The sequence below is a fragment of the Lithobates pipiens genome, unplaced genomic scaffold, assembly GCF_037356315.1.
Source record: "Lithobates pipiens isolate NorthernLeopardFrog02 unplaced genomic scaffold, aLitPip1_a1.2 Scaffold_19, whole genome shotgun sequence".
NCBI lineage: Eukaryota > Metazoa > Chordata > Amphibia > Anura > Ranidae > Lithobates > Lithobates pipiens.
This window is the reverse complement of record NW_027507764.1, coordinates 497,181,693-497,325,871: the sequence shown is the minus strand read 5'-3', so window position 1 is coordinate 497,325,871 and position 144,179 is coordinate 497,181,693. Positions and strand designations below refer to the sequence as shown.

The window sequence follows — 144,179 nt, the reverse complement described above, 5'->3', positions numbered from 1 at the left end:
CCGTCAAAGACCATCACAAAAAATTTAAATCACAAAAGTCTTATTAATTGTAGGCACCTTTACATTGGGACAAAACACGCATTTATTCTGAGCACCCGACTGTATTTACTAAACTATCCTATTGTTATACAGTATATTGAACAGCATACTATGAAATTTGCATGTGTAGCTCAATTCTAAAACCTGATGGCTTTAGATGATGAAATACAGTGTTAATAACAACATAATATGTATCTAAAGTGACTAGGAATTTAAAAAATGGGAGTGTGTTTTAGCCTGGCAGAAAACACCTGAATAACATAAAAAAAAAAAACTATTCCAATATTTTAGCAATAAACTAATTTTGCTTACTTCTATCACTTCCCTGCTGCATTTTTGCTTCTCCCATATCAATAACAAATATATGTAATAGATTTTAGGATACATCATTTGTTGAACTTGGGTGCCCCCTAGTGGAAAAAAATAAAAATATTTGCTTGACACCGTTATGATCGGTCAGTTATATAGTAATATAAAGCTGATGCGGGCTGCACTGGGACACAAATTTGGCCCTGGACTTCATCCAGACTGGCCCACTTTAATTTTGCAAACATGCACAGAAACAGTCTATAAACTGTACGTAATTGCGCAAAAAAAAAAAAAAGTAAAAACATTCCACTATAAGTATAAACAGCTTTTTATTTCAGGGTCCCCAAAGAGGCCCCCCCTTACATCAAGGTCCCCAGAGAGCCCCCCTTACCATCAGGGGCCCCAGAGAGCACCCTTTACACCAGGGTCCCCAGAGAGCCTCCCTTTACACCAGGGTCCCCAGAGAGCCCCGCTTTACACCAGGGTCCCCAGAGAGCTCCCATTTACAACAGGGTCCCCAGAGAGCCCCCCTTTACAACAGGGTCCCCAGAGAGCCCCCCTTTACAACAGGGTCCCCAGAGAGCCCCCTATTCATCTCAGAGTCCCAAGAAAGCAGCTCCTTACATCAGGGTCACCAGAGAGAGGGCGGGCAGTGAGAGATGATGTATTCTCTCTGCTGCCCACTGCTGCACAGTGAGGGCGGAACAGCGGCGATGCAGGGCAGGTGACGAGAGATGATTTCATCTCTCTGCTCTCTCACCTGTCTGGCTCTTCCGTGCTGCCTGTCCGCTCTCCAGCTCTCCCGTGCTGCCTCCCGCATGGCTGCAGAGAGGCCATGGCCTGGTAGTGGGCTACGGCCCTGTGGTTGGGGACCCCTGGGAGTTGGGGCAATAGCCCCAAAAGCAACCCCCTAGTAACGCCACTGGCTCTCACTGAAACTGGCCCACTGTGCCATCGAACCGGTAGTCCCGATGGCCAGTACATGCCTGAGCTGATGTATGCAGGTGCTGCGACATATCTACTAATGTCTTGTGCATTGTGTTAAGGCAGCTCATATATTTGAATGGGCTGCCAATGCACCACAATGGAGCAAAAATCAGACATGCAACATTCATTCTGATTTAGCACACCACAATGCATGGTAGTGCATTACTGTGTGTTGCACTGAGCTTCGGGTAGCCCTTAAAAATGAATGGCACAGCAACACACTAAAGCATGCATAGTGCATTATAGTAACGTATTAGTGTGATTGGTCCCTTATACATGAAACCAGACTCTAGGCACATATGTAAGCAATTCACTACAAATGATCAAACTTTATCTAAACCCAACAAATATTTAATATAGTGCAAAGTACCAGTCCTTAGAGGTGGTGGCTGCATTTGTATTATTTTTTCAGGATTTTTTTTTATCCCCTCATTTTTGGTTGGTAATACTGCAAGTATTTTCTTCTCTAGGGAGACAACACTCAGTGTACTGTATCTACAGAGAAGCAGCATTGGCACTTTAGAACAGGACCACAGAACAAGTCCACTTTCTTCTTATGCCGCGTACACACGGGCGGACAGTCCGCTCGTGAGTAGGCTAGTTCGACGGACTAAGAATGGCGCATGCTCAGAAAGGATTTACACGGCGGAAGGGTGCATTGCTGTGTATTGGACTTCCTATTTCTAGTCCCGTCGTACGTGCTGTACACGTCATCGCGCAAGCTTTCGACGGACTGTTTGTGCATCCGTGTGTGGTCAAGTCCGTTCATTCGAAAGTATGACGGACTGTCCGTCGGATTGTATGACGGACTAAGTAGGCCATACAGTCCGCCCGTGTGTACGCGGCTTTACCCACAAAAGAGAGGAGAGGTGATTTAAATCCCAAAGACAGCAAAGAAAGTTATCTGCTCCCAAGATCTCCAACAGGCTCAATAGGTTTCTTTTATTCCATTTATGCCGCGTACACACGACCGTTTTTTCTGTCAGAATAAACTCTGATGGTTTTTCCGACGGAGTTCCGCTGAAACGGACTTGCCTACACACGATCACACAAAAGTCCGATCGTTTAGAACACGGTGACGTACAACACGTACAACGGGACTAGAAAAAGGAAGTTCAGTAGCCAATAGCTGCCCTTGCGTCATTTTTGGTCAGCATACAGACAAATGGTTTTTTGATTCCGTCGGGAAAGATTTAAAATATGTTCAAACATGTTCTATTTCTAGGTCCGTCTGAATTTTCGAAAAAAACTGTCCGCTGAAGCCCACACACGATCGGAATATCCGATGAAATGAATGATTCCATCTGACTTTTTCTGCCGGAAAGTCCAACCGTGTGTACACAGCATTACACCCCTTTCACACTGGGACGCTTTGCAGGTGCTACAGCGCTAAAAATAGCGCCTGCAAAAAAAAAGTCCTGCTAGTAGCATCTTTGGAGAGGTGAAGGAGCAGTGTATACCCTGGTATTTTTTTTTCTTTTCACCCGATTGCTAGCTTTCTAATGAAAGCGTTCCATGCGGCTGCTTTCAGAAGACACCCCCTCCTGCCGCTCACCGGTGTTTCTTGGGCTTACCAGCGAGCCCAAGGAACAATCCGACAGTGCAGACGGCTGGTCCCAGAGGCGATCAAAGGCTAGATCATCTTTGCTCGCCTTTATGGTCTCGGGGGGACTGAAGCTATGTCATGATGTCACTTCTGGTCCAGGCTGGAAGGAAACATTTTTTTAAGTAAAAGATAAAAAAAAATGTAAACGGGGGCGTGGCCAACTGCCGAGTTGAATGGAAGCCTGACTCCTCAGCTCCTGCACTGAACGGTGGAACTTAGCTGAATACCGCTAACCTAACCAACGACAATGAGCCAAACGGATCCCCACATGCTGGGGAACCAGCACGGACTCTCCCGCAAATGCAAAGAATACCGACACCCTAAGAAACTAACGGACTTCTTCTCCTCCGGAGGCCGCTCTCAAAATGGCGCCCGCGATCCCTCACCGCGAGGCGAACGGGCCTATACTGACCTGCCTGATGCGGATGCCCCGAATGCTCTGTCACAGGAGAATGATACGGATCCCATATCCTCACCGGGACCTCAGTCGGCCACCAGCAGCCCGGCCAAAACGCGGGTGCGACTCGATGCCGCCGCCCAAGACCCGGAGGTAAGGCCTGCAATGGACAGTCTCCTCATGCAAACACCGACATCCTCCCCTATTGCGGCCTTCCCCACTACCAACCAGCCAGTGATAGATACCATGTTAAAGGACATGCTGATATCTCTGCACAGCTCCTGTCATAGGATGCGCACGGGTAAAGCGCTCTGGCGCACAGCTGTGTGCAATAGGAATAAACTAAAGCACACAAGCACACACACACAGGGTCTGACCCCTCGCTGACCTATAAAGGAAGTGAGGTCATCCAAACACACTGCTGGTTTGTCTTCAGCTTCCTGTGTTTCCCACGTCTGTTCCTGTGATCTGTAGTACCTGTTGTGACCCGGATTGCCTCATCGACCTTGCTGATCTTCTCCTGACCCGACCTCTGGCTTGACCTTGGACTCCCGCTTTCTGAACGTGTTTGACCCTCAGCCTGCATCTGGACTTACCTGCTATCTCCTGTGTTCGACCCCTGGCTTGTCTTGGATTATCCTTCTGTCTCAGCATTCCTGGTACTTGTTGTCTTCTGATCTGGACTGTGTTTGACCCCTGGCCTGTCTCCTGGATTCTGCCTTTGCCTTACGGACTTGCTACTATTGCTTCTGGACCTTCCCACGGGACATCACCTTTCAGCTCTGCTCAGGCTACCTGCTGATCTACTAGCAAGTGACTGTCCTACTGGTAGCTTGTGCCTCTTGGTGCAACCAGCCCCTGTGCCACCTTCAGGGGTGGTCTGCGCTGAGTCGCAACAGCGACCGCTCTCTGATTTTTGGCCTCGGTGAGTACATTTATGATAGCTCCTTACACAATGACATTTCCTCACTATTCACAGCATTCAAATCTGAAATGATCACCATGAGCAATAAAGTGGGTTATATTGAACATCAGATGGGCACTATTACCGACACAGTCAATGACTTGGTAGACGCTCATGATCACACGAGGGAAGAACAGCAATGGGTCCGTGCCAAAATGGCGGACCTTGAAGACCGCTCGAGGCGCAACAACGTAAAAATAAGTGGGGGTACCTGAAACAATCTTACCCTCAGATTTACAATCTTATGCTAGAAAGATGATATCCTCAATCCTACCAGATTTACCTCCAGTAGAAACGATCATTGATCGTATCCACCGACTACCGAAGCCTTCTCACCTATCTGTGGAAGTTCCATGAGATACCCTCATGAGAATTCATTTCTTCCACATTAAAGATATGCTTCTAGCAAAAACAAGACGTATGGAACATCTTCCTCCACCATACCAGAAGCTACAATTTTTTGCAGCTATCTCCCAATACACACGCCAACAACGCCGCCAACTACACACCATTACCAAACCGCTAAATAATCATAAGATCCCATATCAATGGGGATACCCCACCAAGCTATTGCTTAATAGAAATTGGAAGAAATACAGCATCCATACAGTAGAAGAAGGCATACAACTTCTCCGTGAATGGGGCATCGTCCCGGAAAACGTAATGCCAACCCAGAAACCGCCTGCAAGAAACCAGTACCCTGGCTCCAAAGACCTTAGGGTTCATTCCAACTAATGATTGTAAGGTTAGTGGTATCACTGTTCTGAAATCCACTGTACCCTCCGTTCCAGTGCCTGCTCGTTGCACATTGTACACAAACTTTCACCCCCCGCATCTTGCTCAAACGTCTGCAAACTGTGAGTACTAAAACCCTCACTGCAAACACACACTTCCGCACAAGATGCCTAAATTTTTATCACTGAATGTGAACGGACTCAATCATGTCAACGGACTCAATCATCCAGCCAAGAAGTCATCTATGTGGAAAACTGCACTGACATCCCACTGCAATGTCCTTTGCGTTCAAGAGACGCACTTTAAAATCACAGCTGAACCCTCCTGCACCAACAGGAACTTCCCCAATATCTTTCGAGCCTCAGGGCCCGACAAAAAGAACAGAGTTTTGATAGCAATAAAAAATACTCTATCTTTCTCTCTTCACAATAGCCTAGTAGATATCAATGGTAGATACCTATCACTAGACTGTTCTCTAAATAACGCCAGATATACCATCCTGGCTTTATACACCCCCAACAAAAAGCAAATCAACTTCCTTTCCAAACTTATAAAGAAGATAAACAGATTCAAACATGGGCAGCTCATAATTTGTGGAGACTTCAACATAGTCTCTGACACCACCATTGATACCTCCTCCCACACTGCTAGGCCCACCTCTCCAATGGGATCCTTTATAATAACCAACGATCTCTACGACGTCTGGAGATGTCACCACACCACAGAAAGAGACTATTCCTACTTCTCCCCACGCCACAACTCCTACACCCGCGTAGACTACTTCCTAGTGGACAAATGGACTTTACCCAAAGTATCTGTCTCAGAGATTTCCACAATCACATGGTCCGACCATGCACCAACTATGATAACTGTAGAAGACTCCTTGATCACCTCCAAAACGTGGATCTGGAGAGCTAAAGCCTCGCTCATCCACTCCTCGACCTATTCTGAACACATCAAACAATCCCTAGAAGAATACTTCTCCCTCAATAAAGACTCTGTCAGTGATAACTTTACGCTATGGAACGCCCATAAAGCGTTCATAAGGGGAATATTTGTGCAACTGGGAGCTAGAGAGAGGAGGAGGAGATCACAGCGTCTAGACACACTTACATCTGAGATCAAAACCCTAGAAAACCAGAATCAATCCAACCCTGACCCCTCCATCAAACTTAAATTAGGTCTACTTAGGCAAGAATTAAGAACCCACCTACTGGAATCCTTACAAAAGGCTCATACCTACTTTCGAGCTAAACACTACTCCACTGGCAACAAAGCGGGGAAAGCCATGGCTGCCAGACTTAAAGGCCACTACACCAGAACCAAAATCCCTCACATATTTCACCCAGCTACGAATCAAAAACTGATAGACCCTTCTGCCATAGCTGACGCATTCAGTTACTATTATGAATCTCTTTACAACTTGAAAAATTACTCCGCTACAATACAACCTTCTCCACAAGATATAGCTTCCTTTCTCCAAGACATAAAACTTCCACAACTCTCAAAGGACCAACTTCAATCACTGAATGCTCCATTCAACCCCCAAGAAATTTTAAATACTATATCTGCCCTTCCATCCAACAAATCCCCAGGTCCAGATGGCCTCACGGGTGAATATTATAAAAAATTTGGCTCAATTCTTACTCCATATTTATCTGCTGTATGCAATGACGCTGCCTCATCCTCCTCTCTCCCTCCAGAAATGTTATCTGCCTTGATCATTACGTTACCGAAGCCGGGGAAGGACCACTCACACACACAAAATTTTAGGCCCATTTCTCTTCTAAATATAGATACTAAGATCTACGCCAAACTTATAGCGAATAGACTAATGCCGCGTACACACGATCAAACAATCCGGTGGAAAAGTCCGGCAAACTCAAGTCCGCCAAACAATCCCCCCGTGTGTAGCCTCCGGCATACTTTTTTGACCCGAAAGTATGGCGGACTTAGAATGCCATGTTGCACTCCAATCTTCCCGCCGGACTCGCATTTTGGCGGACAATTCGGCCGTGTGTATGCCAGTCCGCCGTACTTTTGAAATGAGCGGACTTTTCCCGCCCGGAGAAAAATCCGCTCATTTCGAGCGGGTCTCCAGGTAGGCGGGGCCCGCGAAGGAGACGTCGCTGGTCCCGCCGCCTGGTATGAACTTAAAGGGGAACCCCAACGCCGAAAAAAAACCGGCGTGGGGGTCCCCCCCAAGTCCACAACAGACCCTTGTCCGAGCACGCTACCCGGCTGGCCAGGAAAAGGGGGGCGAGCGAGCGCCCCCCCCCTCCTGAGCCGTACCAGGCCGTGTGCCCTCAACATGGGGGGTGCCTTGGGGAAGGGGGGGCCGCGCGGCCCCCCACCCCAAAGCACCTTGTCCCCATGTTGATGAGGACAAGGGCCTCTTCCCGGGTCTGCGGGCGGGGGGCTTATCGGAATCCGGGAGCCCCCTTTAATAAGGGGGCCCCCGGATACCGGCCCCCCCACCCTATGTGAATGAGTATGGGGTACAACGTACCCCTACCCATTCACCTGTAAAATAAAAGTACAAAAAAAACACAACACACGACATAAAATACTTTATTGCACAGCTCTGGGGGTCTTCCATCTTCGGGGGTCTTCTCACCCGGACAGTAGGCGGTATGGGGCATGTAGATATCAAAGACTACTATCTTGCCACAATACTTTCCCAAACAAAAGAATGGTTCAAAGCGAACACCACTACTTTATGGAGGGACATCGAGAATGTGATGACACCAGGATCTAATCTATCCAACTGGTTATTTAGCACAACCACCAAACCTCCACAAATGTCCCTCTATTCACCTACCATACAAGCCACAGTTAAAACATGGAGAATTGTACATCACACTAAATGGACGAATCTTCCATTAAGACCTATACCCATACCTGTAGAGACACTACAATTACTACTGAACAGAACTAGCGACTCACACATCTGATCTCCGCTCTTTGATTAAATCCAATTCACATTCGCACATCCAACATCAATTCAAAAACCCGTACCAGGGATTACCTTATATACTATAGACTACAACATTGCCTCACAGCACACCCGTCTTTAGAAGGCCCCATACCACTGACCATTTGAAAGTTCTTCTTCCATAATGAACACAACACTAAAGGGACCTCCATCATCTACTCCACTCTACAGGAGAAACACACATTTTACAAAACCAAACCCCTCGCAGACTAGGAAATCGATTTACAGGCACACTTCTCAGATCAACAGTGGCAACAAGCGATAAAATCTATATACAATTACACTGCTTGCTCCGCATTATGGGAACTCACACAGAAACTTCTGATGAGGTGGTATCTGACACCTCAAAGAATGGCCAAATTTAACAAGAATACAACACATACATGCTGGAGAGAGTGTAGCTTACCTGGCACTCTCATACACATTTTCTGGGCCTGCCCACGCTTAAACCAGATCTGGTCAGCAGTAGAGACTCTATTATATGAAATATTGCACCTCCACATTCCACTTACTCCACAATTGGCGATTTTGAATCTCCCCATTAATGACATACCACCCAATCTCCGTTTAATCACCACTCACATCCTCTTGGCCACTAAACTTCTGATAGCAAGAAAATGGAAGACAACTGGAGTTCCCAAACTAGAAGAAATTATTACGATAGTTCAAACTCACTTTACGTATGAGACTATCCTCTCTAGGGGGAAATGTAACCACCTTCACCTTAAGAACCTCTGGAATCCATGGAAATTATGGTATGATCGTAGTCACAATCTTTAGTTCATGATACTGTCAGCTCTCCTTCCTTTCCTCTTCTCCTTCCTTTCCTCTTCTCCTCCCCTCCCTCTTCCCTAACCCCCCCCCCTCCTTTCCTATTCCCCCATTCCATCCTTCCTCACCTCCCTCCCTCCCTACCATCATCCATGTTTGTATGCTGATGTTATTAAACCTGTATATACCTGGTTTACTGTTACATTGTACCTACTGTATACTTCATAAATGTACAATTGCAAAACTCAATAAAAAATATTTTTGAAAAAAAAATTAAAAAATGTAAATGGTAAAGTAGAGATTTGTGGTCTTTTTGACAGAAAGCAGACCTGTCAGCCTTATTTCTTTTACAAGGGATGTTTACATTATTTGTAATAGGAATAAAAGTGATAAAAGAAAAACATAAAGGGATAGTGTAAAAATAAAAAGTAAAATACATCCCTCCGTGCTCATGTGTAGAAGCGAACACATATGTGGGTCACGGCTGATCACGTGGTAAACAGCCATGCTCAATGGCTGTTCACCCCCCCCCCCCCCCCTCGGTGGCGAGCGGGGTCTCAGTGACACGGCGCCACCGAAGGTACACGATCGTGTGCATGTCCCATTTAAATGGACGGATGTCATATGATGCCCACCCAGAACAAGAGCCGCGCTGCCTTGCCGTCATACGACGGCCGGCGGGCGGCCATCAATTAATCTGTAAACAAAAAGTGCCAGAAAAAGCCCAGGTTTTTAAGTGGTTAATAAACCCGAAGCAAATAAGAAAAAATTGTTGTTACAGTTTGCATACACACACTGTGTGGTCAAGGTAGTAAATTTGTATCAATCCACCATTTCAAATAAAATATTTGCCCTCCAAAGCAAATAATGTCTGCTTCACCATATCACTGATAAAGTAGTTTTTCCATAATCTAACCCAGGGGTAGGCAACCTTTTGAGCACAGTGTGACGAATTGTTTTTAACCACTTAAGGACCGCCTCACGCTGATGTACATCCGCAGAATGGCACGGCTGGGCACAATCACGTACCTGTACGTGGCTCTTTAAGTGCCCAGCCGTGGTACTACCCAGTCCTGAGCTCCGGGACCGCGGCCGCGGGACCAGCGGACCCGATCGCCGCTGGTGTCCTGCGATCGGGTCACAGAGCTGAAGAACGAGGAGAGGTCTGTGTAAACAAACCTCTCCCTGTGCTTTCCAGTGTGACTGTCACCGATCATCTTCCTTCTGACAATCAGTGATGTCACATGCCAGGCCACACACCCTACAATAAAAAAAACACATAACGTCACACATAACCCCTACACTGCCCCCCCCCCCCCCCCCCGTGGTTAACTCCTTCACTGCCAGTGTCATTTACACAGGAATCAGTGCATTTAAATAGAACTGATTGCTGTATAAATGACAATGGTCCCAAAAATGTTTAAAAAATGTCCAATGTGTCCGCCATAATGTCGCAGTCACAATAAAAATCGCTGATCGCCGCCATTACTAGTAAAAAAATATATATTAATAAAAATGCTATAAAACTATCCCCTATTTTGTAAATGCTATAACTTTTGCGCAAACCAATCAATAATCGCTAATTGCGATTTATTTTACCAAAAATATGTAGAAGAATACGTATCGGCCTAAACTGAGGGAAAAAAATGTTTTTTTTATATATTTTTGGGGGATATTTATTATAGCAAAAAGTAAAACATTTTGCATTTTTTCCAAAATTGTCGCTCTATTTTTGTTTATAGAGCAAAAAATAAAAACCGCAGAGGTGATATAATACCACCAAAAGAAACCTCTATTTGTGGGGAAAGAAGGATGCCAATTTTGTTTGGGAGCCACGTTGCACGACCACGCAATTGTCAGTTAAAATGACACAGTGCCGAATCGCAAAAAGGGGCCTGGTCCTTTGGCTGCAAATTGGTCCGAGGCTTAAGAGGTTAAACAAAATTGAGAGTGCCGGTTATAAAAAAAAAAAGTAAACTTCACACTCTTGTTGACAAAAAAGAAAAAAATACTTGAGTAATAGTAGGAAATTACCATTGCGCTTCCAAAGATCAATGATAACTTACCCTTGTTTCAAAAGATGTGTGCTGCAAGACATGTACGGTACGGGTGAAATGAATATGCCAGCCAAGGACTTCTGCAGATCACCCAAATTCTTGCAATTTCACACTTGGGATTAACACAATTCCTGCACCTTCACACTTCAGATCACCCCAATTCCTGCATCTTTACATCTCAGATTAGCCCCAATTTCCTGCTCCTTCACACCTCAGATCAGTCCCAATTTCTTGAATCTTTACATGTCAGATCACCCCAATTCCTACACCTTCACACCTCTGATCACCCCAATTCCTATACCTTCACACCTCAGCTCACCCCTAATTCCTGTACCTTCACACCTCAGCTAACCCCTAATTCCTATACCTTCACACCTCAGATCACCCCAATTCCTGCATCTTCACACCTCAGATCACCCCAATTCCTGTACTTTCACACCTCTGATCACCCCTAATTCCTGTACCTTCACACCTCAGATCACCCCAATTCCTGCATCTTCACACCTCTGATCACCCCAATTCCTGTACCTTCACACCTCAGCTCACCCCTAATTCCTGTACCTTCACACCTCAGCTCACCCCTAATTCCTACACCTTCACACCTCAGCTCACCCCTAATTCCTATACCTTCACACCTCAGATCACCCCAATTCCTGCATCTTCACACCTCAGATCACCCCAATTCCTGTATCTTCACACCTCAGATCACCGCAATTCCTGTACTTTCACACCTCTGATCACCCCTAATTCCTGTACCTTCACACCTCAGATCACCCCAATTCCTGCATCTTCACACCTCTGATCACCCCAATTCCTGTACCTTCACACCTAAGCTCACCCCTAATTCCTGTACCTTCACACCTCAGATCACTCCAATTCCTACACCTTCACACCTCTGATCACCCCTAATTCCTGTACCTTCACACCTCAGATCACCCCAATTCCTGCACCTTCACACCTCTGATGACCCCAATTCCTGTACCTTCACACCTCTGATCACCCCCATTCCTGTACCTTCACACCTCTGATCACCCCCATTCCTGTACCTTCACACCTCTGATCACCCCAATTCCTGCACCTTCACACCTCTGATCACCCCAATTCCTGCACCTTCACACCTCTGATCACCCCAATTCCTGTACCTTCACACCTCAGATCACCCCAATTCCTGTACCTTCACACCTCAGATCACCCCAATTCCTGTACCTTCACATCTCAAATCACCCCCAATTCCTGTACCTTCACACCTCTGATCACCCCAATTCCTGCACCTTCACACCTCTGATCACCCCAATTCCTGCACCTTCACACCTCTGATCACCCCAATTCCTGCACCTTCACACCTCAGATCACCCCAATTCCTGCACCTTCACACCTCTGATCACCCCAATTCCTGTACCTTCACACCTCAGATCACCCCAATTCCTGTACCTTCACATCTCAAATCACCCCAATTCCTGCACTACACACCTTTGATCACCCCAATTCCTGTACCTTCACACCTCAGATCACCCCTAATTCTTGCACCTTCAAATCTCAGGTCACCCCAATTCCTGCACCTTCATGAATAAATTAATGAATTAATGAAATATTTGTATAGCGCACAACGCGAACTGAATCGCCCCAATTCCTATACCTTCACACCTCAGATCACCCCAGTTCCTGTACCTTCACACCTCAGATCAGCCCCAATTTCTGCACCTACACACTTCAGATCAGTGAGAAGTCCTGTGCCTTTACACCTCAAATCACCCCAATTCCTGAACCATTAGAACTTAGATCAGACCCAGTTCATGTACCTTCATACCTCAGATCACCCCGATTCCTGCACCTTCACACCTCATATGACCCCAATTGCTGCATCCTCACACCTCATATCATGCAAACTCCTGCACCTTCACACTTCAGATCAGCCACTTCTTGCACCTTCACACTTCAGATCACCCCAGTTTCTGCACCTTTACACTTCAGATCACCCCAGTTCCTGCACCTTTACACTTCAGATCATCCCAGTTTCTGCACCTTTACACTTCAGATCATCCCAGTTTCTGCACCTTTACACTTCAGATCATCCCAGTTTCTGCACCTTTACACTTCAGAACACCCCAATTCCTGCATCTTTACACCTTAGATTAGTCCCAATTTCTTGAATCTTTACACCTCAGATCACCCGAATTCCTGCACCTTCTCACCTCTGATCACCCCAATTCCTGTACCTTCACACCTTTTATCACCCCAATTCCTGCACCTTCACACCTCAGATCACCCGAATTCCTGCACCTTCATACTTCAGATCACCCCAATTCCTGTACCTTCACACCTTAGATCACTGCTAATTCCTGCACCTTCATACCTCAGATCACCCCTAATTCCTGCACCTGCACACTTCAGATCAGTGAGAAGTCCTGCACCTCCACACCTCAAATCATCCCAATTCCTGAAGCATTAGACCTCTGATCACTCCAGTTCTTATACCTTCACACCTCAGATCACTCCAATTCCTGCACCACTACAACTTAGATCAGCCCCATTTGCTGTACCTTCATACCTCAGATCACCCCAATTCCTGCACCTTCACACCCCATATCACCCCGATTCCTGCACCCTTACACCTCATTTAATGCCAAATCCTGCATCTTCACATTTCAGATTACCCCTATTCCTGCACCTTCACACCTCAAATACCCCAATTCCTGAAGCATTAGACCTCTGATCACTCCAGTTCTTACACCTTCACACCTCAGATCACTCCAATTCCTGCACCACTACAACTTAGATCAGCCCCAGTTCCTGTACTTTCACACCTAAGATCACCCCAATTTCACCCCGCAACTATGCATGTGCCGCCAACCCGGGACACAGCCAAAGAGCATGGCTGTGCCAGGCATTAAATGGGGAGACAGGGATTGGAAGCAACTGCGGGCACCCGGCAACTGTGCACGTGCTGCTATCCCGGGACTCAGGCACAGCCAATGAGCATGGCTGAACCAGAAATCAATAGTGGAGGCAGGGATTGCATGCCGCGGCAGACAACAATACTCGGCCCGCATACCATCATAAACACAGCTGCCTGCCATGTCTGGCACACGTGCTGTGAGTTGCCGACCCCTGATCTAACCTTTACAAACATGTTACATAGTCAGGTTGAAAAAAGACACAAGACCATCTAGTACAACCAACAGAGAAAAGAAAAAAATATTGAAAACCCTCATATAGTATACAATCCTTTATCCACCGGCTAATTTAATGGGGAAAAAAAATACAAAACGTGTTAAAAAATTTTTTAAAAATGGGCAGACTCAATGGACCACTCGGTCTTGTTTCTGCCATCACTTTTCTATGTTTCTAAGCATACCCTCCTGCCTGCATGTCTGAGCTAAGGGCAGGAGAAATTTCAGGAAGCAAATGCTACATGAATCATCTGCCCTTACTCAAGATGGCCATGACCAGAATTACTAGGGGTTGATTTCTCAGCAATATAAAGCATGGAGATATGATAAAATGGATGAGTTTGCTTTGAACAATAAAAATGAATGCAATGGCGATTTTGGTTTGTGGTACCAGATGCATTGTAGTTCAGTTTTAAGTGTTGCAGTAATGTAAGCAAGTTGCCGGTGTGGACAATCAGAACCAGTGCATTAAGGGCGCATGTGCACCACCCCCTCTCTCCTACGACCCCCTATTTGCACTATGGATAGATTTGCATTGCATGAATCTATCCATGACTGACGCTGCCACCCCCAATTCAGGCGTCCGGCCCCTTTTCCGTGAAGGTGTTTTCGAAGCACCTGATTAAAGCCATAGGCTCTCTAATAGGCGTCAAAAACGGTGCATACTTACCAGCTAGCCTGCACTTGAAACAAAATGGCACTGTCTAACAATTTGTATTAAAAACATAGGTTTTAGGCTCAGTTCACACTGATATGATACGTGGAAATGCACAGGAATCGCTGCATTTCCTGTATTGCTTCACATAGCAATCTCGCACTGTGTTCATGTGATCTGCTGCTGGTTTCAATTAAAAGTTAAGACACTCCAAAAGCAGGTGCAGAGTGCAGTGTGTTTTCTAGAATCTGAGTGCATGGATATAAACACCCATGCAATCTGATTACAGTGCAGCAGAAAAAAGGTGCCTGCACCTTTTTCATGTAGATGTGGTGTGATTTAAGCCATACAAAATGATGGGCGCAAATCGCACCGCACATGTCGTCATGTGATTTCCACTGGAATGCAATGTAATTCCTGTGCAAATCATATGCGATGTGATGCATCACATCAGTGTGAACCCAGCCTTAAGAGCCATACACACGGGCCAAATATCGGGTGGACTTGGGAACTAAGGACTTGGCGAGTTTGAAAACTAGGGTGGCTCGACCCCAGCAGGACATTACTGTTGGAATTGAATCACTCTGCAGTAGGAAAGATATACTGGTATGCCCTGCAGATAAGGGCCGAGCCATTGTCATTTTGGATAAAGAAACGTATTCTAATGAGATGTTGCGGATTTTTTCGGATTCTGAAACGTACTCTCTACTGTTGTCAGATCCCACATTCAGATTCAGAATCTGAAAACACTTATTGAAAAGGGTTCAGACATGGGTATTTTAGATAAGGAGAAAGAATACTTGGTACCATGGTTGCCCGTTATGTACATACTACCCAAGATACATAAGTCTTCAACCCTCCGGGGAGACCCACCATCAGTGGAATTGACTCCATTACATTGCGAGTTGGTAAATACATTGACAAGCATTTGCAACCACTGGTGATGGGAACTCCATCTTTCTTAAAAGATACCAAGCATGTTATTAACTTGCTTGGTGGGATTGAGTGGAAACCAACATACATGTTGGGAACCATGGATGTTGCATCGCTTTATACGGCAATTTCTCATCATTTAGGCCATGAAGCGGTGCAACATTTTCTTCATCGGGACTCCAATATTTCTGTCACGCAAAGTAAATTCGTGATAGAACTACTGGATTTTTCAATGAAGCATAACTACTTCTAGCACAATGGAGCCTACTATTTACAGACAAAGGGAGTGGCTGGGAGCAAAATTTTCTCCCAGTATGACCAACCTCTTCATGGCTAAGTGGGAGGAGGACTCGGTACTACATGACAGGCGTGCTGAGCTTGTCATGTTAAAAAAGGTTTATTGAGGATGTTCTCTTCATATGGGACAGTGATATTGAATCGGTAACCACCTTTCTGTCTTTTTTAAATGACAATGATAGAGGCATCGTACTTAGTTATGAAGTTAGCCCCATTCAGATTAATTTTCTAATCTAAATATCACCGTAGAGAATGAGAGGATTATTACATCCACATTCTTTAAAGCGACAGACAGGAATGGATATATCCCATTGGATTCTTGTCATCACCGTTCCTGGCTGTCAGCAGTCCTGAAGGGACAATTTTTACAGTTCAGGCGCAACTGCACCAATCTAGATGAATTTAAGAAAGAAGCTTTGATTCTCAAGTCTAGATTTTTGATCAAGGGCTATGATAGTCAGGCCCTTGACCCATTAATGATGGAAGTGGGCAGTAGAGATCGTCAGACTCTCTTAGTTGACAAATAAAGAGGATTTCGGTTTGGCCTTTCTCACTACCTACTCCAGTCAACACTGGGCTATAAAGAGAATAATCAAAAGACATTGGCATGTTCTTAAAAATGACAAGGTTCTGGGACCTCTGCTGACAGACCTTGTGTGTTATTTAGGGGTGCTTCCAATCTTAGACACTTTATAGCACCCAATGTCCCGGATCCACCACCATGTCCCACTTTCTTTGGAGGTTTAAAAGATTTTTTCCCCTGTTGGAAATGTCAGATTTGTAAGATAAATCCATTCCATGGTAGGAGACTAACAGAATTCACATCAGTTGGGGCAGGTACTACACATCCAATTAAATCTTCTATTACCTGCACTACTAAATGTGTAGTGTATCTTTTAAGGTGCCCCTGCGTGTTGGAATATGTAGGGCACACTATTCGGATGCTACATGTGCGGCTGGGAGAACACTTCGCTAACATCCGAAGGGGTTTTGATAAACATAATGTTTTGAAACACTACGATCTCAAACATAATAGAGACCCCACAGGTACTACGTTTTTTGCCTTGGAAAAATATATTCCACACTGGCGAGGCAGTAATGGTAGACATAGTTTATCTAGGAGGGAAACCAATTGGATATGCAGATTGGGTTCTCATGTGCCCACAGGCTTGAATGTGGAGTGGGACATCAATTGTTTTATTAATAATTGTTGCTGTCCCCTCCACTTAAGCGAATATTAACAATGCTGCTTAAATTCCAGCTTATATTGTTTTTTCACTACTATTTCTCCTTTGCCTCTTTTTCCTCCCCCTTTTTTCTATTCCCTCCTTTTTTCTTCATAAATTTTTCTTTTTTGTCAATATTGGGTGTAATATTTCCTTTTGATTAAGCTATACCCAATCACACTTGAATATGTGTCTGGGTGGGTTGTTCACATGGATATCTGTTCCATAACGGCTGAGGATCGCCTGTTGGAGGAAGTACCCAAGGATCTCAGTGTTGATGTCATTATCTCTTTTTAAAAGGGCTTTCTGGTAAGCCTTTAATCTTTTCCAGGCGACGGGTAATATATTGTGGTGGAAGTCACAGATATATATATATATATATATATATATATATATCTGCAGTGGAGTCACTATTTCACCACTTCATATTGTTTAATTTATGGACACTAATGTTTATGAAAATTATGTTAGGTATATTTTGATGTAAAGTCATGGTCACGCATATTATCCATCTATATATATATATATATATATATATATATATTTTTTTTTTTTTTTTGATTACACATTTCTGGATACCTGGAAAAAGGCCACATCCAGTCTAGAAGACTTGTTCCAGACTGTGTCCTTCTCCGGAAAAGGAAGCCTACATTTCAAAGCCCTAGAAAAGAAAGGCTTCCTTTTCAGGGTCTCCGGATTCTCTTTTAATGGCTTCCACCAGGGTGTCGTGGACTAAAAAAAACATCTTCTTATGCTCCAAGAATCTCGTACATCTGGTCATGGAGTGACGTCTTTTTCTCTTCCTGGATACCTAAGGTGGTGTGGATGGCTCAAAGGAGATCCTCCACTTCCTCCTGGGAGAGCTTGTACCGAGAGGCTCTAATGGACTTGCTATCCACCCCCTCTCCCGCTAACTCCCCTTGGGAGGCTAAGGACACGCCATCAGGTACTTCATCACTGGTGCCCCCTGGTACTCCTCCAGTGGACCACTGGCGGACGAGGTGCATTGCTCTGCTGACAGCGGATTAACCTGAGGGCTGCAGAAGCTGGAAACAGCATCTTAAAGGACTGAAAAGGTGCTAAAAAGCTCCATGGATGCGGCCAAATCTGTACCTTGTTCTGCTGTGTGCTCCTTCACTAAGCTCTCTACGCACTCTTTACAAAGCACTTTGGTCCAGGAATCCCCTGTGATGGACCTGCATGAGGGGCACTTCTTTTTGGAGCTGTGTGGGGACTTTGATTTCTCTGTGGCCTTGCCCTGAAATGAAAGGACCCTGACAAAAGAAAACAAATGCCTGCCCATCAGCACTACCACAGACCACCACCAGGAGTGCACCCCCCCCCCACCCCAGGACCGACCACCAATCTATATGAGGCAGGGTTTCCTGAGAAGGGAGGAGCCAAGATCTTTCAAAGTCAGCTGTCCTAAGAGACGAAGGGGGGGGGAATATATATATATATATATATATATATATATATATATATATATATATATAAAGTTGAATATTAAAGATAACAATCTGTATATACCCTCAGCTCCAGTATTTGACCCAAATGTTAGGTCAAATAATGCTTTTGGCCTTTAAAACAGGTAGGTGCAAGCTCAAATGTTTCTCCAAATCATCTCAAGAAATAAAGCCATCTCCGTTATATATTTCTTCCACCAATACTCAAATGAAGATGGGAGTATCCATTTTCCAATAGATTTTATTAAAAATGGAAATTGAAAACAAAAATGTAAAAGTACATATGTGATGCACTATAAACATGCCCTTTTCCCCCCTTCAGAGTCCTTGTTTTTAGACACTCACAAGATTCACCCAGGGCAGAGTTGGAACATGACATCACGTATCGGCTGATCATTGTTTACCATAATACATCATGAGGCTTCTCCCCATTTGTGCATCTCATTCATGACTGCAGGTGAGCAGCATTCAGCCCAGAGGTAGCGACAGGTTTGCTGTATACGAAACATCCCCTACAGAGAGGCTTTAGTCATCTGCGGGTCTGGTAGTGGTAATTTCCATGCTGGAGTAAACGAGCTTTTTTTTTTTTTTTAACAGAAAATTGGAGCGCTCTGGACCTTGTTGAAAAGGTTTTTATAACCACGTACAGGTTTGTCACTGGCCTACACCTGTTGGCAGTCAACTAAACCAATAAATCCCAAGAAAGGAAGGATGAGAAAAAGAATAGACTCAAAAGATGATTTCTTGAAATGTTTTTTTTAGGTTTAGGGAGCAGGGAAGAGTTAGAGGCCATCCTTGTCCCTATTTTTTAGAATAGGAAGAGGTGAGAACAAAAACTGTTTTATCAGATTAAGTGATGAAACTTGTGAAAGCAATTTTATTATTCTGTGCCCTCCTTTTCCTGGTGACTACCGCCTTATTTTTCGTATGCGTGTCAAAGACAATAAAAGCGCCACAAACTGAAAAGGCCATTTAACCCTTTCACGCCAAAGTAACACAAATATGCAGCTTTTGGCTTGAAGGGGCTGTAACTGGGTGATGCCTGCAGCAATCAACCCCAGTACAGTTTTGTTTTTTAGAGCCAATGGCCAGCTCTTAACAAAAACTGATGCAGCTAAGCAGCCGCTCAGCTATTACCAGCAGCAGGAGGGGACACATTTTAACTTGCAAGCAACAAGTGCCAGAAAAAGGCTTAAGCATGAAGGGGGTAATTTGTTTTTAATATTCAAAGCAAACTCACCAATCCATGTCTCCATGCTTTATTTTGTTGAGAAGCACTTTGAACCCCCCCCCCCCCCCCCCGCATTTCTAGCCACCATCTTAAGGGCAGAGAATTCATGGAGCATTTACTTCCTAAAAGACATCCACCCTTTGCTCAGGCTTGCAGGCAGGTGGGCGGGCTTAGCTGAGAAAGCCCCTTTCTGCAGACAAATTAAAAATGAATGCCCATGAAGACTCCTGGGTAGGGATGAGCTCGGTGATCAACTCGAATGCACGTTCGATGAATTCAGAACTTCTTGGACCATTCGCACCAAATTCGTGTGGCACGAACGGCCCACCATGCACTGCTGGCTCATGAGTGGCCAAGCAAGCACTGTAACCCTGCATGCTTGGCCAATCACATCGCCCCAATTATAGCTCGAGGGGGGTTTAGTACACGCCCCACACTATATAAGCCCACCAGCGCGGCAGCCTTGTGTAGTGTGTTAGCGTGTAGGGAAAGCGCAAGATAGGCAGGGACAGTGTCTTTGCTTGAGAACCTAGCACTGTTAGTGGGTGTTGTGTGCCTCATGCATAGTATACACCTAAAGATACCCCTTATTGCTGGTGTTGTTCTGTTGCATATCTTGCATATTAGCCTTTAAAATTAGCACTTTTGATTTCGAACGTTCGAGTCCCATAGACTTTAATAGGGTTCTAAAGTTCGTACGAAATTTCGGTCCGTCCAAGGTTCTGGTGTGAACCGAACCGGGGGGGGGGGTTGTCTGGCTCATCCCTATTCCTGGGATATAGGCGATTATTATGGCCTAGGCCAAGAAGCAGCTAATGCTAGCAACAAAGATGAGAAATAGGCAATGTTGACTGAGAGTTTAGTTCCGCTTTAGGCAAGGGAACGGTTTTTTTTTTTATTTTTGGGGGGGGGGGGGTGTTATGTAAATTCCTACACATACTGCATACTAAAGTACAGAAAAAAAAAAGTTACAGACTTGATTAATAATGGAATAGAAAATGCAATGATAACATGATTGGCCATTATTGATTATTGCATGTCGCACTATTAAATTTTTTTCAAATTCAGTGCAACAATAAGTAGAATAGAAGTCCCCCAATATGAAATTGTAACAAATAATCTTATGTGAATAACAGGACATCGACAAATTTTAAATTCTTAGTGTAAACTGTTTATTTTTTCAGCATTTTTGTACAAGACAGCATCAACAAAATAAGTCATAGGTATACAACACAAAAGTAAAGGACTTTTCTGGCTCACAATAAGACACTGAAGGAAAAAAATACATACATTTACACTGAGGTTATCATTTGTCAAGGATCAAAGAGGCCAATAGTATACACGTGACAGTTTGTACCTTTGTACCATAGTGTAGAACGTGCACACGCCATTATCATAAGAGAACAATTTAAGGAGCAATCCTGCTCAGCATTACTTTTTTTTTATAAAAATGAGAGAACACAATATTAAAAATTTCAATATGATATTTACACCCTTCTCTGTGAAAGAAAGCTTGCCTGGTTGGGCCTCAAGCCTTGAAATGCCAATTTATATTCAGAAAGAGGCATACCCCATGAGCATTAAAAAAAAAAAAAAAAAAAAAAAAAAAAAAAAGATAATGCGCTCCTTAAATGAGTAAGAAGACAGTCTTTGCCTATGAGAACTAATGAAATATGGAATGCATAAGAACGAATGAAACAAAAGATTTGATATCAAGTGCTTATTTTCTGTAGATTATCTTCTTATGGACTCCTCTATCAAACAATTTCCCTAAGAGAACCGATAGCATTTTTATCATAGTTAACCATTAACATTTATACATTTAGCCCTTCTCTGCTATCTTTCGATTTCAGTGCCAAAGAAAAAAAAAAAAAAAAAAAAAAAGTGTTATTCCATTTGTTTACATTTTCAGTGATGTATGATTTAGTACAAGCCACTAGTTTTTAATGGTTTTGTAGGTTTTCCCAGCTGTGGTCTGATAACGATCATGTTTTTTCCTCTAGTTCTTACCTTACCTGTTTCAGAAATTGGGTTTAACATGAGATTTTTTTCCCCCGATTAAGGTTTTGCACAGATTTTATTTGTACTGCAAGTTACTGCAGTATACAGAACAAAAACTATGTAGCTGAGGACAAGTCTTTGTTCTAATTTTATATTTATATTATATATATATATATATATATATATATATATATATATATATATATATATATATATATATATATATATATATATATATATATATATATATATATATATATATATATATATATATATATATATATATATATATATACACACACACATACATACATCTATATATACACATACACACACACACACACACACACACACACACACACCATGTCAGATAGTATAGCGAGTTTAGAAATAGAAAGGTAGTTTGTACCCCCAAAGAAATAGTGACTTTAAGTTGTCAAAAGACACAGGACATTGTATAATAAATTCAGATCTTTTAAATCAATTTCCAGTGTCTTTGCCAATTTAAAGTCACAAATTCTTTGGGGGGGGGGTACAAACTACCTTTCTTCAAAAATTCTATACATCTTCTAAAACTCTGCATCTAAAAGCCTAAAGGAAATTGGTGCTCAATTTCTATATTTCTAAATTATTTCTGTTTTGCCATGGGTTTTTCTGTAATGTCCATTTTAAATATTCCTAGCAAGGCAAAAGCAGTTTGGCCTGTGATACACATTCTGAGAAAAGGTAATATAGAAGCAGCCAAAATTTTTTAATTAAATTGATTTTGGGATTTGTAGGCAATACAGTATATAAAAGTACAGTTTTCCTTTAAATTAAGAGGCGCACGATCTAAGGTCGCTTGCCTATTTTCAGGTCCGTCAAACAATTGTCGCTATGACAGTGTATTGTTTTAATGTAGAACGTATTTTTTATTTACTTTTGACTTGCTTGTATCTCTTGATGGGTCTGTGGCCTATTTTGCATTATAACAAAACCTAAATAAATTTATAACATTTAAAAAAACAAAATGCACATTGACAACCAATCAAATGGGTAGTGCTTGAAGTCTCATACCACATCTTAATACTTGAAGGCCGGGTTCACACTGGAATCGGCTGTGGATCGCACAGGAGCGATGTGTGTCCCTGTTCCCCATTTCAGGGCCGATTCTATGCCTGAATTCAGCCCTAAAACAGAGCCAAAGACACACAGCATTTCTGTGCAGTGCCCTCTGCAGCCGCAACGAAGATGTGTGAAGCGGCTCCATAGGGAGCCAGTCATTCTCCTGCTATGAAAATCTCTGCATCCAAATCGCATAGGTGTGAATCCTGTCTGAAACTTGTACCCTCACAGGTTAGGCTTTGTAACTGATTTGCTCTTGGAAATGCTTTAAATTACCTTTATTTCAGTGAACATCTTACTTCCTGTTGACAATCCTGTGCTCTGTGCTGACATAGCTCAGTGCCAATCACATCCCACATCACAATGTCCTCACTGATAAGTATTGCAGAGAAAGAGGTAGCATGTCAGACCAACTCCATTTCCAAAAGCTGGTGATGTGTCAAATAGTGTCCCCCATCGGATAGTGTCCGCCCTGTACTGCGCTTGCGCAGTACGGAGGACAAGGAGATCCCGAAAGCCTCCGAAGATGAACGGCGCCTGCGCACTGAGTCCAGTTTCAAGCCCCACCATCCAAGTGGACCTAGAGTTAGAATAAAAAATAGCCGAACAAAGTGAGGCCATGCCCGAGGCATGAAGCGAACCCACTAGGGGCCCCATTACTATGTGCTACCATATCTCCACTTGGATGGTGGGGCTTGCGCCTGGACTCAGTGCGCAGGCGCCGTTCTTCTGAGACTTTTGGAGTCTCCTTCTCCTCCATGCTGCGCCTGCGCAGTACAGGACAGACACTAATCGATAGCCAGTTTGACAGAACACCGGCCATAAATCGATCAAAATTTGGCTGGTTCAGCAGGGATGTATGGATAAGCCAATTGTACCCATGTTGAGTATAACCAGCCTGTTGGATTTTTCAACATACGGCTACTGCCGGCAGCTATAGCTGGTAGCAGTAACTATTGAATTCTGCTGGCAGGAAATGCTCCCTGCCCGCCCACCCCCACTGGCAGAAAATAGCACAGTGGGATGCATTCCCCCATCACTGTGTTGATGGGGGAAAACAAGCAATTTTGTATCATCTATGGCCTGCTTAAGAGCCGATTGGTGAGAGCATTAGGTGCATTTCTGGTGACTGTTAGATTATACAGTAAGGCAAGACTATGAATATGGCAATTGTTAGAACTATGATTGCAATTGTATTTTTATCAAGGAAGCACAGTCCAGTGAAGACAACCACCAATAATAAACGGAAGAAAAACAAAATGACTTGGCTTGACACTTTATTCAAACATGGCAATAGATGGAAGGTCCATTTGGTGAACCCCCAACTCGTGCATTATAAAGACAATAAAAAAAATTATTTTTTTTAAGTGAATAATTAATAAAGCACTAGTTCATACTTAAAGCAGTTTTGTAATATATAATGTTCAAAAGCTAACCTCAAAAATATATACATATATTATATATAAAGATAATGTAACAAATAAACACGGTTTGACAAAAGCAAGTCAGGAGTGCATCATGCAAGTGCAATCGCACACACAGGCAATCAATTGGTTTCATGTTACCAGCACATAAGACTTTTTTTTATTTGTTTATATAATTTTTTTTTTTTTTTTCCGACAGTTTTTAATATCAAACTAAAAAGCTTACAAAGAACATCTGAAAAGTTTTAGACATTAAATGTGAAATAAAAAAAAAAAAAAGTTTGCAAATATATCAGAGCATGCCAACAGAACCGGTAGTCGGTTCTAAAATACGGCAAACCATTTACATGACGTGAACCCTTTAATGAGTCAACTAAAAATGTACATAAAATAAACAAACATCGCCAGCTGTATTAACACTTTTGGAGCAGAAGTAGATGCATGAAGTTCCAAAACGAAGGTTGTTCTATTCCTAAGGAAGCATAATACCTGCTGAATGAAAGATGTGTTCATATATAGTCGGAAAGTCATTGTTTTCTTAGTGTTTTTACAGTGGATCGCAGCTCTGGGTTCAGTAGCTTTGCACATCGGAAAATCATTTCATCTGCCCAGTTATTGAGGAGTTGTTGACCTTCCTGGTAAAAGTTCAAGTCTAATTGGGCTTCCATAATTTTATGAGCAAAAATTCATTCCTGGTCAAACTTCTACATCAAGATGAGACCAGAGGTGTTTGCTTGCTTAGCAAGATGAGCGCTTACAAAATAAACTAGTTGAGGAGAACCTGTGGTATAGAACAAAAATAAAACACATTAAAAGGAGGAAAAAGGAAAAAGGAAAAAGGAAAAAAGGAAAAAAGGAAAAAAGGAAAAAAGGAAAAAAGGAAAAAGAGAAGAAGGAGAAGGAAAAGGAAAAAGAAAAAAAGAAGGAGGAGGAGAAGGAGGAAAAAGGAAAACTGAAAAATATGCGAAGAAAAAAAAAAAAGTCTAAGGCTACAAAGAGAAAAAGCAGTAGGCATAATAAGCCTATTTTAACTGGTCTATCCTTGAAATCACCAGCCAAACTACTGTACAAACATAACATATATGGCTAAACTAGAAAGGTTTTCAGGAAGATTTTTTTGGAGAACAACCAGTCATGTAATGAAAATTCAGCTAAAAAATAAAACTACACAACAAATTTTTGAATATGCTAGAAAAATATAGCTACAATGTAGTAATGCAACAGGTCTAGAGACCGAGAAACATAACGTACATACCGCCTCCACAATCATCAGGAACTATATGCACACCCATTCCTTAGGGTGGGTGATCAGTGTCCGAGCTTGGTCACTTATTGGGAGAAGAGCCTCTTCTGGAGAGTACTAAAAGAGAAGGGAATACAAAACAGAAATGTTGTGAGATTGATGTTCTAGTAATCCAATCAAGCAAATATTGGCTGTGATGCCAACAGATCAATCATGTTCCTCTAACTACTCCATGCCTTTACCTTGTGGTCTTGGACATGAGCAGGGACTGCAGGGGAGGGGCAGGTGCCCCGGGCACAGTGTGGGAGGGGGCACAAAGTTCCAAGCATGCAGAAGAATCTGTCCAAACGAATCTGTCACACCACCCTATGGCCCAACCTCTTGTCACTATGGAGGGAAGGGATGCATCCTTCCTCATTTGTCTACCTCCTCTTTACAGCAGCAGCCACATCCCTTTCCCCAAAGGAGAAATTCACTCTCCTGGGCTCAGGTTCCTGTCAATATGCCTGGTTCGGGCAGTCACAGTCCGGAAGGCAGTATGGGGGGGGCCCCCCCCCCCCATGGAGAGAACTGAAGCTCCGATTACTACTTCCCAGCCAGCAGACACCAGAGCTCTTCCCAAGCCACAATGAAGATGTCAGAGGATGAATGTTGGACAATCTGCTCTCGCGAGCCTCTCTGCCTGCCAGACTGTGCCATGCTGTGCTGTAAACCTACCCTGCTCCTTTCAGTGCAGGTTTATTGAAATAGAAAGTACAATTCTTATTTAGGTTTCAGTGTGGGCAGGAAATTACCTCTCACTTATGTTTGCTTGCTCTATCCAGTTCCAGCACTCTCTGCCGCATCACATACCATACAGGGGTATGGACTCAGTATAGTACAATGGGGAGACTGAAGTGTGACCACAGCCATTCCCAACTTTCACAGAAGCTGTGAGGGACCAATCACAGCACTGGAGGCAGCCTGCTGAAGGAAGTCATAAGCTGTACACACACACACACACACTCTCTAAATGTGTGCAGTTCAGCAGGGACTGGAGGGATTTCAATCTGTGTGTAGCCCTCCCTGTTAGACAGAAGCTGATAGTTAAAATGGGATGACTGGAAAACCTTGTTTGATCGATGGCTTGCAGCCAATCAGCTGCAGCAGTGATCAATGTATGCCAATAGGGAAGAATCCCCAATATCACAAAACAATCCCAGCAGTGGGGATTCCTGCATCCACTTCACTTGTGTGGGTGCAGGAATCAGTTTAAAATGTTTTATTCAACCAATGGGCAAAAAAAATAAAAATAATTCCATTTTATAGTGTAATATGTAGTCAATACCCCTCTCATCTGTACCGCCCTCAGTGTGACAGTGGGCAGAGGTTCTTCTCCCTGCACCCAATGTCGCATGTTGAAAATGGCACAGGTTTATGATGTTCCACCCACACAGATGTGTCAGTCACAGGACTTGTAGTATCACTGAATGGAGAGCACTCAGCGCCCTTACTGGTCCATTCACACTGCTTAAAGCTCTGAAAGAAAATGACAGCCTGTACAGAGGAATGGGCAACAGGTGTGTGCATGCGTGAGTAGGAGCCTGTCATTACACTCAACTGCTGCTTACAGGTGCAATACTTGCAAGGCTCCTGTTTAAAAAAAAAAAAAAAAAAAAAAACACAAACACACAAAACACATTTTCACCAGTAACGTGCATGTTTTACTTTTTATTAAAAAGGTGAACATTGCCTTCAAGTATTTAGGCTGGGTTCACACCGGAGCTGGGTTCGCGGCGTTCCCGCATCGCATGCCTCCCGCCGGCAGTTAACACTGCCCTATGCAGACTGCTGGGAGTGTCAGTGAAATGTTAATGACACCCCCAGATCAGTCCGCATATCGCAGTGCGATCTGCAAACTCTGACAGGAATCGGATCGCATGGTGTGAACATCCATGCGATCCGATTCTGCTGTGGACCAAAAAAAGGGTCCCGTGCGAGTTTGCGGCGGGTGTGATGCGAATTCAGCCATACTATCTGTATGGCTGAACTCGCATCGCACAGAGATCGGATGTGATTTGCACTGCAGTGCGAATCACATCCGGTTCTCGCTGCCGCAGCGGTGTGAACCCAGCCTTATACAGTATCTCACAAAAGTGAGTATGCCCCTCACATTTTATTATATCTTTTCATGTGAACACTGAAGAAATGACACTTTGCTACCATGTAAAGTAGTGAGTGTGCAGCTTGTATAACAGTGTAAATTTACTGTCCTCTCAAAATAACACACAGCCAGTAATGTCTAAAACACTGGCAACAAAAGTGAGTACACCCCTAAGTGAAAACGTAGAACCATGAATGTTAACATGTACTGTGACATATTGAAGCAGAGCAGGATCCCCTCCCTTCGAAGACTGAGCCGCAGGGCAGAATGCCAACAGGATAACGGCCCCAAGACTACCACTGCCTTGCTATAGAAGCTGAGGTTAAAGGTGATGACTTGCCAAGCATGTCTCCAGATCTAAAACCCATTAAGCATCTGTGGGGCATCCTCAAACGGAAGGTGGAGAAGCGCAAATTCTCCAACATCCACCAGCTCTGTGATGTCATCATGGATGAGTAAAAGAGGACGCTCTGGTGAACTCCATGCCCAAGAGGGTTAAGGCAGTGCTGGAAAATAATGGAGGCCACTCATATTGACAATTTGGACATTTTCACTTAGGGGTGTACTCATTTTTGTTGCCAGCAGTATAGGCATTAATGACTTGTTACAATGTAAAGTAATGAGCTTACAGCTTGTATAAGTGTAAATTTTGCCGTCCCCTCAAATAATTCAACAAAGTGTAATTTCTTAAGTGTTGTCACATTAACCCTATGCCCCTAGACTAAAAAGGCAATCAAACCATGTAGTACAGGGACTACACTGCAAGGGTTTTTTCTTTTTGTTTTTTTTTCCTCTTGTTGGGATTTAAATACACTGCAAGGGTTTTTCTTATGGAAAAAACAAACAAAAAAAAAAAAACATCACACTCAGATGAATGCCGTTAGGCCGGTGTGAAGTGTCAACGTCACTTTTTTTAATCATATAGCCTTCTCCTATTGATAAAAATCTATATGACAAAACATGTCAACGAAGTGACATTTGCACGGACTGAGTGGAAGTGATGATTCCATCTTTAATTTTATCGAGAGCACAGTTTGCACGTTCTACTTTTTAGGCAAGCACAATTTTAAATTAAGTGGTTTGTTTGTAATACTACACTATAGGACTGCTTATACACTATAGGTGTCCCATGCATCCCTGTGCAGGCAGTCCCATTGATTTAAATTGGAAAGCAACATCCCCACAAACACAGCCACTGCTCACAATTTGACATCTGTATGGGTGCATGTCCCCAAACTTACACTGTCTGGCATCTGTTAAGATGTACAGCACCAAATGCACATTGAGAGCAGCATCCAATCAGCTGCTGCGACCCAACTGACCTAAATGGAACTGTCTGTATGAGGATGTACAGAACACCTCTGCCTCACCGCACAGGTAAAACGTGGCCCTCGCATTGGGCACACAGGTGTAGTATGCGCCATGCAAGTAAAATAAGGTCTTGTTCTTTTCTCGGTGTTGAACCACCACTGTAAAAAGTCATCTTCTAGAGACACAGAAAGCCACATGAAAATTGCCCACATCCTAGCATGCTTACCACCACAAAAAAATAAAATGGCCTTACCTGATAACCTTGGAAGAAGTTCAGGATCTCTTTCATGCCAGAGTTATACGCCAGACCCTGCATGCGCACTACTGTGGCTCCATTATGTGGAGGCAGACTGCCGGCACTTGCTGTGGCTGGGAAGAAGCCAAGATTGCTTGGAGAACCTGGGGGACTGTGTGGGAAGAGCAGATAGGGTGATGTAAAATTAGGACGTTCAGCACAACTCTGTTGACCACTATTTGATTTATTCAATTCATCCATAAACCGGTTTTATTTACATTTTTTTTATTAAGGCAGTGTAAAGATAGTTAATGTGTCAACTGCAGATGCCATCTTTAAAATCAATTTATAAAGCATCCAAAGGAACTAATGAATGCTCTGGAAAAAATGCACAATAGTGCGCTAGTAACAACATATGGACATCAAAAAGTATCCTACTTTGTAATCTTTCATTGCATTTTTCAGCAAAGCAGTTAAAATTAGCCCGGTGAACACATTTAAAAACGAGTATAGGGATACCTTTTACAACAATCTATGAAGGAAAAGGTCTAAACTTCAGCATTCAAAAAGGGGTACAAATGAGGAACTAAAAAGGAACAGAGGGATTTGGTTTCAAATAAGGAATGTTTGGGAGCTGTAACTTACATCTGATGGACTGGATATTTAGCAGGATTTCTGAAATATATAGTGTCACTAGTAGAGGAAGAAAAACATGTGATCAGCAAAACCTTAATTCCAGGCCGACTCCATAAAAGTCATATTTATGGATTCCAGAACAGACTCCATAGTAATGATGCAGCAGTAATAGTAAACAAAAAAATCATTAATTACAAGGAGGTCATCCAGATTGGCTTTAAACTGGGACTGGAGTTGGAGTTTGTTTTGGGAACAGTTTGGTCAAGTTAGGACTTGCACGGATAATGCAAATGTATTCACAGAGTTTGTAAACCTGTCAGCTGTAATGGAAAGAAATATGTCCAGGAGGTGGTATGCACCTCATTGACTTTACTCCTAGTATGCCAGCACATTTTACATTTGGCTGAATTTCTGGACTTTAGCTTTAAAGAAGAGCTCCAGTCTGTTAAAAATAAAAAATCAAACATTTTTAAAGTCAGCAGCTACAAATACTGCAGGGGGAGTTGAGAGGGTGTAGACAAGCGTAGCAACCCCTTCTGGGTGGAGCCCTGCTTTAAGTTTTTGGATGCATCAAAGTGAAATGTGGCAATAAATGCTGCACTGACACCAACAATGGTGTGAAATGCCCTCATAAGCAAAAATGAATTTTGTCTGGCTTTGCATTGGGAACTGTGCTGGCCAAGGCTTCTCAGTACAGTCCTATCACACCTGGTGTAAATGGGCCTTTAAAAGCGGTTGTAATTTAGGGGGTCCCCAAGAATGATGAACATTGCTTTAGATATTAAAAATGCATACACAGGGTATTCCCTCTAATTATTTTTGTACTTTTAGAGAAGAGTTCTGAAATTCTGACGGTACTTTACCTAGATTCTGAGGGGCCCGTAATTAAAACCTGCCCTGCTTAAACTACAAACACCTCTTCTGTGACATCTCCTACCATAACCCACGAACATAGTCCCCTGACAATTTCTGGATAACTTATTATAAAATGGCTGTCAACAGTTGCACTTAAAAATATTACATTATGATACAGGATTTATATAGAGCCAACAGTTTGAGCAGCGCTTTACAACATGAGGGCAGACAGTACACTTACAATACAAATCGATACAGGAGGGATCAGAGGGACCTGCCCTTTGGAGCTTAATTGACCATTAACTTCAAACGGCAAAGCTATCTGGCATGTCCATTCAGGATGGTCATTGAACATCATAGCAAGCTATTTACAGATCTCAGAATATAACCTTTTAAGCAGGTATGTTGGGCTACACCTCTTAGGAACGATCGAGTAATAGAAGTACAGCAAGGTTTTCTGCATAGGTTACATTCTTTAAACTTTACAGAAGCTGCACAATGCCAAGAAAGGAAGGCTGACCTTGCGCACAGCTATTTTAACTTCAGGGCAACTGTTTGGCAGCTTGAAAGATTTCTACTCATTACAGAAGCTTTTACTCCAAGGAGATTTACTGCTGCTCACTCACCCATAACCCACTTACTGCTTCCCCAATGCCCTTGAATGTAAATATACTGTTACAAAGTGTACTGCCTTCTTCATACATTCTCTGGGTGTGTTAGGCTATGTAATGTACTTTCCCAAGAATCACTGCAAGCTGCCCACTACCGAAAACAAAACACTTTGTGGCGTTAACGCGGTGGTATCGGTTTAAATATGTACAGAAAAAAACCTGCTGCCAAAAAACAAAAATGCAAAGACAACCTGTTGGGAACATTACCATTGTAAAGAGAAGACACCATGACCTCAGTTACTTTTGTTAGCACAATACATTTTCTGTGCATTCCTACAATCCTGTGGATTCACGCTAAAAGTGACACTGGGGATTATTTACTAAAACGAAAATCCACTTTGCACTGAAAGTGCACTTGGAAGTGCAGTCGCTTTAGATCCGAAAGGGACATGCAAGGAAAACAGCATTTTAGCTTGCACATGATTGGATGATAAAATCAGCAGAGCTTCCACTCCTTTCAGATCTCCCCTTCGACCTTTTTCACACTGGGGCGTTTATCAGGTGCTTTAGCGTTAAAAAAAAAAAAAAAGCGCTTGAAAGAAGCCTCATCTGCAATCCCACTGTGAAAGCCCAAGTGCTTTAAGAGCTCTTTCAAAATGTTGGTGCCCGAAAAACGCTCGTAAAGCACCGCTTTAACTAGCAGTGTATTCATCGCTCCAAAAGCGCTGCAAAGAAGCTGCTTGCAGGACTTTTGACGCCCTGCCAGCACAGCGCCTCAGTGTGAAAACACTCTGGCTTTTACATTGGGATTGCAGATGAGGCTTCTTTCAAGCGCTTTACAGGCGCTTTTTTTTTTACCGCTAGAGCTCCTGAAAAACGCTTGAAAAATGTCCCAGTGTGAAAGGAGTCTTAGATTTAGAGTGACTGCACTTCCAAGTGGACTTTCGGTGCAAAGTGGATTTTCCTTTCGTAAATAACCTCCACCGAGTCATTGCAAAACAAAAATAAAAGCTCTAAAGATCCTTGCAAAAGTGGTATTCTGCATGCCTGTCTCAGTGTAGCTCACTTTTTTAGAGCTACAGCTGGCAAAGAACTCTCTGCAACAGACACTTGCAGGTATGTATGTAGCGCCAGCTCCTGAAGAGCATGCGATATGCGTTTTTGAAATTTAATGTTACACCTAAACTGCAGTTTGGTTTGGGTCTAACTGCAAATTTGGAACTCAGCATCAGTCTGACTGGACTATAGGGTGTTCTGCCTGGCCAATGGGGGCGGTGTCACTTTTGGCAGGAATGGAAACAGTCTGGTTGGGTGCTTTAAGGTTACATTCTCTCTGAACCAGCCCAGTGGGAGTGTCACTCTTGCTGTGCCTTCAAGGAGAGGCTACTTAAGATGTGGACATCACGTGTTTTGGGGTTCTGGTCCAGAAGTATGTTCTTACTGCATGGTCCTGGTCCTCCTGACCATCCCCCAGGACTTCCATGGCCTGGGGTGCAGATCCACCCGACTTTACGTCTCGGGCGGGCTAGCCTGAGGCGAGGAAACTAAACAAAGGATTCAGAGGTGCCGTCTCAAATTGTAGAGAGGCCCAGCAACTTCAAAGTTATCCAGGGGAGGACTCTTTGGGAGAAGGACACGCAAGGGTTGGCTTCTGAACAAGAGCCTGGTAAAGCTGAATAACTTAAGTGAATCCAATCTCGTGCAGTATCGCCGGACCAGCTGCAAGATACTGGTACAACACAAGTGTTCTACAAGTGTGAAAGTTTCCTTGTTCGTGTTCTACAACAGTCTGCGGCAGAGACTTGTACCTGACTCAAGCACCCTGTTGGCTGCTAGGCCTGGTGAGAGAAGGACTATCCAACTAGGGTGAGGATGCAGCTGTGAATGGCTATTCTCTGCATTTATTCAAAGTGAGAGAGTTCTTTTCATACTGACTTTGATACTAAGAGTACCTGGACTTTTCACCTAAACCCTCTGATCATATATCGATAGGCTGTTTAACTACTTTTCGCTAATAAAAGACTAAGTTAGACTTACCGGTGACGGTATTTCTAAGAGCCTTTCAGGACAACCCCGGAGAGAGTGTAGCTCCACCTTGTAATCAGGAAACACATGCCCACTTTAAAAACACCTCCTCTTCCTCCATGGCTTCAGTTATTGTGGCCTTCCGACGCTGGAAAACAAAGCACAGAAAGCACAACACCATGGTAGAACTTAATACATTTACTAAGCATAACTTAGGGAGGGAAGTAACGGTTGTCCTGAAAGGCTCTTAGAAATACCGTCACCGGTAAGTCTAACTTAGTCTTTCTCAAATCGCCTTTCAGGACAACCCCGGAGAGGATAACCGAGAAACTTACCCTAGGGCGGGACTACTGCCTGCAGTACCTTCCTGCCGAAGGCCTGATCTGCTGCAGACAGTAGATCTAACCGGTAGTGCCGGAGAAATGTCGAATAACTGGACCAAGTGGCAGCCTTGCAGATTTGTTCAGGCGTTGCACCGGCCCTTTCAGCCCAGGAAACTGCCGTGGATCTAGTAGAGTGGGCAGCAATACCTGAGGGAGGTATTTCTCCTTTTGCTTTATAGGCTTCTGTTATAGCCAACTTAAGCCACCTACCCAGCGTACTTTTAGAAGCTTTCTCCCCCTTGCGTGATCCAGAAAATATCACGAAGAGGGCGTTTGATTTTCTAAAATCTTTAGTAACTTTCAGAAACTGTAATAGACACCTTCTCACATCCAATGTGTGAAAAACTTCCTCTCCTGCATTTGCTGGGGTTGCAGAGAATGTAGGTAACACTATTTCCTGTGATCGATGTAAAGTTGAGGATACTTTCGGTAGGAATGCTGGATCCGTCCTCAGTACCACCCTGTCCTGATAAATTCTAAGGAAGGGTTCTGTAATAGCTAGAGCTTGGAGCTCGCTGACTCTCCTGGCCGAGGTGATGGCCACCAAAAAGATTGTTTTTAAAACCACCTTCTGTAAAGAAGCTTCCTGTAAGGGTTCAAACGGTGCTCCCGAGAGACCCTGTAAAACTGTAGACAAATCCCAACTGGGAAAGTCTTTAAGGGCTACTGGTCTATTTCGAGCAAGAGCCCTAAAAAAATCTAGAAATTAAAGTTTCTTTAGATAAAGTCTTTTCAAAGAAAACTGATAAGGCAGCCACCTGAGTCTTCAGGGTACTGGCTGCAAGACCTTTCTCCATTCCTTCATGGAGAAACTCCAAGACTGACACCGTGCTCTTGACCTTGAGTTCTCTAGAACTGCACCAGGAGTTGAACTTTTTCCAGACCTTCATGTAAATTGCCTGTGTAACTGCCTTCCTACTAGACAGCAGGGTCTTTACTACTTTATCTGAGAGACCTTTGGCTTTTAATAGGTCTTCCTCAGAAACCAGGCGGTTAGCTGTAGGAGTTCCACCTCTGGATGACTTACTGTCCCCTGGGATAACAGATCTTTTCTGAGTGGTAACCTCCATGGGGGCTTCGAGGCTAGGTTTCGAAGACCCGCGAACCAGGGCCTTTTTGGCCAAAAAGGAGTGACTAGTATTAAGTCTGTCCTTTCTTCCCTGAATTTCCTCAGTACTAGTGGAATTAGAGGAAAGGGGGGAAAGGCATAGCACAGCTGGTAATGCCAGGGGTGAGCGAATGCATCCAACCCTATTGCTGCATCTCCTCGGTGAAGAGAAAAAAATCTGTCCACCTTTGAGTTCTGCTGGCTGGCAAAAAGGTCTACCTGTGGAACCCCCCAGGCCTCGGGGATCATCAGGAACACTTCCTGATTCAGACTCCATTCTGCCTCTAGCAATTTGCGCCTGCTTAGGAGGTCCGCAAACAAATTCTGAGAGCCCTTCAGATGCACTGCCGATAGTGAGGCTGTGTTCTGTTCTGCCCAGGCTAACAACAGATTGGCCAGCTCCATCAAGCTCCTGCTTCTGGTTCCCCCTTGCTTCATAATGTAGGTAACCGCTGTTGTGTTGTCTGACAACACCTGGACATGGTGGCCTCTCAAACTCTGCTGAAATGCCACTAAACCCAGAAAGATCGCCTTCAACTCCCTCCAGTTGGATGATCTTTGAGCTTCCTGTTTGGACCAGACCCCCTGAGATGTCTGACCATCCAGATGGGCTCCCCAGCCCCAGACACTTGCGTCTGTAGTAAGGCGCTTGTCCACAGGAAAGGTCCACACCAGGCCCCTTGAGAGGTTTGCCTGGTCTCTCCACCACCAAAGAGCTCTTTTCGTCTTTGACGAAATTTTTAGCTGTCTTTCCAAAGGATCCTGATGGGACCAGCCTGACAGAACCTCCCTCTGAAGGGGTCTGGAATGGAACCTGGCCCACTGAACAGCCGGGATTGCTGCCGTAAGCAGGCCCAGAACTGCCATAGCCATCCTGACTGAGACTGTCTGGTTGCTCTGTATCCGCTGTACAGCTAGCTGTAACTTTTCCAGTTTTTCCAACGGCAGGAAAACTTTCTGGAGAATCGAATTTAATGTATACCCCAGAAATTTCATTTCCTGTGAGGGGGTCAGGATTGACTTCTCTAGGTTTAGAAGCCATCCCAGGCCCTCGAGGAGAGACTGGGCCCTCTGGAGATTGACTAGGACCTGCTCCCTGGAGTCTGCAAAAAACAAAAAGGTCGTCCAGATAAGGAACGACTGGAATCCCCTTCAATTTCAGGGGCTCCAAGGCCTCTGCCATAATCTTCGTAAAGACCCTGGGAGAGGACGAGAGTCCGAACGGCAGAGCCCTGAATTGGAGGTGCCATACCGAACTCCCCACCTTCAATGCCAGGCGCAGGAACTGCTGCGATGCCTGATGAATTGGTATATGAAGGTAGGCATCCCTTAGGTCCAGGGATGCCATGAAGCATTCTGGGGTCAACAGCTTTGTGATGGAGAAAATTGTATCCATCCTGAAATGTTTGTACCGAATGAACCTGTTCAGGAATTTCAGATTCAGGATTAGACAGTACTTCCCTGAGGGTTTTTTCACCAGAAAAATATGTGAATAAAAACCCCCGCCCTGCTGGTTTACTGGGACTTGGATCAGAACCTCTTGCTGTATCAGCTCCTGTAACAACAGCTTCATTGCAGAGGCCTTCTCCTGATCCCTTGGCAATGTTGTCACATAAAACCTGCTCGGGGTGGTTCTGAAAACTCCAACCTGTACCCCTGATCGACAAGGCTCTTCACGAACAGATTTGGAGACAGCCTGTCCCATTGTTCGCGAAAAGCTGACAGTCTCCCCCCCACTGGGGAGATATTGTCACTTGTTCTTAGAGGACTGCTCTGGGGGAGATCTAAAGAGGACTCCACCCCTGCCTCTGCCCTTCTGTGAACCCCATCTGCTCTTGTGCTCCTGGTCTTTATGGGACTGCTGAAAAGCACGAAAATTCTTTTTGGCAATCTGCTTTTTCTTAACTGGAAAAGCCTTCTTTTTATCGGCTGTTCTATCCAGCACAGACTCTAAATCGGGACCAAAGAGCAAGTCACCCGAGAAGGGAAGACCACCCAGCTTGACCTTAGAAGCAGTGTCCCCAGACCATGTTTTCAGCCAAACTGCTCTCCTGGCTGAATTTACAAGAGCCGAAGACCTAGCGGCCAGTTTAACCGATTCTGCTGATGCATCCGCCATGTATTTGACTGCATTCAGGATCAGTGGAAAGGACTCTAAGAGATCCTTGCGGGGTGTCCCCGCCTCAATATGGCTCTTCAGCTTCTCTACCCAACATTCCAGATTCCTGGCCACCACCGTAGCCGCCATTGCTGGTTTTAGACTGACTGACGCAGCATCCCAAGCTTTTTTAAGGATGGAGTCAGCTTTTTTGTCCATTGGGTCTTTAAGGATCCCCATATCCTCAAAGGCTAGATCCGTTCGTCTGGATACCTGCGAGAAAGCTGCATCGACTCTGGGTTTCTTGTTCCAAACCTCTGAGTCCTTATCTTCGAAGGGAAACCTTCTCTTGAGAGCTTTAGAGAAGAAAGGGGCTTTTTCTGGGTCCTTCCATTCCTTTCTCACTGAATCTGAGAGGACCCTGTGGACAGGAAAAACTCGCCGTTTTGTTTCGTCCAACCCCTGGTACATTTTGTCATGAACTGACAGTTGTACTTTTTCTTCTTGAATTTCTAGAGTAGTGTAGATTGCTTTTAGAATATCATCTACTTCCTCTAGTGATAGCTTGAATTTGGAGCCCCTGCTATCTTCTTCCTCTTCCTCCTCCTCAGAATCCCTGAAGGAGATGAGAGTACTACCCCCTTCGTCTCCAGACTCTTCAGTTTCCACCTGTCTGGATGACGACGCCCTGGGGCTGGGCGGTAAGTTCTGAGGCTCGGTCTGTGCGGGAGGGTTTTGTATCAGGATGGACCTGACTGAACTCAAGGAGTTTGTCAGCTCTTTAACCGAAGAAAACAAATCCTTATATTGTTGAGATGTTTCCTCTTCCACCAATTCTCTGATACAATTTCTGCACATTGCCTTCTGCCATGAATCTCTGAGGGGGGTTTTGCAAGAAGGACATTTTCTCTGACCTGGTCTAGCTTTTCCTAGTGATTTTTCCTGAAACGACATACAGGTTTAACTCACTAAAAGCTCTCAACAACCAGTTGCTTAACACCAAGCCAGTGCAGAGACCCACCACCAAACAGACCACTAGTGAGACCCCAGAACTAGGCTGCAAAAGGTCAGAGCGAAGTCCACCTCTGACCTGCAGCGACAGGCCCCCAAGAGGGGGGAACAGACAAAGACATAGCCCACAGTAAAGCAGAGGGTGCCAGTGCACCTTACGTACCTGGGCTGGACCGGTGCTGGGGGCGCCTGTCTCCGCCATAGCTGGCTTGCACTCTTCCATCGTTTGAGTGAGGCAGCTATTTTACAAACAGCTCTCATTTTAAATTTTCCCGGCCGCCGCGTCATCAAGGCCGGCCGGAAGCACACGGTCACCTGACCCGCCCCATGACCCCTGCGTTCCAGGCGCTTGAACCACGGCGCCACGCCCCCTCAGAGCGCCCGCGCGTCACCGTGAACGACGCAGTCGCCGCCCGGGACCCGGCGCCGAAAACGGAGCCATGCCGCTGACCTGCAGCGGCCTCCGCCAGCAACAGAGCCCTCCCTGCGCTACCAAGCGGACACCGGGCACCCGACGCCGGCACTCCGAGGGTCCTTACTCCCGTGAGATGGCGGGACCAGGAGCTCCAGGAGTCCTCTCCCCGTGGAGATGCTGCTGGGGGTCAAAGAGAAACAACCTGCAACGAAAGGTAAGCCTTACTCCCCTACAGAGAGTGTAGCTCTCCCTGGTTCAGGCACATGCTTCCTCCAAGGAGGAAACACAATAACTGAAGCCATGGAGGAAGAGGAGGTGTTTTTAAAGTGGGCATGTGTTTCCTGATTACAAGGTGGAGCTACACTCTCTCCGGGGTTGTCCTGAAAGGCGATTTGAGAAAATCCCTTCAAGTGGATTTGTCATCAGTCTCTATAGTTCTTAGGCCATCTACCTCGGGAAACCCCTAGACGCAAATTGAGGTGAATGCAACGGTAAGCCCATTAATCTCAGCTACTTGGGGAGCCAGTGCTACATTTAGATAGCCTGATCCTGAACTGTGTGATGCAGAGAGCAAAGATACCAGGCAGAGGCAACAGGTAAGTATTATACCTTTTCATACCTTATCTGGGTTTTACCGTGCCACGACAATTACTGGAATTGGTCACATTTCCCAAATATGGGGACAAGGCCTATTCCTCATCAACCATTATCCTGTACGAGGTGCTCTTATTGGCCACAGAGAATCCCTCTGGGGGGCCATGGAGGAGGAAAAGTTAGCAAAGTATTGGGAGCTATTCAGCAGATGACATGTCAACTAGCCAGGCCAAAATGTCTCAAACTTTTTAAAACAATAACAAAAGATAAGCGACTTCAAAACAAGAAGATAAGAGATTTCCTACATGAGAATGTAGAAAGGTATTTTAGCTTTCTATATCTATATATCTATATCTATATCTATATCTATATCTATATCTATATCTATATCTATATCTATATCTATATCTATATCTATATCTATATCTATATCTATATCTATATCTATATCTATATCTATATCTATATCTATATCTATATATTTTTTTTTTTAGGAGGTACCAGGGAGTTTTACTTTGCAATCTTTAAAATGGATGATCCGTTTTGCTTAAAATCTCACTTGTAGGTAGGTGCCTGCTAGAGTTGGGCTTTTTGGATTTTACCCTCCACCTTGGTCAATATATGAATAGGAGGGAGGCCTGGCTCGGAGAGTGAGCGGGACAGTGTGTAAAACCAAAGGTCCAGATCACAGGGAAAGATGTAGCCCAGAGCCACGGCCGTCTTCTACACAAGGGGATTGTTCATAAATGGACTCCAGTCTAAGACTTACACCTGAACAGGTATGCTTGGGCAGCTACAGCTTAGTGAGGACCGAGTATGCATTGACCTGTAATGTTCAGAGGCATACAGTAAAGTTTCTTGAACTGTTCAAAAGCCTGGTCTGATGTTCTTCAAAGGGGTGCATGGTGGAACATTGTGTAGAAGAACAAGGCCTGTTAAGGAGGAAAGCCACTACAATTTTCACCTAAAACTTATTAAGAGACATCCACTCCTCCCAGGACCTCCTCTCTAGCGCCCTTGTTACCTCCTCTCATGCTCGCCTTCAAGACTTCTCCAGAGCCTCTCCCATCCTCTGGAACTCCCTGCTCCAGTATATCTGATCAGCCACTACCTTGTCCACATTTAGGAGATCCCTGAAAACTCATTTGTTCAGGGAAGCCTATCCCACACCCATCTGTCCGAGCCACCCCCATCAAATCATTCTCTGCAGCCATTACCTTTTGTACCACCCCCTCCCTTTAGAATGCAAGCTCTACGAGCAGGGCCCTCCAGTACCTTTTGTATTTTACTGTAATTGTGTTGGTTCCCCCCCCCTCCCCATACATTGTAAAGCACTGCGTAAACTGTTGGTGCTATATAAATTGTGTATAAGGGCCAGTGCTGTAACCCAATGTAATCTGACACCTTTCACTAATCTGACTATACAACTGCTTAGGATACCATCTGTTAAGGGACTTCTAAGAGGGTCTAAACCAGTTTGTGTTGGTTCAGTGAAGCAGAAATGTTTTGAGAATAAAAACAGGCAACATTATTTATTAGGATCGCCACCTGCTGATGACTAATGGAAAACATGAAATAATTATCAGTTCATATACACCAGGGGTGCCCAACCTTTTGAAAAGCAAGGGCAACCTAGGCGACTTGGTAACTGGTCACGGGCCACAATGAGTGGGCGGATGACAGGTCCATGTCCATTCTGCATATGTAGAGCAAACACCGACACATCCCACCCCACTATGAGCCCTCTGATCCAATCTGCCCAGATAAAAAGGGGACAGATCCCCCCTTCTGTTTTTTTATTTATCGGATTGGAGGTAGGTGGGTTTGCCCACACCGAGGGTGCAGCGCAGTGCACCTGTGGCTTTCCTGCAGGTTAACTGCAAATTGCTATAGACGTCTATTCAATCCTGCAGGTGTGGTGCCCTTTCTGAAAGTGCACCAAACCCGCAGGTAATAGAATAAAAGTCTATGGCTCAGTGCAGGTAACCCGCAGGTGTTTTACGCTGCACTTGCAAATCAGTTGCAAAGCAGCCCAGTAAACCACTGCAGAACAGATATACCCATATATTCACTGATTTTAGTAATAAACTTACCTTTAATAATAGCCCCCCTTTAGGGTATCGCTAGCTGTCCCAGGCAGAGTGCATTTGGTATTACACCACCCCGACAGGAGTTGGCACTATACAGGAAGCATAGGCCTATGCGGCTCTGCGGCCCTTTGCATCCTCTACCACTGGGGTTCATTCACAGCACTGATGCTCTGGAATGTAGAGTCTGCAACCCACGATCTGGGCTTGCCAACACTGCAATACCAGAGCAGGAGATCGTGGGTCACATGTGGCCCCCGGGCCACTGGTTGGGCACCCCTGATATACACAGTTATAATAATGCGATACGCAAGTTTTAATTAAAAAAAAATCCAGATCTTCTGAAAAAGCTTACCTAGGGTAGTAAGCAGTGTAGTTCATGAAGAGCTGAGCTCCAGCTGGGTAATATGCAGCTGTTGGTGCTAGGGCCCGAGGATTCAGGAGCAGCGAGGGCTGGTACAGGGTGGTGGCCTCAGCTGGAATTACAGCCGTCGGTGCAGGGAACGTGTATGATGGAGGAGACAGACCTATCAAAAAGACAAAACAGATGAAATGACAGGATAGGACTTTATAATATGACCTTCTGAAAAACCCTGGTTTTGGACCAATTTAGAAATGGTCAACAAAATAAAACCCGTTGCTTGTTCAGATGCATCAAAAAAGGGTTGTATTTGTTTGCATCTAACAGTTGCACACATTTCTTAGTTTGCTTTTACACACTGGATGTGGTTACAGCTCCCTATAACAGTCCCACTGCATACCTTAAAAAAAAAAAAAAAAAAAATATATAACTGTACTGAAGCCATTAGTCTGAGAATGAGACAGATCATTGTTGTCTGGATACTACAAATGTTTGCTTGATCTCACTTTCTGACTAAGGTTATGCATGTAGGCTACAATACAGATACCGGATGATGTCCAAAACTGTAGGATATTAAGCTCCTCTGAAATGTTCAATGGGCTGGGTGAGGTCAACAAAAGAAGAACAGATTCAATACGGTTCTTGAAACAGATTTAGTATGGCCCTAGAATGGACTGCAGAGACCCATGTAAAACAAACCTGGCTTATTGCAATGAGTAATGCATGCTGTGATATCTTTCTATATACGCCATTACATTTATGCGCTGGCAAGTACCAGGGGGCTCCTCCTGACTTTCAGGGCAAAGGTGTAAATACTAAACTTGCAAAAGATATGGCCTTTGTCTGCACCTCATTGCATTAAATTAAGGGATCAACTATAAGGTGTGGGTGGGCCAGGGCTGGATTCTGCAAGGCTTAATAACTAGTCATTGCTGACAATGAAAGCTCCTGGACTTAGTCAATCACTGACCTGGAACAAGCATGTAAATTTCAAATGTCAAAACTTCACTGCTGTAGGCTTGTTCCAGGTCAGGGACTCGGCAAGCTTTGAAGCAAGAATAAAGTATAACAGACCTTGAACTTGCATATAATAAGATAGGTCAGTAACATATTTGTATCTAGCCAGGCTACTTCTAAGTTTGAGTTTGACACTTTGTGGTGTTCTGAATGAAATTGCAAGGCTGGTGCCTACTTTAGAGCACACGTTGACAGGCATTTGGAGCACAAGTCAAAATGCAAGTCACCAAAATCTCACCGACTTTAAAATGGGCAGTACACATGGCAGTTCAGGGACTGCATCATGTTGCACGGCAAAAGTAAGTCAGTACAGCGAGCAAAACATGGCAAATGCAGACTTGAGTCAAGCATTGCCTTTTCCATTAAAATGCATGCATTCAACTTGAAAATGCAGCATTTGACAAATGCTCATCAGCACAAACTTAGTCTACGAACTAAATATTAGTATGGTACAGTGCATTTTTGTTACAGATACACCATGTGAAATTGCATAGGCAGCAAGCCAGGTGCAGCTAGTGTTATTCCTATGGGTTCCTGCACTAAGCATGGCGCATCACTCAAATGCACCTTTAGAGAAAGATGGGCATTCCACAGTTCTCCATATTTAATCAGAATGAACTAGAATGATCATCATTTTTCCCTGAGCTCATGAAACACTATAAAAGCATTAGACACACAGGGTACAAATACTGAAGGTTTAGTTACTCTACAACATGTATAAAGTTGACTCATAACAAATATCGTTGAAGGTATTCAAATTCCGAAAAGCTAGCTTCATATACAAGGTGGTTTTAATACAAAAGCTTTGAATTAATAATACTCAGAGGATAAAAACTATAAAAGGATGGCCCAGGTATTATCCAACAATGGGTTGACTTGGCCATATAGCAACACAGTGACAGTCAGAGCATTGCTCCCAACTGTACCTTATTTGTAACCAAAACTACTTTGTCCTCATTTCCTTTTTGGTCTGACATTGAGAGTATTGCCCCGGGCAGCATTTACGGAAGCACAGTGGGGGGCATCCACCTCTGGCACAGCTCTACATATAGACCCATGACAAATATATATATTTTTTTTTATCTATGAAAAAAGTTTTACTACACTAATCATTTTATCCAAACTCTAAATTATTGCATTTGCCATTTTGAATATTCAGTAGATAGGAAAAGTGAAACAGTACTTGTAGGTTTAAACTAGGCATTTTTGTTGTAATAACTCTCATTACAGCACCCTGCATCAGTACTCCTCAATCCCTAATGGGTGGATGTAGACAGAAGGGAATGGCCATTCCCAAGCCCTAAGCAACACACATGATGCTGAGCCTCCATAAATTGAAAACAATTGAAATTCACAAAATAAAAAGCAGTGGGGCCAGAAACAGTAGGGCTGTGAGGAAAAAAAAAAAAGCACCAGATACTGGGTGTCCTCCAGCCAGGAAAGGAGGGCACCACTGACTTGCTGCAGCTTCTTATGTACACTGTGGGAAGCACAGTGTGCAGTAAAATCAGAACACACAATTTCAGCACAGGAGAGGATCCCATACGCCCGTTTAAGACTTTAGATAGGATTTGAAGCTTAGGTTTAAAATTATGGTAGCAAATCACTTTCTGGGAAAGCCTACACACCCTGAGCCAAAATTATACTAGTAGTAAAAAAAATGCTACTGCTGATGTTCTGAAAACGCTAGTTACCTGGCCATCGGCCAATCCTCCAAGTTTGTATATTACATTAAAAGTGCAGAAATTCCAATTGTTTAGGAAACTGGAATATTCTATTAAAAAGGCCAAAGTAAACCTTAAAGTGTTTCCAATGCCTTAAGGTTTTTCACCTTGATGCACCCTTTGCATTATGGTGAAACACATTCTCTACTGCAGCACCCCCCCCCCCTTTTTCTTAGCAGAGTCTGATACGGTCGAGAGATGTGCACGAACACAGTAGCTCCAGCTGCTCTCTCATTGGATGGATTGATAGCAGCAGGAGCCATTGTCTCCCTCTGCTGTCAATTAAATCCTGTGACATGGGAGCGGCACAACTGGAAGTATTCCTAATCAAGAAATTCCATCTCCATTTTTAGAATTTGGAGGCACAGTTCTGTCTGAGAAAGTTGCAACAAAACGTTGTACATGCGATGCATAGTCCCCCATAATAGCTGTCCCTATATAGTGCAATTATGCTCAGAGGATTTAAAAAAACCTCAGACTAGCATTTAATCCGGTGCGTTTGCAACCAGGGAAGGAAAGATCAACCTGGGATGGATATATCCACATAGTACCAACTGTACTGTCCATAATGTATGTTGATAGTTGGTACCTTAGTGCATGCAAAAAGGTACTTGATATACATTATGTTTACTCAACTATAAGGCCTTTAATATGCATCTATTTAATGCATAATAGATGAGGACATTCTGAGATTGCCTGTCCTGTTAATTTTTTTGGCTTATGCCCAACGTTTAAACTTTTTTCGCAATGATATTTGACCTATATACACGGATGCTTATGATGCAACCTTTAGTTGAGATTGTCATGACCTGTTTTTTTAAAGAAAAACGACATGTCAACAATACTACACAGTATGGTGGAGCTGCCACGCTTAGTGATTTTGTGCTATAACCTACTTTACTGGATATGTTTGCCAATTAACAAGCAAAGTGCTAATTGAGTACAGCCTTGTGTACTCTGGGATTCACAATTATTCATGCTCGCTTATCTCTATTCTAGATTATGCCGTATAGATCTTTTCTTTGCCATGTATTACTGTCACTTTACTACAGTAACTAAAGAGGATATAATGTTTATGTTATTACATTGCGTTGAGAGTTTTAGATCCAATATCACTTGGTGCTGGAAGACATTCTGTGTTTAACAAATCAGAATTCTAGCAGCTGCTCAACAACCGGCCATTGTCACATTGTAAATTATCTATGACAATTTCACAGGTTGGTAATATAGTTGAAGAATTGATCCAGGTGGCCCAATCAATGATACTTGGTATCCTTTTAAGGACCTAAAGTGAGTAAGTTTTCAGTCTCCCCAGCATTCTTATCTAGCCAGTTACAAAAAAAAAAAAAAAAAAAAAAAAGGTTCAACTGTGACTTTGATATGATACAGTGTATGGATAGTTAAATTGTGGCCAGTTTTATAAGTGGCAATGTATAGGATTTCAGAGTCCAACCTCCTTTATTATACAGCGCCAAACAGTTTACACGGCACTTTACAATATAAAAAGGGAGACAGTAAAGTTAAAATACAATAAAATAAAATCCCTTTCCCTCAACTAAATTGCTGACAGATTGAAAAAAAAAAAAATATTCATATTACTTACCTGGAGCAACAGTCCCGAAAAAAAGTAAAAAAATACTTCTCTATTCCTGGGTCTTTCCGTCAGGCATCCAAATTAGTACTGATACATTTCATTGGCGGAGGCCATACTTGCAGCAACCAGGTCCTCTCTCCTAGGCAGGAGAACTCATGGAGCCGTGACGGGACCAGGACCCCAGAAGACAACGATCAGGGAAAAATGCCTGGTGCCCAGGGCAGAAAAGTGGCTCTGCTCATGGAGGGAACTGACTTTGATCCATTACAATGCAGGGTGACTTGATGGAGTTTGTAATCAAGACGGAGCAGTAAGGTAATTGATGCACAATGCAACAATTTTCCCAGGAGTTATGCGTTTTGTTTTTTTTCATTATTGGCTTTATGGAAATGGTGAGATAAATAAAAAGGTTTGACTTTTTACTACAGTATGTTGATATGCAATTTTTGTTTTTTGTTTCATTGCCGTGATCCATTGAGCTTTTATGTTTTTGTCCCTTTATGCATCTTTAGATTTTGGACATTATAAATATCAGACTTAAAGTGCAAGTCCAGCCTAACACTAAAATCCCTGCATCTACAGACATCCAGATCCAACACTAACCCTGTAAAGAAGAAAACCGTACACATACTTTTTTTTTCAAGCCGATCCGATCTTTAGCGGCAGAAGCTCTGCAGAGAACACAGCCACTAATGGCTGTCAAATGAATAGGGAGTGATGTCACCCATAGACTTACTATGGGGCTTCTGTTAAATGTGTCCTCTGCACACTCAAACAGCTCAGAGTGGAATCAGGTCAGATTAGCTTCAGAGACGTTATGTATACTGATTTAGTCTTTATAGGGTTAGATAGGTTAGTGTTAGATGCAGGGATTTTAGTGTTGTGGGGCTTAAAGTAGAAGTTCACCCTACATATACATTAACACACACACACACACACACACACACAAACTGTCTGACATTCAACTAATGTGTATGACAGCCAGTCCCACAGAAGCCGGCCATTTGGCTGGCTTCTGTTGGACTAACATGCTGGAAAACAAGCATCCAACTGGCTCCTGATCAGCGTGTTCAGCCAACGGTGGAGAGTGCTGATCGGAGTGTTCTGGCAGGGGTGGGGGGCATCCCCTGTCAGAACATAACAGCTCAGCAGGGAAAAAAAATAAAATAAATCACTGTACTAATGTTGGATCGTTCTTATAGTGCCTCTGACCAGAGCGGACAGGTCCTCAGTTTGTACCAGGCTTAAATCTAGATCTGCCACACTTGACCTGTTTCACCTCTGATTTCGGAGGCTTATTTGATGCTGTGGAAGTTTATAACCTACCTAAATTTACAAGGTTAGGTGCCCCTGGAGTAAACTGCTGCAAATATACCCCTCCTGGCAAGCACTAACAGCAAAAAGGGTCATTGGTTAGAATCCCAACCACGATACTACCTGGAGTTTGCATGTTCTCCCTGTGCCTGCATGGGTTTCCTCAGGGTACACCGGTTTTCTCCAACACTCCAAAGACATGCTGGTAGGTTAGGTGGATCCTGTCTAAATTTGCCCTAGTATGTGTATGTATGTGAGTTAGGGACCTTAAGCTTGTAAACTTCTTGAGTGTAGGGACTGATGTGAATGTGCAGTGTATATGTAAAGTGCTGAGTAAATTGACAGTGCTATACAAGTACCTGAAAAAAATATTGGTCCTAAACTGGCCATAGATGGATTGAATCTCAGCTGGTTCAGCAAGGACTGGCTGAGATTCAATCCATCTATAGGCAGGCCGATTGTACTGAGGTTGATACAGCGACAGATTTTAGGACAAACAGTTTGATTTTTTTGCACACGATCACTACAAGCGGCTATGGACGCCAGCAGTGGTCACTGGTGTTCTGCAGGCAGAGAAGGCTCCCCCACCAGCAGAACATTTTCATTGTTTCTATCGAAATCATACCAAATTTTAATTTGCATTAAGGTTTTTATATGGTTGTGGGTCTTGAAGCCTTTACATTCTTGTTCTTGCTAGCTTTTAGTTTTACTACAAACGAGGGAATGTATTCACACATTGCTATTCAAAAGCTAAATGTAATATTGCAAAAATAAAAAAAATCTCATCTAAAAATGTCATGTTTGTGGTTTTGTGCCTTTACAATGTTGGAGCTTATGCTGAGGTCATGTTCACAATATTAGAATTAATACGAAAAAGTTTAAATTATAGGAGGTAAAAGACTTTTGAAAATTCTACCCAATGCAGGTAGGCAAGCAAACACCATAATGAAGAATTAACGTATGATGCGCAATTTTAATAAAAGGTCATTAGAAGGTGGATTTGCATGGCATCTGGTTAAAGCATAGAAAATATTTAAAAGGTGCAATGCAAAACAAATGTATACATCTGTGCAGGGCTGTATATGCTTCTATCAAGATCCATTGAAAGTGCAAGAATCAAGAATGCAGTTTCACTTTGCTTTGGATAAAAAGCTTCTAGTCTACTAAAAAGTGACTTAAAGGGGAACTAAACCCAAAAACATTCAACTATTGGTACACGGTCAGTAGCTTTTGTTTGCCATTTCTTCATGTCGATGACCTTACACTACAACCATTTTAAAAAGGTAATAACCTTTAGATTCCTAGTTGTCAACTTGCTTGGAGAATTGCATAGAGGGTCTCCAGGACCTGTCAACCACACACCAGCCATTTCAAAGTAGACCAACAGAATGGTTTTTTAACAGTGGAGAAACCAAAAAAAAAAAAGAGTGGGGTTGTCGCATAGCTATCAGGTTTTCTGATATCTGACAGAATAGCACAGCTGAAATCTGATTTTGTTATATTTGCAGCACTACCACTTTCATTTGATCCAACTTTCAGAAAAGGATCCAAATAGTAGCAATAGTCAAGACAAAGACGTGCACTGCAGGGTCAAAAATCTTAGCCATAAGACTAAGTGACACTTAACATGCAGGTCCAACGATGCCCAACCCAGTTGTGTGACACCAGCGAATGATACTAGGGACTGAATATTGGCCAATGATGTCTCACCCAGTTTGCTGCCCCCCACCCAAGAATAAATAAATAAAATAAAAAACACCACTGGTTAGAACCCTGGGCCAAACTGTTTGTCCTTGTGACCACATGGCAAAATCACATTTTTTTTTACAGTTGTCTCCAGAACACAGGAAGGGAAATTCTCCAATGACTACATTTGTTTATTTCTGTAACAATTGTCCACAGGAATTCCCCTCGCTTCTTGTTTATTGTCTAAATTAGGAAATTAAGGGAAATGTCCCCAGCAAGAAACAAACCGCAAAAAAAGTATTTTAACTCTTCCATTCCTCCAAGACAAAAACAAAAAAAAATAATAATTTGGGGTTATACACTTTTATGTTACACCCAAGGCTGCTGTTGGAAACCACAGGCCCCATAAAGCCAACTTGACACCCGAAAAAAAAAAAAAAAAAAAAAAAAGTTTACTATGCTTCAGTTATGAACGAACACCGTGAATAATCAGTACCAATCACTTGTTCATTCAGGAAAGGAAGGGGCAGGTAAATATGACATTTACTGGACCCTTCCCTCATTCTCCATCCTGAAGGATCCCATTGTGTGCTTTCAGCAGAAAGGAGGCAAGCCTGCAGCACTTTGGGGGGGGGGGGGGGGTAGTTGGCCATACAGGGGTTTAGTCATCCCCCACCCCAATCCACATCCAATTCACCCTGCTGCCTGGGCCCCATGAAAGGAAGACCGATATGGTACCCCCTTAACCACAGCCCTGGTTACAATTATCACAAAATCGGTAAGTATGGCATTTTTCAGAAAATTATAGTTGTCAGTCTGAATTAATAATTCAACCCAATTCTCTCATGACAGATCTACTTTGATAAACTGTGCAGAGAGTGGCCCACAGCTAAAAATGTATGTATCTGCCGAGATTGTAGAGGTTTCAAAGGCTTACTGCACACCAATCTTTGCATTATTAAAGGAAGCCAAATAAGTATCACTATGAAATGGTGGCTGCGGTGGCTGACAAGTGAAGACCACACTGAATCAACTCATTCCAGACATTATGGAAGACACCAAGTAGGCGTTTGCATGCCAGGTCATGGTTTTGACTTGGCACTGAATCTCCACAGTGTAGGATGGCATTTGTTGACTTTTGCTTTAGTTCCCCTTTAAAAGGGCAGCATAGACATACTAGAGACATCCCATCGGCGCCCCCGAAATCTCATTCACCACCAGAGAATTGCAATCGTTGATTTCTTTGTTCAAAGTAAACACAATAAAACGGCCAATGATGACCCAAAATACCCACAGGAAGGAAAGCAGTTCCAACACCTACCAGCTCAAAGCGCAGAGAAGCGGCAAGACCCTCAAGCCCACACTTACATGGTAACTTACATGGCGGCGGGGACAAGCCATTGCGATTTAAAGTTCCCCCCATTAAGACAAAGTTCATCTCCTCTGCAGAACATTGAAACACCTCCACATATCTGTCCTTCATGGTCTTCTTGTGACACTTCTGTGATGCCAGAAACGCCCGCTCTGCTGACTTCATCTGAATAAAGGAGTCGCCTGATGGTCGGCCCTTTGGGGAGGAGGAGGGTAACAAAAACACAAACACAACTAGCCATTAATGAAATCCAAGATTTAATATGGGCACATAGCTGCAGGTAAAACCTTATATAAAACTTAGCAATTAAATAAAGTGCATGTCCCCCCCACCCCAAACATTTCATATTTCAGATGTGTGTTCAAGTTAACATGTACTTGTATCAAAAAGTACCCTCTTCTCTTTGCATTGCTTCATTTTAAGGACAGCAGGGAGAGACTGGTAGGGTTACCATGTATTTCACACCAGCTGACTACGCTAGGCATGTAAACACATCCATCTCAGTGTAGCTAGTTTGCTTCTTTGACCACTGCAGTATAGGCGGCTGTACTCAAAGTAAAAGGGAGACTCCTGCTCACACATCCCCCCAGCTCCTCACTGGAAAGATCAGTGTACTGGTGTTTCTCTGTCTCCTACAGTCTCCACCACCTCTAAGCTTCTTATGCAGCTGAGACCAGAGGTCATGTGATCACTTAAAAAATATAAATCAAGGCATTTTAGAATATACTTTACATGCCCTATTAAAACCATATGCATTACTACATTTTATGGGCTTTGTCCACACACTGACAGACCTCATTCAATTAGCTTGAAATAGAAAAACACAGATGGTAAAAACACTAAAGCCAACTGGAGAATGACTAGCACTTGTCAGAAAATATCTGCAGCAACACCACAGACAATCAAAACCTCAATTTCTCTCTAGGTGAAACGGTTGTGACTGACAAGGGAATAAACTCTGATACCTTCTCAGACTAGTTAAACTTTGTGCTACACTTGTACAGCAATAGCAACTAATCACTGTAGTCTGGTATATAAGGGGCATCAGTTAGAGAGGCAGTTTCTCTTAAAGTTTACCCAAACTTCAAAATACAGGGAGGTAGCTGATTACCTCAAGAATTGCCTGGCATAATATATATATATATATATATATATATATATATATATATATATATATATATATATATATATATATATATATATATATATATACACACACACACATATATATATATACACACACACATATACACACACACACTATATTGTCAAAAGTATTGGGACACCTGCCTTCACATGAACTTTAAATGGCGTCTTCGTCTGTAGGGTTCAATATTGAGTTGGCCCACCCTTTGCAGCTATAACAGCTTCAACTCTTCTGGGAAGGCTGTCCACAAGGTTTAGGAGTATCTCTGTGCGTGTAAAGGCAGACAACCCAGTACTTTTGACAATATAGTATTTCTGGCTCATATATAAAGCCATTTCCATTAACGAAAGAACAATACTCCCAAGTTTGTTCAGTAGTGGCTACCCATAATGTTCTATACCCAGTCTAGCCTTTTAACTATAATTAAACACTGTAGCTCCCTGGTGCCCAACTTGAGCCTTTTTCCCAGAAACTGGGAATCAGCCAGTTAGAGGGGATAAAAGTCTTTGGAGTAGATTTTGGACATTAGCACCATCACAGCACAGTTGGGCAGAACACTCATTGTAGACATCCTTTGACTAAAACAATGAACCAATAATTTAGCCCAGCTGGGTAAAGCGAGCAGCCCGATACTCGTGTTATTGCCCTAGGCTCGCTGCTGTTTTTAGAGCAGCCCTGCCTGAAAACTACAAGAGATTCCTCAACAAAGTGAGAGGTACTAGTGATAATCTTTGGATTATGTAATCAAGACATCAACCGTTAATGTAGCACATGCTTTCCAAGATGTAGTAACTCTATCCGCTATTGGCATTTTGCCAATCAGAAGTCTCTAATTCTAGGGATAGGCTACTCATGTGATCTAACAGGGGCAAGTATTACAAAAAAGGTGAGGTTTGGACCAAGAAGAGCTTTATTGTGGTTTATAAAGGAAGGGATTACAAAACAGGTTTATCCAGTAATGCAGGCAAGTGACCCATAGGAAACAAACTTCATGCTGCCAATTTTTTTTTGGAGGAGAAACATTTGAACCGACATTTTGGTTTCTATCAAAGTGGCTTGAGTTGGGAAGATTAAGCCTCATTCGTCCAGGTGACTACTGTCACTAGGATAAAGTCAATGAAAACCTACATTTTGCATCAGAAAAAGAGGTGAGCGTAGATCCAGGATATCTGGATCTTTCAGCCAGCTTGGCGATATCCACGAGACCAGATTCTCTTGGGTACTACAGCCCTTCCAGGCTCTAAGAAACCAACCCATACATGGTCTTCTGAAGAGTCCTCCCCTGGAACGCTTGAAGTTACTGGGTCTCTCCCAAACCGGAGACGGCACCCAACCACCTCAGAATTGTCCTTTAGTTTCCTTGCCTCGGGCTAGCCAGCCCCTAGACAAAGATTGGGTGGATCCGCACCCCAGGCCATAGCCTTCCTGGGGGCTAGTCAGGAGGACCAGGACCATGAAGTCGGTACAACATTCTGGACCAGAACCCCGAACGACTTGACGTCCGCATCTTAAATACCTTCTCCCAGAAAGCACAGCAATAGCTCCACTGCGCGGGCTCCGAGAGAGAGAGTAACTTAAGCACCCAACCAGACCATAGTTCCATACCTGCCAGAAGAAACAGCGTCCCCCTGTGGTCAGGCTGAACATCTCAGTCCAGTCAGACTGAAGCTGAAGTCCAAATTTAGACAATTTTACCCAAACCAAACTGCAGTCCAGGCATAACTAACTTTGAAAAATGCATAGAGCATGCTTTTCAGGAGCCGCTGCTACACTAAACGAGAAGGAGAAAAAAAAAAAAAAAAAAAGGAGAAGGATAGCTGTAGTTAAATATCCTTCGCTGCTAAAAGCAGTCCAACATTCCCCTTTTTGACTACTCAGTATGTAACATGGACCAAAGTGTTAACTATGGCAGGATATTAATATAATGATCAAAAGTTCTTGTTCTTAAGTAAATTGGAGTTGCCCAGTGAACATTTTTTTTTCTTTGTGACTCTGGATAAGGTAATCTCTTCATCTGTCTGCCATAGTTGTACAGTGGAGGCTGTGTGCCTGTGTTTAGAGCCACAGGGATGTGTACATTGACAGCTCCAGACAATAGCCCCGCATTGTTTTTTGTACTGAGAAAGGTGGCAGTGCAGCCTCCCAGCTTTATTGTCTGAGCTGAAGCATTCCAGCCTACGACAATCCGTTTATTGACCATAAAATCTGAAAGCACCTACAAAGCTGGTGAACTTCTAGTTCTATATTTGTCCCAGTAAACTTAATTTCGGTAAAGGCATACAACTATTACAGGGAAATTTCTTAAAAGCTCATTAGTTTTTATAAGTGAATGGTATGTTTATTCGGCCTGGCAGACCGTACCACACCATCCCCTTCTTGGAGCAGTTGTCGACCTTGATTAACTTGAGAGCTCAGAGGATGACTATTGCAGTACCCCATGTATTAAGACATTTTCACTTATATGTCAGGAGACACGAGAAGTTTTTTTTACAAAATGGAAGCACAGTTTAGAAAGGTGAGCGCTACCATGACTTGCTGGAGTGTAAGGGAACCACCACCAGAAGTGGTGCAACATTGGCGCATAATTTCAATCATGAAAATGTTTAAAGCATTGCCTTTGAATTCTGATGAAGCAAGCAGATACCCCTTTGGTCCAGCCAATTTTAATACTTTGTCTACTATACTATGTCTACTATTGAGCAGAAACTTCAAGTAAAAATCTCTCATATCATTAGTTATCAAATACCCCATAGGAGGCTTGTTAAATGCTTAAATGTTTTGGATAGAGATACACTTTGGGGAAGAGTTCGACTCTGTCTCCCGCATGACTGCTATCTGCAAAGCAAGGAATGTTCAAATAAGGAAAGACAGCAACAGAACACTACAAGGTGGTCCAGCCTTTCCCCCTACTTCGTGCCCCCCCCCCCCCAATTTAGGCTGTACACTGCCAAGAATCAACCAACCATTCTCTGCAGTGAGCATGCACAAGTGTGAAATCATCCAGTACAAATCAATGACAGGCTGATTCTTAGCGACATATGTCCCAAATCAACCCTGCAGACTGAACCCCAATAGTGCTCAGCACATGGATTGTAATAACAGTGTACATCTGAGTAAAGCTGGATAAACATTGCATGAAGGTATTTGTATTGTAGATTTATTAAAGATGAATTAGATAATCTACCTGGTGATTCAGCACCATATGAACTCCATGTGTCCTGATATCAGCAGAAAATTCACCCAAAAACTCCAAGATATCCTCTATTGTGGCAGCATAAGGAAGACCTCTCAGTCGTATACAGTCTCGGACATTGATTTGAGGGATAAATGGCTGAGGTAGTACTGGAATGATGGGCGGTGTTGGAAGAGGGATAAGAGGTGTAGCAGAGTATCTGTTGAGTACCTGCGAAGAAAATTGTATGTGCACATTTTACAAGATGCCTATAGATATACATGCACACACACACACACACACACACACACACACTACCCAAATTAAAATAGTTTCTAAAGTTAAAGTGATTTTGCTGTAACATTTTTTACTAATCAGTGTTCCCATCCTAGGACATACACTGATCACCCATAACAGTATGACTACTGACAGGTGAAGCCGACAGCATTTTCCCTCTGGAATGGCACCCAAAACTGGTTGGGATCCATTAGGCAACAGGTGAATTTGTTGTCCCTGATGTTGACATGTTAAAAGCATAACAAAAATGGGCATGTGTAAGGATCTGAACAACTTTGACAAGGGCCAAATTGTAATGGCCAGACTGGGCCAGAGTAGCTGAAAAACTGCAGCTTGAGGGCTGTTCCCAATCTGCAGTGGTCAGGACGTACCACAAGTGGTCCAAAAAATGTAGTGCAGCTACAGTCATGGGTTGCCAAGGCTCACTGATGCAGGTGAGGAGTGAAGATTGGCCTGTGTAGTCCGATCCAACAGAAGAGCTACTCAAATTGCTGAAAGTTAATGGTGGTTCCAACAGAAAGGTGTCAAAACACACAGTGCATCCCCATTTGTTGTGCACGAGGTGGTGGAGACACAGACTGGTCAGAGCCAAAAACGCCTATAATGGGTACGTGAGCATCAAAACTTGACCCCAAAGCAAAGAAAGAAGGTGGCCTGGTCTGATGAGTTCTAGAACGGTTTGAGGAACACAACCAAGAGTTGAGTTTTGAGTTGGCCTCCAAATTCTCCAGATCTTAATCCAATCGAGCAACTGTTTGATGTGCTTGAAAAGCAAATCTGATCCATTGGAGGCCCCCACCTCAAAACTTAAAGGACTTTTAAGAACAGATACTAACAGCTTGGTGCCAGATACCACAGAACCCCTTCAGAATTCTACTGGAATCAATGCTTCAAAAAGGTTATGGTAGTTCGTCATAACATTATGACTGATCTAAGTAGCGCACGAACAGACTGGGCTTACCTGAAAATAGCCACATCCCTGCATAAAATATTTAAACACTCAAAATATTATATTTATCTTTGTGTTCAGAATATTTCCGGATAAGACAGCAAGTAGATTTTATAAAAAGTGTGCATCCTCTAGTTGTGTTTACACAGTGTTGGAATTCACGTGGTCGAAGGTAAGAGAAAAAAACCCCCCATGCATTACATCAACATTGTTAAACATTAATAGAGTAATTATGCGAGCAGACATGGAAGGTGGAAAAACATTTTTTCCTTCTGCTCTTGTCAAGGTCTCGTTAGAATGGTCCACATTGTACCACATGCAGCCATGCTTTATGTTCATTTTAGACACAAGCTGACAGCAGTGTCTTCGTTTGTTTACTGGGCATAACTGTATAGCATTTTGAAACAAGTTATCCCATGTTCTGATAAGTGTGATATTTATACTGACTGGTTGCAGACCTCAGTGGTGCGCAATAACACATACAAGTTAGCAGTGGTGTATTTTGGTTTTGTGTTGCCCTAGGCAAAACTAAAGTTGGGCGCCTCTTAAATGGCTGTTCGGGGTCTCGGATGGCTATGCAGGGTCTCTGGTGGCTGTGTTGGAGAAGTAAACACATATGCGGGTGGAGGGGGGCGCACGCACACACACACACGTAGGCGACACTCTGCATGGGGCAGACACAGATGCTAGTTAACCCTTCGAGTGAGGTGTAGAGGAGAGCTTAGTGTCCACGGATCAATCACTCAAAGGAGACTCTAGGACACTGTAGTCTGCTGACACAAACAAGCCCCAATGAGCAACAGCAGGACCAGGAGAGTGGAGGGAGGTCAGACCGTGCACTCTTCTCTCCCCTGAAATAGCTCTAGCGGCATTTAAAAAGGTTTCCCCAGCTTGGTGCTGGCAGCAGTCAGGCTCCTCCTTGCATCCCCAATGTCTGCAATCCTGTCACATTTCCCACATCATCCCTTTGGATTGGCGCTCAGAGCAGCTGATGGAGGCTGCGGCGGGGCTGGAGAATCCATTTGAGACGAATTGCCGCACCTGTGCACCTCCAGCCCCCACCCAGCTCACTTTGCCAGTGGCTGCTGTGGAATGTCAGTGTGCTGGGGAGAAGATTCCCTTCCGCTGCTCGGCGCTCAGTGAGGGAGGAAATACCAGCTCTGCTATTTGAACAGAGTTGTGTCCCTTCTGCCTGGGACGATGCTGCCGCTCCCCTGAAAACTGCCGCCTAAGGCAAACGCCTTGTTTGCCTCACGTTAGATACGCCCCTGCATGTTAAAGTCTGTGCATTCCAAAATCTGTGGGCTGCCTTTATTAGAACACCTTAACAAACCTTTCTTTTTTTCAGCATATCAAAACAGACTATGTGCATTAAGATATAAAAAGAAAAATGCAGTGCATGAACGTGCATTGAAATAAAAATTAGAAAGTCCTTCATTTATGGGAAGCACCTAGAAAGTGAATGACAATTGTCTCGTAGGTGAGAAAAAAAATCCTCTCCACCACCACAATAAGGCAGGTCTTTTACCTTCAGGAATGGGACACTAAATTATAGGTGATCATAAACGCCCAAACCCCAATCTGCTCTGGATCACATCCACCGCGGACTGCACCAACATGGATTCAATGCTGTGGTCTCCACTCAAAGCATCTCTCCTCAGATTAGAAAGTGTAAGAACAGATACCGCTACATAGTGCAGTATGTCAAAAACAAGCATTTGATGCAAAAAATATTTAAGGATTTTTTTTGGACTACGGCCATCTTGTTGGTTTAAAACCATCCAAAACATTTTTTTCATGACGGGCTCGTTTTTATTATCCTCTGAGTATATCCATTTTGTTACAATAAACTCCAAGTGCTTTTGACATACTACACCATGTAGTGGTATTTGTTCTTACACTTTCTAAGCCAAGGAGAGATGTTTTGAGAGAGGACCACTGCATTGAATCTATATTGGTGCAGTCCGTGGCGGATGTGATACAGAGCCGATTGGCATTTGGGCGTTTATGACCTTTGACCACCTATAATTTGGAGGTCCCTTCCTGAGGGCAAGAGGCCTGGCTTTAGAAGTCCATAGATGTAATTCACCAGCTATAGCAGCGCTCTAAAAATATAACAATCGTCAACGTTGATAATATGCCCTCTGAAGAGCATGTCCAACATGCATCAGATGATCCTAAAGATATTCATATATGGTTTTTTTTTCCAAAAAATAAAGCACCCTTCACCGCACCCCTCAAAAAAACACTCACCAGAAAAATGATATAAAAGACACCTTATTACAATGATTTATCAGCCTGTAGCAAGCCCGTGTCTTCAGCCAGAATACAAGGGGGGTGTTAGTTTGTCTCGTTTATCACCAACTTTTAAAATCCTCTTTGCAGCCTTCAGATTAAATTGCATTATGCGCAATAAAGCCTTCTGAAAATCTCAAACTAGCGTTTCAAGATAGACTCCACTGAAGCTCCGGGTCACTTCGTACTTTGTCAACTTCAATCAAGCAGATCGGATCACACTCATTCCCTGGATGTCCAAAGCTGTCTCTGCAGAGATCGGTGGATTCCGGGATCAGCTCAGCACCATTTGTTATCTGCATGCAAGTGATGCAGCTGCAACAGGCACAGAGCCGAGCCAGGGAAGGAGCCTTCTTGCAGCCGCATCACTTGCATGTGGATAACAAACGGTGCTGATGATCCTAGAATCCACCGATCTCTGCAGAGACAGCTCGGGGCATCCAGGGGATGAGTGTGCTCCGATGATGATCTGCTTGATTGCAGTTGACAGATAAAGAGTGCCAAGTAACCTGGAGCCTCAGTGGAGTCCATCTTGGAACTAGTTTGGAGATTTTCAGAAGGCTTTATTGCACACACGCAATTTAATCTGAAGGCTGCAAAGGAGAATTAAAAGTTGGTGATAAACAAGACAAAAACACACACACACCCCTCTCCGAGTAATCCTTGTTGTATGCTGGCTGGAGATGCAGGCTTGCTACAGGCTATTGATACATTATAAGGTGTCTTTATAACATTGTTCTGGTGAGTGAAGTCTCATGTGGTGCGGTGAAGGGTGCTGCTTCTTTGCAAAAAACACCATATGAATATCTTTAGGATCACCTGATACACTTTGGACTCACTCTTCAGAGGGCACATTATCACCATTGAACATTGTTTTCTTTTTAGAGCACCGATATAGCTTGTGAATTACATCTATGGACTTCTATGGACATCTATGGACTTCTAGAGCTTTGTGTTTAATTCTCCATCTTATTATAGCAGCTGCTAAATTCTATTATAGATTGGGTCATTCACATTCTAGGTGCTTCTTGGCAATGATGTACTTTCTACTTTTATTCTAATGGACATTCATGCGCTGCATTTTTTTTTTTCACATTGCTGCCATTGTTTCCATTATTTTACCCAAGTGCAGTAATTTTCTATCTTTATATATGCACTAAGATGCCATTCTATATGAATGACATTGCAATGCACCACGGTTTGTGTTAGCGGGTGTTGTGTTTACCAGTGAATTACATTGCATTACTGCTATGCAAAAGTAAAAAAAAAAAAAAAAAAAAAAAAGAAGAAGTGCCTCAAACAATTTACCGCTAACAAAATACAACTAAAATGTACTATATTATCTTCGCCCATAAATGCAAAACAAAAACAGCAGTCAGTGACTAGGGCAGAAATTCTAAAATCCGCACATACCTGCTGCACCTCTGCTGCTGTGCTCCTAAACAGCTCAATGTATCGCTTGCCCAGCAAGTCCTTGTGCTTCTTCAGAGCGTTCTGTGCGTATTCCTCACAGGCGAACAGCACAAAAGCATCTCCTGTCGGCCGGCCGTCAGGGTAGGTAACGAACAATATTCCTTCCTTGCCTCCAGTCACAGGGCAGTGTTGCCCAAAGAATGTTAGCACTTCTTCGGGGGTGGCAATAAAGGGAAGACCCCGCATGCGCACAATCACTTGGTTCTCCTTGGACAAAAACTGAGCTACTTCATTAGATGTACCTACGAGATGGGGAACTAAAAATTAAAAACATAAAACTAGCTAAACTCTATATTTAGTGCATCAGACAAACTACATGCATAAGCTCAATGATACCCATCTTGGAGGACCAACATCTAGGTGTTGGCTCATCAGAGCTGGGCTCAGACATTGGCCCGGGATGGATATTCTTCCAAACAAATATCCAGTCTTTTCAGAATCTTCCGGATTTTTTTTTCATTAACCCAGCATGAAAGTGATTATAAATGTTTAAAAGGTACCCATAAGCCTGTGTGAAAGAGTGATGCTCGCCCTGTTAAATACTATAATTACAATAAAGTTTCTCCCAAGGGCTTTTATGCAGCAAAAGAAAAATATCAACTAGAAACACAATTTAATAAATTTTGTTGGTACAGACCTTAAAATTCGAATCCACATATGGTTTAAAATTTGAGCCCTGGTATACCCCAATTACAATAAATGATATCCTATAAACAAAAAGGCAGGTAAAAGATTTTTATAGGAATTTCCAGAACAGTACACCTGCCCAACACGTTTCGATGCAATAATCAGAATCTTCCTCAGGGGAATGAGGACATCTGGATTGAAAACATTAGGTGGTTTGCATAAATCACATTGTATCATGTTCATTATATCATTAAATGATCACTAGGTATCATACCTTAGAGATGAAGGGGCTTTGAACATAAACCACAGGAGCTCCTATGGTGTTGACAGCCAGGAAACAGTTTTGAATTTTTAATGTTCATTTTGCTCTGGTTGAGGTTCAAAACCCCTTCACCTCTAAAGGTATGGCTGATACCTGGTGATGATTTTTATTTTGCTGCATAAAAGCACTTGGGAGAAACTTTATTGTAATTATAACAAATAGGTTATACTTGCCTGCTCTGTGCAATGGGTTCTCAGGTTACTCAGCAGCGCTCCTGGCTCCTCCCCCCCCCCCCCCCCCCAGGTGGGGGCTTGGTACCAAGCCAGCTCTGCTTTTCCATTGGCAAACAAAAGCGCAGCTCGGCTCTGCCCCCCACGCCATCCTGACTGCCTGTGATGGACAATGGTTCATGCTGCTGTCTGAGTCAATGAGGCGGGAGATCCTCTGCTCTCGTGCACATCATTGGATCGAGATGCGGCTAAGTATTTGAGTGTTTGGGGGGCTGGGGAAGGTGCTGGAAGTTTCTTCATGAAAGACCAGTCATCACTGGCTGCTCTTCATATGCAGGGTGACTGGTCTTTTATCTGACTTCCTGTAGGTTTCTGCATGCAGCCTGTAGTGAATGGACTATACTGTGGGGAGAGACTGCTTATCTCTCCCACAGCTCTGCTCAGATTAGGTATAGTCCAAGTGAAGAGGGCATTGCTACTTTTACAAGTAATATCTGGGTTTGCAAGGGCATTTGCTGCAAAAAATAATAAGATAAAAAAAAGTGGATATATCTGTTGTGGCTATTGATGAATATATTTAAACATTTGTGTTAAGAGTATAGCATATTGGGGGGGGGGGGGGGGGGTATGGATAACACCCACCCCATAATGCGACATTCAGGAACCTACTAATAGTATTTAAAATCTGTAGTTTATTTTGTGAGGCCTGCTTTAAATCACCTGAAAGCAATTGATAACTCATTTGGATTAGATTTTTAAGAGTCCTAAATTAATTTTGAGCGTTGGAGTTTTTTTTGGGGGGGGGGGCTAGGTAAATAAAGGGAAAAAAAAAAAAAAAAAAAAGACCCTGCTCTTTTAAAGCATGTTATATGACACCATGCTTGTCCTGTGTCATTTGCACGTCCCCACAGTAATGCCTAAAAAAACTTGGCTGATCCTGCCAGTTTCTCCCCACCCCTCTGTAAACTGACCACGGTGTATCATGGCTGCTGAGACGAGACACCGTGGTCAGTTTACGTGTCTCATCAGCCGGCTATCTGCTCTCCTCTGCTCGTGTTCTCCTCCCCCTCTTCTTTGTGTGAGAGCTGCCCCTCCCCCTGCTCTCATAACACTAAACTGAACACACCATTAGTACTGCCTCCTATTGCAGTGCGCCCCCCCCCTCTGAATGATTTATAGTTATAAATGCTGTCAATACCTCATTTAAGAGCCGGAATTGCAATCACATGACCAGCCAGCTTTCTCCTCCAGACATCAGCAAAATAATCTGTCCCGCCCACTGCATCTCCCAGAGGAAGGGAGGAGAAAGCTGACCAGTCATGTGATCACAATCTCGGCAGTGAAATTAGTTATTTGCAGCATTTTTTTTTTTTTTAATAAATCACATACACAGGAGGGGGACACTATAATAGGAGGCAGTGCTGAAGAGTTTGAACGCTCCGCATGTGTGCATATACACACACCACAATTTGAAGTGTAGACTGTCCTTTCAAATTACCAAAATGTTATGAGAAGACCTGCCAAAACAATCCATTCAACTGTTATAGTAGAAGTAAACCCTTCTATCGTTTTCAGCCAAGGAAGCCACCATCTTGGCCTCTGAACTTCAATGCCATGATGCTGCACATGTGATCAGTTTTGACATCAGCCATTGGATGGTTTGAGAGTTTGGTTAACATCATATCCAATGCAACACTATTTAATTGAGGGGTTTACTTATGCTTTAAGCAGTTCCCCCTACTACACAGCTGCTGGTTGATGTAAGGGAATTTTACAGTCACACTTTAAACCTTAAAATATGAAAACGGTAAAATATGTAGGCTGCCAACACGGACTTGTTTTTGCCAATCCAAATTGCCTGGCTGTCCTGCTTAGTTACTCCAGTACTGAGCCACTGACTCAACACAAGAATGCCACAAAAACACATAGCAATCGAAAATAAAGTGCAAGACAGTTTACAAGAATTACTGTAGCAGCCAAGCAACTAGCATTTTCAGGAAGAGCTTAGCAAAAAGGCAGCCTCTGTTGTACAGGTTTCCTGGTAAGGTATCGCTCATCTAGATGGATCTAATCCATTAGCATAACCCTTAGGAAGCATGTAGCAATTTACTTAAATAATAGGTTTGATTATTTTTAAATTAATAGGCACAAGAAAGATGTTACAATGAAGTTATTGCATAGCCTGCCTTTACATAAAAAAAAAAAAAAAAAAAAAGTACAGAATTGTAGATAACTTATTTGCAATATTCTGTTGGCAGGAGAAAGCTGGTATTACAGCCCAGTTTCCAGAACCAAATTGTGTTGACGTGACCACGCTCCTAAGAATATCCCAGTCCCACCAGTGCTTTACATGCAAGGCAGCTAATTAAGTGGTATAGTGTATATCCTCTTGTAACAATTACCTCCAGCTATTTTTAGAAAGTCTTCTCCTGTGGCTTTATACACCTGGCAGAGAGAAAAATAAATAAATAAATAAAACAATGCTAGGTGTTATTCCATTTCCAAAAGCAGTGAACAGCCATGCAACAAACTGCAGCAGAACATACCTCAATGTATCGGTTTCCCATGTGATGCTTGTGTCTCTGGAGAGCCAGATCTCGGTGTTCTTCGCTCACAAATCTGACTAAAGCCTCTCCATTCCGCCTCCCTTGTGCATTGAGACAAAGGGCCGCTCCACCCCTACACGTATAACATACAGACAGCAGTCAGAAAGATTTTTGCACTTCTGTGAAATCATTTTTCTAGGAGTCCATTGGAGGAAACCAGGAAATCCGAAACAGTTTGGGTTATACTGCTAACTACAGAATTGGACACTGGCAACAAAAAATAAAATAAATTGTGGGCAAGCCAAGTAGCACCCCCCACTCACAGCATGCCTTAGTTTTGTGACAAAATCATACCAAGGAGCACAGAACAGGCCTGAACATCTACCTAGTAAAATTTACAGTCTTACAAATCTGGGAAACAGCTTGGTTTTCCGAAAAAAAGCCCAAGAAGCACTCCGGGTTTAAAGGGCACCTCAACAGGAAAGGTTAGAACCCGATTCTTAAGACAAAGTTAGACGATGATTGGTCTGAGCAACCAAGAAATTGTGTAACCAGAAGCAGGTTCCTCTTTATAGGGGCCATTAGGGATAACGGAGAGCCAGCCTTTTAAAATTAACACAGTGGTAGCAAAGTAAACTATCATAGTCCACACTATATCCGGACAATTGAGGGAGATCCAATTATGGACTGGAGATGGACAAAGGGATGAAAGTTGCTTTTCTCACACCAGGCAAAGTACACAACCTGTGTGCAATTATAAGGCTTTGGGGTAGTAGCTTGCCTAGCTTTTAGCATTATAGGACCATCAATAGATGACTGTCCCTCAACTACAGTTCAATAGTCATGACCAGGTTTTAAGGTGCACCCAGTGGTCCTAGTAAACCAATAGCTCTCGGCCTACTCACCGAGTGAGCCTTGGGAGATAAGGTCACACCTGGGGGCTGTGCAATTGTCTGGACCTGCAGAGTGCTGTGCAGCCAACAACCAGTACACTGAATTCTGGAAAGCGTCACAATGAAGAGCCCGGTTCCCAAAGGTCACATTCCAGACTAGCTATGCACATCTACAAAACACCAAAAACAGGTTGAGGAAAGTCTGATCCAGATAGTGGCATTTGGAGACCAGTTCAGCATCAATGTAGCGGGCATCTTGAAAAAATAAATAGACTACAAAGACTTCTCAGCAGAGAAGAAAGGCATCTATCCTCTTAGAACAAAAAAACTGGAGGCATGCTTTGAGCAAAAGGGGTTATACGGGGTTAGCCCACAATTTGTTTGACAGTGTCCAATCCCCTCGTAGGCAGTGACATAACCTAGCAGTTTCTGAATTCTTAAGTCCTCAATGAATGAGAAATAAATATCAATGTTGGGAAACCTGTGGCTCTCCTGCAGCTGATGGTACAGTAAGGCCTGAATCTAGGCATGTAAAATGTCAGGATTTCAGACGAAAACGCCCTGCTGTTTGCTTCATCATATTTTGTGTTTCAGCATGGTTTCCACATGCAGCCATAAAGGAGTGAAAAATATGTATATATGCATGTTACATACTTATACATATACATGTGTTTGGAACTGTGCAACCAAAAATGTGTGGTCGTTGGAAAGACACATTACTACACATCTATATGTTGGTACAATGTAGTTCATGTCTAGTGGAATGCTGACTACTTTCTCTAACAAAACAAAAGTGTGCAAATATTCCTTAATACGTGAGCAATCTTAATAGACTGGCATTTCCAATGTAAAGGATGTGCTAGTTTCCATTTTGATGTTAGTCTTATGATGAGTCATTGTAACAGGCTATAGATTGCTACCATTGGGATGTGTTGGTCCCTGCTTGGGTCACCCTTAGTGTCACAACTGCCAGAAAACAACAGGTTGTTTTGAGCCTCATGAATGAAAAGCGTTCAAAATAAAAGATATTTTTGCACCCATACCAGCAAATATATGGTCTATTCAATAAGGTGTGCACAGAATAATGAATGTGCAGTTAACTGTAGTCATGTTAGCCAATTTCCGATTGGTTCCTTTTTCTAATAACTGCTACCATCCGCACTTCCTTATTGAGTAGGCCTGTGTCTGTCCTTTTCTAAGCTGCATCTGCAAAAGGATAGCTGGAAGCTAATTGGTTGCTACTGCGAAGAATACTTTCCTTTACAACAATGACCCTTGTATGAAGAGTGTGCTACAGAAAAATTTTCGGTAGCAACCATTTCAACTCCAACCACCATTTCTCCATTAAATGTTTGGAAAGTAAGAAAATTTGTTTGCAATCGGTAACAAGAACTTGCTTAATTTGATTAGGTCTCCGTATTTAAAATGCGATAGAAAACAGATCCTCTTATGATGCAGAAGGAAATAAGTGATTTAGATGGTTGCTATGGGCAAAGAAAACAATTTTGTCAAGACAGTTTAGACCATCAAGGTCCACTTTTCACAGGAGGCCCAACATTGAGTTATACCCTTACCCATCCAAAGCAGTGCAAAACCTAGAGGCATGGACCTCTTGGAAAATTATAAGAATGTGCAATACCCAGTTTAATTTGAAGACAACCCTATCCCACTGTCAAACGAAACAGACATCCCAACAGCAAAATAAAAACATGTTCACTGCAACCATAAAGCTTTAACATGCAGAGATAAAAATTATGGTAGTTCAGACTACCGTGAAATCCAAAAGAAAAATTTACGCCAGAAGGGAAAAGTGACAGAATTGAAAATGTTCTTGATACAGCAACCCAGCTCAGGGGGGAAACAACACACACTACTACAATGCGGGGTCTTGTTCAACCAAAAGAACCATAACCCTGCCCTGACCCCTGTGCTAATCTTACCTGAGTTACCGCAGGGTGTATACAATCACCCCCTAAGATATGGCAATTTCCCAACTGGGAAAAACAGAAAAAACAAAATAACTAAATGTGAATAAAGAAGCCAGAAGTGAGGATATAATGTAAGGGAAAAGGATAGTTTAAGAGGGCGGTGCACTCACTTTGCTATGTTTAAACCCTTGAAGAATCGTGCAATGTCTTGATCAGATGACTGCCATGGCAGACCTCGGGCTCGGATAATGGAGTTATCATCAATTGTCTCCAGTTTGCTGCTATAGAACCAAATAAGATAATTGAAATCTGCTCTACTGAATACATTTGATATTGTAAAATAACCAGTTTTGAAATGCGTACTGATGAACCACTTTGTGAACCTACGTTTGTCTAAAGTTTGAGTAAACAAAAGATGCTCACACTTTGCTTGTTGCTTCAGGGGATCTGTAGACAGAAAGCCAACCAAATCACCTGGGGAATCTTTAGACAACTGCAGACATGCTCTCATACTTGGCTCACATTTTGGTGATATCTGTGAAATCAGCCAAATTGTGAGTTAAGGGGGGCCTTGCAAGCAGGACCCAGCTTGACAAAAACCAAAAACAAAATTAGCTAAACCGTGACTGCATCCTACCAAATGCAATCACTGTTTTGCAAGGTCAGTAGCCACCTGGAGATTCCACAATTAAGACTCCTCCACCCACATTTGACTGAAGTTGGACTTTAAGGCTGGGTTCAAACAATCACTGAGAGGCTCAGAGCAAGGGGTCCAGTGCATCTCTATTCACCAGTTCAGGTCAGATTTCACCCCGAATTTTGGGCTGAATTTGGACCAAAAGACTCACTGGATTCCTGTGCAATTCGCACCAAAGCCACTCTGAAAAATGTGTGAACTGGATCTATAGAGAGCAGGTCAGAATCTCCTGCTATACAAATTGGATGCAGGGAAAACCAGCATCCAATTTGCAATAGTGTGAACCCAACCTTAAACCAAATATTTTGTGAATCTGATCCAGGCAGATACTTCAAAGAACCTGTGCTGAGAGAATATGAAGGAGGACATAGCCAACAACCTCTTAACACTAGTTACTTGACTCCAAAAGTACTGAAGTCATAAGACAGTCATGACCTCAAGTAATCAAAAAAATTGGAGCAAGGTCAGAACTCTAGAACTGCACGCTCATTTCATATATGTTAGACAAAGTTTTAAAGTCACTGGGCAGGCAACCAGCATTTTCATAAGAGGAAACCCAGAAATTATAGTATTTGTGGTCTCTTGTGACAAGTTCTCTTAATTCTTTGACAATAAAATACTTGAACACATTCCAATTTACTAAAGCGGGGCTGCCTAGAAGGCAGCCAATAATGGAATTACTTGACACATCTATTAAATGTTCAAACATCAGACAATTTTGTGAAAATGTATAAGTCATCATTGAAGCACTCAAATAGTAAATAAAAGGGTCAGCTTTTTTGGCCATCTGAACTCCTGGGCTCTAGAAATGATGCTTCATGTAGATCTCTTTAGCCACTAAACTTTTTTTCAAAAAGGTCATTAACAAGTTGCAATAGAAAATCTTTGAGACTGTTCTGACATTGCTTCTAAATAATTAAAAACTCACCAAGTACCAGACTCAAATTTGTAGTTTACCCTTTCTGGGTCTGAAAATTTGTAATCTAAAATAATAAAAAAAAGGGCAAGTTAGATATCAATGAACTAAAAAATTATTCGTTTAAGAGCTGAAATGAATATGTTCTTTTACAAAAATCATTCCAGTAACTTCCTATCCTTAAAGTGCACATTCATAACGTTAAATATCCTTAAGCTGTAAAAAGAACTGACCTCTAACTGTTTATTGTGAAGATCATGCTCAAAGATCACAACAAACAAGTCCAGTTTCAATGGGTTTCCTAGGACCCTTTCACACGAACCAGCATCTGCTCCGATCAGCAGGGATTCATGAACAGGTCCCCTTTAAAAAACGCAACTGTATGGAACTTATGTCACTTTATGTCCATTCAGTTTTTTCCTCATGCAGCTTAATGGGCCAATGTTATATCCAAGGGAAGGCATATGTAAATGGACGTGCCTGTTTACATCTTTTTACCTCCAATCATGTTTTTTGTTCAAACTGGAAAAGGTCACTTTTTTTTCCCCTTCAGCTCTAGATGGACTTGAAGACAACTGCATGTAAACAGAAGCACATTAATTTACATTCACTTGCTTACAGACTTAAGTCGGTTAAAGATGGTTTGCATCTCAGTCGACTCAGCAGGAACCTAAAGATTCGAACCATGAATAGGCAGGATGAATGTACCCAAGTTGATCAACTTGGTACAACCAGTCCATAGGATTTTACATGCAATTATTGCTAGCGGCTGTTATAACAGGAGGGATTTCCCCATCAACACTGACTAGGTTGATTGGGGAATCAACCAAATAACTCTCTGTCTTTAGCTGGCTTAACATAGTGCTTCTGTTCAAAGCCGCAGGAAAAAAAAAAAAAAAAAACTGACCAGAGCATCCATGCAAGGACGCTCGGCCTAGTCTAATGCAGCTATGAAATCGTGCCACTTAATCTGATACATGGTTTCAAAGCCGCATGTCAGTGAGGCTTCAGATGGGACTGAAGACATGTGTGGCTTTATGCACAGAGGTCTATTGACGATGCACCTAGAAACACCAAATATAGCACATGTAGTACTTTTTCATATTGATGCGGCACCGTAAAGTCGGCATAGCACCAATTTGAACACAGTGATTGCCAGAAACAGGATGCGACTTGTGTGATTTAAGCCTGTAAAATCCCAGTTCCTCCAATGTGAATGAGGGCTTACAGCTTAAACATCTGTTATGCTTAAAGAGACAGCACACACAATGGGGAACTCCTAGTTCAATTTGCAAGATCTTCTTTCAGGTGCACAGGCTCCGTGTCCTTACACACCACAGCACAAACCAGTAAATAGTATTGAGCTGGGAAAACTAGTCCATATAGCGATTTAAATGGTTGGTTACATGAAGTGACAAGCAAAATAGCCGACGAATTTCAGCAACAGCCTTAGTCGTAGCATGTTAATAAAAATGGCTTCACCCCAAAATCAATTTTCAAGGTTAATTGAAGCAATTAACTGGGCAATTAAGGAGGTTAATATCAAGATGCAGGAAAAGGACTGAGACAAAAGATATACATCACTTGACATGTTTCAAAAGATTTAAAAGCCTAATGGAATACTATACAGAATTTCTTGCCCATGTGTGTAGGGTGATCATGTATAGTATTCTACTGTTCTTTTAAATCTTTTGAAACATGTCAGGCGATCTCTTTTTTCCCAGTCCTTTTCCTGCATCTTGATATTACCAACCATTAAAATCGCTACATGGACTATAGAGTTGCCGGCTCAATCCTTTTACTTGTATCAGTTATGCTTACATTAAAGGATTTGCAGTCTTTCAGAAGTGGGCAGCAATAGGAAGGAATAGGTAAAGAGTTAACACTTTGTGCCTCTGTTGTGAGCTTGAAAATAAATTTCTCCACAATGCCTATAGCTACAAAAAGGTGAATGAGGGCTTGTTTAAAAATGCTTTGACTGCTTGTTCAGAACAAAAAAATTATTCAGTGTGAATAATTTAGGTAAAGGTTTAGTTTAAAAGCTATCTTTGCGATTCAGTATTAACACATCTGTAAAGACTAGTGCAATAAAACAAAGGTTTGTTGGCAAAGAAAGATTCCATCTGTTTATTCTGAGTATATTACAAAATTAAGATTCACATTGTTTTATTTAGCCATTTCATTCCAGTCACTGTACTTCGACATTACAAATAGTTTAGCAGAATATGAACCTCCAACACCATTTATCCCATCTGTACCACAGCATCCTAAATACTTTCTCCAAATCCCGCAAACAATTCCTTTCTGTACTTTTGTTTTATTGGTTATTCATTTATCTACCCCTTGCTACCTGCATAGCTCACAATTTAATAATTTGTAAGAGCAATTTGCACAGCAGGTATTTCCTGTGAAAGGTGTGGTACTTCGGTGGAACACACCCTTTGTTATCTAGCTCAACTACAGTTTTTTTTTTTTTTTTAAACATTCATTCATTCAATACATGCAATCATATTAAACAAGAAAAATGGCAATACAGGTAATTATACAGAACAAACAAAAACAAAACACTATTCAGTTGGCCAATGTGACGAACTAGAAATATTACTACAGGTACAAAATGAACTCTGCAACTACTGTATATGGTAATACAGTCATACAATGTGTTGCGTTAGTAACAGCCATGACACCCCCTCAACCTGTGATTATAAAAATAAAATAATTTAATGAATTCACAAAAGTGATATTTTACTTACTGTGTGGTTTTGAAATTAACGTCACAATTATATCTGCCATTGTGGTCACCTCTGAAGCTCCATGGGACATCTGTGTATTTCCGTTTTCCAGGTCCAAGACTGCAAATTTTGGTTTAGGAACAATATACAAAAATGTTTAAGACCTAAGAACATGTGTAGCTGTGAGAAAATCCACCATAGTGCTTGTCAAGGTATTCATAGATGGATGATGGGTCATCAAAACTTGGATACCATGGACATTCCTGACCGATCAACTGTCAGTCAATTTTGATTAATTCTATTTAGACCTTAGATGATTTACAAGCATTCCTACTCCCATTTCCATTGACAATGATGCGCCTACTATGTATACCACATGGGGGTAGAACGCAAACCTGTATGCTCATTCCCTGATCTTTCATCACAAAAAATAAAGTTCTGTGGACAAATTGTCTAGGCCTGTAGGCAGCTTTAAAAACCTTCAAATCTGACATCAGATAATTTTTTCAGAAAAGTGTTTATACCCCCCCCCCCCCCTTTATGCATCTCTTCCTTCTCAAATAACCTTAGAATGCAAACTTACATCAAAGCGGTCAAAACTAGTTTCATTATTTAAAGTTCAGTAATCTCCCCGTTACTGGCCATCAGCTGTATGTCTTCAGCAGAGGCGAAAGCGGATCTGTCAATCACCAAGCCCCATGGGAGATAAGATACTCACCTTGTGATGCATTCCATTTATATGCTCACTCCCACAACTGCGCCAGCATGGTCTGTAGTCACAATCCCATTAAAAGAGCATTAAGATGGCCATAGACAGCAGACACTGACTGCAAGTCTGCATTTTTGTTTAATCTCAACTTTGTAATATGAGGACTACCCTTACTATTCAATGTGTGTAGTCCATGTCTTTGAATATTTAAGTTTTGTGCCATACGTGTGACCAGTAAAAGTCTTTCTACTTTTTTTTCCACAAAAATGTTTAGCTGATAAGTTAAAGCAGGCCGTTTCGGATCATTTCTGCCAAGAAGCTTTATGGCCAACAACTTACAAGATCTGTGTATCAAATTTCATGATTATGCAAAATCCAAATCATACAAGGACTTCCTCCATTCCTCCGATGTAAAATATGTATAGGTACACAGGGAAGATTTAGACTCTTGTTCTATATAGTGTTGGTTAATGCAAACGCAGAAGGAGGACAAGCACAAAAACAGACCACTCAGATTTGCTTTCCACTGCTTGTGCCAGTGACAGGGGGACTGCATTGACACCCCAGTTAAACCAATAAAATGGCAGTAAGAGAGTTTACACATTCTGGTAAAATATATACCTTAAATCGTTAAGTTCTAACACACATGACCATCATTTTAACGAGTCAAACTAGCTGGTCTTTACAACCAGCTTTGTTGTGTTGCAATGCCATAATAGAAAATCTCAAATAAGAGAGACTAGAGTGAGAACCAGCAAGAGATAAATGCTGCAGATTATGTTCAACCCACACATGTTCCCAGAATAAGCCATTAGCATGCATGGAGGACCCAGCCCTTCCCTTTATTGCTGTGACTCCAGCTTGTCACAACTTGAATGAATCAAACACATCGGTAAAGTTTTCAGGACATTTGTTGTGCAATGATGCAGACAAACAAGTCATTTTTACAACAGCACGCAGTTTGACTGGGAGTGATGGCAATCTTCGTTATAGCGAGAGTTAAAAAGCCTGGATATATGCCATGAATCAGTGGTTGCACCCTTCACAATGGGAGAAGGGAAGATTGAGAGCAGACAGGTTAGCCAGCCCAAAACTGGTGTTTCCAGCACACAATGCAATGTACAGTCACAAGAACTGGTCATGTGTTAAACGCATTTATTTAAGCCTTCAGAAAGTAAAATTGGAAAAAGAACGTGGCAAAAAAAATAAAAATTGAAAACTATCAAAACATTCAGAAAAAATAAAAAAAAAATAAAAAAAATAAAAACAAAAACAAAAACAAAAAACAAAACAAAATAAAAAACAAACAAACTGATACTTTTAAAATTTTAAGGTTAACTCCATATTAGTGAAACAAATCAAATTGTAGTAGGTAAAAAATATAGCATAAAAATTGCTACACAATTACCTTTCCTTTTGACTCTGCTGTAATCCAGTGTAAACTACCATTAAATTCAATGTAATATGGCAACGTGGTGTTCTGTACATAGTTGTTTTTACAGAATGCCCCCAGAAAGGCAACTTCTTGCAAATATGATTGGCTCACTGATTGTCCCAGAAGTCTGCACCAAGATGAAAGTACAATTTCAGACATCCTCTGAAATAAAAAATTTTGGTGAGAGACTCCTTAAGAGTGAATTAATTCTAAAAAAGGGATGCAGACACTGCACATTTCCTCATAAGAACACTGCAAGTGCATCAGCTGATAATAAACAGACTCCCATTCAGGAACCAGAAGTCCAAAGACAAAGTGAAGCATACAGCTTAAAACACAAACACACACATTCCTTGCAATGTAAAGTACTTAGATCACCTACCCAGAGGTGATTGGTGTTAAAAAGTAACTCCACTTAAAGAAAAGCCCCATGCTGCTTATAAGTCATTAGTATTTTCACTCCCCTAAGCAACCATACTATGTAAACCAGCAGCATTCTGGAGAAAAAAAAAAAAAAAAGGATCTTGCGTGTATACAATTGAAATACAGCTTAACCTTATTCACACGTGAGCATGCTCTTTAGTAAAGCAATCCAATGAGTTGAAGACTTGGAACAAGCATGCAAGATGAGACCCTACATGCTTCACTGGAATGCTTGTTCCAGTTCTTGGTCATCTTAAGACATAAGGCCTTGGTATGGCTCACTGAGATGTATTTCGTTAACATAAGCAAAAAAAAACAAAATCACATTATGGTGAATTAAAATTTTTGTTTTTCTTAAATAAAAACACACATTTAAACCCCAAATTTAAAAAAACCAGAAGCTGGTTTCAGCCAGAGAAAATAACCAATAGTGCTCAAAATAAAGTTCTCAAATTATTAGTTTCTACTATTGTTGATCACAGATCAAAACCTTCAACAAGAAAAAGTGAGATAATCGGGCATTAGCTCTCACTTTTGTGAGATGCCTTGCAATTCCAGCACATGAGAATAAATGATTTTTCTCATGCTATAGAGATTCAAAAGAGCAATTGGGTGGATCACAAGACAGCAGTTACATACTTAAACAACATTTTGTCTTCAGGGAAAGGCGGCAGTGAAATGGGTGGAGTGATTCACGTAGAACAGCCAAGAACACTGCACTCAGCATGCCATAAGGCATCCAAAACAGACCAAACTTGCTCAGCAGGCTTGACACATATAGGATCTGTCATGTTGCTTGTTGTCCTGTCCCTACCCAAGCGTCTCAGAATTAACCCCCTATACATAATAAGAGCACCAGCAGTCAGAAGTTTAGCCTTGCAACCAAAACTACTGAAATGTCACCATATTTTACAAAACATGTTTTAGAGGGTACAGTACTGAAAAAGATAGAAACAAGTCCCCTTGTAGACCTCTTTTTAAGTTCAACTGTCAGCCAAACTCAATTCCATTTCCTTTTAATTTAGTGAGGTTTAGAATTTCTGCCCGATTTTTTTATTTATGTACAACCAGGTCTCATTTTCCGCCTTGGTCACAGGCAAGGATTAAAACGCTTCACAGTGGAGTCAGAACTTGGAGAAGGAAAAAAAAAAAAAAAAAAAAAAAAAAAAAGGCACTTGTCCTGATCCAGCCTTTACTACCCACAGTGTCATTGGCCTAGAACAAGCATGCAGGGTGGCAGTTCAAACTTTCCAGATACAAGATTGAAGTAAACCTTGAAAACCAATATTTGCCAGCAAGCTTTTGGTATACGCTAAAATTATCGCTACTGCCCAAAAAATTCTGACTTGCCCACTAGCAATTTTCTCTTTAAAAATTTACTGACTGTAGCACAGTATACAAATCAAGCCCATTTCCAGCATCTAATATACGTCAGGAACAGAAGCCAAGATAATGCAACTTCAGCGAACATTTGCAGGACTTGCATTAGTGTCTGCCCAATGGTGAAACAAGACAATGGCAGACTCAGAAGGAGAGGACAAGACCTTGGTACCAATGGGGACAGATCAGATATGGACCTCACACCCAGAGTGTGTGTATGTGTGTCATTATGTGACAATATAACATGACTATTTTCACAATATGGTAAAAGCTGCCTGCTGCTCACAACTCAATTTTGCCTAATGACAACACCCACTGTCCTATGCTCAGTTACCAACCTTTTCACAACTCCAAAACACAAGGGTCACGCTGTCGGCTGCTCCAATAAGGCACTGGGGCAAATGGCTTCCTATAGAGTGCACTATAGCTACAACAATAATAGTCTTGTTTCAGGTCACAGGAACCACAGAAAAAAAAATACATTGCAAATTCTGCCTTTTAATTCCACGAAACATCCTATCAAGCTGATAAACACAAAGCTGCTGCTTGTGGATATTTGATCTATTCTGCATTATGATATTGCCTTTGCCAAGGTGAAGTGAGCATTAGTACAAAGAACAGAGGAAGGCCAGCTGTTTCTGACCAAAATTTTTCTCATAGCTTACATCACTGTTTGTCAACCTTTTAACTCCAGAGGAACCCAGGAAATAATCTTCAGTTCTCAGGGACCCCCTAACACCATTTTATCAATTTTACATTGTGATCAGAGAAAAATGTCCCCCTAACAGTGGTGGTTATAATGCCACCCTTACAGACAGCAAAAAGATCATTGGTGACATTCCCCTGGAACAGGGACATTGAGATGGATGGTCAATCTGCCACATCCCAAGGAACCCCCAACATCTGGCAGAACCCCGATTGAGAAGGCCTGGTTTACAGTTTCTTCAGCTTTTCGATTTAATATTGCTTTTGTTTTAATCTGCAACAAGGATTGAACTTAAAAAAAAAAATGTTATAATATAAAAACGGTCACGAGTAAGAAAAAGTTTCCTACTTAAACCACTACCAGCAATACTTTATGAATATGGACCATGCCAGAGGCTAAGAGAACAGTCACATTGGCAATAAAGTTGTTTAAACTCATAAATCATACAGCAGATATCCATATACATTTCTTAAACCTGGACATCCAAAGTCTTACAAACATTGTGTTATATCCTGGTCCATAGTGAGAGATTAAACATTCCATCCACCCCCCAATGTAGACTACACTATACTTAAGGAAGCTGGGTTATTCATTCATTTAGCGATGGTTTCATTACATGAGGTTTTTGTGCAGTTGAAAAAATAAAATTTGACTGCGTCCAGGACCAATTTATCGCAGCTATCTGTACATAACCTCAGGTAATCGCAGTGTACTATTTCACCTGCAGATAGCAACGGCAACAAGGAAAGAAAAACAGGAAGCACATCAGAAATGGCAAGAATGTTCCACCGCAGCTAAAAGCCAATCGCAATGTGATTGCTGTGCTTGGAGTCTTGGAATTTTAAAATAACAGAAAATGCTTTTAAAAACGGCGGCAGGACAGTTACCCATGTGAAAGAGGCCTAATATAATTTACCAACTTTTTAGTTGAGTGTGTAATCAAATCCACATAAAAGTGGTTTTAACTTCTGGGGCATACAAATGGTTTGAAGCACTAACTGGCCTAGTAGACATCTCAGATTCTATGTGCCGGTATGCCCAGGTCTACCCAGCAGAATTGGCAGTTACAACGGGGGTCAGGTTCACAAACTGAGGAGCAGAAACCAGATGGGTAGCTTATGCCTCAGGGGTTCCCAAGAATGCCATGGATGACCCAGCTTACAACCCGCTAGGAGAGCCTCCGTGTCATTGCCACTGAGGCCACTTATAGCAATCTGATCTAGGCGGTGTGTTGCAGGAGGCCTGGAACTGACCATCTGTTCAATGAAGGGCTACTACAACAAAAGGTTAGAGTTAGAATTAAAGGTTAGGTTGTTAATTTGCAGGTTAAAAATTGTGACCATTGGTTAGGTTTTGAAAAAGTTACACAAAATAGCAGTTAATTTTTTCAGAAGACCTGTGATTAAAATAAAAAAAAATTTCACTTGTGCCCCAAACAACCTAGCCTGTTTAAGTCACAACTAGAACAAATGTCCTGGCCCTGGAAAAAGCACTTCACTAAAGTACACTATATAGTTTCCTGTTAAAGTAGTAGACAAATAGCACACCTAATGTAAAAGCTACATATTTTACAGAAATCCTGTCCCTTCCAATTTGAGGTCAAGATCTCCTCATTACTTGAAAAGTCAATGAATTCAAAAGATCTGAATACTGGGTGGAAATCACCCAGGGAAGAGTCAAACATTTCTTAAAACATGGACAGGTAAGCAAAAGAGCCACATAAAAATGAAAGTGACTCAGTCAGATGAAATCCAAGCAGCCAAGAATCAGAATAAAGACTTCAGCACATTTTCTCAGAGGAAGTCACCCGGAGCCTTCTCAACAGAAAGCTCACTAAACAAAGAACAGACACATCCAGGATGTGTGAACCTGGAACACATTAAACACGGATTTGCATGGACGCTGAAAGTAACATGGAAAAGGGATAATCATTTTCAGCTCATTTTCTTGCCGAACCCATAATCTAGCCAGTCCATGTCACAGGATGTGAATAACTAATGAAACATATGTAGCCTGAATATATTTGGTCAACAAAGGTTCTACATTGGCTGATATTTAGGGTAACACAGTTTTAAAGATTTTATTTCTGTGTTCACATTCCGTATGTGAATTTTATAAATCAGTCTCCAAAACATTTTCATGTACTTCTTCCATCTGAAGTAACTGGCTGATCCTGCCAGTCACCTGTCTTCCTTGTTCAAAACTGACCACACAAAGCACAGAAGCTTATCTGTGTTCGAGTGGTCAGTTTCATCCTTTGGCTGGCCATTCAGAGGTACAGGACACTTCCTGATACAGCCATTCTGTGTGTCAGCACAGTTTGTTGAGCCAACATGCTTCCTTACCAATTACAGCCTGCCTCTTGAACATGCCCCCTGCTTAAAGCGGGATTCCGCTCTTTTTTTATTTTTTTCTTACCTGTCTCACTGGTGGGCGAGTGCTACCTTCGATTGACATCCACGTCCGGCGTTTATTTGACCCCCGGCGCGACGAATCTTTTCCTCAGGATGACTTATAAAAACCTGCTCTGGCGTTTTCCATTTTAACTGTGGGCGTCTGAAGCCCACAGGCATTTACTTCCTGGTATATGATGACGTCTAGCTCCCAGCATGCTCCGCTCCATCTTGCACATGCTCAGTGAGAGCAGTGACAAGGAAAGAAAAAACTCTCATTGTCCCCCATGGATTCTTGGGAAATTTCCCAGGGACCATTGCGAGGACGATAGCCACGCCTACTCCCACGGGAGGACAACCCGGAAGTCAGCTGAAACATCAGAAATAAAAAGGTAAGTAAATAATATTTTTTTTTTTCAGGGTTCGTTTAGGTAAGTATGCTATCTGTTGATTTTAATAACATGAACTTTCATTTTTAGGTACCAAACCACTTTAAGCACAAGCTCAGGCTGAACAGACTAGAATATTTGATTTGTCTCAAAATAAAGCCAGTTGAGCACTTTACAGAAGAACACAGAAGTTTCCCCTTTCACCGTCTATACAGCAGAGAAAACAAATTGGTCAAATTTTACTATGAAAATATGCCTATTAACCACTTAATAACCGGCCTATAGCCGATTAACGGCTATAGGTCGGTTTGCTATCTCTAAGAGGCCGTTAATTAACGGCCTCCCGGAGAATCGTTCGTGCGCGCCCCCCTGGGGCGCGCACGCCGGAACATCCGTGCTCGCCGAGTTCACGGGACCCGGCGCAACACGGATCGCGGTAAAGGACCAATGGCAGCGGTCCTTTACCACGTGATCGCTCCGTCCAATGACGGAGCGATCACAAATGTAAACAATTCGGCTTGCCGGGTCAAGCTAAGGTCATCAGTCTCCTCTCCTCACACCGATGCAGCGTGAGAGGAGAGGAGAACATCCCAGTGAAAAAAAAAGAAAACCATGAGTGACCAGCAGTGCCCAGCAGTGCCCAAATAGTGCCACAACAGTGCCAGAACAGTGCCAGACCAGTGACAGACCAGTGCCATCTATCACCTTTGCCACCTCTGTGCCACCTCTGTGCCACCTCTGTGCCACCTCTGTGCCACCTCTGTGCCACCTCTGTGCCACCTCTGTGCCACCTCTGTGCCACCTCTGTGCCACCTCTGTGCCACCTCTGTGCCACCTCTGTGCCACCTCTGTGCCACCTCTGTGCCACCTCTGTGCCACCTCTGTGCCACCTCTGTGCCACCTCTGTGCCACCTCTGTGCCACCTCTGTGCCAGCAGAGCCACCCCAGTGCCACCCCAGTGCATACCAGTGCATACCAGTGCCACCCCAGTGCATCACCAGTGCCACCCCAGTGCCACACCAGTGCCACCTGTGCCCATCAGTGCCACCTGTGCCCATCAGTGCCACCTGTGCCCATCAGTGCCACCTGTGCCCATCAGTGCCACCTGTGCCCATCAGTGCCACCTGTGCCCATCAGTGCCACCTGTGCCCATCAGTGCCACCTGTGCCCATCAGTGCCACCTGTGCCCATCAGTGCCACCTGTGCCCATCAGTGCCACCTGTGCCCATCAGTGCCACCTGTGCCCATCAGTGCCACCTGTGCCCATCAGTGCCACCTGTGCCCATCAGTGCCATCTGTGCCCATCAGTGCTCATCTGCGCCACTGCAGTGCCACATCAGTGCCGCCTGTGCCCACCAGTGCCGCCTGTGCCCACCAGTGCCGCCTGTGCCCACCAGTGCCGCCTGTGCCCACCAGTGCCGCCTGTGCCCACCAGTGCCGCCTGTGCCCACCAGTGCCGCCTGTGCCCACCAGTGCCATCTGTGTGCTAATCAGTGCCACCAGAGCCACACCAGTGTCACCAAAGTCACTATAGTGCCCATCAGTGCCACCTGTGCCCATCAGTGCCACCTGCGCCCATCAGTGCCACCTGCGCCCATCAGTGCCACCTGCGCCCATCAGTGCCACCTGTGCCACTGCAGTGCCCCATCAGTGCCGCCTGTGTCCATCAGTGCCGCCTGTGTCCATCAGTGCCCACCTGTGCCCATCAGTGCCCACCTGGGTGTTAGCTTTCCAAAATGGGGTCACTTTGTGGGCGTTTCTATTGTCCTGGTGCTCCAGGGCCTTCATAAGTGTAATAGGTGGTTGAGGTATTAGATGTGTAATTTATGCTCCTAGAACGCCTGAAGTTGCTACTTCAATGTTGGACTTGTGTATGTGGCCAGGCTGTGTAAAAGTCTAACACATGTGGTATCACCGTACTCAGGAGGAGCAGCAGAATGTATTTTGGGGTTTCATTTGTGGAATGTATATGCCGTGTGAGAGAAATAGCCTGGTAAAATGACAATTTGGTGCGAAAAAAAATTAAAATAAAAAAAATCTTTATTTTGCAAAGAATTGTGGGAAAAAATTACAACTTCAAAAAACTAACCGTGCCACGTACTAAATACCTTGGAATGTCTACTTTCCAAAAAGGGGTCATTTGGGGGGTTTTTGTACATTACTGGCTTGTTAGGGTCTCCAGAAATGAGATAGACTGTCAGTACATCAGCTGTGATCAAATTGATACATTTTCAGTGATTGGCACCATAGCTTGTAGACCCTATAACTTTCACGCAGAATAAATAATATCCACTAATTTGGGTTATTTTTACTAAAGACATTTAGCAGTATACATTTTTGGCCAAATTTATGAAGAAAAATTACTTATTTGCAAAAAATTTTAATAGAAATGAAGAAAAATGCTTTTTTTTACAAAATTTTCGGTATTTTTTCATTAATAGCACAAAAAATAAAAAACGCAGAGGTGATCAAATACCACCAAAAGAAAGCTCTATTTGTGGGAAAAAAAGGACGAAAATTTCAGATGGGTACAGTGTTGCATGACCGAGTAATTGTCATTCAAATTGTGAGAGCACTGAAAGCTGAAAATTGGTCTGGTTATTAAGGGTGTTTAAGTGCCCAGTGGTCAAGTGGTTAAACACTTCTCTGGTTTTAGACACATCTAGCAAGTAACGAACGAAAGCCACTGAACTAGAAAGACTCCCCATACAATCACCAGCAAGTTTGACTATTCCAAGGAAACTGTCCCCAATAATATAAAATGGTTACACCCTAGAAGGGATGACAGATGGATGAACACCTGAATTTGCAGGTATTTTATGTATCAAATTGCATCAATACAGGTTTAAAAAGGACTCTCGAGAAAAGTGTAGGGGCCGACTTTGCAGACCTTGGCTTGGAGAACATAAATTTCCTGGCCGTTAGGCTGATTTGGCTTTAATGCCTCGAGTATAGATGGTGGGGTGCAAGACTGGGAGAGTCTCCCGGCTGTCAGAATACAAATACACAGCGGGGAGTTTCAAGTTGGAAGGAGAAATTAAGTTTTGCTTAACCTGCTGCTTAAATGAAAAAAAATAATAAAAAAATTAGGCAAATAAAAAAAAAAAAAAAAAAAAGGGGACTTGTTTACGGGCTACCTAAACACTAAAAATTAAGCTCTGCTCCATCTTTCATATCTTAAAAGAAAGTGTGATTGTAAAGAAGCTAAATAAAAATAAAGCGACCTTTGAAACCAATTTTAAACTGAGCCTCCCTGTGAAAGCCAGTCAAATGGAATGGCCACTAAAAATATACAGAGACCACCTCATAAAGCCAGTATGATTGTGCAAGCAGTAGACCTGTGCCATATAATTTGTTACACTTCCCTCCCCAAACAGATTGTCAATCATGTAGAATTTCTCAAGAAATGTTAGAATCTGATCGGTGAATCTGTAAGAAACCAACAGGCGTGTTTTTTGCCATCAGGCTTTCTGAACAGGACAGACAGCAAAAGGGTGTTGCAGCATCACAAGCAAGGATGTTTCAAGATTGCTAGATAAGTGGCAGAGGGAGTGGTGTGTCTGGGAATTAAAAGCCAACACTTAGCAGGTAGGCTTTGTTCCTTTTCAATTCTAGTTGAAGGGTTCTTTTAATACCCACCCAGTTTCTTCACCTGTAAAGGCTTTTGGAAGTATCTACTGATTATTCCTTGTTGCAGACAGCATCAACACCACTTGTTAATAGCCGCTGGAACAAGTGATTTGGTCCTGTGGAAGCAACTTTAATGTTGGTGGTACCCTTAATTTAAGTTTGAGGGAACACTTGCTATAAAATAAATATACCTACAGATAACAGTACATGAGCCTTATCAATAAGTCGTAGACAAGTTTCATAAAATAAAAAAAAAAATAAAAAAAAGAAGGAAGAGACATTGTGCTCCCCCAGCAGCCGTTCCCAGCCAGGGTTCCTCCAGAGGTTGCTAGAGGTTCTACCTCTTGTGGTGGTGCCTGCCTTATTCCAAGTCCAAAACCCCAGACAGCAGCACAACACCAATAATATTTTCAGCTGTCTGAAAGAAGGGGACATTTAGACCACTACTGTAAAGAGGACATTCATCTTACTGACCATTTATCCCATTAAACAGGAATTCATTTTAGCAGGGGTTCCCAGAGACTTGAAAGTTAGGCCAGCCATACAAGGTTCAAATCTCGGCCAGTTCAGCAGGAACTGGCCAAGATTTGAACTGTTAATGGGCAGGCTGAATGTAACAAGTTGATGAATTGATCAACTTGGTACAACCAGCCTGCCAGATTCTCTTCTCTTGCAATCATCGCTAATGGCTGCTACAACTGCTAGTGATAATCACTGTCTTCTCAAGGTGAGGATGACTTCCCCTACCAGCACTGTGTGTTGATGGGGGAATCTTGCCAATTTCTTTCCTGTAACCTGTGGTTGAACAGTGTATGGCCTTACTTTGGAGGGTTGCCCTGGGGGGGGGGGGACAGAAAATTGAGAAATGCTCAACTAGCATAGGTGGGTGCTGAATAACTTATTCAGCACCCACTTGCTGTAAAAGACAAAATGTTTTTCAAGCAATCTTGAAATTCACAGCATAGAGGATGAAAAATGCAGTGACCAACATTACTGGTCAATGCAAGACTGGCCTCCCTGCATCTGTGCTGCTCAGAATGGGTGGGAGATCAATTCTGCGCTGCTCAAAGAACCTCAAGCAACCACTGTAGGGACCCTGGTTGAGAAAAGCTGCTTTAGCTACTTTTCTACCTTAGAACTAAACTGCCCGATTGAAGAGACATTCTCAGCATACCTTAAAAGCACAAGTTCATCTTTGTAAAAAAATTAAGGGGGCATTTTTTATTTTTATTTTTTATTACTAGGAGTCTGGAAAGCATTGCACCCATAATCAGCAGATAATGGGTGCCCTGCAGACTGTCAGTAAGCTTTCTGCTCCTACCAGCAGGTAGTTACACCAACAGGAAGACACCATGAACTACCTAGATGGCTCAACGACACCCTGGTAGTCACAATGGCCATCGGTAGTTGTAGTTCTCCCACAGAACTTTGAGTGAATGACTCAATGACTTTTTTAACCACTTCAGCCCCGGACGATTTTACCCCCTTCCTTATCAGAGCACTTTTTGCGACAATTTAGAAAAAAAAAAAAAAAAAAAAAAAAAAAAAAAAACACATTTCCCTCAGTTTAGGTCGATACGTATTCTACATTTTTTTTTTTAACCAAAAATATCGCAATAAGCGTATATAGATTGGTTTGCGCAAATGTTATAGAGTCTACAAAATAGGGGATATATTTATGGCTTTTTTACCAGTAATGGCGGTGATCTGCGTTTTTTTTTCGTGACTGACATTGTGACGGACATATCAGACACTTGATACATTTTTGGAACCATTCGCATAGCGATCGCCTCTATAAAATTGCACTGATCACTGTAAATGTGACTGGCAGGGAAGGGGTTAACGCCAGAGGGCGCTGCAGCGGTTAATATGTTCCCTATGGGAGTGATTATAGCTGTGAGGGGGGGGGGGAGGGGGACTCACAAGGGGAGGAGACCGATCGGTGTTCCTCTGTACTGGGAACACACCATCGGTCTCCTCTCCACTGACAGGACTTGGATCTGTGCGTTTACATACACAGATCCACGGTCCTGCTGTGTTCCGGGCAATTGCGGGTGCCCGGCGGACATCGCGGCCGCCGAGCGAGCGCACCAGGTCCCGAGCTATGCTGTGGGCACGCACCCCCCTAGGTGGCCGGGAATGGGAGGACGTCATATGACGCCCACCCAGGATGGGAGATCCCAACTGTGAGCGTCATATGACTATGGGTGGGTAGGGAAGTGGTGAAATATGACAGCAAGTTTGAGAAGATCCCCGGCTCGCTGTCAGAGGCAGTAGATTGGAGCGGCTGCAGCATTGGGAACATCTCACATGCCCCACTCTAAAAATGGGTGGAACATGCAACATGTTTCCAAAGGTGAACTTGTCCTCTAAATCTATGTAAAAGATATTGGAAGTGCATTCATAGAGTAATATTAACAGCAAGGGCTCTTGCACACACAGCTTAAACACCACTGTTAGGCATTTGACTTGTTTCCAGCCTGCAAAAACACCTCTATGTAGCCAGTGCCGAGACAAGGTCATCCAGGATCAATTACAAAGCGGGGCCCCCTGTACTGCATGGGTTAAATGTTTTGTCTAGGGGCAGAGGATAAAAATAAAGGATAAGTTCACCTTAAATGAAAACTTTTTTTCTCTGCTAAAAACACACACACACATTTTTTTTACAACAGTAGACGCAAAGTATTGCTCCTGTTGGCAGCAGATTTCAGGTGCAATGTTATGCTGCTGGACACACTGCCTCCAGCTCGGTTGCCTCTGTTAACTGTCGTTTTCAGAGCCGTAGGCAATGTGAATGAACTACAGGGTGCCAAGCAGTGGACCTGCATTTCATTTAAACTTAACAAGTCGGTGTGCGTGGTGGCAGATAGGACTTGTTATGTCTACAGTCACAGATCTTTCTGAATGAATGTGGCTCTGTGGCCAAGCCATTTTCAAAATGTGACAGCGAGTGCGTGGACAAAAACCGACACAATTGGGGGGGTGGGGGCAACATGTTGCATATTTCAAAAGATGAGCTTCTCCTTTAAGATAGTACACACGCATTTTTTTTTTTTTCCCCTTTCAGCCCACCTGCTGAACTGGACCTGTGTGCACCCAGCTTTGCTGTATTCCTTGCTTCAGCAGGCTACCTCCTTCACTGACTAGTCCCCTACAACTTCTCTGCAAGTTGTGATCACACTCCAGCCTCCTTGCTGTACTACACCCAGTTAATATCCCTGCATGGTATGCAATGATGAATGATGGAAAGTGGCTTTGGGCAGAGGAGGAGCGCTGGGAGCTGGATGAAGCAAGGAAACCGATAAGTAAAAAGGCCATTTCCCACCCGCACTGCAAGGGTGAACTTATTTTGGGCTGCATTATACCACCACATCCCTTGCTGTTTATGCTTATATTTTATAGGTTAGACTTACTGGGGCTTTTCAGGTGCTACATTTATGTATGCCACATACATATAGAGATGTATTCATAATATTAAGTCATTCTTTAGCACCTGAAAAGCCCCAGTAATTCTAATCTATTCAAGAATTGTAATTTCGCTTTCAGTAAACCTGCACTCCAAAGATCCGGGTAGGTTTATAGCTCAGCATTGTCCAGTCTGGAGGGCAGAGCGGTGAGGACTAGGACGAGGACGTACAATGACATCCATCCTCTGACATTTCCATTCTGGCCTGGGAAGAGCCCTGGTGTCTGCTTGGGGAGAAGTAGTGATCGGAGCTTCAGTTCCATTCTTGCTCCCCCACCAGACTGACAAGAACATGAGCCGGAAAAGAGTTTCTCCTTTCTGGAAAGGTGCATGGCTGCAGAGAGGAGAAAGACAATGCGTAAGGGCGCATCCTCAGCTCTGTTCTTGGGCAGGTTGTAGCAGTAACAGAGGTTAGGGCATAAGATGGCGTGACAGCCAGATTTTGTGTACAAGTTCTTCTGCATGCTCACAACCCGGCCCCTCACTGCCTTTTAGGGTACTTGCCCCACATCTAGCATTCATGCATTCCGACAGCCAGAATACATTTACATGCGTGCAGTTTTCACCACGCTTTTTAAACAGCTTTTCATCTGCCAAGAGTTTTCAGATGGGCTAACAGTCGCCCTGTGTGCATGGTGCCCAACTTCTCAGACACCACACCATGTGAAGTTATTGAACATAACGTATTGAGTTGCCATCAATAAAATTGAATGGTTTCCAGATTTTGGAAGGAAAAAATAAAATAAAAAACCCACACAAAACAAAAAAAACACACCCCAATAATCATCACTGCTTATTCCAGAAAACTAGGCTCAAGTGTTTAACCATAAGAATGATAAACACACAACCTGTTTGAAGCTGAACACACCTTTGCAGACGACAGAGGCATAAAGAGCGTGAATACAAGTGGCGTGTAAGTCGCCACATGACAAGAATCAACAGAGGAGTGTCGAGGCTGAACTCCTATTACAGGCTGTGAAAACACTGCTGCTTTCCAGATATTCAGCCACCCAGAGAATACAAGTGCACAAAGGATATTTACAGCCTTTTGTGATAAAGCCACTTGGCTTGATTTCATGAGCTACAAAATGACCAGGTCAAAAAACACATTATGCAAAAAAAAAAAAAAAAAAAAAAAAAAACACACACAAACTCAAAATACACAAAGAAATAATGTCACCATGCAGCACTTACAGATCACACTGCTTCCAGGGGACAAAAAACACCCCTTGGAAAAATATTCCAAATTTGTGTGTTGCTCACAACATTCCAGATTCTCATTCTGAGATAATAAAAAGGTGAATCGGGCTCTGCAATGGAAAAATAGAATTCTTCATATACTTTTATAAGCAGGGCACAATTTAGTCTCTCTCACACACACTTGCCAAGTAATTTGTTGAAGGGGGGGGCAGGTATCTGTCAAAACTAGGTACCTGCTCCCCCCTCCCCAAAACAAGACAAAAAAAAAAACCCACACACTAGGCAGCACGAGTGGAAGCTCTCTCCTTTATTTCCCTACAATCTTCTGGAACACGTCACAGGTCCCAGAAGATTGCCTTACCAATAGGGAGGCACTGTGTCAGTGGCCGCTGGTGCTCAAAATTTTAGGGTGGGGTGCACAAAAACTGAAAAACTAAACTGTTAGTAATGGAGGGCTGGAAACGGCCATTTATCAAGGGATTACATTTCATTACTGCTAGATAAAACTATGCCCATCCTATGCAGCATCACTGTGCCCATTACGAGGGCTTCCCACCATCCCTGTGTGGAGTGCCTGGGTCTATACACCTGCTGTGCCCATTACGAGGGTCCCTAGTGATGCAATGGATCAGTAATGGCAATTGTAGCCCACTGCACTAGCCCTGCTGGCATAGCCACTTTTTAATTGCTGGCACCATGCTCCGGGTCCTAGGATGACATCTCTGGAAGATTTGAAATCCAGCACCAGCTAAACACATCAGAACCAACTAAGCCCATCAACTCCTCCCTAGCACCAGTAATGTGCCCTGGCCTCTGGGCTGCTGTTAGAAATCATGGTGCCCTGTACAGAGTACCTGATGGGACCTACAACCCCACCCTCTGATTTTGCTCATCTGCCTACCTCCAATGCAATCCACACAAAGAAAAAACAAAAAAAGGGCGGATCGGAGGGTGTAAATGGACGCCACTGTCTGTTTACACCAGACTGCCCACATAAACTGAGTAGACATGGGCCTGTTATCTGTCAGCTCTGCTCAGTGGGGAATCAGTGGACAGATCCACTGAGCAAAGTGAAGTTCCCTTTGTGTGATAGGGGCCCCAAGGATGCATTTCACTGTCCTTCAATGACCATGATAATCATACTGCATCACTTGCCTTAATCTCGAGGAGGACCAATTTGGCATCTACTGTATGTCAGTGGGATGAAAGAGGGGAAATGGACTCTGTTGAAATGCATGAAACTAAAGGGCTCTAGGGGAACTTGAAGGGAGAAAGTAGGGCTAAAAGGACTTTAAGGGCAATTTGGGTGGGTGGCTATTGGTGCGTTTGACAAGCAGTGAGGGGGCAATATATCATTTACGCAATGCCACAGCCATGTTTATTGCACACACTTGCAGGGTAGTTGTGGTGCACCCCATGCATGGTGACATGTCATTAATTTTTGCCATTGAACAGCATCGAGTGGCTGCATATCTTCAGGTGGGGTGGTAAACCTTCAGCGCAACTGCCCACTTAAACTGTCCAACCCACTGTGTGACTGGGCTCCTGGGGTCTTCTTTACAAGTATGGTCTCAGATCTGGGCATTCCTCTCTAGGGGTCTACATACTGACTGCCTGACACCCTTTCCATCCCAAATCACTTTTTATCTCTTAACTGTTCAGCAGCTCAGTACATTCTCTCCACACTCATTTAAGGTGGTCTAAGAATAGAGAAATCCTTTTTATTTTATTCCTACTATGGCCACCTTAAATCAGTGCAGAAAATGTATTGAGCTGCTGAACAGTTAAGAGATAAAAAAGTAATGTGGGATGGAAAGTGTGTCAGTCAGTGATTGGAATGGTTAGATCTGATGCTGGAGGCTGCAGGATGGGAGCACTACAGACACATCTAAGGGGAGAGCAAACTGTAGAAAGTGGAGGATCGGTGTGATCAGGAATATTGCACAGACTTCCATTACATGGAGAGAGGGGAAGTAAAGTTGAAGGTGAATGGTGCTGCTGTAGCAGGAGTCAGGACAGCGACAATAGCATAGCAGGTAGCCCTTCCCCCCAGTCCTGGCCCTGCATGTACTGTACCAGGAGATTTGTCTGTGTTTCCAGTGATTCCTTTGTGTGCACTGCTGGCTGCCGACTGTCACAGGGGGATGAAGGACATGGACTGCTGCATGGACCTGAGCCTGCCACTGTTCTTCTCCTGCCAATTCCCTCAGCACTTACTTGCTGAAGGAGGCAGACAGTGTGTGAGCCGAGTCACTCCTCCTCCAGCAGCATGGGCAAATGCAGCCAGTGTATATTGGCATAGGAGTCGAAATAGGCTGGGCAGCGATCACCCCCCCAGGCACTCCACTGTCTAATCTGTTTACTATGCCTTGCAGGGTTTTTTTTTTTCCCTGAGGCTTTACTTTTTAAAATTAGCTTTGGGGAGGCGGTGCCCCTTATTGACAGGCTGCAATTGTTAATGTGTTAGTGTCTATTGGAGCCTGCAGAGCATTGATGCATGGTGTACTCCCAGTCACAGGTTAGTATGGGAGATACAGACCTTGTGTTATGGTGCTGGAGGAAGTAAACTACGAACTATAAAATTGGTGATACATCACTGCACTTGTGCTCCTTTAAAAGCTGGATCCCTTGGCTGCAGTGGTAGATGGGACTTGTAGTATTTCCGTTAGACTCCTGTGAACGGATCGCACAACTGTGTGGGCAAAGCCATGCACAGCTGCACCAAATGCAAAAACTAAATCCAAGGGCTGCAGGGAGAAGAACTCCATGATTTAGTTTAAAGGGTTAAGGGGGTTAGGGAATCCATCCCCATTTCCTAGTGCACCTGAACCAGACCCAAACACGCACAGAACCCCATTGCAATCCGCTCCCGCCCCGGACATGTAGGACCCAACTCTAATGAGAGCCGTTCATGTTTGCCCGTCATATGAATTGGATGGAAATGCACATCCATTTCACATATGTGAACCCAGCCTAAAAAAGGTGAAATTTGTACCAGTATTGAGCTCAGTGGCTTAGACCAAAGAACATGTGCGTCAAAAAAAAAAAAAAAAAAAAAAAAAGGTTACTTTAAATATGCAATCCTGGAGATTGGACAGAATATCAGAAACGTAGACAAGACATTAATCCACAAAACCTAATATTTTATATGTTTTACAAGGAATTACTGAATTTAACAAGCCCACAATCTACGAATATATTTCAATGATTTTTATTTAAGTTTTCATAAGACAAAAAAAAAAAAGATCTCAGCATTTCACAGTACATCATATACACCAGATATGCGGGGCGTTCACCTCCTGTGTTGCCAAGACCAGTTATCATGCCCTGATGTAGACTATAGCTTGTTTGCCCTTGTACTGGTGGTATATAAACATATCTATGGGTCCTTTCACACGGATGATCCATTCAGGCCCGCCTGTCAGTTTCAGGCGGAACTGAACGGATGCTCCATAGAGCTCTATGGAGCGTCAGATGTCAGCGGTGACATGTCCGCCAAAATCCAAGTGGCTCCGAAAAAGTGTGACGGAGGAAAAAGCAATTTTTCCATCCGTCATCGGATCTGATGACAATGGACACTGCGGTCCGTCGTCACCCGATCTCCCATAGGGGAGAGCGGCGCTGTGACAGGTCCGTCCCTGTGCAGAGATGGACCTGTCCTCTGCCTGCTCAGTGGAGATCGCTCCGGCGATCCCCGCTGTGTAAGCGGATATCCACGGGGCGGATCATCACTGATCCACCCCATGTGAAAGGAGCCTTACTGCGATTCCTTTACCATAAGCATTACTTTGTAATCTATGACCATGTGCATGCTCTATAACATGGGTCTCAGAATACGTCCCCACCCACTGGAAAATTCCAGCTCCCCGTCCAACTATTGGGGGAGTCTGGCTTTCGGACCTAGTCAAATCAATGTCTTGCCGAGGGAAATGAGGGGGTAACTCATAGAACAAAGGAAAGGGGAAAGACTCTGATTTAGTGGGAGGTAGAGTTATGAAGGGAAGGTTGGGGTGAGGGGCCCTCGACGCTCTTACACCTTTCATTCAAGATGGGTTCTGCTTTGTGATTGTCTGGGGATCATTTGTCAGTTATTTGATCCATGGATTCCATACTTTATTGAACTTAATTTTATCCTGCACAGCTGCTGATAGTCTTTCATTTAGCATTAACCGTGACATTTTGTGTTTAAGTTGGTCAAATGGTAAGGCTGCAGACCTCTAATTTCTCGATATTGTGATTTTAGCTGATATGAATATAAAATGTAAGAAGCAGTCTTTGGTTCTTTGAAGCTTCAACAACCCTGCCACCCAGGAGTGCGTGTTTTGCACAATCCATCAAATAAAACACTTATAAAGAGCTGAGATGAAGAGTCAGCACCCTAAAACAACCACATCATGTGAACTCATTTTGTGGGAGCTGCTTCATCAGGACTGATGCAGAATACAGATCTTCCCATATATCATGATTGTATTCTATATGTAGCAGTACAAAACACACCACACACGCTCTGAAGGAGCCAGCAGTCTTCCCTGGCCTGCAGAGGTTGGGGGGCCTTTACAGTGAAAGCTCAAATATCCAATTACCGCCCAGGTATAGGCCAAAAGTATAATGCCAGCTGGAAATATGCCCCCCCCCCAGTTCTAAAAAGATAGACAGGCCATATACAACTAGACCTTCACCATCAGAAATATTTCTAATAACTTGGTATTGGCAATATCTGGGCATGAAAATGCATTGAGAGCAAACAAAGTGAATTTATACTCTTTGCGGCTATTGAGGAGTCATACAATCAGAACAAGGAGCAAACAAGGAGCTCTAATGTTTCAATTCTACATACATGTTCCAGGTCAGTGGCTGACAGTGCTGCAACCAGTAGACTAGCAAACAGCCAGGCAACTATTATTCAGAAAGCAATCCGCAAAGACCGTCTAAATATTTCTGCCATAATGGTTTTAACTTTAAGCTGCACACTACCTAAAGGTTTTCCAGTTTCCATTTTAGAAACACAATTCTCCCTCTAAAAAGTTGTACGGTCCAGGTAAAAAAAAAAATGTGGCTACAATAATCCTAAATTTCAAAGGGGAAAAAACTTTTGTGGTGATAAAACAAGTAACAAAAAGGATACAACTTGCCATTGCTGTTACATCAAGTTCACTTAAATCACCAGACCCTGGGCAGCATTTCTTGAATTCTTTCCTCAAGTCAAAAAAGGAGTAGAAACATTCAGGAAGTAGTATATTCTGTTGAGAGAAAAAAAAAAAAAAAGTTGTTACAAAACACTGAATTAGGAACGCATTCCTAGGGACATCCAAGTCACGCAAGAGCTAGGACTTAAACACAGGAGCAAAAGTAGAAGCACTGTACATTAAATCAAGGAATGTCATCAAATGCAAAAGTAAAAACCACTGCATACTTCAATATGCAGTTATTAAAATTTCAAAGGATATCTGTACATTTAAAAACTCAAAATCAGGTGACTGTGCCTTGACACTGCCCAAGAACTTGGCAAGTCTTTTAATGTTGATTGGGAATGGTGTAGTTGTGGCGCTATTCTTCTTAAAGTGGTTGTAAACCCTTACAAACCACTTTGACCTACAGGTAAGCCTAGATTAAGGCTTACCTGTAGGTCCAAGCAATATCTCCTAAACCTATATGGTTTAGGAGATATTTGCCCGAAAACGCATGCGCCGTAGACAGCAGCGCGCAGGCGCACTGTGCGCGGCATTTCCAAGAATGGAGCTGCCGCGCGTGTGAACTCCCGTGCGCATGCGCGGGAGTGGCGGCTTCGCCGAATGACAGCGGCGGAGCTGCGAGACGCCACCAGCAAGATGGATGCGGCAGACTACAGGGGACAGCGGCGACTTCGCTGGCTCCTGTGTCAGGTAAGTGACACATAGTAGTCCATTATGCTTTGCCTTTGCAGGGAATGAAAGAGGAAGTAAACCCATCAGGGTTTACTTCCTCTTTAAAGAGACTGGATTATTTAAAGTTCTGAAAGTATCCAAAAAAAAAAAAAAAAAAAACACGTTTAAGAGGAATAGCGCCACATCTACAGCCTTCCCAATCAATTTACCTGTACTCCACCTAGGTGGTAGTATTCTGTAGGGGTAGCCGTTCTTATTTTTACTTTCCTTCATCTTCCTTGTACATTCCTCAAAATCCCACACAACTTAAGTCTTTTAATGTATATGCATACACTTTACCCTTGTAAAACAACCCAGTTTAAAATATGTAGTACTGACCCCCGAAGGAGCGGCTGATTTAATTGGGCTTACCGCTACCTTCTTGACCTCGTGTATGTCTAGGGGTTTCCCGAGGTAGAAGGCACAAGAACTGCAGAGACTGACACCACATCCGCTTAAGGGATTTTTATTTGCATAGAATAAATCAAACAAACAGTCTTTCAAAGCAGGGTTAGAGGGATTTAGGTAGGAAAGTCCAGGTACTCTTGAAATAAATCCAACAAAAAGGAGTCTCTCACATTAGGAAATCCAGAAAATAGCAAGTCACAGCTGGATCCTCACCCTCATCGGATAGTCCTCTCAGCAGGCCTAGCAGCCAACAGGGTGTTTAATCAAAGTCTCTGCCACAGACTTGTTGTAGAACACTTGAATAAAACTGAAAGATGTAGAAAACTCAGAACCCTCGTACGGTACCAGTATCTTGCAGCCGGTCCGGCGATACCATACAAGACCAGATGATTCGCTTGGGTTCTTACAACTTAGCCTCCAGGCTCCTGCTGAGAAGCCAATCTTTACATGCCCTTCTCCCGAAGAGTCCACCCCTGGATGCTCCTACAGTTGCTGGGCCTCACTACTACCACCTTCGAATCCTTCTTTGTTACTTTGTCTCGGGCCAGCCCTGAGACTTGAAATCAGGTGGATCCACACCCCAGGCCATGAGAGCCCGGGGGGGGCTGGTCAGGAAGACCAGGACCAAACAGTCAGAAAGCACTTCTGGACCGGAAGCCCAAAGTACGTGACGTCAGCACCTTAAGTACCCTCTCCCAGAATGCACAGCAAGAGTGACTCCTACTGGGCTGGTTCCGAGAGAGAACTGACACTTAATGCACCCAACTGGACTGCGTACTAGCACCTGCCAGGGATGACAGCGCCACCTATGGTCAAGCAGAACACAGTGCAATCCAGCTAGACTGGTACTGAGGCCAAAATTTAGAGTAATTAAACCCAAAACCAAACTGCGGTTCCAGGAAGATTAAATGCCAAAAACCATAGCGTGTGCTCTTCAGGAGCCGGCGCTACAAATAGAAATGAAAGACAATACATGAACTAGTCAAATGACTAGTCAAATCATTCCAGCATCTAAGACCCCAAATCCAACAGGTATATGGGCCACCATAATATTCCATTTTGTTTTTATTTTTTTACTTTAATGCATGACTCTTTTAAAAAGGTAATTAGTGCTTAAAAATTTTTTTTAAGGTGTCTATTGCTGACATCTACTCAAGACATTAAGCTGCTTGGTTACATTCATATAAAGGCCTTATTACTTTCCAAGGCATGGACTCAGAACAAGCATGTAGATTAGACATTATGACTTCATTGCTACATGCTTTTCCTGGATCAGTAAAAGTGTTGAAAGGAAACCTGAGCAAACAAAGTTGCAGGTGCCAATGATTACCTCTATTGGGGCCTCCTGACTTCAAGAAAATTTGAGGCTACCATTGCAAATGCCTTTGTCATGGCTGTCAAACTGTTCCAATAACATTGTTTCAGAGTCACCAATTTTTTTCCCCCCCAGAGTCACTGAGCTCAAACAAGTAGGCAGCTTTGGCGTCCTGATTCTATTTACTGTATGCTTGCTTCAGGTCAATAGCTCAGAATTTAGGTACTGAAGGTCAGCATTACAATGAGGCAAACATTTTTTAAATCACAGCACTCCACGTCTCAAAGCTCTGGATTTCTTCAAAGACCAGCTATTATAGCAATATTAGCATTAGCACATATCCATATGGCTTACACTAAATTTCAAATGAACTAGCAAACTAAAAATGCCCATAAAGCCTTGTCTGCAAACTTATTTTGGGAGATGGAGGAAATTATGAACACATAAATCATAACCTACGGTTTTGTCACAGGCTATGCAGTAGGTAAGCATACCAAAAAGGACTTCTTACAGGTCGATCCTTCAACAAAAGCATATGTGGGCAGATGTCACCATTGTTTTATCTACAGGTGTGTATGCATAGGGACAAACATACCATTTAAAGTAAAAGAAAAAAAAAAAAAAAAAAAAAAAAAAGGACACCATAGTGTGAACAGCAACACATCCAGTTTCAACGCCATGGGGGACATCACTGGGTAATAAGGCACAGCTTTATAAGCACTCATATTTGCCCATTGGGTTTAGGGCTATACATACAGCTTGGCCTATATACAGAAATACAATTCCCCCTTTCTCATAAAGTTTATACAGGCGAGCCGTTTAGATGTGAATATATAGGGGAGTTCTACATCTATAGAAGAAACAGACACCAAACAAAAATTTATACACACCAGTTTTCATTTAGTTCAACCTTTCCCCAAATACATTTTTCACTTGGGGTTATTTTATTTATTTATTTTTTTTGGAGGTAAATGCCATGTACAAAATTCCGATTCACATTGTATGCAACTAAAGCCAATCTTTGCTCAATGGCAACATTTATTTACTTTAGGTGCTACAGCAAAAAATGTTATATGACAGTTCTTGCTTAAGTAGGCAATGGAAGCTGTCCTGCCATGCTCCCAGTCACATGAACAAGAATATACAACACTGGTTAAACTGGAACCTTAAAGCAGTATGATGAATATCTTTGTATTAGAACCAATATAAAGTGCTTATGTTTTTGGGATCTAATCGCCGCTCAATTGTTGATTTGCAATCAAAAGGTATATCTTTTATTCTTGTTTCCTGGCATTTTCCATATTGCTTGCAGGCCCATCAAGCCTCTGGGAGCAATTGTAACTACCAGCCTTGCAATGCCTCATGGCAAATGTAGTTGAACAGCTGGAAGGCCCAAGGTTGCCTACCCCTGCTGTAGACTATTTCTGCTTTAAATATAGTGCTTTATCGCCACTTTTCCTTTTCATAATAAACAATTTTCAGGCTTAACATTTAGTGTAGTATTAGGGCCCTTTCACATGAGCGTTAAGTCTAGCCCCGAATGTCAGTTTTTCCAGATGGAGCCAGATTGAACCACAATGTCTGTCAATAGGTAAAAGAGGATTCAAAAATGAATGATCAGCAGTTTTCACTAACAAAAAAAAAAAAAAAAAAAAAAAAAAAATGAATAAGAGTGGGAGGTTAATTGGCTGGGAGCAAAAATGTATGCAGAAGTAGACTGATGTGACCTGAACTGAAAATTATGTGCAAACTAATGTACCCTGAAATGTTTTTTCCTTAACAAAAAAACCATGACTGAACGGATGACACCCATGTGAAATGACACTAATAATTTTGGCAGTTAATTAGTGTAATTATTTTTTAAACATCAGACCAAAAAGATAACCGATGAGGAAGGACAGAGGGATTTTGGTTTCCAGAGTCCCTTAAAGTGAGGGCAGTTGGGAGCAAGGCAGTGATTACAAGTTATACAGGTTTGCAAGTAGGGCAACAAAAATCGCAAGCGTCATATGAAGATCTGACCCCGCAGAGGGAAGTTTATTATTTGCTCTCAGTGAGATCCCGTGTACAATACTTGCACCGTAGCATGTATAGAATATATAAAGGTCTTTTAGGTAAATTATGTGTTTAAATTTTTTTTTTTTTTTTTATTTTTTTTTCCTTTTACAAATTACAAAATTTAGTAAGGATTTGTTTCTGCACAGCTCCATGCAAGACTATTCAGTAGCAAAGCCCCATGAACAACCCGTTTATATAGGTCACTCACTAATCACAAAAGGCTAACCAATCATATGGGCAAGCACCAAAAAAAAATGGTTCAGAACAGTAAGATAGTGCCATGAAGCCATGTCAACCTTAATGCGGAAACCTGTGTTATAAGTAATCACATTAATCCCAATACCTTAATTCACCGTTAAACCTCCCTGCACTTTTCCCTTGCATCAGCCCCATATAAAAGAACAATTCCTCTCTGTCCCAGAGGATGTTTCAGGGCAGTTAAGCTCATTCTAGCACCACACAAGCGGAGAAACCAGTCCTCCTTGTCGACCTCGTTTCTGCACCCATCTCACTTTCGTACACACCTGCAGGGCCAGTACTAGAGTACAAGGATGGTTTGCGCTTCAGGAGAACGTATGTCCTGTTCAGCTCGCTTGGTAAATATTGGCTCATATAGTTGCAGGAAATAGTCCAAGAAGCAGGTAGATAAACACCTGCAGAGACCAGAAAGGTGAGGGGGGGGGGGGGGGGGAAGCAACTTGGCATGCCAATACTTCTAGACAAGCAGGCTTGATTAAAGAGTCATCTATTGCCATTTCATATGGGGGTTAACCAAAGGGGTTGGGGGCAAGAGCAACAAGAGTAAAATCACTCGGAGGGGAAAAAGGTACTGTGCTTTAGTAGAACATTTAAATGAACATTAGATATATATTTTTGCCCCAACTAACATGTTCTAGAACACAGAAGATAGGCATGGCGAGTTGGCGATTAGGTGGAAATCTGATATGGAATGGATTTTCTTCTGGGAAGACCAAAAACAGTTACTGACAAATTTTATATATTTTTTTTAATCTAAATATATGTTTTTTTTAAAAAGGTAGATAACCTGCAACCATGCAGATTGTGTCCTTGTTCACATATTTCCATTTTATATGTTTATATATAGAATTGTCATGCAGACTATGCCCTAATGTATGGAATGCAATCCCCTATCACAAACCATTAATATCACAACACACTATAAAAGCGACCTGTCTGAGCAACCTTTAAGAAGATCAGAATGTGTTTAAGCCACATACATTTTAGAAAGAAAAACATTTAAAGTTAGTTCTATCACATATTAAGGGGTAGGCATAGACCACACAGCATGTGAGCAAGCAAGTTCAGATCTTTTATTTCCACTGTTCCCAATAGGCTCCTTATGAAGGCCGGCCATACACGGCTATAGCCGCTAGTGATAATCAGTCTTCTCTTGGCGGGGATGGCTTTCTGCCCCCATCAGGAGAAGACAATTACTCAGGAGGGATTCCCCTGTGTTGATAGGGGAACGTGAAATTTGTACCATATGGCCATACACAATGCATGTTCTTTCAACTAGTGGGTTTAAACAAAATTAATTGGATTCCCTATATCCACACATTAAAAAGGTGGATGGGTGAATCTCTTCCATGGAGCCATTGTGTTCTGACAGCAGGGAGGCATTCTAGTCATCAGATTACACTTATAAGTGTATCAAGTGTAAAGGTTTCCATGCTTAACTAGATGAATTACGATCCATCTATGGCTAGCTTTGCAGAATATCAGTTTGGAGGTCAAATCAAAAAAAAAAAAGACTGCAGAAAACTAAAAAAGGTGGTCTACTTAAAGTGGATCAAAATCAGTCAAAATGACAAAATCATTGAAAACTCCAAAAGTTAAATGTAAAAACCTTTCCCGCCCCTATATTTAGGTCCGTGGCAGCCTGCTTCCTCATTTTTTACCCAAGCCAGGGAGACATAAGTATTGGCTGCCCACAGCCTCCTGGGATGTGCATGTAAACACAATGGAAGAGCATGTGTCTCCCTAGGAGCTAAATAGGATATTTGGCTCTGCAACCTGTAGGAGAAAATAAATAAATAAGTGCCAGATTTTCATAATCATGAGATCTGGTATGGTTTTAAAATGGGAAGAGACATTGGGCGGGCTACCAATGGCAGACAAGATGGTGGCACTGAAGGATACAGACACCAGGAGAACTTCTATCCTTTTGATATAAAGCAACCTTTTAGACCCCTTTCACACTGGGGCGTTTTTCAGGCGTTTAGACCCTAAAGCACTCGGGCTTTCACATTGGGATTGCAGTTGAGGCTTCTTTCAGGTGCTTATTTTAATGCTAAAGCACCTGAAAAACACCATAGTGTGAAAGGGGTCTCAGTGTGAAAGCACTTGAGCTTTCACATTGGGATTGCAGATGAGGCTTCTTTCAGGTATTTTACATGGGCTTTTTTTTTTTTTTTTACACGCTAAAGCACCTGAAAAATGCCCCAGTGTGAAAGGGGTCTTAGTGCAGAGCCATTAGCATCATACCCAAGATAACATTTGAGCCAAACAAAAAGGCCGGGTTGATACTAGTGTGAAATGGATGCAAATTTCCCACATCAATTCGTATGTCAGGAGATTGTGAATGGCTCTCTATGGAGCAGTTTCACACATCGCCACAACAGCTCCGGCGTAAATTGCACAGGAGTCCTGGGCATCTTCTGGTCCAAATGCAAACAAAAAATTTGGACTTAAAACAGCAAACGGACTCACTGGAACCCTGCTGTGAAAAATAAAATAATAATATAATATACCCTAAATGTGGCCATACCCAAATCACTGCTTATTATGGCTCCAAGCAGTTGTAATATAATGGTCAAGAGCTAGTCAATGTGATCTTTGGTTATGAAATTACTGAAGTTGGCCAAACATTTAGCAATTTGATAACGCATTTTAACTTTGGATTCTATTTTGTTAAAAATTACAATGCAAACAGGCAATTTCCATTCACTATGGATTGAGATTGCCCCAATCAAAATTGGTGGAAAAATCTGACGATTCCTTTCGACAGATATTACTATAGGTTTCCTCCTTTATTTCAATTCAAATTCTCAAACCTTTTTTTAAAGCTGTCAATTTGTTGCCCAGTTTTGACTTTACAAGTGACCACATTCTAGGGGTCAATCTTGCGGGAGGTAAGATTTAGTGCCTTTTTACCACTACTATTAGTTTTGTACTGGCTTCTGAAATTTAGATATTGGATGAAAGGTTTAGCACTGGGAATCACCTTTTGAAAGAAAAAAAAAAAAAAAAAAAAAAAAAAAAAAAAAAGTGCAAAATAGTTTATATACAACTATACGGATCAGACCACAATAAGGGACAAATTAGGAAGACAAAGGGACTTTGTTCCAAATCACGCACAGTCCCTCGAAATCAGGGACAGGTGGGAACTATGCATAGGTCTATAAAGAAATAAGGAAAAGGACTTGCAAAATTAGCACAAATTGCAAAACCACCACTTTGATATTAGCAAATTGCTCAATTACATTGCCTTCTTAATAAGTTTACGAACATGGTTTACGAAGGTTTATTACTTAACTGTTAATAAAAGTTGCAGGTGCACACGAAGCCTAAACGTCTGTCTTTAGACAAGCTAAATAGCCCTGCAAGGAATGTAGAAGCTCAACATTATAGGTCTGTTCAGACATGAACTGTAACATGGACATTTCCAGGAGGTCTTAGAATTTATTATCTATGAAAAGGACCTGAGGGGTATGCTAAGGGAGACAAAGATCAGAGGAAGATACAGAGTTGCTTTCACTGCAGTGACATGGCCTGGAGGAAGAGCTGATATTTCAGGGTATTAAAACTGGTTTCATGTAACCAAACAACAGCAAATGGAAAAAAAATGCTGAATTAGGCAAACTAAAAGAGCATCTGCAAACCGACTTAGCGTGCCTTGAAAAAAAAATATTCATGTCCCTTGAAATTTTCCTCATTTTGTCATGTTAAAATCCCAATAAAATACTTATGTTTTTGGTTGTATGCGACAGACAACACAACATGAAGTGGAAGGAAAAATGATAAGTTACTGGTAAGTCCAACTTGAATTTTCCAGAAGTCTTTCAGGACAGGACCTGAGAGATAATAACGCCTCCCACTGAACCACAGGAAACATCCTTTTCCTCCAGATCTTTAAAAGGGGAGGCACCTCCCTACCACACCTCAGTTGTAGAAGAGAACCTCCGGCTGGAACACACACATATACATTAGTCACAGCATAGTACATCAAACCTATAGGGTGGGTCATTGCTGTCCTGAAAGACTTCTGGAAAACAAGTTACCATTAAGTCCAACGTGAATTTTTCCAAGGAGTCTTTCAGGACAGCACCTGAGAGGATAACAGAGACTTACCCCCTTAAGGCGGGACAACAGCCTGCAGGACCTTCCTGCCAAATGCCTGATCGCTGGCAGAAGTGAGGTATAGCCTGTAAATTTTCGCACAAACGTAGTGGAAACTTGACCACGTTACCACCAGCTCTCTGCCCAAGTGACCACAAGCGCTCTAGTCAAGTGTGCACAAATTCCCGCTGGCGGAGCCAAACCTGTATGCGAATGCGCCTCCAAAATTGATAATTTCAGCCACCTGGCTAAAGAACCTTTAGAAGCTTTTAAGAAGAAGAATAATGAATCTGTTATGTTGCCTAGAAAAAAAAAAAAACACCACTAGAAAAACTAAGGACCTAAGCGTAAAGTCCTTTTGATATCCAACATCTGGGAAAAAAAAAAAAAAAAAAAAACCCTCTCCTCCCCAGATGGGTTTGCACAGAAGGTTAGAAGCACAAGTTCTTGTAAGCGATTATGTATTGAAGCTACCTTGGGTAAGAACTTTGGGTCTGTTCTCAGTAAAACTATCCTAAAATACTGACAAGTAGGGTTCCTTACTTGATAGAGCATTTAGCTCACTGATCCTGCATGCAGAAGTAATAGCGATCAGAAACACAGCTTTAAAGGTTGAGACATTTGAGAGATGCTTGTTCCAAAGGCTCAAATGGATTCTTTGCTAGGGATTGCAGACTACCGACATATTCCATTTAGGGAAACTTTTGGCTTAGCGTAGCAAACATGAAATCTCCATGGATATGACAATGCGTCTTTCCCTAGTGATCCGTCAAGATGGTTTAGGGAAAAGAACTGAGGAACCTGAGCATTCTCCTTTGAGGCAAATTGGTCCACCTCTGGTTGTCTTCACATTCTGGAAATCATTGCAAAGACCTCTGAATTCAGCAACTACCCTGCTTCTTGAATGGGATACCTGCTCAGGAAATCTGCCATGCTGTTCAGGACCTGTTCAGGTGGATTGCTAACAGGGACAGCAAGTGTTTTTCTGCCCACTGAAGGATTTCCATTGCTAGTGCTTGTAAGGACCTGCTCCTTGTGCCCCTTTGTTTAGATAAGCCACAGCTGTGGCATTGTCCTTTAGTACTTGAACATGGTGTAAACAGATCTTGAGCAAATATTACTGGAGATAAAGTGGTCTTCAGGCTTCTTCAGTTTGAGGACCTCAACTCCTCCCTCTTGGACCAACTTCTCTGAGCAAAGTTTTTCTCTAGGTGGGCGCTCCAACCCCAGGAGCTGGCATCAGTTGTCAGTCTTCTTGCGACTAGAAAGGCCCAAATTAGACCCCCCCCCCATAGGATCTCTTGACTCTTCCACCATCATAGTGACCTCTTCACCCAGGTTGGAATGTTGGAATGTTCACCTCCTTGTCCAGGGATGCCAAAACCTCAGGAGAAAGTCTGTAGACACCTGAAATGTAGTTTCGTCCACTGGACAGCCGGAATTGTTGAGGTCAGTACACCTTGCCGACCTTACCGTTATCTGCTAGTTGGTCTGCAGTATCAACAGTGCACTGAACCCAGTCCTTTTTCTCTGGGCGGAGGAAAAAAAAAATTCTTATCTACTGAATTGATTTGATAACCCAGAAAGCAAATCTCATGTGACGGGTTTAGGGAAGATTTCTGAAGGTTTAGAAACCATCACAGATTCCAGATGGTTGCGTACTTTGCTTAAATCGTTAAGCAAATTTTCCCTTGAGGGGGTAAAGAATAGTAGGTCATCTAAATAGGGAATCTGATTCCATGAAGACGAAGCGGAGATGGAGCTTACGCCATCACGTGGTAAAAATCCAGGGTGAGGATGACAGACCAAATGGTAAGGCCCTGAATTGTAGATGAATCACGCCTTTCATCCTTACTGCCAACCTGAGATACTTCTGGGACTGGGGTGAAAATGGAATATACATCCTTTAAATCTACTGACACCATGAAATATGGGGATCAGCAGATTCCTGACGGGGGGGGGGGGGGGGGGGGAGTCAAACTGAAGCAAATTCCTACTTGACTAAAGAATTGATGCAAGTACCGCATAGGACTTTCTTCCAATTTTCTCCCATTTTGGCCCTGCATGAAGGGCATCTTTTTTTGCCGAGCTCTTGGCGTGTGAGAGAAGACACAAAAAAAGGGAAGAAAAGAAAACCAGGAGAACCTTAGTGAGACCCAGTCTCTGCTTTATGGACCACCCAACAGGTGCACTAGGAAGAAACAGGTAAACCTTAAGGTGCCCAGACAGGCTCTTCACGGCTAGGGGAAAAAAGGAAAGGAGAGGGAGAATGGAAAACAGGTAAGGGAATAGGCAGACTTAACCGCTGCTTCCTACCTGAGACTTGCTAGTGCCTATCCCCACTGCTGCAGACGCCACAGCCTCCATAGCAGGTGTGGTGCAGCGTTCCACGTGTGACTTCACACGCCACTTCCGGACACCCATAGTGCCACTGGACCAGAAGCGGAAATGGGCACCAGCTTCTGTCCTGCCTCCTTCCCATGTCCACGCCAGAAAGGACATTGGCGCTGACCTGCTCTGTCACTTCCGGTGCAACCTTCCAATTGGCCCACGTGAAATAGGGGCAGTGCATGCACGGCTGTCACTCCCAGGACATTGCAACAGGTCCAGCTCTCTGAGCACCAAGGGGGAAGAGGAACCAGAAACTACTGCTGCCAACTGCCTGGGTAGGACTGAAGGTCTCAAATGGAGAGAGGAAAAAAAAAAAAAAAAAAAAAAAAGGAGGGGAGGAGACCCAGTCTCTCAGTAACACCCAAGAGATCCTGGCTCCCAAAAGATGCTCCCTCCAGGCCGGAGGAAACAAAACAGAGGTGCCTCCCCTATATCTGGAGGAAGAGGGCGTTTCCTGTGGTTCGGTGGGAGGAGTCACCATCTCAAGTGCTGTCTTGAGAGATGCCTTTGGGAAAAAAAACGTTTTCAAAAAGTTTTACAAATAAAATGTGTTAATACTTTGTAGAACCACCTTTCGAAGAAATTATAAGCTGCAAGTCATTTTGGGGGTGTCTACCAGGTTTGTACATCTAGGGTGACATTTTTGCCCATTCTGCTCTGAAAAATAGATTAAGCTCTGTCATATTGGATGGAGAGCATCTGAACAGCAATTTAAGTTTTGCCAGATTCTCAATTGGATTTGGGTCTGGTCTTTGACTAGGCCATTCTAAAACATGAATATGCTTGGATCTAAACCATTCTATTGTAGCTCTGGCTGTATTTTTAGAGTCATTGTGCTGCTGGAAGGTGAACCTCCGTCGTAGTCAAGTCTTTTGCAGACTAACAGGTTTTCCGCTAGGATTGCCCTGTATTTGCCTCCATCCATCTTCCCATCAACTCTGACGTTTCATGGTGGGGATGGTGCATTGGTTCAATTTTGGTCTCATCTGACTAGAGCACCTTCTTCCACATTTACCGTGTCCCCCACATGGCTTCTCGCAAACTGCAAGCAGGAATTCTTATGGCTTGCCTTCAACAATGGCTTTCCTCTTGCCACTCTTCCACAAAAGGCCAGATTTGTGGAGAGCACGACTAATAGTTGTCCGGTTAACAGATTCTCCCACCTGAGCTGTGGACCTCTGCAGCTCCTCCATAGTTACCATGGACCTCTTGTCTGCTTCTCGGAATAATGCTCTCCTTGCCGGGCCTGTCAGCTTAGGCGGATAGCCATGTCTTCCTAGGTTTGCAGTTGTGCCAATTTTGAAATTGTCGGCTGATTGATTAAAACAATGCTCTGTGAGATGTTCAAAGCTTGGGATAATTTTTATAACCCAACCCCGCTTTAAAACTTCTCCACAACTTGATTCCTGACCTGCCTTGTGTGTTCCTTGACCTTCATGATGCGGTTTGTTCACTACAGTGGTTCTCAACCCTGTCCTCAAGTACTTGTAACAGGCCATGTTTTGGAAATGTATCTTAGATAAAATAGCTGCCCAAAATACCAAGCCATTGACCGATTTAAAGCACCTGTGAAAGATAAAGGAAAGCCTGCAAACATGGCCTGTTGGGGGTACTTTTAGATTTTAGTTAGGGATATCAGAGTAAAGGGGCTGAATACAAATGCACACCACACTATTAACATAATTGTAAAAAAAAAAAAAAAAAAAAAAGGAAATATTGAAAACCATCATTTTCCTTCCACTTTATAATTATGTGCCACTTTGTGTTGGTTTATTACAGGATATCCAAACTACAGCCCCCCAGCTGTTGTAGAACTACACATCCCATGAGGCATTGTAAAACTGACATCCACAGACATGACTAAGCATGATGGGAATTGTAGTTCCTGAATAACTGGAGGGCCGTAGCTTGGAGAGCCCTGGTTTATCACATACAATCCCAATAAAATGCATTTGTTTTTGGTTGTAACATGGAAAAAAATTAAATTAAATTAAAAATTCAAGGGGTATGAATACTTTTTCAAGGCACTGTAGATGCAAGTCGGAGGGAAAAAAACATTTATCAAAAGCTCAGCTGGAATATAATGGCTATGCCAGTTCCTCAGATTTGTTCGCAATGGATTATTCCTTTAGCCTTTACAATAAATGATTTTGTTACGCATTCATCATGCTCCTGCACAGTAACAGATTCAGAGCCCAGGTTTACAGAGCTTATGACCAACCTCAGTTCTATAAGGCCTCTTTCACACTACCGCTCCGTTCAGGGACGCCTGTCAGTTTTTCAGGCGGACCTGAACAGATGCTCCATAGAGGTCTATGGAGCGTTGGATGTCAGCGTTGACATGTCCACTGACATCCGACGTGCTCCGATCCAAAAATAAGTGCGACAGAGGAAAAAAAAAAAAAACTACTTTTCCCTCCGTCATCGGATCGGGCAACAATGGACTCTGCAGTCAGTCATCATCCGATCTCTCACAGTAGGCAGAGACAGACCTGTCATCTCCATGCTCAGTGGGGATCAACGGAGCGATCCCCGCTGAGCAAGCGGATATCCACAGGGCGGATCATCACTGATGAGTATGCGACATGTGAAAGAGCCTAAAAGGTTGAGCAGACATCTGTCTGTGACCAACGGTCCACTATAAACAAGAAAAAGCAGCAGGCCACCTAAAACAACATTTTTGGTAGATGCTTCAAATTTGCACCACTTGACAGTTCCTTTAGCTCCCAGAAGCCTGGTAGGGAATTCACTGCACTTGATTCTTCAAGCCAACTATAGCCACTATGAAGGGTGACGCTTTGATATTATGAAGAAAAGTACAGGTGTACCACCAAAAGAGGTCACAGATGGGGAGAACAATTAGAATTAGGGCAGGGACTTGTCGCTTCTGGAATATCCATATATTAGGAAACACAAGCCGACTTAGAACACCAAGCTTGACTAGAACTGAAGTCTCACTTGAGAGGATGGAGACCAACCCCTGATGGAGGTCTTCTTGGCCAATATTCACATTCAGCTACCATTTTAGTGCCTTTTTTGCCCAAAATACTGTTATACCCAGTGTAGGCAGCACAGCAAAGTTATAAACAAGATGTTTGATTATATATAAAACTGCTGATTATTTTCATCAGATATTACTGGATTGAAACTGTATACTGGAAGACAATATGCCGCTGTAAGAAACCCCATGTGCAGTTCAAAGCAGTACTTCACTCAATCCACACAAATGCTGCTAAAATTAGCAAATAAGAGAATTTTTTACTTTTTCCTCCCTATATTGCTTCCGTTACCTCCTGGTTTCTTGCCTAGGCCAAAGAGGAGGTCCGTTTAAAAAAAAAAAAAGAAAAAAAGTCAGCAGCTGCAAACACTGCAGCTGCTGACTTAACACACTCACCTGTCCAGGGTGCCCGCGATGTCGGCCGCCCGATGCCGACCCGTCCCTCGGCTCTCAGGTCCCGGCGCCGCCATTCCCTCTAAGGGAAACAGGCAGTGGAGCCTTATGGCTTCACTGCCCGTTTCCTACTGCGCATGCGCGAGTCCCGCAGCGCTTTCTGAATGGGACGCGCTGTGTTCTGGAACACACAGTTCCCAGAACACAGCGCGACCCATTACCCAGAAGACGCCGCGACGAAGAGAGAAGACAGAAGATCTCCGCGGAGGAGGAAGAGGAAGATTAGGAGAAAGTGCCTAGCAACAGGCATTTCTGGTAAAAAAAAAAAGATTCTCTTTTTTTTTATATTTTTTTGTTTTCAGGGTGGCCCTCCACTTTAAGTCATACAATCGAGGGAGGAGGCTTTCACAGCTAAGCACACACTCCTAAATGCATTCCAGGAAGTAAATGTTACATGAATCATTTACCCTTGATCAAGATTTCCACAACTAGAAATGCTAGGGGGGTGTTTTTCAAAGCAATTAAAAAATTAATTAAATTCTGATGCTCAGATTCAACGAAGATCCGCTTTAATGTAAACTGCCAAAAAAATATTATTATTATTATTATTATTATTATTATTATTAATGACACCTAGCAGTGACTGCACATAATCTCAGCAAGATTGCAAAGCCCCTTTTGGAAATTACCATTGGTAGATATCTGTGATAGGCAGTCTCATCCACCAATAGTGAAGTGGAGGGATGAGAAGAAAGGCACATGACCAACTCAAAGGAGCCAAATTATCCCAAAGCACTCTGGGCACAAAAATCTAAATTTATAGCCAAGCGTATTTTTCAACAGTTTTGGATACAGATGAGAAGGGTTAAAATGCAGCCAAATTCTCTTCCTTTCTCAGTAAGGGAGATTTAGCATCTTCCTGTAAAGTAATGCAATTTATAACATAAATAAGCTTAAAGCAAGATTACATGTAACCAATATGAAAAGGAGCGTCAAATATATAAACAGAGATCACACAGCCTGCTAATGTCACCTGGGAATGTGCCTCTATAATGAGGTTATAATTAGAGACTCTATGTTGCAAAGCGCGTTTTCAAACAACCTCTATGAAAATATACTGTATTTATAGTTATACCAAGTCTCCCATTATGAAAAACAAACCAATACCGCAAAGCCTGCAAAACTACTGTATATTGGGTTACCGGTACCTGGTTCAAAGTGTGGTACCAGTAAGGTACCTAAAATGAAATGTGATCCACTGCACACTGCTGCTTCCCTTAGTACTTACATTAAGGCTCTAATATTGATGTCGCTGCTAAAGTTCCCATGGTGAAACTGACAGTCGGGGCTGAAGCAGCGATCACACGCCATGCAGCTCCTATGTTCAGAAAATGTCCTGTATTCTTTGAAAAGACATGCTGTGATTGGACGAGGGGCAAATAAGGAAGAGGCACAGGAGCATCGTGGCTACGTTGAACAATGTCAGGTGTAGTCATTGCAGCCACTGACACCAGTATACTGTGGGTGGTCATCGCAGACATTGACACCAGTCTTTGGGGGGGGGGGGGGGGGGGGGGTTGGTTATCAGTGCATCCACTGACAGCAACACTAGTAGTTTTGACTGCAGCCACCAACATTTACTTTTACTGTTAGACACCAACAATGAGACTTTTTACTAACACTTCTCTTTATTGTGCATGGTGTTATACTGCAAGAACTTAACACAAGGTGCCTCAAAGCATGAAAACAAGCTATTGTGTGAAACCCTTTTGAAGCAGTGGAGCTGAACTTTAGGATCTCTTATGTTCAAAATGACCACCACCGATAGAGATACCTCAGAAGCCAGGCAGCAAATGGGCATCACACAAAAACACACCACCAGTTCATTGAACCATTCCCTGTCAAAGACCGAATTTATTCATAGCTCCTCATGGCTTCTTTCTGGCTTACCAATCAGTACATAACAGACTCGATCCTGTATAGTCAAGAACTTTATTCATAGAAAGACAACTGTACCCTCAGTATCAGAATGGCCAAAGCACCCTTTCCCCATACTAACCACAAATGAAAACTTCTAATAAATACTGCCCTGGCCTGCCTAGGGTTAAGCAGTACTTCGGTCAGCAAAATAAATAAAGGTAGACTTGGATTATGCAGGTACATGCTATAGACCAGAGAAAGTGAAGGCTATACCACCAAGCAGGAGATTGGCACCATTATGCTTTATGAACAGCACACATTCATCACTGTAGAGGTCCACCACAGAGAAGCCTCCATTCAAAGATTGTGCTCACAGGATGGATTAGAAAATTGATAAAAACGCCCATTTCTAATATTCTGCAGAAATAAAATACTTAAAAATTACCTTTTTAGAGGCTTCAGGATGAAGCACTTGTCTAATGTGAAGCTGTCCATCTGTGCACAGGCAGAATGAAGTACCGACACCAATGTTGATCTCATTGCCTACCGTCTGATTGAACTGCAAGAGAAGAAGAACAGCATTTCAGCTACAGGCAGAACAAGGATGCATAATACAGTACACACAAAAGTTTACATCTTTAAAACAATGTCACTTCCACAGTAAACTGTGGAAAATTTGCATATTAAGCACCCCAACCCCTGCTGTCACTGGACACAGCTCTGTGCTGTTTACACTCACAGAGCTGTATTCAGTGAGACCCAGAGCCAATCGTCAACAACTGGCAGGCACCCACTGATCGGCATGTGCTGTGATCAAGCTCATTGCTGACAAATAGGTCATGCACAGCTCCGAAACCTTGCACTGTCTTTTGTGATGGGACCATTCATTAAAGATTTGGTCGTAATTGAGGATCTGAGGTATGCTGGTGAATATTTGCATTTGATCTGCGATGAATCACAGCACAGCTGGGTGTGCTCCCCCTACCCAGAAATGCTTCCTGAGGACTGGTGCCCAGAACTGGAAAGCGTACTCCAGGTGCGCCCGTACCAGAGTCTAGTATATCTCTGGATAAAATAATTCATGTCTACGGGCCTTCGTTTATCTAGATGGCAACTCACCTGCTCATAGAAGGTTAATAGATTGTTTGGCAAGAACGATTCTTCACGAATCCATGCCGATTACTGCTAATGATACCATTCTCATTACTAAAATCTTGTATATAGTCCCTTATCCACTCCAAGACTTTACATACTATTGATGTTAGGCCAACTGGTCTGCAACTCCCAGGGATGCATTTTGGGCCTTTTTAACCCTTTCATGACTAAGCCTATTTGTGACATTTGGCGTTTACAAGTTAAAAACTCTATTTTTTGCTAGAAAATGTGTAGTATAATATAATCGAATATAATATAATAACGTATAGTTGTACCTTTTTTGTATAATGTGAAAAATGAAGTTACACCGAGTAAATAGACCTCCAAACATGTCACGCTTTAGAATTGCACGCACTCGTGGAATGGCGACAAACTTTGGTACTTAATCTCCATAGGCGACGCTTTAAAAAAAAAATTTTTTTACGGTTACCAGGTTAGAGCTACAGAGGTCTAGGGCTAGAGTTATTGCTCTCGCTCTGACTGACTAACGCAGCGATACCTCACATGTGATTTGAAACACTGTTTACATATGTGGGTGCGACTTCCGTATGAGTTTTCTTTGCTGCACAAGCTCGCAGTGATGAGGCGGTTTGAAGCAAAAAAATGTTTTTTTATTTTATATATGATTAAATATGATTAAATTGTGTTTTTAAAAAAATATGTAATTTATCACTTTTATTGCTGTTACAAGGAATGTAAAACATCCCTTGTGACGGTAATAGGTGGGGACAGGTACTCTTTATGGAGGGATCAGGGGTCTAAAAGACCCCTAATCCCTCCTTTGCACTTCAAAGTATTCAGATCACTGAAAACAGTATCTGAATACTGTAGTTTTTTTTATTTTTAATCCAGCGCCATTGGCAGCCGAGTAAACAAGAAGTGACGTCAGGACGTCACTTCCGTGTTTACATCAAGGAGACTTTAACAAAGCCGTTTCTGACCTTGTTCCAGTCTCACTAGCCTCCGTAAGAGCCAGGTCATCAATTGGCTCCCCGGTACCAGCGGGAGGCCCGGGAAGAACGGCGCAGGTCTGTCCCCTCCCACTCCTCCGGGATAACAACCTAGTGGCTTTTAGCCGCATCAGTTATCCTTGGAAAGCCGATCTCCCGCTCTAAACAATGGTACCAGGATGATGCCTGCAGCCACGGGCATCATCCCGGTATAATGCCGAGTACGCATATCCACGTACGCTTGGCAGGAAGGGGTTAAATATTGGTGCTTTTCTCCAATCAGCAGTAGTCACCCTGTTAGATAAAAGCAAAAAATAAAAAACCCTGTTTAAGAAAAATTGCTGTCAGGTAGTTTGGCAAAAGAGACTTTGCATACGTCTTAAGAACATCTATTTTTACCTTATGTCCGCACAAAGCCACTCCTCCCTCCCCCATTGCTGTGCACCTTTAACACCGCACCTGTAACCCCTGCCCACATATTTCAATTTAAACTTACTCCACAGGCCCCTTTCACCCTAGCCCATTATGAAAAAAATCCAATGTTTGCAGTAGAGCTCATTTTGAATGTCAACCCAATTGAGTATCCAGGCAGTCATCTACTGCTGTGTTCTCCTTTATAGGCAACCAATGGTTCAGTAGGAATCCTTGCTCTTTAAAATGTTTAAAAGGGAGTTTCTCTTTTTGATTGGCAATGCAAATGCGAGAGTGTAGTCCAAGCATCGGATAATTAAAGTCCAAAGACTACTTAAAATGGCATGTCCAGATATTCCATGTAAATGTAAGAGGCGTGAGGGGAAAACTCATCCAGACACCTTCAGCTCCAATATGGTAAAATGGTAAAACGTGTCTCTCTCTCTCTCCCCCCCCCCCCCCCCCCCTTATTAAAATAAACAAAAAATAAATCAAACATGAACAACTGTTGCTTTTCATCCTGTCACTTTTGTTTGAGCCACCGATGGCCATCTAATCTGGTTTTCTGATTTCAGGTTGCCACCCTAAAGATATTTGTACATCGGACACAAGAGGCTGCTGTGTCCTCCGGGGTTCTCCTGGCTGTCCACAGCCTGAGCTCAGATGTCACCACTGAGATGACCCAGCGCTGCTACAAGACAAGACATGCATGAGGAAGCAAGCTCACACATGCACAGTAGCAACAAGCTTGTCTAGCACAAGAGTCTGGTTAAAATTTCTAAGAGGTCTGGGGAAAGCCTCAAGAGGAACTTTAAACACTTGGATTAACACATAAGCCAATCAAGAACTCCCAGGAGAATATCACTTGCATAATATATCAAGGTTATTTGTCATTACTTATTACCATTTAATACACTGTCAACACATTCCTTAACAGTTGCTACAATGCTATCCAACCAAAAATGTCTGCGCTTGCCAGCAAGATATCAAGAAATATTACACAAGGAAGGAGACAGGCTAAACTGTCAAACAATTTTACAAGAGCAGCAATTGTGGCTATGCAGAAAGCAATGCAATAACTGCAACCAATCAGAAGCCATTTTTATTACTATCCCAATCTAGAATGAATTTTCATTGTTGCTCTTTGTACAGCACTTGGGGCCATTAAAAAAATTCTAACATTCTACCTACATACAAAGTGTATGTAAAACACAATCAATAAAACTTTATAATAATAATAATAATAAAAGTAAACTTCCAGGATAAAACCTAACTAGCCTTAAAAATGCTCCCTCCCCACAACATCTTTGCAGACGAACCCTTTAAAAAAATAATAAAAAAAAGGATATACTTTCCAATTTTCAGCCCGCTCTGGTCCAGTCATATGATCATGCTCCCCTGTGTCAGCTAGCAGCAGCTGCAGGGAAGAGGAGAGGGTGCTCAACAATGGCTGGTCATGTCACCCAGAGGCTCCTATGGACCATTCATTATCAGCACTCCTTCCTCTCCCCTGTACCTGTTGCCTGACCCAGAAGAGATAGATCATGGGACCAGATGGGGCTGGAAACAGCTAAAAATGACTAAAAATTGTATGTGTAGTATGAGCGCGCGCGCACACACACACACACACACACACGTTATTAGTGTAGGTATTGGGAGGGGGAATTTAAGACTAGTTAGGTTTATGCTAGCATTCTACTTTAAAATTAGCTTTTAATACCTGCTCTTTAAAAAAAAAAAAAAAAGTTGGATCCTGCCACAAAGGGTCTTTGTTCAGGCACTTCCATTTAGAGGCTGCTGAAAATCTGTCCTAATCCTGCCCCTGTGTGACTAGTAATCCAGTCACACAGGTTTTTCATGGGGAATTGCAATTAGATGTTTCAACACCAACTACATGGGCATGTTGCAATGTGTCACCGCTAGAAAGTCCATCCAAAAAAAAAAACCCCTGTAGCGATTTCTGGAGTGCATGCAGACAGCAAGAGCTCAGTGATGCTGATATGTGAGGGATGCAAAAAAAAAAGGGTTTTTGTTTTTTGGGGTTTTCCAAAATAAAAATTAAACTGGAACTTTACTCATTCAAAAATCCTAAAGGAGCCATTCACAAAGGCTTTCAGGCAAATCTGATTGGACACCCCAAGTAGTTCCATGGACAAAAAAAAAAAAAAAAAAAAAAAAAAAAAAAAAAGCAGCCATGCAATAAAGTTCCTCGGTGCACACTTGCTGTGACCATTACAAGGGTTTCTAAAACACCATATTCATAGGGTGCAGGTCATCAGAAACAGTTGGAAACTGAAGCAGAGACATTGTGCTTCCTGAATAGCCAAGAGTTAACCTATAGCCCAGTATACATCAATTATATCTGAAAAACAACTTTTGGGTAGTTATTTTAGCAAATATAAACTGCTAAATACTCTCATTAGCAGTATATAGCAGCCTTGTGATTACTATCAGTGTCTAGTTAAAGCTTGTAGGAGTTTTCATTCTGCTCTGACTGTCCTGCAGGACAGTGCAGATGCAGGACCCCTGACCCTCTATGTGGACAGTGCTGAATGGTCCTGTGCTGATCATATGCAACCTCCCAAGAAGAAAGAAAATAAAAACAAAACAAAAACACTCCTCTCCAGCAATACACACCAAGTTAAGCATGTGCAAACTGTCCCCTGGCTCGGTTTTTAGGAAATATATTGAGTACAGTGGATGGAGAAGAGGATCTGTGCATACAGGATCAAAGAGCCTTTTTACGCAATGCAGAGGATTAACCCCTTAGAAACCACAGTGAGATTAACAAGCATGCTTTACTGCATATACAGACCCATTTTACTTTTGAGGGTTTAGTAACACTTTAAAAGTTGATTTAAAATGAGTTATGAGGTGGAGAACCACTACGACTATACAACCAACCTTCAAACTTGTAAAGACAGAAAAATGAGAGCTGCCATTGTTAATATGTTTACAACCCAGCGAGTCATTGACCTGGAGCTAGTATGCAACTGTCCTGCATGCTGGTTCCAGGTCAGAGATTTAGTAGGTATGCCAAGATCCTGCACCTTTAAAGATAGATCAGAAAGCAACTGCCATTTCTATTTATTTAGGTTTAATAATATTTAACAGGGAGAATCCAGAACAGAGTGTTCACACAGCCAGATAAAAGCCGAATAACCCTTTTCCAACTAACTTTTTTGTGAAATCAATCCTCATCACACAATAAGTGAATACATTAAAGCAGTGTTTCTAAACCAGGCTTCCTCTTGAAGTTGCTAAGGGTTCCTTGAGCAGTGATCAATAACAGGGTATCTCCCTTTACTAACATCCAATGCAATGGATCACTTCTACACTGTCCACAAATATTAGAGGACACCATATTCTCATCCAGGGGGCTCCCCTGGAACCTGAAACTACATTTACCAAAAGTTCCATGGGAGAGTAAAAAAAAAAAAAAAAAAAAAAAAAAAAGAAGTGTTGCGAAAGGTTTCATTAAAGTGCATGGAAAGCCCAACAATGAACCTCTTATTTGGTCTGTTTCTTATACCATGGGTAGCATGTTATGTTATTATACTGGTTTTGATAAGTGCGGATAAAAGTTGATCTGTCAGAAATTCAGACCTGTGCCACATCCTCTGCATACTTGCCAAGTTATCGCAAAAAGCCCTCTAGTTCTTATCTTGGACTATAGAATGATTAGCCTTTATGTGGTGGAGATATGAGCGTAGGAGTGGTTAAGTAGCGTAGCAAAGGACAACTGGGAGGGCCCGACTTTGCTTCTAATCCCCTTGTGGATGGATATTTTATGGTTACACAACCTACCACATGGCACATCTTGTTATATGGACTATAAACTGAAGGGTTTATGAAGAAATGGTTGTGGAACAGATCATTTGCGTTTCCATTATTTCTTATGGGGAAGTTTCTTTTGATATACAAGTGCATTGGATTACAAGCATGATTCTGGCACGAATTCTGCTTACAATCCAAGGTTTTACTGTATTTGCAATTTACTAGTCTGATGTGGTGGTTACATTTGTTTTCTTTTGAGAGCTTTTCTTGTAATGAAAAAATGTGCATTCCAAAAATCCATATTCAAAATACTGGCAAGGCAATCCAATTTTTTAGTGATTATTCACACCACAAAACACAGAGCAGATCTGTTCTGGATGCATTTTTAATTGTGTGTCAGATGCCTGGTCCCATCCATCTGCCCCTGCATCAATACTGTGATGTAAAGATAGATTGTTGGAAGCACAGGACTCAACACCTCCACGATTGTGTTTGTTGAAGGAATTTGAGCGCCTTAGCTTAGTTTAGTTTATGAGGAGCAAAAGTCTGCAGGGTGGGTGACAATAGGAATTGCTTTTTTTGCAGGTTTTTATTCTAGCAACAAGTCACTTTAGGTCAAGCAAACCATCATTTGATGGTGCGCACCATAGTATCATGTATGAATTGACCAATTTCATGCATACAAGCCTCCTTCTACAATCTATGGGTGTGCCTGCTCAGGGGGATTAATAGATCAATAGAACAGATTGTCCAATGGGATTGCGATTATGCCTTTCCTTTCCCCTAAGACAAGCTAATACCTGAATGGCCACCTCCCTTAAGACTAATACACACCAAAAAAAACACTATACTTAAGCTGGGTGCACACTACATGCTAGATAAGTTCAGCGATCTCCCCACTGAGCTGTTATGTTCTGCCCCAGAACATGCCGATCAATTCTCAGCTATTGGCTGAGAGTGCCAATTGGAAGTTGGTTGGCTGCTGAACTTTTTCTTAACTGGTCGTCCCGACATTCTGCCACATGTATGGGGCTGAACTATCTCCCCTGCTGTGCTATTGTGTTCTGACAGGGGGAAGCCCACCTGAACACCCTGGTCAGCGCTCAGTCATTGGCTTACACTGCTGATCAGTAACCGGTCAGCAGAGCATTTTAGGTCATGACCCTTTGACAGGAGTCAGCTGAACGGCCAGCTTCTGTCCGATCAGCTGCCATACACGGGCCGAATTTTGGCAAGTTTTTATTGAAGCAGCCGATGTTGCCCAGCATTTGGTCCATGTGTATTAGGTTTTAACCTTCCAGCAAAAGTGATCATACAGCAGGAAGATGAGGCATGCACAGCCAGCTGCCATCTAGAGTCCAAGTGCCTCAAATCTGGTTCCTGAATCTTTTGATATAAAAAGTCTACACACCCCTGAGGAAGGAAGGAAGGAAGGAAGGAAGGAAGGAAGGAAGGAAGGAAGGAAGGAAGGAAGGAAGGAAGGAAGGAAGGAAGGAAGGAAGGAAGGAAGGAAGGAAGGAAGGAAGGAAGGAAGGAAGGAAGGAAGGAAGGAAGGAAGGAAGGAAGGAAGGAAGGAAGGAAGGAAGGAAGGAAGGAAGGAAGGAAGGACAACAATTGAAAAACAAACTGAAATCTTTCAAAGGGGGTAAAAATAAAATAATGTGGTTGTACACCCTCTTATAACTGGGGATGTAGCCGTGTTCAGAATTAAGCAATCACATTCAAACACTTGTTAAAATGGGAGTCAGTACACACCCGCCATCATTTAAAGTACCTTGGATTAATCTCAAATAAAGTGCAGTAGTTCTAGGTCTTTCCTAACATTTTCTTAATTGCATTCTACAGCAAAAGCCATGGTCCAGATAGTCTCCAAAGCATCAGAGGGATCTCATTGTTAAAAAGGTATCAGTGAGAAGGGTACAAAAGAATTTCCAAGGCATTAGATATACCATGGAACACAGTGAAGACAGTCATCAAGTGGAGAAAATATGGCACAAAAGTGACATTACATTACCAAGAACTGGACATCCCTCTAAAATTGTTGAACAAGAAAACTGGTCAGGGAGACTGTCAAGAGGCCTACAGCAACATTAAAAGAAGCTGCAGGAATAAAAAGCAAGTACCAGCTTAGTGGTAAAGACGACAACAACCTCCCATATTCTTCATATGTCTGGGCTATGGGGTAGAGTGGCAAGATGAAAGCCTTTTCTTACAAAGAAAAACATCCAAGCCTTGCAAAATTGAGCAAAAACACATCTGAAGTCTCCCAAAAGCATGTGGGAAAAAAAGTGTTATGGTTTGATAAAGCCAAGGTTGAACTTTTTGGCCAGAATACCTAAAGATATATTTGGTGCAAAAACACTGCACATCATCAAAAGAACACCATACCCACCATGAAGCATGGTGGTGGCAGCATCATGCTTTGAGGCCATTTTTCTTCAGCTGGAACAGGGGCCTTAGTCAATGTAGAGGGATTTATGAATAGCTCCAAATACCAGTCAATACTAGCACAAAAAAAACTTTCAGGATGACCCAAAGCATACATCCAAAATCAAAGTAATGGCTTCACCAGAAGATTAAAGGTTTTGGAATGGCCCAGCCAGAGTCCAGACCTGAATCAGATTGAAAATCTGTGGGGTCTGAAGAGGGCTGCGCACAGGGGGATGTCCTCACAATCTGACAGATTTTGAATGTTTTTGCAAATAAGAGTGGGCAAATATAGCCAAGTCCAGATGTGCCATGCTTATAGACTCATACCCAAAAAGACTAAGTGCTGTGATAAAAACAGTGCTTCAAAAAAGCTATTCGTTTAAAGGGGAGTTCCACCCAAAAGTGGAACTCGCACTCATTGTGCTCCTTACCCCCTCCGGTGCCATATTTGCCACCTTTTGGTCTTTCACAGGTATCCTGTCTCAAGTTCTAGGAGCCTCAGCCGCAGGTATTTTCATTATCACTGGGGCTCCCTCCCCGGCCGCCAGGCCAGTAGGAGTGAGGAGCCGAGCCTCGTGCAGTAGGGTTCCTGCCATGAAGCTGTAAAGGCTACACTGCTTGGTTCCCTTAAATGCAATGGAGATGGCATGCACCCGACAGCTGATGGAAACATCAGCTGCGGTGCTGACATCGCTGGACTCCAGCACAGGTAAGTGTCCTATTATTAAAAGCCAGAAGCTGCAGTATGTGCAGCTGCTGGCTTTTAATTTTGCAGCGGTGAGCGGACCTCCGCTTTAAGAGGGTGCATACTAATGCAACCATATTTGTTTTTTTATTTTTACTTCCCTCAACTTAAAAAGAACTCAATTTTTTGTTCAACTGCGTTGTACAGTTTATAGGTCATAAGGAGGAAAAAGTTCTGAAATTATTATATTGTCTTTTTTTTACATCACAGAAAGAAGACATTTTAACAGGGATGTGTAGACTTTTTATATTCACTGTAGTAAAACAAACAAACATTCTCAGAATAAGGAATTAGAGCAATAATGGTTATTCCAATCCACTCAGGAAGGTTTAGACAACGGTCCAGATAATGATCAAATACTTTTCACTCCAAATTAGCAGTAATCCAGGAAAAAAAACAAATTAGATTGGTAGCTGCAAGAAACATTGTTTTACCTGAGCATGGTAATTTCACATTTTATTGCATTTCTTTAATACTCCAGCTGGACAAGGAGACTTTCCCTTGGCACTAAATTTGAGACAACCCTGTCCAATAATTATCCTCCATTTGATAGATGAGTGCCAGGAATGTCTGAAGATCGCAGAACATCTTCCACTGTCCTTCCCTAAACTGCACAAAATTGTCCACACCTCCCAGTGGCGAATAGTTACACTTTTGGCTTACGTTGAACTCACGCCATCAAACATCATCCCACATTATCACTGGATTTAAGTTTTTATAGTGCTGTACAAACCAAGGACAGAGTTAGAACAGAGAATTGCTAAGACTAAAGCCAACCATACATGGAATAAAACTCAGCCGGTTTAGCAGGCACTGACTGAATTTCAATCCATGTGTGGGCAGGGTGGTTGTATAGAGTTTGATCTAGCAATCAACTGCCCTGCTGGAAAATTTCCACAATGCCACGACGCTGATCAATGTATTGAAGCGGCGGGAGAAGTCTCACCACTATCAGAACACAAAGGCTCAGCTGGGAGGATTCCCCCATCCACTTCAAATGGGTGGATGGGAAAAGCAAGACTGTTTGTATTGTATTTGTAATGTGCTGGTTGGAAAAAAAAATAAAAAATAAAAAAAAATAAAAAAAAATAAAAAAAAAAATGGAAAGGAGTAGCATCTATGGGCTGCCCATGTGTGTCCCATTAGAGACATTTCCCTTGAACTTAAACATATAATTAATGCTAAAACTTGTATTTCGTATATATCCAGGTGGTCAATACAAAGCTCAATATAAAGGGAGTAGAATGTCATCTATATAGAATTTCATATTTAGAGGACTCATACTCAATTCACCTCTTGTCCTGGAGACAGAGGGTAGACTCACACCTAATTGTCACTGGACCAAATGTTCCCATTGGTAGACATCCCATCACTTTGTGTTCCAGTTACAAATGTAAATGTGGGGATTTTCCATTACTTTCTATCCAAGTGATAGTAGTAATCAGGACAGATAAAGTGTGTGAATCTTCCCAGCAGGGGCATAGACAAAAACAAATAGCCAACAGGGATATCAACTCTTCCCTATTCTACCCAAAACAAAGGTAAATAAAACAAGTCTATATAGAAACCTAACCAGATTTCACCAGCCTGTGTCCAAGCTAACCTGCATGTATGGGGGGGGGGGGGGGGGGGGTGTCAGGGCAGAACACAAAAAGGTCAGGGCACTCATGGGTATTTTTATAGGCAGAAGCTTTATTCACTGATGTTTCAGTGGGCCACAGCCTACCTATCAATGTTAGAAGTTACAATGATGTGAAATTCATTGGGATATATTGGGCAGCAAGTAAACATGTTGTCCCTGGAGCCAATGGGCATTGCAGAGTGTTGTGTATGGGAGTGCCACAGGCTGGTCAGAGTCCTCATGCCAACCCGTGTCCACTGCAAAAAGTGCTTACAAGTGGGCATGTGAGCATCATATCTAGACCATGGAAGAAGGTGGCCGGATCTGATGAATCACATTTTCTTTTCCATTATGTGGATGGCCAGATATCTCCACTTCATTTATGTGGGGTAGAGATGGCACAAAGTGTATGGCAAGAAGGGAAGCCAGTATGATGCTTTGGGCAATGTTCTGCTGGTAAACCTTGATCCTGCCATTCATGTGGATGTTACTTTGACACATCACCTACCCAAACATTGTGAAATGTAATCATGGAAACCGTATTCTGATGGCAGTGGCCTCTTTCAGCAGGACAATACAACCTGCCACAACAATGGTTCAAGAATGGTTTTAGGAACACAATTTTTGAGATGTTGGCAAAATTCTTTAGATCTCAATCCAATCAAGTATCTATGGGATGTGCTAGAAAAGTCAGATCCTTGGAGGCGCCACTTCACAATTTAGAGGACTTAAAGGATCTGCTACAGAGCTTGGTACCAGATAACACAACATGCCTTCAGATTCATGCCTCCTCAATAGGCTCAGGGACCTACTCTATAATTGGAAAGGGGTCATAAAGTTATGGCTGATCGATATAGCTTTAACTCCTGCATAAAAACACAGAAAACCTTTGCTTTTTGCAACAATTCTGCCAAAAGACCTACCCAATAACTCAAACTCTACGAGGAGAATTTATTAAAAAGGTGGACATACAACAGTAACATTTGTGTTCTAAAAGCATTAGTTCAATTTTCTAAATAGGTGTCAAATCAGCTTTCGTTCCATTTTTGATCGCAATTAAAAAAATTGTCAACAAAAAGAATTTCTAACAGTGAATGTGCTTTTTGGTTCCAGGAAGATCCAGTCACTCCAAAATTGAGTATTTAAGTATTGTCTTGATGACGTTTGCCAAGTCATCAGATTTACTGATGAGAATTTTTATTTGAATGTTTGCAGGAACATTCATTCCAAAATCTACTAGCGTATGGGCAGCCTAAAGCTGAATTAAACCCCCCCCCCCCCCCAAAAAAAATATGCTCAACTTTAACAATGTAGGAGTTATATCCCTCACCAGCAATGTTAATTCTCCCCTTAATCTTCCAGGCTTTGGGCTATCAGTATGCTGAGCAGGCATTGCATGCATTCAACAGAATAGCAGACTGCAAGCAGCAGGTAAATGTTATTGCAGAACAAACATAGCTTGCCTCTTCATATTTTGTTACTAGTCAAGTTCTACTTTAAAGCCAAGTATACAAGTACTGAAATTCAGTTGGTTTAGCAAGTTGAGGAAAAAAAAAAAAAAAAAAAAAAAAAAAAAAATCTATATCTATAGATATATCTATCTCAAGACTGGAGAACGCATGAAGGGCAACCATTTATCTTCTTAACTTCTCATAAGAGTTTGAAGGACATTCTGAGCTCTAAGTAAACATAATGCAGAATCAGTGGGAGCCCTGAGTGCCACTTGCCACCATCACCTGCCACTAGATGCAACTTGTTACTAGCCATGTCACCTGCCACCAGATGCAGATTCTCACTTGCCACGTCACCTGCCACCAGATGCAGATTCTCACTTGCCACGTCACCTGCCACCAGATGCAGATTCTCACTTGCCACGTCACTTGCCACCAGATGCAGATTCTCACTTGCAACGTCACCTGCCACCAGACGCAGATTCTCACTTGCAACGTCACCTGCCACCAGATGCAGATTCTCACTTGCCACCTCGCCTGCCACCAGACGCAGATTCTCACTTGCCACCTCGCCTGCCACCAGACGCAGATTCTCACTTGCCACCTCGCCTGCCACCAGACGCAGCTTGTCATTTGCCACCTCGCCTGCCACCAGACGCAGCTTGTCATTTGCCACCTCGCCTGCCACCAGACGCAGCTTGTCATTTGCCACCTCGCCTGCCACCAGGACGCAGCTTGTCATTTGCCACCTCGCCTGCCACCAGACGCAGCTTGTCATTTGCCACCTCGCCTGCCACCAGACGCAGCTTGTCATTTGCCACCTCGCCTGCCACCAGACGCAGCTGTCACGTTAATTGCCATGTTACTTGCCACCGGATGCGGACTGTCACTTGTCACATTGCTGGCCACCAGATGCAGGTTGTCCCTATCCTACAACAACAGTGACAGTAGAGAAACAGGCTTCTCTTCCCAAATTATATTTACATAGAAGGGTGTAGGCGCGTGGAAACTTACTAGGCAGTTATTATGCACATACTACATACCCAATAGGTACTATTCATGAGGTCATTCTTAAAAAACAAAACACCTGGGAATACACAGCACTGCCGACTTGTCCTGAAGGTATAGGCTCTGGTGCAGGTTTCAGTTCAAACAATAGCAACATAAATCTCTACCTAGTCTCTATCTGCACTGCTATCCTGCAGCATGTGAAATTTAAGAACAACTAAACTTGAACATACTGTCATGCCAGTTAAAGAAAATATATACTGTAGGTTAAACTACGTTGCTCAAGCTGATATCTTCCATTTACCTGGCTGTCCTAATGATACAAGGGCTTCAGAATGCCCCCTCCCCCCTGTCCAGTCTTCTTGATTAAAGTTATAACATATGCATACCTCCCAAGTTTTAAAGATGGGAACGAGGGATTAGCACAATTATGTAGGCATGGGGAACACCACCCTGCCACGCCCCCCTTAATGGAGAAAAAACAAACACACTACTACTACGAAATGTGCCTAGTGAAAACACGTGGACATCACTGAAGTGGAGAAAGTTTTTTGCACAGTGAATGCACAATTGCACTTTATATTTGGACTGTTCATGATATTTTTCACTATCACTCACCATTGGACTACCACATTTTCTAAATTTAATATTGTTTGTTATTAGCAATTTTATATGCACTTTAGTTTGTTTTATCACTAGCTTTACCACAGCACGAGTGGAATTTTTGCTGTTTACACATCAATTTTGTGGTTTATCACGCTACTATATGATATTTCTATTTATTCATTACTATGCACTTGAACACTTTATTTGAAAGTTTGATAAGATTTCTTACTTTACATTATCCAAGTTAGGTTTTTATTTTTGTGGGATTTATTTTTTCCATTTCTTTTATTGTATTCGTGGGAGCGCAGCACCTATTTTATTACTAAATTTACACCTATATGAGAGTGCAACTCAAAGTGTTTGCAGCACCCAGCTAGTTAGATTGTTTTTTTTTTCGTTTTTTTCCCCTCATACAGCGCAGGAGTCCTTACATATACCTATAGCAGTTTTACTGCTGCGGGGTGGCCCCTGTGTGCAGGACCACACACACGTGGGTGTGTGTGTGTGATGCCGCACTTACAGGTAGCAGGAGCGAATGCGCACTGCCGGCGGCTCGCTCCCACTGATTATGCACAGGCAGATCACTGGGTACAGCAGACTGTCCACCTGCACCTGCTGTTCATTTGTTAAAGAAGCAGAAAAAGCAGTCTGCCTATGTAAACAGGGCAGATTGCTATTCTGTCAGTAGGGAGGGCATGGATAATGCGTTTTTGAAAAGCAGGAAGCTGGATCAATGCCTTTCCCTAGTAAAAGCACCTCCCACATAGTACACAAACTCTGGACTAGGCACACTGTTAACCCTTTGATCACCCCTGATGTTAACCTCCTTCCCAGACAGTGATGGTGCATATTTTTTTTTTTAGTACCGATAACTGCATTAGTGCCACTGATCCCCAAAGTGTCCAATACATTGCAGTCCCACTAGAAGTCGTCACTGATGGCCGCCAGTACTAGCAAGAACAAAAATTCTATAAAATATATCCAATAGTTTGTAGACGCTATAAAACTATTGTGCAAACCAATCCATATACGCCCACTGGGTTGTTTGTTTTTTTTTAAACCAAATATATGTAGCAGAATATATATTGGCCTACATTCATGTAGAAATTAATTTTTTTGTATATTTTATAGCAGAAAAAGGGGAGAAAAAAAAAAGTCACGCAGTGCCACCCTATCGCAAAATACAGCCTGGTCATGGGGGGGGGGGGGGGGGGGGGGTCTTCCAGAGCTGAAGCGGTTAAGCTGGCTATAGACAAGTCGCAGTGCAACCGGTTCAGTGGGGACAGGCCAAATTGCAATCTGTGTGGCCACTAACAATAGACTGTCAAATGGGCTTGTTGAAAAATCTTTGTTCATAGGGGACTACAGTCACTGTTAAGTGTATTCTGACAGCAGGCAGATCTGGTTGTCAGAATATAATGTCTCAGTGGGGAGGATTCTTTTATGCACCTTAATCGCATTGATGTTTTTATCCTCTGACTAAATAAACTAAAAAATGATCCATCTATGGCCCGCTTTAGGGTGTCACTAACCAGGAACCTTTAATCTCATCTTGTTCAGGAGCAGTAACTCACTATATAGTAAAACGAGGATGATGAGGATAAAGGACATCTCCAGAACACACACCTTCACAAAACAAGTGTCCTTATTAAACTAGAGAATAGCTGAGTTGGAACAAGTTTGTAGGAAAGCAGTCCAGATTTTTAGGTTTTCAATAGCTCCATGCTTGTAGTTGGGCTCAGTGGTTTATTGGGTAGGGAAGGATCAAGATGACAGACCTGGAGGATAACCAGCAGATACCTCCAAATTTCTATCCACACAAGTTCACTTTAAAGACAACCTTCCAGAATAGAATATTGCAGCTGCCACCAAGCCACTAAAGTAAACCTGCAACAAACCTGGGCAAGTCAAAGACATAAAATGAGAAATATATGAGCAGAAGAAACCCTTTGTAAAACCAAAAGTCCAAATAATCACAAAAAGAAAAAAAAGAAACCAAGAGCAATCCGCAGGTAAAGTTATATGCAAATCCTGACTCAGCAGAAAAAAAAAAGTGTCTCATCATCATTAAAAAGCCTATTTAGGCCTTTGATGTGTCATAATTAAAGAATTAAACTAAATGGCTACTGGATGTACCAGCACTGGGCTAAAAGAGGCTACGATAGTAACTAAGGTTATGTATTATCAGCCTTCAGCTGTTGTGAAGATACAAATACCAGCATGCATTTTCATCATCCGTGACATTAAACAATAGCTGACACAAATTACCTAACAATTGTATGAGAGTAATGTTGTATACACACACACACACACACACACCTTTCAGAACACATACATACACATATTGTGGGCTGGAAAATAAAAATCCCCATCAGGGTCCCCCCATACATCAAAGCCCCCCCCCCCCCCTGCGTTATATCAGAAATGGAGACCATAAAGCCTCTGCTGACCCCAATCCTCAATTAGTGCACACTGAAGACACCAGTGACCCTAGCAGTGGGTCAGATTAGGACCACAGGCTGTAGTCTGGAGATCCCTGCACTAACACATATTTTCCTTAAAAGGGTCCATTTACATCTATGTACATGCTGAGAGAAGCATTTTTTTGTATTAGCTGGATTGTCGTGCATCAACATGCATTTTGGAGCAGTGACAAGATATTTGATGTGCAATGTCAATGTGTTTTTTTTTTATTAAAATATTTGGAGCAGATACAGTTAACCATTGAGCAAGGCACCTAATGTGCTGCCATTGACCTCTTTACACCTAATGCACAAAATTTGTATGAAAACAAAACCAAGACAGATGTTTTGATATATAGATATATATAGATATATATATATATATATATATATATATATATATATATATATATATATATATATATATATATATATATATATATATATATATATTTATTTTGTTTTTATAAATACAAACACCACTAGTGCCGAGATGGAAACAGGCACACTTAATGTTTAAAGTGGTTCTAAAGGCAAAAAAGTATTTTTCCCTTAATGCATTCTATAGTTAAAAACCCCAAGCACAAGAGCAGCAGCCCTCTTTACATGCCTGATGGATAACAGTGGACGACATTGGTTCCTGCTGCTGTCAATCAAATTCTGTGACAAGAGAGCAGAGCTGTCTGTCTATGGACACAGACGGAGTATTGAACCTGCAGGTGTGCCACAAAAGAACCCAGCTTACTACAGAGGCACAAAGAAGAGCAGGACCAGGAATGATGGCGGGAGACCCAAGAAGAATAGGCTCGGGGCTGCTCTGTGCAAAACCATCACATAGTAAATAGTAATAATAATCACCATCAATTCAAATGCATCAGTGTAAGCCCCTGTTCAATTGGAGCGATACGTCATGTGATTTGACAGGTAAAATTGCATTACAAGTCACAGCCAAGTGCCAACAACTGGTCTGTTCAAAAAACGGAGCAACGCAGACTTTGAGGTGCTGCACCAATTTGAAAAAGTAGTTCCTGCGCTACTTTGGCGATTTTGTGTGCAACTTGCATAGACATCTCTGCATGAAGCCACACAGATGTCTTTAAATTCACACTGGCTTTGGAATTGTGCGATTTCAGATGAAGTTGAAAGATTTCAAAACCGCAGTAAATGTGAACTGAGGCATGGGCTCTTAAATATAACACACACACACACACACACACACCAGATACTTTAAACCCACACAAGTTTACACTCAGCAGCAGGAAATAAAACATTGTAGTAAGATTCATTTATGCAAATATTTTTGTTATCGCTCCAAAATTAAGAATATATCAAAACAAAAAGCAAGCAGGTTTTAAAACCATAGGATACAGTCATGTACTGCAGCTTTTGTGGGCAACTGCTTCACGGGGAGTAGAGGGTTAATGTGACAACACCTGGTGTGTCTTAATTAGCATTGACATAGCAAAGATAAACACGGCAAAAGAGAATCTATACATTGCTCTCATTTCTACTAGTAACCCATTTTGATCAGGCCTAAAACACCTCGATATTTTATAAAGCCTGGAAACCATATGAAGGTTTTGTTTCTTTGTAACAACTCATAAGAAGACGAAGATTGATACACAAATAATAATGTATCCATAGTAGGACTTCATTACAGTGCCAAAGGCAAGACAACAGGGAGGACAATTCCCAACCTCTACACAGCAGGTAGAGACTACTTCCTACATAGAGTCAGTGTTTAAAAAAAAAAAAAAAAAAAAATCGGTTCCTTCTCCAGGAACTGCACCACCCGGATCTCTGCCCTTGTGTGATTACAAGCTACCAGCAGACGGATTATGGGCGGAGAACGCCACAGCTGTAGTTGAGCAAACCCAAGCCACCTGTTTAGTTAATGACTTTCAGTGGGTGGAATGACACTAAACCAAAAAACTGGAGTATGTGTGCGTAATATATATATATATATATATATATATATATATATATATATATATATATATATATATATATATATATATATACACACATATATATATACATATACATATATACACACACATATATACATATATACACACACACACACGAAAAGCTTTTAGGGAGCCATTAGTATTTTTTCACTAAAGATCCATTCATTTTCAACATGATTCAATTGGAAAAAAAAAAAAAATCTTAGGTGAAAAGCAGTAATTCCCTTAGTATTCAAGATGTCAAGATGCGATACTGTATATAAAAACAATGCTAAAATATTATATATTTTTTTATAATTATTATTATTAGTATTATGAAAATATTGATCTAGTGACCTCTTAGTATCCTACACATAGTACTAAACCCATTGGGGAAAATGTTATCACACTGGAGAACATAGTAACCAATCATCTTCTAGCTTCAGCTTACTAAGCTGATAGATATGAAAGTGCAGAAAAATGACAATTTATAGGTCTAGTTATCAAGGTATTCAATATTACACACAAGTTTTCATATATTCAGTATATTCAGGGGTCCAGCTAAATAACACAGCTGAGCAGTGTGTACTGGGGAGGGTCCAGGTGTGCAGCATGTATTTTGGGGAGGGTCCAGCTGAGCGGTGTATAAATCATAGGGGTTCAGCTTTATAGACTGTAATAAAGGGGGGATCCAGGTATGTGATATGTATTTGGGGGTCCAGCTGAGCAGTGTGTATGTGGGGGAGCAGGTATGTAGTATATCATACTCCAACTGAGCAGTGTACTTGGCATCCAGATGAGCAGTGTGAAATTAAGGGGGGGGGGGGTGCTTGTGTGCAGCATGTATTTGGAATCCAGATGAGCAGTATGTTTTTTTGAGGGGGTGGGTCCATCCAGAATGGCAGTATGTATTTGGGGGCCCAGGTGCATTATGTGTACTTGGAACCCAGATGAGCAGTGTGTTTTGGGGGGGGGGTCCAGATGTGCAGTATGTGTATTTGGGGGTCCAGGTGCATAGTGTGTACTTGGAATCCAGATGAAGTGTGTTTTGGGGGGCACAGGTGTGCAGTATATGTATTTGGGGGGTCCAGGCGTGCAGTATTCAGACTCCAGATGAGCAGTGTTTTGGGAGGTGCAGTATATGTATTTGGGGGGTACAGGTGCAGTATATGTATTTGGGGGGTACAGGCATGAAGTATGTACATTTAATTTGGGGGGGGGGGGGGGTCTCACCTGTTGCAGGGCTTGCTCCAGCTGGGCAGCCATGTACAGGCTCTCAGGCTCGATCTTGCTGGCCTCTTTGCATTCCTCTGTCAGCTCCAGGTGATCGGGTCTGACCTTCACATCGTGCAGCTCCCCCACCTAGGAGACAAACAAAGGGTGTGATTCTGTGCTGGCCCAGGTGTGAAGAGCCCCCCTCCCCCCGGGATGGGTACTTACCTTCATGTTGGCCAGGTCTATCACCTTCCATAGCAGTTGGATGACCTCCTTCTCATCGGAGCCCAGCTTGGCACAGTTGGCCCCGGCGGTTCCAGTGAAGAGGATCACCAGGTAATCCGGGGAAGCCGCAGTCATGACGAGTCCAAAGTGTTCCAAATACACAAATGACAACAAATATACAAAAAGACAAAAAAAAAACCTTTCACCTTCCCCCAAAAAGTGAAAGAAAAGCCCCCCAATACACGCCACCACCCTACACCTGGAATCACCTCCACCTATAGAACACCCCGGGGACCTGCACTCTCTGCAGGAGGATCAAGGTGGGGGAGGGGAGGGAGAGGCCGGTTTTGCCTCTTTTTTTGTTTTGCACTCCTGTGTGTGAGCCAATAACAGGCAGGCTGCGCCCCTACTAGGCGCCTTACCACTGGTTGCTGACTTGTCATTGGGATGGGTGGGATCCGCCCTCTTCCCACGTGGTCTCACAGGTAAGAGATACCTGGCCAGGTCGCTTCGGCTTTTTCCGTCTAGGTGTTCGGCTGAGCTCGGGTGCGGTCTCTCTGGCTCCCCCTTCAGGAGGTTGAGGGGAATGATATTCTGCTTCCAATCTCCAATGAACCCCAAGCAGTAATACTAGAAGTAGTTCACAATTTTCTGTCATGTTAGTAAAATGTAAAGTTGGCCATAAATAGATAAAAAAAAAAAAACATAACAAATCAAGTTGTTAGACCGATTGTTCAATTTTCACACAGTGCGCTTACTGTCAATTTCCATTTCAAGATCAAATATGAACAAGCGAACATGTTGGAAATGTTTGTTTGTTTTTAACAAACTATTTTCCAATAATTTGTGGGTCAATTGTTTGGGGAAAAAAAAGTAAAGTAAAATGCGCATGAGCAGTAGGAGTAGTAGTGGGAGAAATCAATCAGGTAAAAAAAAAAAAACGATTGGAAAAATGTTGACATTCGCTGGAAAATTTCTGATACAATTATTGTCTCATCGAATGCGAGATCAAAAGAACATTTACATTTTTGTTTGAATTTTCATTCATTTTTTCAGTCATCCATGTCCAGCTTTAGGTGTCAACAGAGTCAGTGGCATTGGCATGTGTCAGTGGTGTCACTGGAAGGAGAAAATGTCACTGTGTCAGTGGTGTCACTGGAAGGAGAAAATGTCACTGTGTCAGTGGTGTCACTGGAAGGTGAAAATGTCACTGTGTCAGTGGTGTCACTGGAAGGAGAAAATGTCACTGTGTCATTGGTGTCACTGGGAGGAGAAAATGTCACTGTGTCAGTGGTGTCACTGGAAGGAGAAAATGTCACTGTGTCAGTGGTGTCACTGGAAGGAGAAAATGTCACTGTGTCATTGGTGTCACTGGGAGGAGAAAATGTCACTGTGTCATTGGTGTCACTGGGAGGAGAAAATGTCACTGTGTCAGTGGTGTCACTGGGAGGAGAAAATGTCACTGTGTCAGTGGTGTCACTGGAAGGAGAAAATGTCACATGTCAGTGGTGTCACTGGAAGAAAATATGTCACTTTGTCAGTGGTGTCACTGGAAGGAGAAAATGTCACTGTGTCAGTGGTGTCACTGGGAGGAGAAAATGTCACTGTGTCAGTGGTGTCACTGGAAGGAGAAAATGTCACGGTGTCAGTGGTGTCACTGGAAGAAAATATGTCACTTTGTCAGTGGTGTCACTGGAAGGAAATGTGTCACTGTGTCAGTGGTGTCATTGGAAGGAAATATGTCACTTTGTCAGTGGTGTCACTGGAAGGAAATGTGTCAGTATTGTCACTGGAAGGAAATATGGTACTGTGTCAGTGGTGTCACTGGAAGGAAATGTGTCACTGTGTCAGTGGTGTCACTGGGAGGAGAAAATGTCACTGTGTCAGTGGTGTCACTGGGAGGAGAAAATGTCACTGTGTCAGTGGTGTCACTGGATGCAAAAAATGGCACTGTGTCAGTGGTGTCACTGGAAGAAACACCACTACACAGCTCTTCACCGCCCCCCAGTACTTAGGTCTTTTCTCATTTCCAATTCCTTCCCCCATCACCTCTTCCTCACTACAACCCCCCCCCCATCCTTACCCCAGTACAGAGCCCCCCATACAGAGCTTCCCCCTCCACCCAATGATTGCTTCAGCCCTTGTATTAATCATTATTCATCCTTCCCCAATAAGATAAATAGACAACATACATATAAGAAAATATTTGAATGTAGACCTGATTTCAGTTATAATTGGGTCATGGCCAATGCAGGCAGCAGTATCCTGTTGATACCGAATGTCCCGTGCTTAGGCTCTGTGCCTGGGCTCTGTGCCTGGGCTCTGTGCCTGGACAAATTCTTCTAGAGCCCAGGGCGAACATGCCAAACTGTGCCCCCCCCCCCCAAGGTGTATGAGCATTATGTGTAAGCAACCCCCCCCCCCCCACCACCAAGAAAAAAAAAATGTGAGCACTAATCTGCATGCTTATGCTCTAAGCATAAACTCTCCCTACTCTCAGAACAAATCTGCCTCCCCTGCTGAGATCCCCACAGTACAAATGCCCCCCCAAAAAAACACAACTAGCACAAATCTTCTACAGTTCAAATCCATCATCAAATTTCCTCTACGAGTACACATCTAACCCCCCTCCTCCCCACTTCAAATACCTCCCATCTCCATTCTAACTCAAATCCCCCCCCCCCCAAAAAAAAAGTCCCCTCCTACCAATATTTCCCCCATTCACCCCTACTAGTACAAATCCCCCTCCCCAAAAAATGTCCCTCCTAGCACCATTTTCCCCCCACCATATCGCCTCTTCTAGCACAAACCCCCAAATCAACCCTCCTTACACACATCCTCTTCCCCTCTCTCAACACAAATCCTTCTAAATCACCTCATTCATCTGCGCTCCTTCCATTCACAAAAACCTTGCTCCTTTTCAATGAATGAAAGGCCATATGTAATTGGAAGAAGTGAGATTGTTAAATTCATCCGCATCTTCTCCATTCATAAAAAAAACCCTTGCTTCTTTTAAATGAATACAAGGTCCTCTGTGATTGGGATAGGGGAGAACTTGCCTTTCATCCACACCTCCTCTAATCACAGAATACCTTGCACTGATTTAAAATGAACAATGCCTTTTATGAATGGAGGAGATGCCAAGTAAGCAACCCACAGTGATCAGTGTACTAAGTGTATTGCACCTGGAACTACAAGCCTCAGCACTGGGTGTTCAGCACTAACCAGAGCCTGCCGTCTGAGTAAAGTAAGATGTGTAACAAATCCTGCGGCAGTCGGAGAATTAGCACAAATCATTAGTGCTAACTTATTCCTACTATGCAAATAAAGCAACAGGCCCACATTTTAGCCATACGTAGCCACACTAACACAAGTACTGACACCAAAGGAATGACGAGCCATTATTATTATTATATTATCATTATACGCGATATACTGTATATAGCGCCAACAGTTTGCACAGCTCTCTTTATTTGCAATTAAAATATAATTCAATACAGGAGGAATCAGAGGGCCCTGCTCATTAGAGTTTACATTCTAAGCCCTTGTACACACAGTCGGATTATCCGACAGAAAATGTCCGATTGGACCGTGTTGTCGGATAATCCGACCGCGTGTGGGCTCCATCGGACTGTTTCCATCTGAATATCCGACCGACAAAGTTTTAGAGCTGGTCTATAAAATTTTCCGACAACATGATCCAATCGGACTTTGTCCGATCGTTTGCAAAGAATTCCGATCGGACAAAGTGCCATGCATGCTCAGATCAAATTCCTAGACCAAAGCTATTGGCTACTAGCCTGAACGTAGTCTGATCATAACGAAATAACGTCATCACGTTACGAACGATTGGATTTTCCAACAACTTTGTCCAACCGTGTGTATGCAACACCAATTTCGACGGATTTTGTTGTCGGAATGTCCGACTGTGTGTACAAGGGCTTACAGGGAGGGTCAAGTGATACAACATGTAATAACTGTGAGGGATGACCCGATGACAAAAGTAAAACTAAAAAACTGTTTTTTTTTTTTGTTTGTTTTTTCCCCTGAAGAAAGACCCCATGACAGAGGGTGAACCATGTCCACCCCCATCCCAAGATGTTCAGAGTAGGCCTGAGGACCCACACCCTACTAATAACAGAGTGACAAATGTGAACACCAAACAAAAAAATACAAAAAAGTGACAAACAAAATAAATATCAAAGTGGGGAGAAGGAAGTGAGAGAAGTGAAAGAGCGACCATTGTACAATGGCCAGGCCCTTCAAGCAGGATAGGCTTCTCTAAAGAGGCGCATTTTCAGGGAGTGGCTATAGGTGGATAGATTAGAAGACAGTTGGACAAATTGGGATGAGGAGTTCCAGAGGATGGGAGAGCCTCTCGAGAAGTCCCGGAGGTGACCATGTCAGGAGATGATACAGTAAGAGAGCTAGAGAGCAGGAGGTCCTGGGAGTACTGAAGACAACAGTTTGGCTGGTATCTTGAGAAAAGGTTAGTGATATAGCTGAGGGCATGTTTGTGGACGAGCTATGGAGCTATTTTTTTCTTAAACCAATATGTGCTTACACTATTGTTGAGTATATTGCCAATGTTACTAGTGCTGCTTATCACATGGGGGGAACAATAGAAAATAAACTGGTTTTCAAACCCTCTATGAGCAGTTGCCAGGAAGCAGTGCACAGGAGAACATAAACTTGAGATCTTCACTCAATCTAGCCATTTTCTCTAATCTTATGCGTTTGCGCAGATTAAGTTCCATATTGTATTACCAAGCCAAAGCGGAGCCAACGTCAAGTCCAGGACAGTGCTTGGAATACACGCTGCATTATACAATCTACAATAAAAACAAACAAACTACACTGTGCTAATTTAGCCCATTGAAAGGTTACCACAATACATCTCAATGACCTTTTCCTTTGAAGGACACACTTTCTGGTCACCTATAACAAAGCTAAACTAGACAAACAGGTCGTTATTTTGTTGCTAAGGTTTGCGTCTGTATGGTTTAGTTTACCTAGCAATTACCATTCATATTACTGACCTCTTCATCACACTTGTAACAAGTCTTAACAAAAGTAGCCAATAATGTTAAACTGTGTCTATGGTGTCATTGATCTCAGATGGACCTTTTACAGTAAATATACACCTAGAAAAGGTTACTACTTATACTGTAGAGATCAAGTTGAATTAGTTATCTAGCCATTTCCACAAAGGGACATGTTAAAGCCGACCTTCAGTCATTTTTTCAACTTTCCATCCATTAAATCTTCTGCCCTTGTTGTTTTAACTTTAGACCGTAAAGCCTTTTTTTCTGCCAGTAAATACCTTATACAGTCCACTTCCTGTTTCTTGTCTGGTAAAAAGCCTAGGCTTATGACATCATGCACAGCTCTCTCGCTCTAACTCTTGTGAGAGTTTGCCAGGAAGGAAGGGGGGAGTCGTAAGAGAGCCAATGAGAGCTGCAGAGCTGGAGGTGTGTCTGTGTAAATCCAGGAAGTGAACAGGCAGCAGTTTCAGCTGCCCACTGTTAAAATCCATGCAGCCAGACTCAACTGAGGGAGATTTCTGCAGCATATTTGGCAAGTACAGAATCACAGTATATATATATATATATATATATATATATATATATATATATATATATATATATATATATATATACATATATCTATATATATGCAAAGTGGTTGTAGGGAAGCTTCAGAATGGCAAAGATGTTTTTATTACAAATTATGTGAGCAGACTGCAGTTCCTCTTTAACCAACCACTTAAAGTGATTGTAAAGTCTATACTTACCTCCTATGTGCAGTTGATTTTGCACAGAGCAGACTAGATCCTCCTCTTCTCGGGTCCCTCTTTGCTGCTCCTGGCCCTCCCTTCCTATGGGGGCACTGGAACCGATTCACAGCTCATGACACAGAACCCAAAACCGCCCCTGCCCCCTTTCTCCCCTGATTGGCTGACTAACTTTGATTGACAGCCGCAGGAGCCAATGGCACCGCTGATGTGTCTCAGCCAATCAGGGGGAGTGTCCCGGACGGCCTCGACATTCATGGACACCGCTGGAGAGAGATGGAGCTCAGTTAAGTAATTAGGGGGTGCTGCGGTGGCTGATACACACAAAAGTTTTTTTTATCTTATTGCATAGAATGCATTAAGATAAAAAACCTTCTGCCTTTACAACTCCTTTAAGGGCTGGAAGATTTGCCCCTTTATGCCATTTTTTTTGCGATACAGCACTGCGTCGCTTTAACTGACAATTGCACTGTTGTGCGATGCTGTACCCAAACGAAAATTGCATCCCTTTTTCCCCACAAATAGAGCTTTCTTTTGGTGGTATTTGATGACCTCTGTGGTTTTTATTTTTTGTGCTATAAACAAACAAAGAGTGATAATTTTGAAAAAATATATATATATATTTTTTATTTTGCATGTTATATTAAAGCCCCCTAGTACCTACACTGTCTTAGTGCCATGAAGTGAACCACAACGCTCACACCTATGTGTTGTGGTGTGCGAAAGGGCTGGTGCATTTTTTATTTATTTATTACAGGTACTTATATTGCGTGGTAAATTTATGCAGCGCTTTAGATACATATATTGTACATTCATATCAGTCCTTGCCCTCAAGGAACTTACAATCTAAGGTCCATAACTCGTATTCATATACTAGGGACAATTTAGAGAGGAGCCAATTAACCTACCAGAATGAACTGATAGACTTCGTTTCACAGAGTCTCGACGGAGAGCAGATATTCCAGAGCTTATACAGGTCCCCAAAAATATCTCATCCAGGGATAAGGTTATTCAGACCAAAGTTCTTTATCACTCACATTATACTCCATGTCTTCTCTTCCATTTAAGTAAATTGTCCTCCGCTGTTTGCTCTAAGTGCTCCTTGGCAGATGGCACATTTTATCACATGGTCTGGGCATGTCCACCTACCTATTAGGGTCTTTTGGTCTGAAGTCACTGCATTCCTTAGCTCGCTTACTCAGCTGCCTAATATCTGTAAGCCTTTTCATTGCTTATTTGGTTATACAGACGATAAAAGTCTTACCTGATACACAAAACTTTTTCTAAAAATCCATAGCAATGCATTGGAAATCACAGCCACCTCCTACATTAAACGCTTGGCTTTCTCTGGTCAATCAAGCCATTCCTTTATACAAACTGACCTATGAGGCTAGGGGCTGCCCTAAACAGCTTGTATAACAGTGTAAATTTGCTGTCCCCTCTGGCAACAAAAGTGAGTACACTCCTAAGGGAAAATGTTCAAATTGGACCCAAAGTGTCAATATTTTGTATGGCCACCATTGTTTTCCAGCACTGCCTTAACCCCCTTGGGCATGGAGTTCACCAGAGATTCACAGGTTGCCACTGGAGTCCTCTTCCACTTCTCCATGACAACATCACGGAGCTTGTGGATGTTAGAGACCTTGCGCTCCTCCACCTTCCGTTTGAGGATGCCCCACTGATGCTCAATAGGGTTTAGGTCTGGAGAACTTCTTGCCAGTCCATCACCTTTACCCTCAGCATCTTTAGCAAGGCAGTGGTCATCTTGGAGGTGTGTTTAGGGTCGTTATCATGTTGGAATATTGCCCTGCAGCTCAGTCTCCAAAGGGAGAGGATCATACTCATCATGCACGGCTTCAGTATATCACAGTACATGTTGGCATTCATGGTTCACTCAATGAACTGTAGCTCCCCACCCAGTGCTGGCAGCACTCATGAAGAGCCAGACCATGACACTCCCACCACCATGCTTGACTGTAGACAAGGCACACTTGTCTTTGTACTCCTCACCTGGTTGCCACCACACAGGCTTGACACCATCTGAACCAAATAAATGTATCTTGGTCTCCTCAGACCACAAGACATGGTTCCAGTAATCCATGTCCTTAGTCTTCTTTTCTTCAGTAAACAGTTTGTGGGTTTTCTTGAGCATCATCTTTAGAAAAGGCTTCTTTTTGGAACGACAGCCATGCAGACCAATTTTATGCAGTCTGCGGCGTATGGTCTGAGCACTGACAGGCTGACCCCCCACCCCCTCAACCACTGCATAAATGCTGTCAGCACTCATATGTCTATTTCCCAAAGACAACCTCTGGAAATGATGCTAAGCACGTGCACTCAACTTCTTTGGTTGACCATGGTGAGGCCTGTTCTGAGTGGAACATGTACTGTTAAACTGCTGTATGGTCTTGGCCACCGTGCTGCAGCTCACTTTCAGGGTCTTGGCAATTTTCTTATAGCCTAGTGCAGGCCACCTTTATGTAGAGCAACAATTCTTTTTTCAGATCATCAGAGAGTTCTTTGCCATGAGGAGCCATGGTCAACTTCTAGTGACCAGTATAAGAGAGTGAGAGCGATAACACCAAATGTAACACACCTGCTCCCCAGTCACATCTGAGACCTTCTAACACTAATGAGTCACATGACACCGGGGAGGGAAAATAGCTAATTGGGCCCAATTTGGACATTTTCACTTAGGGGTGTACTCACTTTTGTTGCCAGCAGTTTAGACATTAATGGCTGTGTGTTGAGTTATTTTGAGGGGACACTTGTGAGATACTGTATAAGCACTATTGCAGGTTGCAACAGCAGTTGCAGGTATAGACCGTAGCTTGGGAATGTTTCTGTAATCTTTTGTTTGTATTAATTTCTTTTACTCCTTGGCATACATATAAACAAAGCTTCCATGTATCTGTACTTTGCAATTGTTATCCTGATATATGCTGATGGTACGTTGAATGGACGTTAACTTTTTGTGTCATACACTGTTGGCAAAAAGAGCACTTTTACTCTCGTTTGCATATTTTTCTTCTAAAACCAATAAAGCGACCTTAGAAAAAAACTAAAACTAAAAATAAACTACCAGCATGTCTTTGGAGTGTGGGAGGAAACCAGAGTACCCAGAGTAACAGCCCATGATCTTTATCTGAGTGATGAGTAAAATTCAGGAAACTTGTATAGTTGTCAGGATTTTGTCACTTACCAAAATAGAACAGCTGCATAAAAACAATAGTAATCATTTGCAAAAGTGAATAATGAAAAAAAAAAAAGATGCCCAGTCACAGGGGAGGTACATTAAAGAAGCACTCCTACCAAAAAGGGTCTTTAATGTTAAGCCTCGTACACACGATCAGATTTTCCGTAGACAAAACCTCTGACTTTTGTCCGAAGGCTTGTGCCTGGATTTTGTCTTGCATACAAACGGCAAGGAATTGTCAGCCAACAAACATGAACGTAGTGACGTACTACGTGGTTTTTCAGCTCTTTAGCGCCACCCTTTGGGCTCCTTCTGCTGGTTTCATGTTAGTAGAAGTTTGGTGAGTGTTGATTCGTGCTTTTCATTTAGTGCTTTTCAATTCACGCTTTTAATTTTGTGCTTTTCAGTTTGTTTCTAAACGGCCGTTCATCGACCATACATGTTGGGGAAACAGAGGAGATAATGTGTTATTTATTATTGGCCTTGAAGTTATTGCTTTGACCCTGGTTCAGTCCAGGAAAAGGAGGAGGAGGAATTCTTGGACCAAAAATTGGTTGCTTTATTAATCATGACCAATTATGTCATATGCCTTTGCTGCGGGAGCTCCAGGAGAATAATACAGATGATTTTTGGAATTATCTCCGGTTTGCGGACCCCTGCTTTCACCAACTCTTGGCATTGTTGACCCCCTATATTAAGAAGGAGGATACATGCATGAGGCTTCTTTTTTTTTTTTTGGCTGAAAAATAATGATCTGATTTGTTATATTTTCTATATTTTTGGATGCATAGAATGCCCGTTTTTGGATAAGTTCTATTGGCAGATAGCATGTCTAATTTTATTTGTTTTCTTTTTTTTAATGCACAATAAATAAAATTTGTGTAGAATAATACTTGGCTATGTGTTTTACTTCAAATGACAGTTTGGGAGTAGGCAGTTACATTTGCATTTAAAAAAATACAATGTAAAATTGACAAGGGACACCAGCATAGTTGTATCTTTGATCTTAAAAAGTACGGGATAATGATGTTGCCCAAAAAAAAAAAGCATAATAATATTATTCTTGATATCACTAGAAAAAAAAGCCTTTGAAAATTCATTTGTAATAACTCCATCAGTATCCCCAGCAAAGCAGCTTCATTATTATCCCATTAAAGAAGAAGAGATTGTGCGCTGTATTTTGAGATTTCATAATTTGCCGTGCCACGAATGTGAATTCTCCATTACAAACGCTAGTTTACAAGACAGATTACTTCTGGCACATCCTTGCTTCCGAGCATGCGTGTTTGTACTTGGCCTTTTGTCTTGACTTGTGTACACATGCTCGGAAAATCTGACAACAGACATTTGCCCGGGAAAATTTTTAAAACCTGCCATCCAACATTTGTCCGTGGAAAATCCACCAACAGCCTGTCATCACACATTTTTTTCAGAAAATCCGATCATGTGTACGCAGCTTTAAAGTAACACTAAAGGCTTTATTTATTTATTTATTTTTATAAATGTCTCTTAGTAAATACCTTAGACTGTCTACTTTTTAAAACGGGGTAATTTAGAAGATATTTGCACTGTCTTGGTGTTTTCGGGCCTCATGAAATGAGATAGGCCATCAGTACATCAGGAATGATCAATTTTCAGATTATATATGTAACACTAACCCCCGAAGGAGCTGCTGGTTAGATTTGGGATTACCGTTACCTTCTTTCTCCTCACTTCACCTCTAGGGGTGGCCCATGGTAGATGGCCCAGTAACTTAAGAGACTGACGACAGATCCACTTAAATGGATTTTATTTGCAAAAAATGTAGACAATGAACAGTCACTTAAAGCGGGATTCCGCTCTTTTTTTTTTTTTTTCTTACCTGTGTTACAGGTGGGCGACTGCAACCTTCGCTTAGCATCCACGTCCGGCGTTTTTTTGACCCCCGGCGCGACGATTCTTTTCCTCGGGATGACTTTTAAAAAAGTGCTCTGGCGTTTTCCATTTTAAGTGTGGGCGTCTGAAGCCCACAGGCATTTACTTCCTGTGTATCGATGACACTCGGCTCCCAGCATGCTCCACTCCATCTCGCACATGCTCAGTGTGCAATAGTGGTAATGGCAGATACAGCTGCCTGCCCACTTTAAAAATGGCAAATTCGGACATGCCCTCGTCACGTGACCGGCGTCCTAACGAAATCTCGCGAGATTTCGCAATTTCATTGTCCCCCCATGGATTCTTGGGAAATAGCTTAGAAATTTCCCAGGGACCATTGCGAGGACGATAACCACGCCTACTCCCACGGGAGGACAACCCGGAAGTCAGCAGAAACATCTGAAATAAAAGGTAAGTAAAGAATAATTTTTTTTTTCAGGGTTCATTTAGGTAAGTATTCAATCTGGTGATTTTAATAAGATGAAGTTTCATTTTTAGGTACCAAACCGCTTTAAAATGGGATCAGAGGGCTGGAAGGGAAGTTCAGGTACTCTTAGTGTCAAAGTAATATTGAAGAACTTGCTTACTTTGACTGCATCCAGAGAATAGCCATTCGCAACTGGATGTTCACTCAAGTTGGACAGTCCCTCTCTCACAAGGCCCAGCAGCCAACAAGTTGCTTACTCAGGAACAAGTCTCTGCCACAGACGTTGTTGTAGAACATACAAGGATAAGTCTCTGCCACAGACGTTGTTGTAGAACATACAAGGATAAGTCTCTGCCACAGACATTGTAGAACACGTAGGAAAACTAAACTTGTAGAACACTCGTGAGATACCTGGATCTTTCAGCCAGCTTGGCGATATCCACGAGACCGTATTCTCTTGGGTACTTCAGCTCCTCCAGGCTCTTGCTAAGAAACCAACCCGTAGTGGCCTTCTTATGAAGAGTCCTCCCCTGGATAGCATGAAGTCACTGGGTCTCTCCCAAACCGGAGACGCCACCGGACCACCTCAGAATCCTCCTCTAGTTTCCTTGCCTCGGGCTAGCCAGCCAAAGACAACAAGATCGGGTGGATCCGCACCCCAGGCCATAGCCTTCCTGGGGGCTGGTCAGGAGGACCAGGACCATGAAGTCAGTACATCCTTCTGGACTAGAACCCTGAACCATGTGACCTCCGCATCTTAAATACCCTCTCTCAGAAAGCACAGTGAGAGCGTCACTCCCAATGGGCAGGCTCCAAGAGAGAGTAACTTAAACACCCGACCAGACCATAGTTCCCTGCCTGCCAGAAGAGACAGTGCCACTGTGTGCAGGCCGAACATCTCATAGTCCAGTCAGAATGATGCTGAAGTCCAAATTTAGGCAATTGTACCCAAACCAAACTGCAGTTCAAGTATAACCTTAAATTTGAAAAACACATATCGCATTCTCTTCAGGAGCCGCCGCTACATATATACAATAGTTTAGGAACTCTATTTCCTACAAACAAAATCATTTACACTGGTTTGGGTTATTTTCACAAAAAAATGTAGCAGAATACATTTTGGCCTACGTTTATGAATAACAAGTATTTACTTGCAAAATTTTATATGCAGTGTTTTTTCATTTATTTAGCAAAAAACAAACAAACAGTGGTGTTTAAACACCACCAAAATAAAACTCAGTGTTGCATGTCCATGCAATTGTCATTCAAAGTGTGAGGTCTGGGCAGGAAGGGGGTGAAAGTGCCCTGTATTGAAGTGGTTAAACTGGCCATATATAAATGTGAAAAAATCTTTCCATGCTATCCCTGTGTATAAGCCACCTATTACTCAACTTTATACTATGCTATAAGAGGCAGCTTTTACACCACTATGCATCCAACCACCTGTACAAAATGCAATGAATATATATAGTAACAAAAAAAAAGTGCAGCGCTCTCCTTCATTATAATGCATTCAAATTATAGTGCACAAATAAAAATCTGAAAACAGAGTAAAAATCATTGATATATAATACATTTATGTGAGTCCATCTTTTCTTTTAAACATATATACATTCTTTTAAACCACATAAAATGGTTTTCAAAATATTTTACAAATAAATATCTATAATGTGTGGCATGTGACTTTGTAGAACCACCTTTCGCTGCAATTACAGCTGCAAGTCTTTTTGGTGATGTCTCTACCAGCTTTGCCCATCTAGAGAGTGACATTGGTGCCCATTCTTCTTTGCAAAATAGCTCAAGCTCTGTCAAACTAGATGGAGAGCATCTGTGAACAACAGTTTTCAAGTCTTGCCACAGATTCTCAATTGGATTTAGTTCTGGACTTGACTGACTGGGCCATTCTAACACATGAATTTGCTTTGATCTAAACCATTCCATTGTAGCTCTGGCTGTATGTTTAGGGTCATTGTTCTGCTGGAAGGTGAACCTCTGCCCCAGTCTTTCAGACTCTTAACAGGTTTTCCTCTAAGATTGTCCTGTATTTGGCTCCATCCATCTTCCCATCAACTCTGACCAGCTTTCCTGTCCCCGTTGAAGAAAAGCATCCCCACAACATGATGCTGCCACCACCATGTTTCACGGTAGGGATGGTGTGTTCAGGATAATGTGCAGTATTAGTTTTCTGACACACATAGCATTTTGCTTTTAAGCCAATATGTTCAATTTTGGTCTCATCTAACTTGAGCACCTTCTTCCACATGTTTGCTGTGTCCCCCAAATGTTTTCCCGCAAACTACAAACGGGACTTCTTATGGCTTTTGCCGCGTACACACGATCAAACAAGTGGGTGGAAAAGTCCGGCAAACTGAAGTCCGCCAAACAATCCCCCCGTGTGTAGCCTCCGGCATACTTTTTTGACCCGAAAGTACCGCGGACTTAGAATGTAGTTTAAAGCCGCGTACACACGTAGCCGTCTGTCCGACGTACTTAGTCTGGCGGACTTCCCGCCAGACTGTCCGTCGGACTTTCCGAACGGGCTACTTGCCCACACACGGCACTTTTTCAGCGGACTAATACGGCGTACTAAGTCCGCCGTACTATCCACCCTACTTTTGAAATGAACGGACTCGCCCACACACGCGGAGGAAAGTCCGCTCATTTCGAGCGCGTCTCCAGGTAGGCGGGACACGTCGATACGTCGCTGGCCCCGCCGCCTGGTATGGACTTAAAGGGGAACCCCAACGCCGAAAAAAATCGGCGTGGGGGTCCCCCCAAAGTCCACAACAGACCCTTGTCCGAGCACACTACCCGGCCGGCCAGGAAAGGAGGGGCAAGCGAGCGCCCCCCCCCCCTCCTGAGCCGTACCAGGCCGTGTGCCCTCAACATGGGGGGTGCCTTGGGGAAAGGGGGGGCCGCGCGGCCCCCCCACCCCAAAGCACCTTGTCCCCATGTTGATGAGGACAAGGGCCGCCTCTTCCCGACAACCCTGGCCGTTGGTTGTCGGGGTCTGCAGGCGGGGGGCTTATCGGAATCCGGGAGCCCCCTTTAATAAGGGGGCCCCCGGATACCGGCCCCCCACCCTATGTGAATGAGTCTGGGGTACAATGTACCCCTACCCATTCACCTGTAAAATAAAGTACAAAAAAAACCACAACACACAAGATAAAATAATTTATTGCACAGCTCCGGGGGTCCCCTTTAAGTCCATACCAGGCGGCGGGGCCAGCGACGTCTCCTTCGCGGGACCCGCCTACCTGGAGACCCGCTCGAAATGAGCAGACTTTTCTCCGGGCGTTCATTTCAAAAGTACGACGGACTGGCATACACACGGCCAGATTGTCTGCCGAAATGCGAGTCCGGCGGGAAGATTGGAGAGTAAGGCTTAATACAAATACACGCCACACATATTTATTTGTAAAAAATGTGAAAACCATTTATCATTTTCCTTCCACTTCCACAATTATGTGCCACTTTGTGTTGATCTATCATATAAAAACCCAATAAAATACATTTACATTTTTGGTTATAACATGTCAAAATGTGGAAAATTTCAAGGGGTATGAATACTTTTTCAAGGCACTTCAGGCTCAACCTTTGAGAAAGCCCGTTGGGTGCTACGCATGAAGTGAGCCGTGGCGTAATCACGCTGGGACTAGGTTGGAGCTGTATATACGTGGATTTCGATATGAAAATAAATATTTTTTTCTAGTCATTTGCACAATGGTTCTTACCTCTTGCCTCCTATATGATTGACACCACGCTGAGAGCTGCTGGGAGCCACGGGGTTTGGAGTGTACCGCCAGTGGGAGCGGTGTCACTTATAACACTGCAGAGCATATAGACCTTCTTTAATTAGTAAGGTCCATTCAAGCAGATGAGAAGACACCCATAGGTGGGGTGAATGGCACTGTGGTGATCAGAGACAATTACTGAAGAGTGTTTTTGGTGTATGGAAATGCAACCTTTTTTTTTTTCACAGACATTGAATTATTTATTTATGGACTGTATATAGGTTTTAAAGAAAAGATGGACTCACGTAAATGTATTATATATTGATGATTTTTACACTGTTTTCAGATTTATATTTATGCGCTATAATTTGAATGCACTATATTGAAGGAGAGAGCTTCCTCCTTTTTTTTTTCTGACTAAGTTGGCCATACACTAGTAGATTTTTGGATCAATATTCATATGAAAAATGTCAGTGCATTCAATACCTGGATGAATGTCGTTCGATGGTACATCAAAATTCCATTTGCTTTTAACATTAGATTTTGGAACAAATGGACTTTCCCAAGAAAAAGTTATATTCACTATTGAAAATGTTTGTTCAAGAAAAAGTTTCTATCCTGCTGCTTCAAATTTTCTCTTCACTGTGATCAAAAACCGTTGTCAATTTGACCCCACCACACCTGGAAAATGCGAACCAATGCCCTTCAAATGAAGAATTTCAAATGAAATTCTATTAGTGTATGGCTAGCTTAACAATTGCAGTATCCATTACAGGGGAGTCAGATGTGCAGACATGATCTGATTCAGGGCAGCATATCTCTCTAGTACTACTGAGCTGTCCATAAGTCTGCAAGGTTGGTTCTGCTAGCCAAGCAAGTTTGCATCAAGCTTATGGCGTCAGGAGGGGGGGCTCACCAGAGCTATAGCCCCGAGTGGGCCTCCAAAAAGCCCAGGGTCTCAGTATTAACAATTACGTCCCAAAGCCTGGGGTTGGCCGGGAACTTGGGGCTATTGGCTGCCTGCCCTGGGGCCACTTTTGGGCTGATCCTGGGCGGGTGCACGCCAGGCTGCCTCTGAAGGGAAGGGGGGACGAGCACCACCAGTTTACACAGAGCAGGGATCTCCATCTCCCGCTTACCCGGCATGGACGAGTGACATACAAAGTCCCGCCTCCTGGACCGGCATCCTTTGATGAACATTACACTGGTCCAATGCTGGGACATGTGATGTCCATCATAGGAGGTGGTCCAGGAGGTGGGACTAAGTGTGACACTACAG

General features: G+C 42.7%; 1 protein-coding gene across 7 annotated transcripts; it reads right to left on the bottom strand.

Annotated features, from left to right (window-relative positions):
* Positions 1-24,207: 24,207 nt before the first annotated feature.
* On the bottom strand, positions 24,208-128,217 carry ESRP1 (epithelial splicing regulatory protein 1). 7 transcript variants are annotated; one of them, XM_077493046.1, is made up of 17 exons: positions 127,836-128,217; positions 127,629-127,757; positions 108,276-108,389; positions 91,211-91,325; positions 70,376-70,474; positions 67,635-67,689; positions 66,180-66,290; positions 63,189-63,321; positions 63,045-63,087; positions 59,464-59,780; positions 54,522-54,740; positions 50,199-50,385; positions 41,478-41,649; positions 29,945-29,992; positions 29,318-29,471; positions 25,623-25,727; positions 24,208-25,148 (listed from the first exon to the last, which is right to left on the bottom strand). In XM_077493046.1, the coding sequence occupies exons 1-16, from the start codon at positions 127,968-127,970 to the stop codon at positions 25,644-25,646; spliced, it is 2,115 nt and encodes a 704-aa protein (XP_077349172.1). In that variant the 5' UTR covers positions 127,971-128,217; the 3' UTR covers positions 24,208-25,148; positions 25,623-25,643. The 7 variants fall into 7 exon arrangements, with proteins under 7 accessions (XP_077349172.1, XP_077349171.1, XP_077349174.1 ...); XM_077493045.1 differs by having other exon boundaries at positions 50,187-50,385; positions 127,836-128,214; XM_077493048.1 differs by having other exon boundaries at positions 59,464-59,765; positions 127,836-128,214.
* Positions 128,218-144,179: the final 15,962 nt, after the last annotated feature.

What these genes read in the sequence shown, in the direction of transcription:
- ESRP1 (XM_077493045.1), bottom strand. Translation starts at nt 127,970, where the DNA reads ATGACTGCGGCTTCCCCGGATTACCTGGTGATCCTCTTCACTGGAACC. An exon ending in TAGACCTGGCCAACATGAAG is followed by an intron (nt 127,758 to 127,835) that starts GTAAGTACCCAT and finishes TTTGTCTCCTAG; the next exon opens with GTGGGGGAGCTGCACGATGT. An exon ending in CAGCAGCAGAGGTGCAGCAG is followed by an intron (nt 54,741 to 59,463) that starts GTATGTGCGGAT and finishes TTTTCTTCGCAG; the next exon opens with GTACTCAACAGATACTCTGC.